A 108,083-nucleotide genomic window follows, 5' to 3' on the forward strand; every position below is an offset into this window, starting at 1 on the left:
ATATATATATATAATGATGCAGAGTTGTGGTTAATTTGGATATATGTGAGAGTAAATAGATACTTGTGTCAGATTGTAGGTTGACCCGCCCATAAAAATTTTACCGTAATATTTTTTTCACGATTTTTTATATTTTTACTCGTGCAAACTCGTGTAAATGCACGGGATACATGCTAGTTTTATTCAAATAACTCTAAATTAAAAACAAAAAGTTAAAAACTTGGGTAGCAAAACATATGGGCCTCATGAGCAGATATATAATAAGGTTGTGGACTTGAGAGAGAAATATTAATATATTATTAACCCAATAAAAGCCCAATTGCAAATTCTTACATCGCCGGCGGCTTATTCCGGCGCCACTACCTATAACCGTCATCGAGAAATTAGGAAACCGCGTGTCGGCGTTTAGCATTTCACCGGAGATTCTTGAAGAATGCGTCGGAGAACACATCTAACGGTAAGAGATTTCGCATTTTCCACTACTTCAAGATGATGTTAATCTCCATTTTCTCTGATACGAATGAGGAAGATTCAAAATCTTTACATATAAAATGATTGTTTTCGAATATCCGTATAATCCAACTCTCTCATTGATGACTCGTTCAACTCGTCTGTCAATTCTTAACTACCATTCGCAGGGTAGCCATGACTCGGATCAGAGTATTTCAGGTACGTCGTCTGTACAATGTTCTGATTTGTGATTACGGATTCTTATCATCTCTAACTTCTAACTATCTTCCAGATGAGGAAGATTTCGGCCAGAAGAACTCTATTTGCTCACGTCAACTAGAAGAAGCAAAGGTGTGTATCAACTGATTTCTTAGCATATAGACATTCAACGTGTTGGTTTTGAGTTTGGTCGATGAACTTCATAGTAAAATCAGGCAATGAAACCATTGATTTCTTGTCAACTGTCACTCATTGTATATAAGTGCATAAACAGTAGCATAGATGGTTTTGTTGATTTCGAAACTTTCACTTCTATAGGTGCAAACTCATAGCTCGGTGGTAGAGTATAAGAACTCATGTCGATTTTTCACACTTGGATTATTTTCAAAAAAAAGTGATCAGTTCTATAGTAATCTTTATTATCTTATCTGATGACTCATATTTCACTTTCTGACAGGAAGTAATTCCAATTCAATTCCAGCTTGAATCACTAAGAGGTACATAATGTATTTGTTTTTCTGATAATTCTTTTTATAATTTAGAAGTTAGAATTGTCTTCGTTTTACTAGTAGAACTAGATGTTTCTCATCAAGGTGATCCAATGTTAGAACTCTTTGCACCACTAGTATGATTTTACAGTTGCATCTTTCTGCGCAGATGCATGTCAATCTAGGAGCAATAACAACGATCGTAGTGTATTTACTGACCAGGCAAGTATGAATCAGATAGCGAAATATCAGAAGTTCTATTTGTTTTTGAATAGTGAAAGCTTGTATCATAGATACTTTTTAATTTGTAAGCTTTATTTTAATCGGTTGCAAATTTGTTTCTCAAGTGAAGGTTGAGATTCCTCTTTCCCCTAATAATAGTAATTTCATTGGTTCTCCATCGAAAGAAGTTGTTTTTGATTCAGATGATGAAATCATTTCTTCTTATGAGGTAATTTGTGGTTCATTTACTCATGATATCTAAACATATTGGCTTGATTATGGGTTTGTTCCTTTACCAAGGAATTTATTGTTCTTAATGATTTTTGGTTGAAGGAAGAAAACAACACCAGCTCAATTTGTTCCATAAATTCTGATATCAGAAATCCACACAGAGCTGGTAATCAAAGCTTTGTATGTCCAAAACTGGTTGGAGAAGATGTTGTTTCTTCGTCTTCCCTTGCCATCAGTTCCAAACTGTGTACCTCGAGCAAAGGTCTCTTTCCCCCTATCTAAAATGATGATTTCTTTGCAATGCCTATATGATTCAAGAAATCTGTCACATTAAATAATATGAGTGACATTTTTGTAAATAAGAGATTAGCTTAGGATACAAATATATGGAGAAATCTATAAATAGTAGTGAAGTTGTAGACTGAGCAATGATTTTTTGTATTGAATGAATACTGCTGCAGGTGGCAAAGTGGAACCCAAACCCAAGTTCTCCTTTCGTTTCCAGTCGAACAGAGGAAGTGCTTTTAGGCATAACGAAGATGTGTATAAGGTCGTTTATTTTTCCAGTTAGTGTTTAGAATAGACATTGGATGAGCTGTTGAAATGGAAGTTCTTAGATTTCGATGAAAAAAAATCAGGTAAAAAAGATGGATCAGCCTGAGATCCACATTCCACAAACTGAAGTTACACTAGGCAATAATTGTGTGATGCAGTCAATGGCTGAACTTCTTGACCATCATCAGGTAAGAAGAGTTCCACCAAGGGAACTTACACAAGTTAGAATATTTTTTCTACAAACCTTGTGCTTCAAGACTCCCCTTCTTAAAAACGTGATAAAAAACTGCAGTACAGTCATAAGCAAAGCAAGGAAGATAACTCGTCTGAGGCTTTGGATAGTGAACAATCAAGTGATGAAGAGGTATCCCTCATATTTTATGGTTCATCGATTTGTATTTTGAGTTTGATTTATTTCTTAAACTGCTGACATCATATTCCAGATCAATGGCCATGATCTGATGATCTGTGTCAAGGAGTCTAACCATAAAACTGCCATCGATCAAATATATGAAGCTTTAGATGCTGCTCCAGTTGAAGACATGGAGGCCCGTCTTATGTTTCCTAAACGGTATGTATTAGTTATGAGATTAGAAAGGCCAGTTGTATGAAAACGTATGGCTAATAAGTTGAATTGCTTCTCCAGTTTGGGAATGTTTGGAAAGTTGCAGGAGGTGCTTCAGGTTGAAAAGGAAAGGGACCTGTATTTCTCTAATGGCTTACAGGCAGGCGCTATATCAGATGGTAAAACTTGTGCATTTGCTAAATCTCCAAACTCCTAAATGCTTTCAATTATAGTTTCCCCTTCCTAATGAAGCAGGTTGCATTGATGTGAAAATTTTATCGAGGAGTCTGGAAGCAAAACTATCTGTTTGTTCATGTTCTACAAGTTTATACAAAAACGTCGAGCATATTGAGGTAACAATATATAAAACTGATTGAATCCGATACCCAAAGGTTAATAATAGGTTGAAATTATTTTAAGACTGTTAGCCAATGTCTATTATGGTTGCTACAGAGGTCTGAAGATTCAAAGCCTAGAAAGGAGGCTGATAAGAGGACTTTAACAATCATCTTCAACTCAAGAGTGTGCAATGATGTAGAGCTTGAAATTGGGAGTTCTATCCGCATTCACCCCCCATGGTAAGAGGATAACCAATAATTTGCATGAAACTTCCATCATACTAAAATGTACTTTTTTTTGCATGATCCAACTATGATTTGTGGGTTGTGTGAATTTTTGGATTTAAAAGTTGTTTCTTGAGTATGTACTCAAAATTACCGCATTTCAGGAGAGAAGTTCAAATTCCAGAGAAAGGAGAGATGGTCATTATGTCGACATATTTCTCGAGGTTGTCATCGGATTAAATTGCATAGTAAAAGCACAGGCAAGATAATTTAATCTTTCTTTCTTTTATAACCTTTCCTAATTGTTGATGTGTTTTTGCTTTCTATATATGGTTATAGACTTGGTCTCATCTTGTTGACCGATCTTACACCATATATATTCTCCACTCATAGAGATTTCCGGTGCATTTAGCATAAGTGGGGACCCTTCTTTGGCTGGCCTTCCCTATATTATAGACAAAAATGATTGGCCAGCCAAATCAAAATTGATATTTAATAACCACTTGCAGTTTGCGTAGTCAAATTGCCGTATTTTAACATAGATGCACCCACCCTTAGAATTAGAGTACAAAACAAATAACACCTAATTTAAAGGTCAACTCTTTGATATGATCCCCCATTACTATGTGTTCTCCATCAACATATAAAGCAGAATTCCAAGAGTCTGAATCCCTCCTCTCCTATCCTCTCCTCCAGTCTCCCCATCTTAATTTCTGGATCAAAAGATGGGATCCCGACCACTAGAACTGACTGTTATCTCTGCCAAAGGTCTTAAAGACATAGGAAAACTGTCGAAGATGGATGTGTACGTAGCCGTGACCATCAACGGCGACTCACGTACTGAGCAGAGGACACCCGTGGATCAAGATGGAGGATCTAGCCCCAAATGGTCTCATCCCATGAAATTCACAATCAATGAATCAAACCAGATGAAGCTCGATTTCCGCCTCCGTCATGAACGTGTCCTACTTGGTGACAAAGATGTCGGAGAAGTCCATCTTCCGATCAAGGAACTCCTTGACAAAGCCTCCTCCGGAGACAACTCTAATTCCGTGCTGGCAGAGTTCCCAGTCCGAACTTCGTCTGGTAAGGAAAGAGGTAAGTTAAAAATCTCATATAAGTTAGGGGCACCCACGCAGGCCACACCATATTATCCTCCTCCCGGGGCTGCTGCAATGCCACCACCAGGAATGAACTATCCTCCTCCTGGGGCTGCTGCGATGCCACCACCAGGAATGAACTATCCTCCTCCCGGACCTGGGATGCCACCACCGGGAATGAACTATCCTCCTCCTGCCGGGTACCCAGCACAGCCTGGATACCCGGGGCCTTCGGCTTACGGAGGAGGATATGGGTATCCTGCTGCTCCACCTCCTCAGTACGGAGCACCTCCTCAATACGGTTATCAGGGTGGGGCTCCGGGAGGGTATCAGTATTATCAGCAACAGCCGCCAAGGAAGAGTGGTGGTGGAATGGGGATGGGGGCGGCGGTGGGAGCTGGGGTGGTGGGAGGGGTGATAGGAGGGTTGGTGCTGGGGGAAGTTGTATCGGATGTAGTTGATTTTGATGATGGTGGCTTCGATTGTGATTTCTGAAGCATTTGATTATCTATGAGCTTTGCTTGTTTATGTTGATTGTTCTTATAAAGAGACCAAGTTTTAAATCCTTGTAATTTTACTTGGTATGTTTCTGCAAATTCCATATATATATATATATATATATAGTCTCCATTTCTCTATCTCTTGGGTTTTAGGTTGTGTGTTTGTTTGTAGAGAAGAATCTAAAATGGGGATGGATACATTCTTCTGATCAGAAGTTCTCAATGGTTGGTAAGGATAAACAGTTAATTTGTTGTTGGTGAAGACAAATATGGATTGTCATCAACATGTTTTCTAATCTGATTTATGGACACTTTCTGGTCTACATCTTCAAAACCTGGAAAATAAATTGTTTTCCAAATCCTTGGCTTTTGGTTATTTTTTTATATTCGTTTTTTTTGGTACTATTGTTACTTGATGTTCAAACTTTAGTCATTCTCATCAAATGGGGATCGAATTTTGAATTTTAGTTCTTAAATAGATTGAGTACTGTTTTTTAGATTTACGTATTCTAATTTGTCGAAATTAGTTTTAGTGACTAAAAAGATATGTAATCTCATTAAAGTTCTTAAATATGTATTTATTTTTTAAATAACTTTATAACAACATAAATTTGTGTATGGTTTATCAGTGTTTTAAATTAAATATTTTTTTTTTGAGATATATACGTTCAAAAAGGTTATCTTAAAATAAGAATAAAATTTTTTATTAGATGGTGAAAAATGACTAAAATTTTGATGATTATAGTCTATGCGTGGCATAATTGAAAATTTGATCTCTATTTAATAAAATAATAATTAGGTCTTTTTTTTTCTTTTTTTTGTCTCCCAGAAAAATCTTCAAATTTTATTTTCTCATAAAGAGATAGAATATGATTAATGTATAACATTTATATAAATTAATATTTGAAAATAATAAAATTTATAAACAAATTTATTTATTATTATTATTTATTTTTTAACCAGATTTTCTTTGAATTTTTGTGATAGTCTTGGAACCTCATCATTCTCTTCTGGAAAGAGAAAAAAAAAAGTATACCACTTGTTTCCTACCCCACTTGTTGTTACATTAATTGTATCTTGCATCTAAGTTGGGTACATTGAATAAAAATATCAAGCCGAATTAGGAGTGTTGACTAAAATAACTTACAAACCACATTCACATAAATTTAAAATCAGTAAACCCATAAAAATAAGCCTCTAAATTATTTATTTATTTTAGGCTTCTAATCACTTTTAAAATCAACTAATGCAGTTTAGCTCATTGTTAAAGTGTATATTTCTCTAAAGAAATATTGCGGACATCCTATAAATAAATTATTAACAGCAAGTCAAGGATTTTCAGTTAAAAACAAGTGATTTTCAAACATTTTATATTTCAATATTTGGTCAAATTTTAAACCAATTCGAGTTTAGATACGGTTTTCAATTTAATTTTTGAGTTGGGTTTATTTTGAAAACAAACCAAAAATAATTCATTTTATTTATTTATTTATTTTAATTTTTTATTTTATTATATACAATTAAATAATTATATATTAAATTAGATTTAGGTCATAGATCTATTAATCCCTCCACTATAAACAAATACAAAATGTGAATTGGCAATAAAGTTTAAAAAATTGAATTCAGTTCGAATTTGAACAGAAAATTAAATTCAATTTCAATTTTATTAAAATTTATTTTTTGAAGTGGCTAAATAATATAAAATTTGAATAACCCGAACTGGGAAATTCGAATAACTCAAAAAAGAATCAATGAACACCTTTAATGCTAAGGGTATAAATTAAAATAAAATTTGGATAGTTTATATATAAGAAAAAAATTAAGGTCTTTTATCAAGTCAAATTGACAGATCCAATTCAAAGATCTAGAAAAAGAAATAAGAGATGTCATCTCTTTGATTTTTCTATTGCCTTGATTATATATAATATTACACATTTAAAGTCAAATTGATTATTCTACACTGCCGATAAAATTGGATCAAAAGAGTATACCTCATTCCACCATGATAATGATAGGTCAGATGTGTTGGTTCTTGATTAAAATTAAGACTTCTATCATAAAAACCCTAAAATTTACATCTTTCATTTTTACATTCTCACTGGACATACACAAATTAATTTATTCAAAATATGTCCATTAGATTTCTGAGGTTTCGATGACCCGAAATTTAATCGATTCAGAACTGGACATATCATAACACAAAAAAATGAATTCATGTACATCATGTTAAAGTAACATCAAACAAACTAAGGTATTAATTGTGTTTTTTTAGAATTAAAGGAGACATAACAGGATATTATGTGTTTTTAAGTACACAAGACCCATAGGCTTGCGACAACAAAATCAAACCAATTGATGCAGGTACCGGAAACAGATAGGTTGTGACAACAAAACCAAACCAATTACCCAAACCAATTGGTTCAATTCTTTCAAGCACCGGACAAGAAGGGAACCCAACTGCCTTGCCAAATTCTTACACTATCAATCATTATCTAAGCATAAAAAAAATAGATTTCAAAAAAGTGAACTAAATCATGAGGATTAGATTTAGGAGTAATATGACTTCAATAAGCAAAGATAACCAAAGAGAATACCAAGTTTAAAAACAGGAACAAATTAAAGGCAAATCAAATCCATTGTCTAAAAAAAACTCTCAACTTCATCATGTTCATCATCACTAATCCTATCAAAGTAACTGAATCTCCATCATCATCATCTTCTTCAATTACAATTACTGTTTTGATTCAGTCTTCTTCTTCTGCCACAGGCGATCAAGACCACCATCAGCATCTCCCTACATTACAAAAATAACAGATATATTATGTTTCAAGGTATTCATATCCCAAATCATAAAAACTAAAACTACAAGCAATCCAAGAAAGGCCCTGAAGAATTCATTAGATTATTATCTGTATTATCCTAATGCTTAATAGTGAAAATCACAAAGTGTGTATGGCAAATTGAAAGTGGGTATGCAAAATGAAATATGGAAAAGAGGAAAAACCTGAGCACGAACAAAGCCACAAAGAGCAAAGGTGGTGAATTGGCCAGTGTAAACACCATTGTCATCCAAATGACCTACATTGATTTGGACTGAGGCATGATCCTTGGATGTAATCAACCTATTTGTGGCAGAACTGGTATACACACACACAGTTACAAAAACTAGTTAGCTTCACATATCCAGTGCTAGAAACAAACAACATGATCAAAATTAAAATCAAACCCAATAACATACCACTTCCTTGGAATGTAAAGTTCAGTGATTTGTCCATCATCGTTTTGCATCTTTGCAACTGGTTATTGAAATACTAATTCAAGCAAAGAGAAAGTTAAACAATAAATTAGTACATTCAGCGCAAATATCACAACTTTATGCTAAACAATATATACATAACTAATGACGCTAAAAAAGAATCATTATATACAGTCAAAAACTCCAAATTCACAATCTATATCTGCTAAGTCACCTAAAGACGAAAGAATCAATCAATGACCCAATACTATAACTAACTCAAATCTTAATCCAAACTAAGTATTGGAACTGAAATCTGCAACATGGGTTGGAAAAGATCATTGCACTTGTCAATCAATCGAGGAAAAGAGATGACTACATAGTTGTGATTGTAAAAGAAAGATTAGAAATTTCGTGTGTATTGATTCATGCAAAAGAGTATTACAAATCTGAATCAACTATTGTAAATATCCACAAAAGTATGAAATTACCTGTGTATGTAGAAAGAGGAAGATGAACCCTGGATCGGAAGAAGGAGGCAGCAATGGTGAAAGAAGCATGTGGGAAATCTTTATATATAACCTAATTAGGGATTTGGGCCCGCCTTTTCAGAAATAATCGGCCCACAAATATATTAATCCAAAATCGTAAGGATGGATTTGAACATAGTAGCTTTATGGGCTTTTATGGACCCAATTTTCATTTCTGTTTTGGTCGAATGATTAAATAGGGCTCCTTTATTAAAATTAATTAATATTTCGAATATCTTTTTTTCAATGAGGTTTCTATGGTTAAAATTAGATTGAACTTGTTCTAACGATGTCAAAAGTTATTAATTTAAATAAATAAAATATTTATATCATAATTTAACTATTTGACTATCGAATTTTAAATAAAATTATAGTCAAAATCTTCGATTTGTTCAATTTCACTAATTAAATTAGTGACATTAATCTTTATTTATTTATAAATGTCACGTTACATCAATACTAAATTAACGGTATTTGAAACCATATTTAGTATAATTTTAACTATAAGAAATAAGGATGGTAATTTGAAACCGTCATGCGTTAAACAAAACGAATTATTCCGTTTGGGGTGGTTTTCTCCCGGTTTGACCGGTAATTGATCGGGAATGAGGCGGGATGGTATTTGTGTCCCCCGTATCGTCCCGGTCTCACTTTAATTCTGTCTCGAACAATATAAACACAACTAAATATATAAAAATCACAAATATATTTATTTTTTCATTATATTTTATAAGAGTTTTAAGTGTTTTTTATATTAATATAATTTTTTTAATATTGTATTAAAAAAATCATTTATGTAAAAAAAATCATAAAATATGTTATAACCGGTAGCATACGGGGATTCTCTGAAACCGAACAAGACGGGAATAGTAGTAAAAAAATTCTCCAAAGTAAAATGTGGCGAAGATATTAAATGCATTCTTCATTTCATTATCATCCCTAAGAAGTAGGGATGATTGTGAGGTGTGAAAAAAAAATAGATTCAAAATTTTAATGGATCTTACAAGAGTTTCAATTTAAACATTCTCGGATAATTTTTTATTTTTTTTTAGTATTTTTAAATTTTGAATTAAAAATATTATTATTTATTAGCTTAGGCATGTAATCCAATAAGGCATGGGCCCGAAGTAACCGGTTAGGTTACGGGTATTAAAATTAAACTTTGGTCTGTTAAATTCGGGTCGGAACTCTCTAAGCCGCCAAAGTAGGATAAAAAAAAAGGATTTAGAGAGAGAAAATGCCCAAGAAATATTTACTGCATATATTTATTTATTTATTTGTTTTAATATATATATATGCTAGATAGTGATAACAACTTGATTACTTATTCTTGAATTTTAAATATAAATACTATAGTTATAGCTCAAGGTGATTTTCTAGATATACATAAATATTTAAGTTTTATTCTTAAATATTTTTAAATACATCTTAATATTAATTAATTTTATATATACAAATATTTTAATTATATTTAATTTAGTGGTAGAGTGATTATAACTATTTAAAGAAGATATCTACTAATACTTAAATAATAATAATTTTATAACTATATTTTTTAACAAAAATAAATATATTCAAAATTTGAGGAGTATCTAAATAATTATATCCTTATTTATGTTTATATGAAATTGTTTTATTTTATTTTATTTTAAGAAATAAAGAACTTTAAATATTATTTAATTAATAATAATTTATATAATAAATAAACTTTTTCTTTTTTTAATTTGTGTAGCAATAAAGTGTAAGATAAAGTGGTCAAAAAAATTTCTTTTTTAATATACAAATAAATAAAGTGGTCAAAATTATGTTTGACAGATAAAAATTATAACACAAGAATAATTATGTTTAATGTATAAAAAAAATGTTAAATGGTTTAAGAAAATATTAAACTGATAAAATATATATATATATATATATATATATATTATGAGTCAAAATTATATTAAATAGGTAAAAAAAAAATATTCTAAATTTGTAAAAGAAATTTGAGTTTGGGTGGGTAGGATATTTGTGGTTGTAATTTTTTTTTACTAAAATCAAAATTCCTTAATTAAATTTTATTTTATTAACTCACCATAATAATATTCATAATCCAAATTATAGAAGGTGATAAATATGTGATATATATCCAATATTTATTCACTTTATCATTTTATAAATATACTTTTTGTGAATAATTAATTAATCACACCATATAACTAAAACATATATCTAATTTTTAATCTTTATTTTAGTAATTAACCATAATAAGCATTAGATTCAAATTAGAAATAAAAATGATTAAATATGTGATATATATATATATATATATATTCACTATCTTTCTAGAAATATATTTGTCGTGAAAACTTAATTAATCACACCATTTAAATAAATATTTTTTTTTGTAATATTTATTTTAATGGCTCACCATAATAAACCTATCCAAATTAGAAGAAATCAGAGTTAATAAATATGTGATATATATATATATATTAAATATTTAATCACTTGATCATTTCATAAATATAGTTATTAATCACATCATATAAATATATATATATATATATAATTTTTATTTTAATTACTCATCATTATAAGCCTAATCTAAATTATTATAGATAGGAATTAATAAATATGTGACATATAAAGAATATTGAATTATTTTATTATTATATTAATATATTTATTGTAAATAATTAATTAATCACACAACATAGACATATATCTATTTTTATTGAGATAAATGTTTTCTTTCTGAAATAGGTATAATCTATAATCTACTTAAGATTATGGCAAAATATATTTATTGTGATTAATTAATTAATCACATTATATAAATATATATCTATTTTTGAATTTTTCTTTTAATAGCACCATAATAAGTCTATTCAAATTAGAAGAGACAATAATTAATGCAGATGCAGATAATATATATATATATATATATATATATATATATATATATATATATATATATATATATATATATATATATATATATATATATAAAAAATAATTGTTCACTTATCATTCTATATATATATATTTATTGTGAATAATTAATTAATCACATTATATATATTTATTTATTTTTTAATCATTATTTTAATAACTCATCATTCATAATAAGTCTAATCTTCATTAGAATATCTTTGGATTAATAAATATGATATATAATTAAATATTTAATCACTTTATTAATACATAAATATATTTATTGTACGTGACTAATTAATCACAATATATTTTAATTATTAAATAAATTTATAAAATTAAAATAAACCATTGATGAATTTACACATAAAAATATTATAAAATAAAATTCTCAATAAAAAATATTAAACGATGGTGTAACTTTATTGTGGATTACTTTAAAGACTAATTCATTTGAATTCTTGAATTCAAAATTAGGAGGGTTAAAGTAGAGAAAGTGGAACAAACTAATGAAATTGTGTCGATTTTTTTATTGTCAAATACTTAGGGACAATTAAAATGATCAGTAGACTAGAATAATTCATTTTCATAATTCAAATAAAGAGTTACATGTACAAAACTAAATTATAAAATTACATTAACAAAATAAAAACAACTAAACAAAATTTTTTAAATATTAAATAATATGACAAATTTGTAATAATTAAAATTATAATAACAAATATCCAACAATCATGTAATTTTTCAGGGTGACTTCAAAAATCCATATCAAAGAGTGATGAAGTAGAATAAATCGAATAAACGGTAATGAAATAATTTATACTAAATATTTTAAACAACGTTAAAATTATTCTTGAACGAGAGTTGATAAGCAACACCGCAAAATATTATGCGAATAATAAACGATCTATATATATTCAAAAAAGTGAGAAAGACATATAAATAAAGGAGGAGACTTGTAAAATCCCTTTAATTGAAATGTCAGTTTGAATGACTCTTTATTGAAAAAAGAAAAACAATTTCAAACCCGATAACTTTATTTCATTTACTACTAAGAACGGACGAATACGAACTCAAAAAAATATTATGAAAACAATCAGAAGATATGAACAACAAATAATTCACCAATAACTGAAAATATTATTCGAATTACAAAAATTCAAAATAAAAAATTCAATCCAACTAAAAAAGACGTCGCACCGAAAATACAATACATTTCAAACATGAGAAATAAGAAAAATAAAATAATAAAATATTTTTTCAACCCCTAAAATATAAAATAAAATTATTTATATGGTTAAGATGAATGCAATTTACTTACAAATATTATATATTTTGGTTTAAAATCACATTAAAAAATATTGTCTTTCTATTAAATAAAAAGTTAACATACTTAACAAAATAAAAATAAAACAATATATAATGATAAGCTTAACAAATTATTTGAAGTTATCTTCATAATATTTATTTATGCTTTATCTCTATATAATATATTTTTTCCTAAATATGGTTGAGCAATTTTATAAATAATATTTTAAATTTATATATTCACATAGAACTAAAATTCTTCAAATTATAAGAACTTTAAAAGTAAATATGTCAATGAAATATTAATATTTTAAAATCTAAACATGCCAAAAAATAAAAAAATAAAATAAACCCTCTACCCAAATAACCAAGATCAAACAAGCCCTAAAATAAAAATTTGAACTTTGACGGTTTGACCTTTTACCAAACACTATTTCGATTTGATTTTTAATTTTTATTTTTTGGTCGCCGGCCATTCTCGAGCGTATAAAAGCTCGAACAGGGACAGCTCTTTTTCACTAGTCCCTGTGTTGTGCCGCTTGCTTCATAACCCCCATCTTCTTCTCTCTCTATAAAATTTGAGAAGAGTATGCTTTTTTGCTTATATATATAAAATATACTCATCGAACAGAAAGCTTATTAACTGATCTTTCGCAATTATTCACCAATTTCTCTCTACAAGCCTCTTTCCCTAACACCCACTTGCCCCTTTTTCTCTGAAATCAAGGATACAAGAATCATCGATATGGTCGAGACAAGACGAAGCTCATCGGCCTCGAAGCGTCCGCTTTCATCCCCTCGTTCATCTTCGGCTTCAAGCGGCAAGAGATCAAAGGTTTGTTCTTTCTTTCTTCATATTCGATGCGATTCTGAGTTGGGTTCGAAGACCCTTTTCTCAATTTCAACCATTTCTTGATCTTTATTAGATTTACATGGATCTTCTTCGATTCAATCGATAAATGTTCTTGCTTTCTTTGTTTTTGTTTTGTTTTGTTTAGGGGAATGATGCAACCCCTTCATCAACAGCGGGGACATTCGTTCCTCCGGTTGAAACACAAGGGCCGACGAAAGAATCTGGGTTTGAATCTCGATCTTCTGATCCTCCTATCGCTGTTGCATTGAAATCGGCGGATGAAATTGATTCTGCTGTATCTGATAAGCCTGCGGAGGTTCAAGTTGAATCCAAGCGTTTGCCATCTCCGACTCCTTTAGGTATTAGATATTTACTATAGATTGCATGTCAATTTTAGATATATGGGTTTTGGTTTATACCCTTTTTTTTCTTATGTTTATGTGATTCAAAAGCTGAGGCGGTTCAGGCCAAGCCAGTTACTGCTGTATTCAATCGGCCTAAAAGGCGACAAGTTAAACCTAATGTCAAGGTCGCATGGGGCAAGCTTATTTCCCAGTGCTCTCCGGTAGGTTATGAACTGTTAATGTTATATCTGTTTGCAAGAATTTTGCAAGGAAGTTAATGTGATGAATGGAATGTGTTTACAGAATCCTCATGTGATTATGAATGATCCAATTCTCACTGTTGGTCAAGGACGTCAATGCAACTTGTGGCTGAAAGACCCATCAATTAGTAAATCTTTGTGTAGGATAAGGCGTGTAGAAGGAGAGGTATGGTTTGTAATTGTATAAGCATTTTATCTTTGTAAATATTTCGAACCATTGAAAGGGTACTGATAATTCAGTTTTTACCATTTGTAGCAAGGAGGTTTACCCAAAACCTATCTTGAAATCACAGGTGGGAAGGGTATGGTCTATTTAAATGGCAAAGTTCAACCAAAGAATGCTATAATGGCGATAAATGGCGGTGATGAGTTGGTTTTTAGTTTGGCTGGCAGGCATCAATATGTATCCTGACTCATTGCATTTTCTTTGTAGTTAATTTTCTTACTTTCTGACATATATTATTTAATATAATAATTCTCCTTAACGAAATCATAGATTTTTCAGCAACTACTTAACAGTGGCGTAACTATTGCTGCTGCTGCTTCGGCTTCTGTTCCTGCTTCTGCTGCTGCTCCGGCTTCTGCTGTTGCTTCTACTTCTGCTGCTACTGGCATAAAATCTTCAACAGGAATTTTGGAAACATGCAGTGCTCATTTCAAAGGTGTGCATTATGAAGCAGGGGCTGGAGAACCATCGTCTGTTGATAAAGCTTCACTACTAGCATCTTTGACTAAGTTGAAGAAACAGTTTTCTCTTCTTCCTTCACCCCCCCAAGATAATAAACTGGACTTGCAACAAGGTTCCGAAGTGGATATTGTATCCTCCTCAGCTGCACATGAGGTTTCTGAAAATCAAACTAAGGATGTTGAAATGAAAGATAACTGTGATAAAAATGATGAGACTGGTGCTGCATCAACAAAGAAAGATGTTTCAGATGCTGTAGATAAGAATGCAAATCTTGACAACTCTGTTTTGGATCCATCAGGAGAACCGGAAACTGGGAAGGTTGCTGAGCTCGGTTTGACTTCTAACATCACTCAAATTCAAAGTGAACTTAAAACAGTTCTTAAGAATATGGATATTTCAGCTTTGTCATCAACAAAGCGTCAAGCCTTCAAAGACAGGTTGAGAAATGGGATCATGACTCCTAACGACATCAAAGTCTCGTTTGAAGACTTCCCCTATTATTTAAGGTACTTTTATCCTAATTTATTTTGCACTAAAAGATGAATTATGTTTCCTTAGTAATTTCTTAGAAGGGGTAGTTTGGGTTGTTAGGGCTTTGAGTGAGACTATGGCCCTGTTTTGAAATATTTTTGTTTTCTAGATCCAGATATGGTACAGAAACGACCAATTGATTTTTGAATATGTGTGAGACTAAGTTCAGATACAACTCGATTTCAAATGGTGTTTCCAAATGAATACTTACATATTGTTTTTCCCATTGACAGTGAGACCACGAAGAATGTGTTAATCTCATCCACATATATGCATTTGAAGCGTAATATATTTGCAAAGTTCGTTGGGGATCTCACGACCCTGTCACCAAGAGTACTATTATCTGGGCCCGCAGGTATTCAATTTTACTAGTCCATATCTGTATTCTTTCTCGTTTCCTCGTTACTTATATAACTTTTGTTTTTTTACAGGCTCTGAAATATATCAGGAAACATTGACAAAGGCGCTTGCAAGGCATTATGATGCCAAACTTCTTGTTGTTGATTCTCTACTCTTACCTGGTGTAAGCCGCTTTTTGTATCTTCTTAAATGGTTTACTTAAGAAATTAAAAATGAATCCATTTGAGGTTCTATTTATCCTTTATAAATTCAGGGATCGCTGTCAAAGGATGCTGAGCCGCCTGTTAAAGATATTTCAAGACCTGAAAGGATAAACGTGTTTACTAATAAGGGAACTGTAACGGCAGTTCAGATTAAAAAACCAGCTTCGAGTGTTGAGGCAGACATAATCAGTGGATCTACTACCTTTAGCTCTCAGGCACAGCCTAGGCAGGAAGCATCAACTGCGTCATCAAAGAGCTTTGCTTTTAAGAAAGGTATTATCAACAACAGTGATATGAACTGACACTCAATATTTAACTTTTGTTCTGTAGTAATGAAGAATTTCATTAATTTATCTTTATATATTTTATTTGGCAGGAGACAAAGTAAAATTTGTTGGGCCAGTACAGCCTGTGTTTTCACCAACTAACCATGTTCCTTTAAGGTAACTACTTGTTCCTTCCATTTTTTTTAAATTTCTTTTATTTATGAGAGATGGGTTTAACAGAATCTGAAGATACTAATCTCAGTTTATGAATATGTTCATGTCTTGTTGTGTCGTCTATACAGAGGTCCAACTTATGGTTATAAAGGTAAGGTTGTTCTTGCTTTTGAAGGGAACAACTCGTCAAAAATCGGTGTTAGATTTGACAAAACAATTCCGCAAGGCAATGATCTGGGCGGTCTTTGCGAGGAAGATCGCGGGTTCTTTTGTTCTGGTGAGATTTTTCACACCTTTTTTTTTCTTCCATTTTTGTTCATTAAATAGGTGCTGATGGCTTGCCTGTTTCTGATTATAGCAACCGACTTGCTTCGTCTTGATGGTTCTAGTGGGGATGAAATTGACAAGCTTGCTATCAACGAGCTATTTGAGGTATGTGATTGTTCTGTTTTGGAGTTTCTATGACTTTGAAGTATTATTTTTCTTAGCCAAAATTAAAATGTGATGCTACTGTATTGCTTTATAGGTTGCCACAAATGAGGCTAAAGGCAGTTCTCTAGTTATATTCCTGAAAGACATTGAGAAGTCTATGGCGGGAAGCGCAGATGCACATACGCTTCTCAAGACTAAGTTGGACAATTTACCAGATAATATAGTAGTTATTGTTTCTCACATCCATGCTGATAGTAGGAAGGAGAAAGTAATATCTCAGTTTCATTTTGTTAATTATTTTCTTAATAACTATATTATTTGATCTAATATATATATGTTTTGTGTAGTCTCATCCTGGTGGACTTCTCTTCACAAAATTAGGTGGCAACCATACTGCACTCCTTGATCTTGCTTTTCCGGTACTCTTTAGATGCTTTGTATTCTTATTGTTTGCTTCAATGTATAGAATAAATAATTGTTGATATTAAATGAATGTGATCTGGGTTATTTGCAGGACAATTTTGGTAGGATGCATGACAAAAACAAGGAAACTCCAAAAGTTATGAAGCAACTTGGCCGTCTTTTCCCAAACAAAATTGTAATCCAGATGCCTCAGGTAAAGAGTATTTTCGTTTGAGTTTATTCCTCCCTTCATGGACGAGATTTATTTATATGTATTTATTCTTTTTAAGGATGAAAACCTTCTAGTGGACTGGAAACGGCAGTTAGATCTTGATATTGAGACTTTGAAGTCTCAAGCCAACCTTGTCAGCATCCATCAGGTTAGCCTTTTACCTTCTTGTGCCAGTGGTGAGCATTCATGTTTGTATTTAACTCTTTATCATATTTTTGTTTTGCGATTTCAGGCTCTAAATCAAAGTGGATTTGAGTGCAGTGACCTGCAAACAGTATGCATAAAGGATCAAGCACTTACAAATGAAAGTCAGTATTTAACAGAAGTATAATACTGTTTAACAATTGGTTTCTTATTTAAATAATTGTGGCCAAATTCTACATATCGTTAGGTGCTGAGAAAGTCATTGGCTGGGCACTGAGTCACCACAGTATGCATGCTACTGAAGTAATTACTAAGGATTCAAAGCTTCTGATATCTAGTGAAAGGTGAACACTTTATTTTAGATTTATCAGTCAAAAATATAGAGTTCTATGAATCTCTCTTTTGTCAACTCAATTCGACTTGTTTCCAATAATCCTACAGCATTATGCACGGGCTTGAGATTCTACAAAGTATTCAAAATGAAACCAAGAGCTCAAAGAAGTCTCTCAAGGTTTGATTTAGTGATGATTTGGGTCTCTTTTTGTTTCTTCTTGGTTATAGTTTTTGGAATTTGACGTTTAATCATGTTGCACTTTATTTTTTTTCAGGATGTGGTTACTGAAAATGAATTTGAGAAGAAACTTCTGGCAGAGGTTATCCCACCCAATGAGATTGGGGTTACTTTTGATGACATTGGAGCACTGGAAAATGTTAAGGATACATTGAAAGAGTTGGTTATGCTTCCTCTTCAAAGGCCAGAGTTATTCACTAAAGGACATCTTACCAAGGTTTGGTCTATAAATTTTAAAATCAAATAAAGAGTAACCATCGTTTTTACCAAAGATCGAGTTTTTTATGTGTATGTGTTTTCTTTTCCAGCCTTGCAAAGGAATTCTTCTTTTCGGACCTCCTGGCACTGGGAAGACTATGCTAGCTAAAGCTGTTGCAACCGAGGCTGGTGCAAATTTTATCAACATATCCATGTCTAGCATCACCTCTAAGGTAAAGCCAATTTGTTTTTGGTTTCTTTCAACATATTTTGTTATTTGGATGTGGGTCTGGGTGAGATATTCCATGTTCCAACCCAGATCCATATACATCTAAAAAGGCGCCTACCATGTAATCTGGCACACCTTTCAGATCAAACGTGTTTGTATAAAAAAAGTTTTTCCAAACGAAACCTATGTGGCTGTTAATTTATTTTTTATTTGTTGGTGACAGTGGTTTGGTGAAGGAGAGAAGTATGTGAAGGCAGTATTCACATTGGCAAGCAAAATCTCTCCTAGTGTTGTTTTTGTTGATGAGGTTTGCATTTGATTTTTGAAGTAAAACCAGTTATTTTCACTGTTATTTATTATTCTCAAACTCCCATTCCTCATTCGTCTTTTGTAGGTAGACAGCATGTTAGGAAGACGCGAAAATCCTAGCGAGCATGAAGCAATGCGTAAAATGAAAAATGAATTCATGACCAATTGGGACGGTCTTCGAACAAAGGATAAGGAACGTGTCTTAGTACTTGCAGCTACCAACCGCCCATTTGACCTAGATGAGGCAGTCATCAGAAGGCTTCCCAGGAGGTGTGAAGAAGGAAGATTTTTGTAACTTTTTTCTATAAAAGAAATTTTGGGTTTTGTTTAACTTTGCTGTCTTTCTCTCGCAGATTAATGATCAATTTGCCTGACAGTACAAATAGAGAGAAGATTATGAGAGTTGTTTTGGCCAAAGAAGAATTAACACCCAATTTTGATTTCCAAGCAGTTGCTGCTATGACTGAGGGATATTCAGGAAGTGATTTGAAGGTATTATAAACATAATCTAGTCATTCTTTCTGTCTGTCTGTTCGTAATCCTTGAAACGTTGTGTTGTTTTCTTGTTTGTTTTTAGAATCTTTGTGTGACGGCTGCCCACCGACCCATAAGAGAAATCTTGGAGCGAGAAAAGAAGGTTAGTTTGGTTTGTAGTCTTCATTAACCAATAACCATATGGATGCTGGTCAACACTGTTTGCTAATAGTTGTTTTCTTTTTTTTTTTGCTTTAGCAAAAGGAATCGGCTTTAGCTGAGAACATGCCTGCACCTGCACTTCATAACAGTGCAGACATTCGCCCTTTGACTGTAGAGGATTTTCGTGTTGCACATGAACAGGTACGCAAGAATTGAATATTTATCTGTAATATACAGCAGACAAACATATTTAGACCGTGGTTTTTTGTGTTTCCAATAGGTATGCGCGAGCGTTTCATCTGACTCTACAAACATGAGTGAGCTCCTTCAGTGGAACGATTTGTATGGTGAAGGGGGATCGAGGAAGAAGACATCGCTGAGCTACTTCATGTAGATGACTGGAGGGAGAAGGAGAACTGTATAGAAAAGTTGATAGATTTCGTTACTTAGTTATCTTTCGGTTAACAACCTTATCGGAATCAGGATCGGAACTGCGTTACAACTCGACTCTTCCCCCAGTGTATCATATAGTGTTATTGGGCTTCTTTATATAGACTGGCGGCAGACATTTCATTCCTTTCTTCTTTCTTTGGTTTGAGAATTGAGAATAGTTTTTTTAAGAATTGAATTTGAATTTTTCATTTGTAATCTGTACATGCAATTTGATTAATTGGAGACCGGTTCCTTATGCACTTTTTTCTATCTTCTATTAATCATTGTTTTTATTTAACTGATTTATATTTTCTTTTATCAATTGGGTATCTTATTTCATAATTATTTTTATGTAAATATTAATTACAATGAGTAGGTGATCTGTGATCTTTTATGAGTTTAAATGATTTTAATAGTCTTTTATTTCACTTTGTACCTTCTATAAGTGTAAATTACTATGAGTAGGTAATCATTGATATGTTTTCTTTTCTGGTGCTTTACAAAAGTAAAATGTTTGTATTAAAATAGATATAAATAAATTTAGTTGACCACTTATTATAATTTGGTTTAGTTTCTTCTATTTTTTTTTATTGTTGACTTCAATATGATTTTTTTTAGTTTAGGACTCATCACTTAATTTAATGTATTAAAAATTTAGTATAAGTGTATTTGATAATATATATATATATATAAATTATATATTATATATATTAACTTATTTTAGTATACTCAAGTAAAAATATGTTAAAAATAAAAAATAAAAATATATAGTTTATTTTAAGGAAAATATGTTCAAAATAAAAAATAAAAATATTTAGTTTATTTTAAGGGAGGAAAATAATTAAACAAGATTATTCTAACAAACAAAAATCACCAAAAAAAAATGTCAATTTATTCTTTTAGATTTAATAAAATTCTGAGTATATATAAAGGTGTATTAAATTTTACAATATATACTATTCAAACACGCATTTCTTTCTTTTACTTTGATTAAGACCTACTATATTCTTGATATTACAATATTAATATTTTTTTAAAATCTTTGAATCATAAAAGAAGATGGTTAGTATGGAGAGAGTGAATGTGAAGAACAATCTCCCATCCACAAATTCATTTTCTAAACCTAGTAATGTACATTAAACATTAATTATCTTCGATTCAAAAATTCATTTCCAAACTCAAAAAATATTTTTAGAATTCATTTCTTACATTAACTTTTTAACCTTATTAATATTATCTATATATTTATCAATTTATATGTTTAACACCAATCTTTTTTTCGTTTCTTTAATAAAATTAATTATATATTAATAATTCACGCACAACAAAATTAAATAATATATTTAAATAAACAAACATATTAAAATTTAAATTATAAAATATAATATAAAAATAAAAAATAAATTAGATAAAATTTTAAATATAATACAATTTAATGAAAATATTATAAATTTTTATCTTAAAATTAAAAAAAATTGAAATGAAATGTTTTAAATAATTTATATAAATAAGTTTAATATTTAAATAAATTTTTTTATATATTTCAAGGACTTATTTTAAAATTTATAAAAGTTTTTGCGAAATGAACAATAATTATACATATGCGTTTTTTTAGAAAGAGAGTAAAATCTCATTTTGCCGCTGCATTTGTCGGCTGGTTTGAAGAAAAAATGGGTATGAGTTTGCGTATGAGGTTCCGTTGAAGATGCCCTAATAATGTCACCTTTGAAAAAATAAAATATGAGGATACATGTGAGTTTAAATTTGAGGGATGAAATGATAATTGTTCGAATTGAGAAAGTGAGTTTTACACGATAAAAACCGTTCAGTTTTAATTTGGATTTTACACCGTTTAAACTGTTATTTTATTTATTTTTACGTGGAGAATTTATTTCTTAATTGGTATCGAAAAATAAAGCGATAAAAACATAAACTTTATAGTAAACCCTATAACTAGTCTTCCCGTCGAATCTCGAAAATATTGATTTTTAAGGTATACCGAAAAAAAAATAAGATATAATACCAATACCGAAATTATTGTTACGGTAAAAATACGAGATTTTTAAAATTTTGGTATATCGAGATATACCAAAATACCGAATTAGTATTTATAAGTTAATATATATATATATATTATAAGGAAATAATTAAATAAATTTGATATTAATTTAATTATAAAAATATAATTTTTGAATAATATCATACTTAAATATTATTCAATATATGTAATTTTTATCAGTAATATATATATATATATATATTATATATTATAAGGAAATAATTAAATAAATTTGATATTAATTTAATTATAAAAATATAATTTTTGAATAATATCATACTTAAATATTATTTAATATATGTAATTTCTATCGGTAAGCCTTACCGATGAAATTAATTTTTCTAAGTTAATATGTTTTTTAGGTATTAAAGGTATAATACTAATACCGTACCGAAAATAAGGTATACTGAAATCAAGATAAGGTAAATGTATAAATTTTTTGTATACCGAAATTAAGGTATATCGAAATTAAGGTATACCGAAATCAAGGTAATGGAAAAGTATGCATTTTTTTGCATACCGTAAGGTATAAACTTACGGTATAAAATATGAATAAAACATTAAGGTATACCGTACCGACCCACCCCTAATACCACGAACAACAGTTTACACGTAAAGATTTACGAAGTAACCAAGAGCCTTTCAAGTTTCAACCCAATTGATTAGTCGAGACCCATAAAATATCGAATACATGGTCGGAAAAAAAAAAACAGATACACATTACCAAAATTTATTTTTTCTTGATCCAGACTCAATCTGGATTCTCAACCTATGCATAACATTCCAGCCTAAACAAAACAAAAACAATCCTAAACTAAGCTCATAAAAAAAAAAAAATCTGAAGACCTGCACAAAACTGAAGAATAGTTTTATTTAATTACCATGGGGATTGATCTAGGATTGAACCCAAATCAATCTTTTATTCATTGGCAATTCCTTGAAATCACCACTCTTGAGCCGAAACTCAATTATGGTTGAACCCGAAACTTATTTCAGAATGAAATTTGATTATTCCTTTCTAAAGTAAGATCGAGCCTAATAATAATTAAGGTTATAGAGAATAATTGAAACACAAGCATAAAAAAGAATATAGAAAACTTAAATTTATATTAATAAAAAAATTCAGATTACCAAGTAAATCAAAATCTTACCGTGATAGCAATCGTCTTATGAATGCCTTGGACGGTTTCTAGACACAAGCTCACTCAAAGAAAATCGTCTAATCTAAACTCACAATCAATCTGAAAGTTTGTTGATTGTCTATCTTCGGGATTTTTATATTTTTTTTTATCTTGTAATTCAATATCAATATGAATTTCAAGTTTCTGATTTTCATTGAATTGTGACATTAGATTATTATTAGCTTGTTTTGTTTTGTTTAAGAATTCATTATTCTTATTAAAACATATTAAATCACACATTGGAACATGGGAGATATGAAACCTTTCTGAACTGGAACTTCGGGGCGGGCCGTTCTTGAGTTCTGCTCAAGAATGGTGAACCTTAGAAAATTATCGACGAGTTTTGAATTGATGAAGGAATTAATCCCAAGTCAATCATTGTTCGATTTGTATCAGTTCTTTATTTTGTTTGAAACTGTTTACTTGTCATTTCTAAATAGTGTTAATTGTTTGAATAGTAGACAATTTCAAATAAAATAAAGAATAGATACGAATCGAACAAGGATAAACTTGGGATTGATCCCCTCATCAATCCATAACTCACCAATGTTTTTTTGAGATTCACCATTCTTGTGAAGAGTCTCAAGAATGGCTAGCACAAAGTTCTAGTTCAGAAATGGATTTCAGATCTCCCCTGTTCCAATGTGATTTAATAGGTTTAATAAGAATAACGAATTCTTAAACAAAAACAAAAACAAGTTAATAATATTCAAACTTCTTCGATCAACAGATCAACAATGGCCACAATTCGGTGAAAATCAGAATATTCAAATTCCACATTTATATTTGATTATAAGAGAAAATAAAGCATATAGTTTTTAACACTTACAGAAATCAGTCTTTAAGTAGCTAAAACTCACTCAACAAATAGCACGATCACTTTGAAGGAATTGTGTCCTTTAATTTAACGTGCAATGACTAAACTTGGATAGGACAAATTAACGGATATAATTTAATCCGATTATTTTAGGAGTCGTAGTGCTTTGCTAGAAGTCAATTACGATTAATGGAGTTAAACCTATAACTATTATAATCGGGTCCTATGAGGTCACACACTTAGAGTTGACCAACTAGATAAACGAGAAAAATGGTTAATTATTAATACATATTAGATATTATTAATAATAAGAAATATTATTTATTTGTGAAATAAAATAATATATAATTAATGGTTAATTATTGAATTTTATTTAATACAAAAGGATTCACTTATTTGCATGAAAACTGAAGTGAATAGAGAGAGAATTGTTTCTCTTTTAAAAACGACTTTTGCTATATTACGGTGAGAACTCTAAGAGTAAGAAATCATCTTTTAATCTAGCAATTGGATTGCTTTCCCTTTGTCTTTTTCGTCCTAGCAGTCGAAAGTAAAGAGATCTAGTCGGGCTCGTGTGGACCAAGTAAAGGAGCAACACGTGGAGCTCTCGATTATTTATTACTACCAGATCTGATCCGGTTCACGCATCAAAGGTATATTTCTATAAACTATATATCATGATTCTATCAATTATGCATGATCATATGATTAGAAGTTTATATTAAATCTATAAATTATTCCGCTGCGAACATCTAATTAACCTACAGTAGTATCAGAGCGCAAGGTTGCATATATTGAAAGGATCAATAACTTAACTGTTAATTTTGATGCGGATCTATATCGATGATATAATTTTACATAGATTAAGATGTAAAACTATCTTTAAGAAAATAAAAGAAATATTTATTTTAATTGGATTATATAAATATTTGGATCAAATAAATATGATATATTTGTTTTCTAAAAGTTAGGAAATCCCACTTATTAAAGATTAATATTTTTTTAGTATGACCTAGAAATACGATCTGAGCATCGTTATGTTTTCTTATAACACGATCTACGTATCGTTATGTATTTTGTAATTTATTTTGATAATTAGATTACTATAAATAATTATGTAATACAAATAAGAAACATGAAGTTCAAGGATGGAGATCCATGAAGGGTGCAAGCATAGAGACCAAAGAAGTTTAGTTTTTTATATATATTTTTTTTGTATCTTAGGGGCCATACTAGGATCACAATTTTCATTGCATTGTTTTTATTTATAATAATTTTCACTAATAAATAAAAGACAATCAAAACTTAAGTTCCTAAAGAAAATTGGGGCAATGCCTTTCCGTGTCATGACCCATGAAGTTTATGGTTTTGGTTGGATAGGTTTCGCAAAAGCGAGGGTGTCTTTCCTCAACCTTAGGCTCCTGATGATGAATCTATACGGGGATTCATAAACCTTGATACGGTTGTACCCAACAAGAATCCTACATTGAATGTGGATCATCAACCAAGAATTATAAGAAGTTATAATTAGTAATTGTTACTTACCTTGAACACACAAGACCTAAGGCAGTGCAAAAGTACGTTGGGAATTGTCTGTAATGGGATCTTGGAATTATTTTATTCATAAGGGACTATAAAAACGTGAATAAAATGTGCATTCACTTATTTTAAATTGTTCAATTATAAGTATTTTGTAAATTTCAAAACATAAACTGATTTGTATGTCATTTATATTCTATAGAATATGTCGAACGATAATTTGAAATTCTCTCTACGCTCAATTTTTGAGAAAAACAAGCTCAATGAAACGAACTTCCTTGATTGGGAAAGGAAGGGACGTGAGAACGTCCTAACTACCTCTATCCCTACTGTGACCGGAACCTCATCAGATGAGGAGAAGGCAACATCAACTCGGGTGAAAACTGAAGCATTGCCTGTTACTTGCCTCGTGCTAGCTGCAATGGAGCCTGAATTGCAAAAGAGGTTTTTGCATTCTGATGCTTATGCTATCATAACTGAACTGAAAACGCTGTTTCAGGATCAGACAAGGATAAAGCGATATGAGACTCACAAGGCTATACTTGATAGCAAACTTGTGAAGGGAAAACCAGTGAGTCCTCATGTGATTAGTCTGACTGGGCTTTTCAAGAGGATGGAAAATCTGGGGACCCCATATGACCAAGAGTTGGCCACTGATATTGTTCTTAGATCCTTACATGATGGTTTTGCACCATTTAGAATGCAATACCATATGAATGGTCTAAAGCATGATCTGAATGAGCTCCATAACATGCTTAAAAATGCTGAAGGCAATATTATTGATGACAAGAAGAAGGAAGTTTTAAATGTCAACAATGAGAAGGGGTTTAAGAAGGTGGCTAAGAAAAAGAACAATAATCAAGGGAAAGGCAAGCAAGTTGCCAAACCCAAGGGTGGTGAGAAGCCAAAGATGGCTGCTGATCATGATTGTTTTTATTGCAAGGCCAAGGGACACTGGAAAAGAAATTGTCCCAAGTACCTAGAAGACAAGAAGAACGGGACTGTGAGTTCCACTTCAGGTATTTATGTTATTGAGATTATGACAACCGATGTTCTCACATTAAATAATAGTCCTACTTGGGTATTAGATACTGCATGTGGTGCTCACATTATTTCATATGTGTAGGGACTTAGAAATAAAAGATAAGTGAAGAAAGGAGAGATAGACCTGCGCATTGGAAATGGAGCAAGTGTTGCTGCACTTACCGTAGGAGATTTAAGTCTATCTTTACCTTCTGGTTTAATATTTGAACTGAATAATTGTTATTATGTTCCTTGCATTACTAAGAACCTTGTTTCGGTTGCTGTATTACATTCTGAAGGTTTTGAATTTAGCATTAAAAATGGAAATATTTCTGTTTTTAAAGAATGATATTTTCTATGCGACTGCTCCAATGAGTAATGGACTCTTTGTATTGGATCTCAAATCAGAATTGTATAACATAAATAACAAAAGACAAAAATTAAATAGTTTGAGTGAGGCCTACCTATGGCATTATCGATTGGGTCACATTAGTGCGAATCACATGAAGAAGATCCACAGAGATGAGCTTCTAAAAGACATGGATTTTGAATCCATTGATACATGTGAATCATGTCTGATGGGCAAGATGACAAGGTCACCTTTCAAAGGAACGTTTGAAAGGGCTACTAAACTACTGGGCGTAATACATACTGATGTATGTGGTCCAATGAGCACTGAAGCTAGAGGTGGCTATAGATACTTCATCACATTTACTGATGACATGAGTAGATATGGGTATATTTACCTTATGTCACATAAATCAGAGTCCTTTGAAAAGTTCAAGGAATTTCAAAACGAAGTAGAGACTCAAAGTGGCAAGAAAATAAAAGCACTTCGATCTGATCGTGGTGGTGAGTACTTGAGCCACGAATTTAATCATCATTTGAAAAACTGTGGGATAGTCACACAGTTGTTTACCCCAGGAACACCTCAGCTAAATGGTGTGTCTGAAAGGAGAAACAAGACTTTGTTAGACATGGTCCGATCAATGATGAGTTTTGTTAATCTTCTGGTATCCTTCTAGGGATATGCCCTCACTACCGCTGTACTTACACTAAATAGGACTCCGTCAAGAACTGTAAACAAAACTCCATATGAGATATGGACTGGAAAGGTTCCAAAGTTGTCTTTTCTGAAAATATGGGAATGTGAAGCTTATGTAAAGCGTTTACAAACAGAGAAGCTTGCCCCAAAATCAGATAAATGCTTTTTTATAGGGTATCTAAAAGGAAGTTTTGGATATTACTTCTACAATCCAACTCAGCAAAAGGTGTTTGTTGCAAGGGATAGTATCTTTTTGGAAAGAGAGTTCCTTTCCAACAAGTCAAGTGGGAGAAATATTCATCTTGAAACAGTTCAAGATGATTAAGAGCAACAAACTCAACAACAAAATGACATGGATGATGTCGATACAGAGATGATTACTTTTGAAGGCTCAGGGCCTCAGAACATCCAAGAACCAGAACAAGAGGATGTACAAACAGTTGTAGATCATGTTCCGGATTTAGTTGTTGAACAAGTTGAACCCACTCGTAGATCGGAAAAGCCAAGGGTACAACCATGACGTTATGATGATTTCATCTTAAATGTAAGCCTTGATGTTCTTATGCTAGAACATAGTGAGCCTTCGACCTATAAGCAAGCAGTGACGGGTTTAGACTCCAATAAATGGCTTGACGCCATGAGGTCTGAAATTGATTCGATGTTTGAAAATCAAGTATGAGACTTGATAGATTTTCCAGATGGGGTAAAACTCATAAGAAGCAAATGGATTTTCAAACTCAAAAATGACAAGGATGGAAATGCATCTGTTTACAAGGCAAGACTAGCTGCCAAAGGTTTTAGACAAATTCATGGTATAGACTATGACGAGACATTTTCACCAGTTGTCATGATTAGATCCATTAGGATAATCCTAGCTATTGCTGCATATTATGACTATGAGATATGACAAATGGATGTCAAAACCGCTTTTCTAAATGATTTTTTGGAAGAGGATGTGTACATGACACAACCTGAAGGTTTTGAAGATCCAAATAATGCTGGGAAGGTATGCAAGTTTAAGAAGTCCATTTATGGACTTAAGCAAACATCCAGGAGTTGGAACTTTCGATTTGATGAAAAGATCAAAGAGTTTGAATTAATTAGATGCGAAGAGAATCCTTGTGTTTACAAGAAGTTTAGTGGGAGTAAGGCAACCTTCTTAGTCTTGTATGTGGATGACATACTACTTATTGGGAATGACATTCTGATGCTAGAGTCCGTAAAAGAATGACTGAAGAAATATTTCTCAATGAAAGACTTAGGAAAGGCCGAGTACATACTTGGAATTAAGATCTATAGAGATAGATCTAAGAGGCTTATTGGATTAAGTCAAGGAAATTATATTGATAAGATTCTTAATAGATTCAAGATGCAAGATTCCAAGAATGGATTTTTACCCATTTAACAAGGTGTATATCTCAGCAAGACGTAGTGTCCTAAAACACCTGCTGAGCTTGAGAAAATGAACAAGATCTCATATGCTTCTACTATAGGATCTATCATGTATGCCATGGTATGTACACGTCCAGATGTTGCATATGCTTTAAGCATGTGTAGCAGATACCAATCAAGTCCTGGAGAAGCACACTGGAGTGCAGTTAAGAATATCCTGAAGTACTTAAGAAGAACAAATGATGATTTCTTAGTATATGGGGGAGATGAAAAATTGATCGTACAAGGCTATACTGATGCAAGCTTTCAGATTGACCGAGATGGCTTTGAGTCTCAATCGGGTTATGTATTTATCCTTAACGGAGGAGTTGTGAGCTGGAAGAGCTCCAAGCAAGGTACTATAGCAGATTCTACAACAGAGGCTGAGTACATTGCTGCTAGTGAAGCAGCAAAGGAGGCCGTTTGGATGAGGAAGTTCCTAGATGAACGCAGTGTTGTTCCTAGCATTTCAATGCCTATCGACATCTATTGTGAAAACAATGGTGCCATAGCTCAGGCAAAGGAACCGAGTTCGAGCTCCAAATCCAGACACGTTATGAAAAAGTATCACCTTATTCGACACATCATCACTATGGGTGATATTAGGATGTGTAAGGTGCATACTGATGACAACATTGCAGATCCATTAACCAAACCTATGCCTAGGCCCAAGCATGAGAGTCACACTAGGGCTAAGGGTCTCAAGCACATTGGAGAATGACTTTGAGTTTGCTTTTGTATTACATTATGTATTTATGAGTGTTAGACACCAGTTTTATGTTTGACTTGATGATTTTATGATATATGATATTTCATCCTTATTTATATTGTTTTTATTGATATTGAATAATATGTCCAAATAATTCATTATTAATAAATGGGATCACCTTAAGTGTTCTGGTGAATGAAACCCCATTAAGTGAAATGAAGTTTTAAATTATTAAAAGTCTATATTTTGAAACCATCAAATGGACATAAATGATTTTATAAGTTACTATATTGTAAGCTGACTGATAGCGTCAGGTTTCATGGGCTATAAGGACATGGAGATGTCTAGTCAATTACATATATGTGTATGGATGATACATGTAAGACTGACCCACCTTAAGACTCTCCAAAAGAGATTGTAGAGTTTTAAGTTAAACCATGTTTAGTAGATTCCTCAGACATGAGTATGTTGTGGCCTCACTTGATGATTGATATTTCTTTGACACTGTTAAACGCTTTCCGTAAAAGGGAGTTATAAAGGCAGTAGTTGGGATTGCTAAAAATTGAGTGGGAGCCATAGTCATACAAGAATGGAGAAGTCCTCCTACTTCATGTATACTGTGATACATTGAACAGGAATGGTGTCTCGGCCACTTGAAGAGCGAGAACTGAAAATGCATGGCCATGCTCGGATGGATTAATATGAATCATCCGTTTAATTGACAGTTCAAACTCAGAGTTCAAAAACATATTTGATAGAAATGTATGAATGTTACCATATCATCAAATAAGACATTAAGAGACAAATGTATCTTATATTGCACACTTGTTTAAGGACAAGTGGGAGATTGAAGGAATTGTGTCCTTTAATTTAATGTGCAATGACTAAACTTGGATAGGACAAATTAACAGATATAATTTAATCCGATTATTTTAGGAGTCGTAGTGCTTTGCTAGAAGTCAATTACGATTAATGGAGTTAAACCTATAACTATTATAATCGGGTCCTATGAGGTCACACACTTAGAGTTGACCGACTAGATAAACGAGAAAAATGGTTAATTATTAATACATATTAGATATTATTAATAATAAGAAATATTATTTATTTGTGAAATAAAATAATATATAATTAATACATATTAGATATTATTAATAATAAGAAATATTATTTATTTGTGAAATAAAATAATATATAATTGATGGTTAATTATGGAGTTAAGATTTTGAAATAAAATAATATATAATTAATGGTTAATTATGGAGTTAAGATTGTGAAATAAAATAATATATAATTAATGGTTAATTATGGAGTTAAGATTGTGAAATAAAATAATATATAATTAATACATATTAAATATTATTAATAATAAGAAATATTATTTATTTGTGAAATAAAATAATATATAATTAATGGTTAATTATTGAATTTTATTTAATACAAAAAGATTCACTTATTTGCATGAAAACTGAAGTGAATAGAGAGAGAATTGTTCTTATTTTAAAAACAACTTTTGCTATATTACGGTGAGAACTCCAAGAGGAAGAAATCATCTTTTAATCTAGGAATTGGATTGCTTCCCCTTTGTCTTTTTCGTCCTAGCAGTCGAAAGTAAAGAGATCTAGTCGGGCTCGTGTGGACCAAGTAGAGGAGCAACACGTGGGGCTCTCGATTATTCATTACTACCAAATCTGATCCGGTTCACGCATCAAAGGTATATTTCTATAAACTATATATCATGATTCTATCAATTATGCATGATCATATGATTAGATGTTTAGATTAGATCTATAAATTATTCCACTGCGAACATCTAATTATCTATACAGGGAATTTGAATTTTTTTGAAAAAACTTTCTAAAATTCCACTAATCAGCCCGCCTTCTTCGCTGGTACCTCGTCATCTCGTCGGCCAGCTAAGGTGGAAGGAGGCGGAGTCACTTGGAAGGTCGGGAGATGGTTAGAATAGAGTCTCTTACTCACTTTAATCGTTCATCCAACAACGACCAGATCTTTGTTTTTTGTAATGTTTGGACCTTGCCTGTGCCTGCCATATATATATATAAAAATCTGCAAATCAAATTAATAATACTATATATATATTTGTCATATTTCTAAAATACATTCAAATAAAAAAATATATTAATAATTATGAATGTTGTCCTAATTATCCATAAACATAAACAGACTTGTTCCTAAATAATTAATACAGATTGAAAATGATTTGGATATTCCAAACTAAAAAAATATTTATATATATCAACTTTAAATTAGTAAATAATTTTTTTAATTTTAAAAAAAAAAATCAAAATTTTTTTATTATTAAATTTGAATTTGAAAAAATTAATAAAAATAAAATACGGTTGTCAAAGTGATGATACGTAAATATATATTATATTTAGATGAAATTTAATTTAAAAAATAAATAAATTAAAAAATAAATTTTAATTATATAGTTTGGATAATCCTAATCCAATCCGATTTAATTGAATCCGAACTTAATCCGATTCGATCTCAATCAAATTCGAAATATCCAATCCGAATTAGTATTTAGAATTCGGATTAGATTGAATTTCAGATTAATTCACCCAATGCTCACCAGGTGCTACCCAAAACCTATCTCACTTCCTTAATCATTTGTTTGGATGGAGGTCGGAAGAAGCATGCACACCCACCATCACCAAGTTAAGGGTGTTTTTGAGTGTCTATTATTGTAAAATCTATTAATATCATTTAAGGTTAAACACAATTCAATGAAAGAAACCATAACCCGATCAGTGTCATGCACCCTCCCGAATTCTCGGTGCAGCGGTTAGGCATTCTTTGACGAAAGAGTTAAATATAACTATTCACAAATAATATGTTACGTTATTTTTACAAACAAACATATGGAAGTTGCAGTCTAATTGCTCTATATGATAAAGCTATATATTTTACATAATTTCACTTATGTATCTAATAATTGTTGAAGACTACCTTTACCTCTTGTATACATAATTTCAGCTAAATGAATAGAATTTATGGAGGCTGGTACGACATTAAAAGCTATTGAGTCGTCTTCTCGCTCAATTGGAATCTATCAGGCTCTACACTACGCTTTGATAGAGAACGATTTGGCACATCTTCGATTTTCTGGTATTCAAGAAGTTAGGCTTATAAAAAGGTTCGGTTCTTCGAAAAGAAGAAATATTGTGATTAAGGAAATATCGGTCCAAGTGCATTTTGACAATAAGAATACTATTTATTTATGTAACCTCTAAAGTATGTGTCCCATCAACTATTTTATATGATAATATGATGTATCAGAGACTTTAGAAACTACTGTATTCTGTTAAGGTGGATCTGCATTGCACTGCTCATAATGATACTTGTGTTATAGTTTGGGTGGCCCAATTTTTATTTTATTTTTTTTTATAAAAAGTTTTTAGCAGGAATAAATTCTAATGGAGAGATATTTACAGTAAAGGGAGATCCACGAACAAAACATCCCTCGGCTACTTCGTGTAGATGAGTCACAAGTTGGAGAAATGTATAAAAAGTTTATAAATTAATATAAAGTTGATAAAAGTGCATCTTCTTTTTCTTCTTCTATTCATTGATTTTTTATTTATTTACAATTACAATTATAATAATAGCATCTAGTTCTTTATTCCTTTCTCAATAATTCTCTAGGATGATAGAAAGAATTGAATTCTTTATCTCAATAGCATCTTATTCTATGTTTTTAGTACGATCTAGATTATACCATTAATCGGGAGAATTATAACTTATTTTATTATATTCCTCTCTTAAGGTTACTCAAATATTATCTTCATCGGAATGATATGACATGTTTTTGTAATATATTAATTATCCTATGTTATGATTTGCATTAATAGTGTGCAGGGATGTACTTAAAATTTAGAAATGAGGTAAGTTTGAAATTTTTTTAGGGTAAATTTAAATAAATAATGATAAATTTTAAATAAAAAAGAATAAATAAGAATAAATTTTATCATTTTTTAATAATTAGATAAACAAAATAATAAATTATATTGATTTTGTTTAAAAAATTAGGGAGTAATGTTAATTTTTTACCCTAATTTTTTTTCTTGGTGGGTTGACTTGTTAATATTTTTAGTAATGAGATTTTTATTTCAAAAAAGATATGTTTAATTCATTCATAACTTTAAAGAGACTTATTCTTTGTGGGCATGATGAATAAAAGCAATCTTATCCTCTAAAATATATTTTTGAAATATTTGTTTTATGTGAGTCTAATTAATAAGTTTATGAATTTATGTAGTGAAATACTTTACCAAAAAAAAAAAAAAAAAAGAGAAAAAAAAAGAAAGACATATATTAACCTTTTTCTTAATTTTTATTTTGTTATAGCATTATTTTTATCCTTAACTTTTGTTCTCCTCGGCACTTTTGCCACAAATCTTGATGTATAGCCATGGATAATCAATTAATTAAAGTTTGGATGGCTTAAAATATTATTATTATTATATATATATATATATATATATATATATATATATATATATATATATATATATATATATATATATATATATATATAATAAATACAGGTATCATCTATGTTTTTGTTTTTTTTAGAATTAAAGAAATAAATAGTAAATTAAATTTAAAAAGATAGAAAATTATAAAGTTATTTCAACTTTTTAACTTATATATTTTTACTCACCTTGTCCCCAACGTAGATTAGTTCATTCACTTTTATTGTGTAGCTAAATCTTTTATTTAATTTTTTTATTATTAAATTTGATTCTCACTAAAATCTCAAATTTAAACAAAATAATTACTATTGCTAATTTTCTCATAAATAAACTTCATCCCAACAAATAAAAACTTAGACCCAATAAAATGTTATAGGAAAATGACAAGGTTCAATGACAAATAAGTCACTAAATCACTTGCAACAGGAAACGAACATATATCAACTATGTGGAGAAAATCTGACCAGAATTCGACTTTTCTATTGATTTTTGGGACATTTTTTTGGATTAATTCAACTTTTTTATTCATTTGTGGGAGATTTTTTGAGACTAATTCAACTTTTCTATTCATTTGTGGGAGATTTTCTGGGACAAGGATAGTCTCCAATATTGTATCCAAATACCATACCAGAAAATCTCCCACAAATCAATAGAAAGTCGAATTAGAATTTCATCTCATACCGATGTTTTGAGTCGATTGTGTTGATTGATATTTTATTGATTAATTAATAATGTTCGAGTTTGTCATAAATAATTTATAATATCATAAATTGAACTAAATTAATTTATTAAAATATTTTATCATTTAATTCCAGTAGATTAATTTGAATTAAAAAATAAAATTTAGAAATAATAAGTGGTAAGTTAGGGCATAAAACTCGTGCAAATGGTAGGACCCGCTAGAATTTGGCATTGAAAACTAACTTCTATTTTTTCTTATATATAAGTTTATAACTACTCCATTTGCAGTAGTTATCTTGTTCAAAATCTCCATCTCTCTCTTGCAAGTTATTTTGTAACTGCTCCGATCATTCATTCATCAATGGCCGCCGCCACTTCATCGGAGAAACCAGTAATGTTAGTCGGAGTCGACGAAAGCGAGCATAGCTTCTACGCACTTGAATGGACTCTAGATCACTTCTTCACTCCCTACACTCCAAATCCCCCTTTCAAACTCATCATCATTCACGCTAAACCAACCGCTTTCACCGTCGTCGGAGCCGCAGGTCCTCGTAAGTTTTTTTCATCTCATTCAACAAAACAAATCATCTGTTACTGTTAGTTAGTTAATTAACAAGATCTTCAAACAGGTGCCGTCGATATTCTTCCGCACGTCGAAGAGGATCTGAAGAAGATCGCTACTCGAGTTATTGACGACGTTAAACAAATCTGCATCCGAAAAAACGTAACGGAAGATTAAATCTCTGATCAGTTCATTTGTTTCTGAATTAAGTAATTAGTAATTGTTAAACATATATGTTGCTGTTTCAGGTACATGATGATGTGTTATTGGAAACAGTTGAAGGTGATCCTAGAAATATCCTTTGTGAATACGTAGAGAAGCATCACGCATCTATGCTAGTCATTGGCAGCCATGGTTATGGAGCTATAAAAAGGTACGTACAATCATTCAAAGAATTTGGAGTTGTTTTTTTTTTCTCATGAATTGCAATGAAAATGGTTTGATTCAGGGCTGTTTTGGGGAGTGTGAGTGATTATTGTGCTCATCATGCACATTGCAGTGTGACAATTGTGAAAAAGCCTAAGATCAAACATTGATTGATTGATTGATTTCGCAATATCAAGATCTAAGTGAATAATAACATAGCTTATCATCAAAAGCTACTTACCGATATTGTATTGTTTTTCGTATAGTTTTTAAGTACTATTGTGTTTTAGTTGTGAAACTAAAATCGTTTTATGACTTTCGATGTATGTTGATCAAAGATTTTATATTCTATTATTACTAAGAACCTTCATGATTTTCGATGTATGTTGATCCAATATTTAATATTCTATTATTACTACTAACTTTCTTAATTTGAGTAGAAGTTTATTTATTGATAGTTGCATATTATATTATTTAAAACATTCTCGATCCACTAAAAAATTTTAATTAAAGTTTTTATAAAGCAACATAAGAAAGAAATAGAATATGATTTGAAAATAATTTATCATATTCTATTTCATTCTTTATTAGGACACACTCAGAATAAATAATTGAGTTAAGAGGAATATGAGTCACATTTTAATCACTATGAGTGTATTTCATTTTCAATAGTGGAGACTTTCCTGATTAAATTACATATTTTTAAAGTTGCTTATTAAACCAAAATAGTCTAAGTTTTTAATAAAATTAAAAATTAAGATTTTACATTGAATACTGAATTTTAAGTACATAATTAATTAAATATCAAGAGATAAAGAATCAAATTAACAAGAAACAACTGAAATTTAAGTATTCAATATTTTAATTAGTTTGATATATAATATCTAAAATTAATATCTAAATAAATATATCTAGACTATTATACCCTTATATATTACTTATATTAGTTAATAAACTTAATATATTAAAGGATATAATTTAATATATTAAATAAAAAATAATTAAAATAAATATTATAATATTTTGATAACTAGTATATTAAATTATAATTCTTTAACTTAATATATATATATATAAATAAAAGAAATAATAAAAAAATATACATATTTATCTCAAAAGATGAAGGAAGTTTGTTTACTTAAAAGAAATAATTGAAAAATTAATACAACTTTATATTTATATATATATATATATATATATATATATATATATATCAATAAATATGAGAGAATTTTTCTTGTTTCTTATTTTATAATTAATTTAGATATAATTCTATTTTTTTTAATAATGTTTGAAAATAATCTCATAAAAAATAATTAAATAAATTATAGTAAAGAAAAGAAGAAATTTATTGTACTATAATATGATAAAAGAAGAAAATAATATATATATATATATATATATATATTAGTTTTTATTTAATAATTAGCTTAGATATAATTATATTTTTATTTTTTGATTCACAAAAATAATTGAATGAATTAACATGAAATAAAATAAAAAGAGAGAAAAAAAATAGAAAAATAATAGGACTTTATAATATATAACAGTAATTTTTTTAAATTTAAAAGGATATAATACGACTTAAATTTTTTTTTAGAGTATCGCCATAAGTTTTTTTTTTTCTTTTAAAATAAATTTTATATTTGAGTTTATTATTTTTAACGTATTTTCACTTAATCTAGTAATAAGTGATTATAAATATGTGTTATTTTAAATAAGTATTTAATATATTCAGTTAAGCGCTTAACTCAATTCTTGTAAATTAATTTATATCTATAAAATATATTTGTTCATCACAAAGTAAATAATATATATTTTAAACCAGGTGTAACTAAACCGAACAAGACAGCTCAAACTAAACCAAACTGTGTGACTATACCGAATTGATTACAGTTTTATTTTATCAAATCGATCCAAACAGACCTAGGATTCGGTGGTGGTGTGGGCTTAAATTTTTTTTGGGTGGACTAAAGTAAAAAACGAGAAAATTTTGGATAAAACAGGTAAGTTTTACAATATTTTTAATAATTAAATAAATAAAATAGTGAATTCTATTGAAATTTTTAAAAAAATTAGGGGGTAATATTACATTTTAACTGTAAAATTATTTTTTTTTCGGGGTGGGCTTCAGCCCACCCGAGCCTCTACATAGATTCGTTCCTGGATCCAAATGATTTGTTTGGTTTAGCGCCATTAAAACTAGGGGTGTAAACGAGCCGAGCCGAGTTCGAACTTGCCCTAGCTCAAGTTCGACTCGACTCGTTTTTTATTGGCTCGGCTCGATCAAATAACCATAGGCTCGAGTTCGGCTTGATAGACTCGATAAGCTCGAAGCTCGAATTTAAATATATTTATATATAAATATCTTATATTAAAAAAATATAAATACCATTCATAAATCACTAGTTCAATAAAATAAAAATATAGCTCATAAAATATAAAATTTCAATAGCATGCATCATGCTAATTCATCTCAAATTTCAGCACGCGTGGTCATCTCAATCAAAAATAATTTTAAAAAATAAAATACTTTATAGTAAAATAAAAATACCTTTATATCTTATAAAATATAATATATTGAGGTTACATATATTAAATAATATTATAATATAATTATATTTTTTTTATTTGATTTTTAAAATTATATTTTCGTAATTAAATTAATATCAATATATTTATTTCCTTATAAGTATTAAATAATATATATTTTTTAATTTATAAATATTATTCTAGTATATCTTGATATACTAAAATATTGAAAATCTTGTACCATTTATGTACCAATAATTTTGGTATCGGTATAATAACAATAAGCCCATAAATAGTCTTATGAGTGTTTTAAATTTTCATTAAAAAATAAAATATAATAAAAAAATATGATTAGGCTCAAAAAAGTTCGACGAGCCATCAAATGAGTCTTACCTAAGCTCGAATCTTAAACGAGCTGACTCGAGCTCGGCTCAAATTCGATTTTGACCGAACTCGAATCGAGCTTTGACCGAGCGGCTCACGAGCGACTCGACTCATTTACACCCTAATTAAAACTGCTAAAAACGATCCAATGTTAAAAAAATATTGATTAAATTAGACGGCACAGTAACATAACCTTAAATATTTTTACCGTAAAGACTTGTTCCCAGATTATCAAGATATTAATCATCTCAAAATTGTTGATTGATTGCCAAATGTTATGTTTAATAAAAAAGACTATAATATAACTTAATTTATAATTTTTTTATAAAATTATTACTAATAATATTATTTATATATATTGTTCATGAGTAAGTTGTGTTATCAAAGACCTTATTTATAATATTGTTATTTGCTAATATATATAATATGTACGGTTATTATTTGCTATTTGAAATTTATGGACCTCAACAGTTTGAATGTAATCGATAAAAATAATTTTGTTATCAGTTTAAACCCTATATGTTACTTAATAGATCGGTTTATGCTATATGAAAACCTTAAATCCGGACCTATATTTTAAATTCATCCCAACATTATTAATATATATTTAAACTCAACCAATTCATCCCAATATTAATATATATTCGAACTCAACCAATTTTGAGTAGAATTAGGTGCATGTTAAACTCTATCTATACAAAAGGGCGAATAAACAAATAAATTCAATCTGTTTTATCCGGTTAATATTAAATATTAAATATTAAATCTAATATGGATTAAAGTTGGATTGTGTATGTTTTGAATAATCCAATTTAACTTTTTTTGTATTTAATTAATAAATAAAAAAATATTTATTTATTTTAATTACTAAAAAAACAAATTAAATTATTTTTTTATATTATATTATAATATTTTATCTTATCCAATAAATACTGAATAAAAAAAGTATATATAAATATAATTGATTAATGTTGTAAAAAATAAATTAAAAAATAATAATATATTAAGGTGAAATAAGTAAAATTAAGAAAAATATATTTTATTTAGATATTTGAATAATCCTAATCTAAACTAATCCAATGTATTTAATCAAATCCGAACTCAATCCAATCCGAAATAACCGATCTGAATTAGTATTTCGAATTTGGATCGGATTTTAGATTAATATGTGTAATGCTCCCTATCTATATATAACTCAATAGATCAACTTACATTCTATCAAAATCTTAAATTCAACAATATATTCAAAGTTCATGCCAACATTAATATATATTTCATACCCAACCAATTTTGAGTAAACTAGGTATAATTGTGGATCAGGTCGATTTAGTTATTAGGCTAAACCTTATATTTGACTCAATTATTAGGCTAAACCCTATATTTGACTCAATTGATCGGTTTATGCTCTATCCAGACTCGATTATTTGGCTACAACCCCACTTCACTTAAGACTCGGTTATTAGGCTAAACCTTATATCTGACACAATTGATCGGTTTATGCTCTATCAAGACTCGGTTATTTGGCTAACCCCCCTTCATCTTTAAGACTCGATTATTAGGGTAAACCCTATATCTGACTCAATTGATCGGTTTATGCTCTATCAAGACTTGGTTATTAGGCTAAACCCTAAATATGACTATAACTCGGGGTATTAGGCTAAACCCTAAATATGACTCTATAACTTGGTGTATACTCTATCAAGACCTTAAATCCGAAGAGCTGTTGGGGACTATTTTGCTCATCATGCACATTGTGAAAATTTCCAAGACCTAACATGTATTAATTGATCTAGCAAAGCAAATAGCAGTAGAAGAGCGATCAATCAAATGAATACAAAACTATATAACTTGTGAAAAGCTGAAAACGTTGATTATTCTGCAACTGAAAACGTTGGATTTTTGTCCAAAATATGAAATTGACCTAATAAAACTCTTAATTGTTGCATAGAAGAAGAGAAATAAGATGTTTATTATTGCTTGAAAATTGAAATGATGAATGAAAAAAGTTGAATGAAATAGCAAAACTTAAAGATCATCTGTACCAGACAAACTCAGTCCATGCTCCAGAGACATGGCCATTGTCACAAACATAAGCTCGAACAATCGGTTCACCATTAGCATGATGTCCAAAGAAGACACGCCTCAAACAGAAAGAAGACTGCAAATCCCATGTCTTTTTACATGAACAAAAACCACAGGGAATATCAACTTGATCCTTATTCACTTCATTAATCTTCCTCCATATCTCAGATTCCTTAAAGTTAACAAAAATACCTCTAAAAAGCATATACTTCTTCTTCCTTTCCTCATGAACACACCCTGGCCAATGACAAATGTAAAAGTAATCATCCCTAAATCTACTTCCTAACATTTTACTACCTTCTTCTCGACTAAAACTCGGAAACCCAGATGCGATATGCGTAGCTGGTGGACTACAACAGATCTTTTTCTCAATCAATACCTGGGTTTCAGTCGGTTTTACCTCTTCTTCTTCTTCTTCTTCATGATCCAGATCTTGTTGAATCTGAAGATCATGATTGGTTACAACACCGGAATGGTAAACGCCGGGACAGCTGATGGCGAGCTTGTAGAGAGCGGCCCAACCACCGGGAGGTGGAGAGATTGAACGAGAATTGTTAAATAGATCGGAGAAAATACCAGGTAAGGATCGGATGCATCTTTCTTTCCAACAAAAGTCGCGAATTAGAGGTGGGAATTTGGTGCAAACGCAGGAAAGATTTGCCCAGTGACGAGCATCGTCTCCCAGATTGAGAAATATTTTGACGATTACGTCGTCGGGGAGATTCAAGAAAGTGGTTACCATCGTCGTCGTCGGTCGGTCGTTTACTGTCAATTGAATGCTTCAATTGGACTCCTTATATAATAATTTCATTCATTAGGATTAGGGTTAATTTAATTTTCAAGAAAAAATTATTAAATTATTTTTTTTTATGATTAATTTAAGAGAAATAATTGGAGAGAAATAAGTAATTTAGTTGAAAAATAATCAATTTTCCACTCTTCCTTTTTATCATTTTTCTTTGACACGTCATTTTATCGCTCTTCTAAATTTAATATAAATTTTTATTTGACATATATTCTTTTAGATGATTTAGTCTTTCATTTTTTTTATTTTATTAAATATAAATGAGTAATAAGTTAGAAAATTTGGGACGGAATGTGAAAAATAAAAATATATAAAAGAGAGTAGAAAGTAAAATTTAATTATTTTTTCAAATACTAGTTATTTCATTTTCAAATTCCTTCCTCAAATTATTTCTCTAAAATTTATGTTCCATTTTATACTACCTTCATAAAAATGATAAACTTTAAAATAATTAATTTTTTTAAGAATGGTATATAATGAAACATATCATTTAAAGAAGATAATATTTCCCTTATAAAAATACAATTAAAAAACAAAAGTTAAGTTTTGTTTAATGGGCGGCCGCAAAATGCACTAAGAAAAAACAATAACTGAGTCTGGTTGAATATATAAAAAAAAGAGTATATTTATTATAATTATACAATTATAAATTGCAATAGAAAAAAAAAGATGTATTTGAAAATGACTCTTAACTTAAACAAGACTAGAATTGACAATAAAATAGACTTTGCCACTTGCACCTATAACACGGGCAATATTATGACCATATGGTTCAAAAGGTTACTTATCAAGCTTTCAATGAAATGAAATTCAAACACATTAATATGAAATAAACCAACAACGAAAAAACTAAAAAAGTTTTGTATCCAGTGCCGAAGCAAAGCAATATTATGATCATATGGTTCGAAAGGTAAGTAATGTAGAATTTTAGACAAGTATACAATCCCAAATATGGCTAAGCAACAAATCCATCAAAAAATAGTCAGAAAGATCATAACACAGCTACAACTGCTAACCAAACAGCAAATTGGTATCAATCACACTAATCTGATGTATGACTGACTGATCTTGATCCATATCCAATCCAATCCAATCCAAACCAATCTCACCTGTTCAAAGGAAAAACAAAACAGAACTTTTCACTGAATTCTATTGCAATTGAAATGATCTTTCAAATATAAAGAACTTGTTAATCTTTTCGGAGGGAGTTAAAGGGAGGACCTGGAGTGGCTTTTGCTTGGGCTCCTGCTCCTGCTCCGGCTTTTTTCTCTGGTCTTGATCGGACTTTTACTTACATCTTTCTTCTGTTAAGGATTTCAATAATATATAAGGACATGCATGAGCATATAGACTGAAGATTCCAAGAAAATTGGTTAAAAGAACAAGAAATTTCACTTACAGTTGGCAAAGGAGATCTGGGTCTTGCTGGGGATCTGCAAAAGTTCCACAAACAACTGAGTTTAATATCCACAAGTCCTCCTTACTGTGATCCAATAGCCTCGAGGCCTCTACCAATTGCATTGTTAATACAAACCATGATATATTGGAAAAAAAATAAAGGTTTCCAGTATGTAGGTTGGAAAAAAAAACAGAATAACTACCAAAATAAGAAGTCAATTGGGCCAACAAGCTTGAAAAGACAATGTCAGGATATAGTTTCCACCGCAAAATTCCAATAGCATTTAGTTAGCCAGCTTTAACATATCCAATCCATGATCCTCTTTCTTTTGTCCACAATCTACGCCCATGGATATTTGCAATGCTTAATATGATTATATTCAGAAGAGAGCGTGATTTTCAAATCTGCCCATCTTGATTAATATCATCATACCTTAACAACCAAAAGAGTTGCAGGCATTTGAACCATATCCCATCAAGATCCTAATATGCAAACTCCAGAATGCTGCATATATCCATATCTAGACAACAAAGAAATAATTTCATGCACATGGACAGAATCATGAGGGTTTTTCTTTTCTTTTCTTTTTTAATTCGACATGTCTTAACAAACCATATATCAGCTGAGTTGTAGGGATGATCCAGACAATGAAGAAAAAGTAGAACCAACAACCAGAATAAGCAATAAATGCCTGTTTCGGAATTAATGAACTGAAACTAGGGGAAAGCTGTGACAGGAAATTAGTTCCCAAGGTGACTACAACTTTTTCTGAGACTTTTAAGAGCTATAAGTTCCCTAAGAAGAAAATGTCAGCAAATTAGCGCACGTCTCTAAGTTATTTCACTGTTAGAGCAGAGAACTATGGTGTGTCGTACAACTGAAAGTAACACACAACAATGGAATGAGAATTTAGACAGAATTGAGGGCAAGCAGGAAAGAACTGATGACTTTTAAATTTTAGAAGGGAAAGGTCAGTCAACATTTTTCATTTGATTTGTCTAGTTCAGGTAGCATTGTCTTGTAAAAGACCATACTAAGAATGGAAAGATTTATTTTATATTAAGACTAAATTAATTCAACAAAGAGAGGAAAATTTTGCAATGTTAAAAAAAGAATCCAAAAAAGAAAGAAAAGTGGGAAACCTTGAAAGAGAGCGTGACTTTGATCTAGAGCGGGAACTGGAAGAAGCAGACCTTGTGCGAGATCTAGCAGGTGACTTCTTAGTAGTTTTATCTCTTGGAGATTTGCTGCAAGACAACAAATATTTACACAGACTTAAATTATAAAAAATGGATGGATCAACCATGAACATAGTTTTGAGGGTATGATCTGACCTCCTGCTCCTACTACGGCTTTCACTGCGACTCCGACCCCTGGAGTAGCTGCTGCTTCTGCTCCTTGAACGGCTTCGACTCCGGCCTCTATATTCCTTGACCTAAACAAGGGTAGGGTAAAGTAATAAGTACAATCTACAACCAATATCTATATAAACAATCATTATGAAACCATACGAAAGGGGACATACACGGACTATAGACCGGGTAAAAGCGTTACGGAACTCAGAGTCATCAAGCTTTCTTATCTGCAAAAGGGAATCCCAATGACTCTCACAACACATATTTAATTCACATGACACTGTCGAACCAAGTCGATAATACACTCACAGCATATTTCATATCATCATCGTTGGTATAATCCACAATCCCAGTGACTCCTGCAACACCCAGGTAAAATAATGCATGACCGATACGATCAAAATATAAACAGAAAATGTTGAACATACCCTCAAATCATTTAACAATTAATGACTGGTATGTAGGTAAAATTAGGTAAATACCTCTGCCATCACGGAAAACTTGGGAGAAACAGACATCTCCTGCTTTGCGCATGTGGTCCTAAATTCGCAACACAGGATGTTAGTATTTTGCTAACTTTCGTGTGGGGGGTAGAGAAAACAACAAAATGGAGCATCCAATGTCAATAGTATAGGTTACAAAAATCTTAAAATTCTTAGTCACCTTCAGGTCCTGCCAAGAGGCTGATGAAGGAAGTCCAGAGATTACAACTATAACAGGAGAAAATGTTAGGATGAATTATATTAGTAGTAGCAAAAAGAGTTTTTAAATTATGAAATAAAGTACAAACCGCGAAAATCAGAGCGCCTGGAGAGTCCACGGCTAACACGACTTCCGCTGAAGCGTTCCATTGAAGATGAATGTTCCCCACGACCTCCATGGGCAAGCTCCACCTTTATAAATATACAGAAGGCAAGAAACATGATGAATCTCCAAACCAAATGGAAAAATTAAAGGCAATCTCCTGAATTATAACTTTGTGGAAACATCATACCCTGAGACGGTGCCCATCAAAATCATAACCATCTCGACCACGAATTGCATCATCAGCATCCCGAGCTTCTTCAAACTGAAAGGGAACTCCGATATATTAGGAGAACATATATATCACACTAACATAACTCAAAAGAAATTGAAGAGGCACCTCAACAAATGCATAACCAGGTGGTCTTGGTGGGATCTTCAAATCAATATGCTTTACTGGTCCATACTGCAAATATTCAAAGGAAAAAAGATCAAATTCAAGGTTGAACATACAACTAACTAGATATGTTTCTTTTCTTAAATCATCTCTTCCTCTCTGAACCCAAAATAAGGTCAGTAATCTATATTACCTTGTAAAAGAGATCTTCTACTTCCCTCTCACGGATATCACCAGGAAGATTTCCAACATATATAGTTCGACTAGAGCGGCTCATTTTTCCTGATAACAACATGGTGAAAACAATGTCAGAAGATGAAAAGGAGAATATAAAGATCAAATTCCTATAAAATTAGACAAACAACCTTAAAATCATCGACAAAATCGAAACACATGAAACCAGCTATCAACGAGTAGATACGAAATGCGGCAAAAGAAAACACATTAGATAAGATTTAATTGAGAAGAAAGACAAACCTTAGCTGAATTCGAAAGACGATGAACTCACTCTTCGAGAGCTCCGAAGGACCGAACCCTAGGGTTTTGATGATATGGAGGAAGTCTCGAACCTAAGGCCTGGATCTAGTAAAAATAGATTTTTATATGCGTTATTTTGTTTGGGAAATTTGAAGAAATGACCTACAAATGTAATTAAATGCGCTAATTAGCTAAGCATAAATTTAATTACGCAAATGACCACTTTAAAATATTATGACGAAATTATCTTCGTCGCGTAACGCGAAGGGCAAGATTGAATATTGTGCATTCGCATGATAATCATGTCTTTTTCGCGTTACGCGATTGAGGTAAATTTATAAGCTAGTCCTTACGTGAATAATTTCGTCAAAATATTTTGAAATGATCATTTACGCAACTAGTCATTTAAAAACCTTTTTAGTATCATTTTGTGAAATATCCCTTTTGTATTGAATAAAAGATAAAATATTAGCCCTTATATTATTAAACTGTTTTAATATACAACCATATAATATGTCATTTTCATATTCGGACCTTAAAAGGATTAAAGACCGCTTAATGATGATTTAAATTAGTTAAATTAAATAAATATTCATAAGGTATAGGGAGTCTTAATGCTAAACTTTTTTTATACTTTTTTAGGATTTTTCTAATGTCATATTGTTTGACCCCGTTTAAAATTTTGTTTTGTTTGGATTTTGTAAAATATATTTATCTTGGAGGGTTATTTTAAAATTTTTACAAAATTTATTATTATAGAGGAATTAATGCGTTTTTTCATTATAAAGAAAAATACATAAATTAATTATTTGTGAAGAATGAGCCTAAGGTCTAGGGATGGTAACGAGTACCCTACCCGTCGGGTAGTGAAGTACCCATCCTCGAACCCGATTTTCAAATTACTACCCGACCCCGACCCCGACGGGTATCTCTATTTATATCTCCATCCCCGATTCGTCGGGTACCCGATCCCCGACAGGTACCCCATTACCCGATATTAAATATTAAAAAATTATATTTTAATTAACTAAAATAATATAAATTAAATATAATATATTACTATAAAATATAATTAATCTAAAACTATTAATAAATATTATATCATTAAACAATAAAAAAAAAATCATTCACACTATATAATATAAATTCATCCATACTACATCCTATAAATTCATCCATACTACAAAAATACAAATAAACTTCAAAGTGATAGAACATAATTCTTAATTAAACACAAAAACTTCAAAAATCATCAAATTAATTTTCTCATAAAAAGCTTCCGTCTTGAATAAACTTCTTCAACACAGGTAAATTATAACCTACAAAATCATTAAATAAAAAATCAACATTAACAAATACAAAAAATAGAATTAAAATTAAAGTATTTAACTATTATTCCCTAAATATAGTTAAACATAATATTTAAAAAACTCTTTTATTTTTGAACTAATATATTGAACTAAATATGAGGAAGTTTTAATATTCCTTAAAAAACTCTTTGACTCTTTATTTTTACCTTATAAAAATAAATAAATTTATTGTATTACTTTATTAAATTATATATTATTTTATAAAAATTTAAAAATATTAATATTCTGTTATAATTTACAAAACCCTAGATTGTGAGTACACTGGATAAATTTATACAATGTTTAATAACTAACACTGGATAAATTTATACAATGTTTAATAACTGAGACATATAATATATATATATATATATATAATGAAAGTATGTCATATATATCAATTATGTCTATATATATATATTAAACAAAAAAATTTAGAAATAATGAAAGTATTACTTACCTACATGTAGAACTTACAGAAAAAATCAACTTTATTATTGTTAAAACGGAAGAAGAAACTACAAAATAGAGATTGAAGATTAAGTTAATAAATAAATATAAGATTGTAAAAATTGAAGAACGACATGCATAACTTTATTAAATGAAAACATTACTTACTTGCATAATCATGTAACTTATGTGGTAAAGATTGAAAAATATAACATTTGTTGTGTTATTGGAGACTTTGAACAAAAACTAGAAGAATGTTGAAGAAGATAGAAGTTGAAGACTTGAAGTCTTGAAGTAAGGTTGAATGGAGATATTATGAGAGAGAAATAGTTATTACAAATAAATGAAATAATGTTAAGCGTGATTTGCCTAGGAAATGATGTTAAGCGTGATGTTGAGAGTAATGATAAAATAATTAATATATTTATTTAATGATATTTAGTAGCCACAACTTGTGACGTGGAATTTGATAAGTCACTTAAATTTTATTAATATATATATTAATATTAATATATTCGGGTATCGGGTTTGGGTTTCCAACACTCCCCATCCCCGACCCCGAACCCGATCAGGTACCTTTTTCACTCCCCATCCCCGACCCCGACCCCGACCCCGATTTAAAATACCTGAACCCAAGCATTGGGTATCCACGGGTATCGGGCATACGGGTACCCATTGCCATTCCTACTCAGGTCCCTCTGATAGGGAAATTTGACGAAATGACCCTAAAGATTGATGTATTTGTATCCGTAGTTACCCACTAATTTTTATGTCTCTAATGATCATTTTATTTTTTTTGGACGAAAATACCCTCTTCGCGCGAAGTGAAATGTTATTTATAAAAATAATCAATTTTTTTTCATTTCCTTCATTTTCTTTCTCTCTCCAATCTCTCTACACTTGTTCTCTCTTTGACGGCGGCGACAGCGACTGCGGCGACGGAGGAACACAATACAGATCGATGATAAGAAAAAATCTAACCCTAAATCGATTTATGTTCATCATGTAGATTTATGTTCTTATTTCCATGATCTTTGTTTCAAACTTTAACCCTAACCCTAACCTTAAATCGATTTATATTCATGTTTTATTCTCTTCATTTTAAAACCCTAAATCAATTTATGTTCTTATTTCCATTATCTTCATTTCAAAACCCTAACCCTAAATCGATTTAACATGTTTTTATTGTTTATATTGGTTTATATTTTGTTCATCTTATTGTTCATATTGGTTTTACTATTCGTTGTTCATATGTCGATGATGATATTTGTAGATAATCTCGTCGATGATCATATGGGTTCCGTTTCAGGGAAGATTCACTTTTCGCGTTACGGGAAGACACATCGCGTTACGCAAAGGCACATCGTGTTACGCGAAGGCCCATTGCGTTACACGAAGCGGCGCGGTTGGCATGGTCGGCAAGTGAAGCGGCACAGTCGGCACGCAAAGCGGCACAGAGTTGTACTTAGATTTGTGTAAAACATCAAATTCGATTTCTATTGTTTTTCAGCTAAATGAAGTGTTGGGAAAAACCCTGACAGAAACACAAAAAAAGAAAAACAACCGAAAGAACACTAACAAAATTTGATAACGGAGTTCGGCCAAAATATTGCCTACGTCTCCGAGCACTAAAGCTATCAATTAATAAGAAAGAAAAGATACAAATATTGGGTGCAATAAACCAAAGAGGGGAGAATTTCTTTTATACACTAAGAAACTTCCCAAACTCCCATCATGTTCCGATGTGGGATTTATTCTAATTGTGAATATAATTTCTTTTATATACTAAGAAACTTCTTTCACTCCTATAATCTTCCGATGTGGGATTCTAATTGTGCCAAAAACAACAAATCTCCATCTTGACACAATATCCAAATACTAATGTTCAATATTAAAAATAAACCTTCAGTGCTTCCAATTGGCGCTCTTCAGCGCCGACTCAAACGCGGAAGGTGTTTACCAAATCTAAAAAATTAGATTTGGTTTTCCTCATGTCTTTCATCTCGAACTTTTTACCCAATTGAGCCTTCAATTTGTCAACTTCATATTCGCTCTTTGATTCTATCAACATATCATCAACGTACAAGAGTAGATAGATGTAAGACTCATCTTGCAATTTGCGCAAATACACACATGAACTGAATCTGCTTCTTGTGTACTTGTGCCCCATCATAAACTTGTCAAGTCGTTTGTACCACTGTCTCGACGATTTCTTTAACCTGTACAATGATCTGTTCAACTTGCAAACCCAATTTTCTTTATCAGCAACTTTGAATTCATCTGGTTGATAAATGTAGATTTCCTCGTTCAAATGACCGTGTATGCCTGCGGTATTCACATCTGGTTGAGCTAGCTCTAAATTCATCTGCGCTACCAATGCCAACAAAATTCTAATTGAAAAGTGTTTAACAACAGGAGAAAGTACCTCATTATACCCTAATCCTAACCTTAATTCCATTTTCCATTCTCACATGTAAGCCTTTTGACTCCAAAGACCCCAATGAAATGAGACTCTTTTTCATATTCGGTATATACCGAACATCTCTGACAATTATGGTGGATCTATCCTCATTTCTCAGCTTGATTGAACTTATCCCTTTTATTTTACACGTATGATCATTTCAAATGTAAACAACTCCACCATCTAGTTCTTTGAAGTTAAACAACCACTCTCGAACTGGTGTCATATGATAAGTACAGGCTGAGTCCAATATCCACGCATTAGGATGTGATATTGTGTGTGACATCGTCAAAGAGAAGTCTAAATCTGCATCGTTTTTGTTTTCTGCAACATTTGCATCTTCGGAACCATTCCCTCTCTTCTTCAACTTTGGACAATTTTTCTTCCAATGTCTTTTCCCACGACAGAAAGCACATTCATCTTTGACAACTCTGTTTTTGGATATTCCTCCTCTCCCTTTTGATTTGCTTTGTTGACGGCCCCTAGCCATCAATGCTTCATCTGCTGTACCTATTTTATTTTTCCTTTTGTCCTGCTTTCTCAATTCATTACTATATAAAGCAGAACTTACAACATCAAAAGAAATATTTCCCTTCCCATTAAGTAACGTTGTTTCTAAGTGTTCAAATTCATCAGGAAGGAACGATAGCAACATCAAAGCCAAATCTTCATCCTCAAACTTAACATCAAGGTTAAACAAATCCGCTACTAATTGATTAAACTTAGTTATATGCTCATTCATAGTAGTACCTGATTGGTAATCAAACCGGAACAGTCGCTTCTTTATAAGGAGTTTATTTTGACCACTCTTCTTCAGAAATTTGTCCTCCAATGCTTGTCACAGTTTCTGTGCAGAAGTTTCATTCTTCACAGCATACTTCTACTCTCTAGACAGGCACGATCGAATTGTTCCGCACGCCAACCGATTCATGATACTCCACTTTTTTTTCTTCTATACCATCTGGCTTTCCGACCTCAATAACAACATCTAGACCCTACTAAAAAAGACAATCTAGAACCTCACCTTGCCACATGCCGAAATGACCAGTTCCATCAAAGATCTCCACCGCAAACTTCAAATTCGACATCGGTGTCATTGTCCAGGATGACGAAGGAGTTGACGCCCCTTTTGAAGACTCCACCATGCTAAGGACGAACCTTTGGCTCTAATACCACTTGTTGGGAAAAAACCCTGACAGAAACACAAAAGAAGAAAACAAACTAAAAAAACACTAACAGAATTTGATAACAGAGTTCGGCCAAAATATTGCCTACGTCTCCGAGCCCTAAGACTATCAATTAATAAGGAAGAAGAGATACAAATATTGGGTGCAATAAACCAAAGAGAAAGGAGTTTCTTTTATACACTAAGAAACTTCCCCAACTCCCATCATCTTCCGATGTGGGATTTATTCTAATTGTGAATATAGTTTCTTTTATATACTAATAAACTTCTTTCACTCTCACATCTTTCGATGTGGGATTCTAATTGTGCCAAAAACAACATGAAGAATGTATAAAAAGATGATTTAATGGGTCTCTTTCATGTTTGTTATTGCATCATCAGATAAAAAGAAAAATGCCCCTTTTTTGGGATGATGACAATTTGAAGGTTTCTTCATGGAAGGACGATTATTGAGAAATACATGGAGTAAAATAAGTGAAATAAATCAAGAAATTATTCATAAGAGGAAGGATTGTCTGTCTCCTGTTATGCTATTCAGCCCTATCCATTCTTGTCACATTAACTGGGCTTAGTGTTTTTAGGTTCGGCAAGTTTTTTTTGTTCTTTCTATTTGCGCTTGTAATGTTTTTAAATTTATAGTAGTTGTGAACCAAACCACATTCGAAGCAGAGATGGAACATTTTGGATTTGACATAGTGGGGTTTGAATGTTTCCTTATCAATTCATGTCATTTTTGTTCTTTTGAAAATGGTCAGAAGACTTCAACTCATAACTTCTTGATCGTGTAACTCCTGACTTTCTATTCATGTAACTCTTGACATAACTTCTTATTTGTAACTTGTAATAATAATTCCATGACATTCTGTTCTGTTTAACTCATGACAAATTTGTATTTATTTGGTTAAATTTTCAAAGAAGATTCAATTTTGTTGTTGACTATTATTGTAATATTAAATTTTTTGTTATATTTTTTTAGTTATGATTTTAAAATAAAATCAATTTCAACGTTAATTATCTTTATATTACCTTTTGGCTTCTTCTTTCAAGATAAAAGAAATTCTTTAACAATGTTAAGATAATGTAAGAAAGACAAATATGACTGAATATGAGCAGATGATAGATTCTTTAATCAAACAAAACAAAGAAAATCATTCTTCATTCAGCTGAAAAACAATAGGAATCTAATTTAATGTTTTACACAAATCTAAGTACAACTTTATGCCGCTTAACGCGATGTGCCTTCACATGTCGACCGTGCCGCTTCGCGTGCCGACCGTGTCGCTTTATGTGTCAACCATGTCATTTCGCGTGTCGACCGTGCCGCTTTGCGTAACGCGATGTGCCTTCGCGTAACGTGAAAAGTAAATCTTATCTGAAACAGAACCCATATGATCATCGACGAGATTATCTACAAATATCATCATCGACATATGAACAACGAATAGTAAAACCAATATGAACAATAAGATGAACACAATATGAGCCAATATGAACAATAAGAACAGATTATATTGATTTAGGGTTGGGGTTTGATTAAGAAAAACATAAATCATTTGAAATGAAGATAATATAAATAAGAACATAAATTGATTTAGGATTTTCAAATGAAGATACTAGAAACATGAACATAAATCGATTTAAAGTTAGGGTTAGGGTTTGAAATAAAGATCATGGAAATAAGAACATAAATTTGTATGAACATCAATTCAGTGTTAGGGTTTTCTTACCTTTGATGTTTTTCGTCGATGTCGACGTTGCCCTAGCCGTAGTCGTCGTCTCCGTCATCGTAGCCTTCGTTGCCGCCGTCGAACAAGAGCAGAGAGAGAAGAGAGAGAAGAGAGAGAAAAAAATGAACGAAATGAAATTTTTTGAGTATTTATATAAAACCCTAATCCACTTCGCGAAACGCGAAGTCCCTTCGCGTGACGCGAAAAGGGTAATTTCGTCTAAAAAAAATAAAGTTGTCACCAGATCAATTTTAATTATCGGGTGACCATAGAGGCAATTAGAGCCATTATTAGAGTCATTTCGTCAAATTTCCCCTCTCATACACGACACTTGAAATTATAAAAATGAAAGCACTACTAAAGTTTGAACCCCTAAAACAAATATATGTGTAATAAAATATTTAACTAACTAAATTAAATTTCTTAATACAAATTTATCATATTAATTTAATAAAATATAATTTAAATTAAAAAATAATAAATTTATTTTTCACTTAGAGCACCTCAATCTTTTTTTGAAAAAAATTAATGATAAATAAGCATATAATGAAACAAAATTTGACATTAAAAAAATAAAAGAAAAAAGAAAAAAAAATGGAGAAAGAGAAAAAACAAAGTCCTACAGAATTTCTAGAACGAATTTCAGATAGTATCATAATAATGACGTTATGAATTATACACATTGGGTCAAATACAATCATTGAACGTATTTTAACTTGTTAGTTAGTGTTTCATAAGGCCTTTTAGTTTAATAATTGAATGAATGTTAAGTCTTTTAGATTAATTTATAGTCTATTTCTATAATCGAGTTAAAAAAAAGTATTTTAACTTCTAAACTTGCCATTTTACTACAATTGAATAGTTAAATAACAATATAGTTGCACCTAGCTAATAGCTATCAAGAAGTTAATTAATCGGAAAATGCTTCATCGTCTCCTTCCTCTACCACAAATAATATTGTAGATGGTTAATCTATGGCGAGAAGATATAAGTTTTGAATCCCAAGGAAAGAAAATGTTTTTGATCAGAAAATCAAATCTACCGTCTTAAACCATTAAAAATCAGCCTCTTTGAGTGTAAAGAGCACTTCTTGTCCGAAAAGAAAGCCTATATTTATGGGCGCGATAGCGAGACGATCTTAAGAGAGATTCACTAGCCTAAAGTTAGAGAGATCCGTTGCCCACACAAACAAATTCTTTGTCATCATCGAGCTCTAGGTTGAAATTTAACCAAGAAAAGAATGGTAGTTAAATATTAAAGAAGAAAGTATTTCAGTCTTTAAAAGTTAAAAAATCAATAATTAATTAACATAAAAGATTATGCACAACATAATTTTGATGATATGGTTTGAATAAAACTAAGTTGGGTTATTTGTCGTTGTGCAGGTACAGATCTAAAGAAGACTGTCTTGTTAGACGCGGTCTAACTCTTTTAGACGTGGTCTAAAGGGAAGCGCAGTTAGACGTCGTCTAACTCCTTTAGACGTGGTCTAAAGGGAAGCGCAGTTAAACGTCGTCTAACTTCTTTAGACGTGGTATAAAGGGAAGCGCAATTAGACGCAGCCTAACTCCTTTAGACGTGGTCTAAAGGAAAGCATAGTTAGACACAGTCTAACACCTTTAGACGTGGTCTAAAGGGAAGCGCAGTTAGACGCGGTCTAACTCCTTTAGACGTGGTCTAAAGGGAAACACAGTTAGACGCAGTCTAACTCCTTTAGACGTGGTCTAAAAGAAAGCGCGGTTAGACGTGGTCTAAAGGAAAGTGCAGTTAGACGTGGTCTAAAGGGAAGCACAGTTAGACGTTGTCTAACTCCTTTAAACGTGGTCTAAAGAGAAGTCCAGTTAGACGTTGTCTAACTCTTTTAGACATGGTCTAAAGGGAAGCGCAGTTAGACGTCGTCTAACTCCTTTAGATGTCGTCTAAAGGGAAGCGCAGTTAGACGCAGTCTATCTCCTTTAGACGTGGTCTAAAGGGAAGCGCAATTAGACGCGATCTAACTCCTTTAGACGTGGTCTAAAGGGAAGCGCAGTTAGACGTCGTCTAACTTCTTTATACGTGGTCTAAAGGGAAGCGTAGTTAGACGCGATCTAACTCCTTTAGACGTGGTTTAAAGGAAAGCACAGTTAGACGTGGTCTTAAGGGAAGCGCAGTTAGACGCGGTCTAACTCCTTTAGACGTGGTCTAAAGGAAAGTGCAATTAGACGTGGTCTAAAGGAAAGTGTAGTTAGACGCGGTCTAACTCCTTTAAACGTTCGAAGGAGCGTCTAACTACGTTCTCACTCAGCTCATATGCAATTACCATTTTCAACAGTCTAACAAGCCAACTGATCTGAACCAATGAACATACGCCAATATTCAAATTTCCCATGATGTTTTATACATTCTTGTACAACATTCTATTAGAGGATATTCGACGAACTACTTGTCTTGTACGGCCACAATCTCAATGCTCAGTCTGTTGTACCTTCGTATTAATGGCGGTCGTCCAACGGACACATGCCATGTGTCCTCAAAGAAAGTTCGACTGTTGGTGCACTTCAACTATAAATAGAAGTCCAAGGACAACGGACGAACTACCGGTTACAAGATTCAATCAATCTGCTTTACAAAATATCAATCTTACAAGTTGTTTAAGCTCTCTCTTTGATTATTCAATCTCTTAAACTCAAGCACTAATCATTTATTGTTTGTTTGTGTGATTATTCTGTAATTCACTCACTGTTCTTTTTGTGTGAAATCTCAGTGTTATAAGTTGAACAAAGAGTGTTCTGTTCAATAGAGTGTTAGCTAAAAGTTCAAAAGTAGGCGATTGTTAAGTCCTGTGGTTTCTGACTGAGTTTGTGTAGTGTGTTTTATCTATATTTAATGTGTTGTCTTTTATTAGAATAGTTTTGACAACTTTTTCATTGTGATATAATTTCACAACAAAATTTTATCAACTTTTAATGTGTTGTCTTCCTAACCTAAGGGGCTTATAAGAAAGCATGTCTTACATTAACAAGCCATTAAATATGGTGGTTGGTTAATAAGAAGTTTAGTACGCCATTAAATGTTGTGGTTGAGTGTTTTGTAATTAATGTAGTGCGGTGGAAATACTAAACCCGTGACATAAGGATACTAACAAGAAAGCAAGCAAGAGAAAACAAGAAAGCAAGTAAGAGAAAACAAGAAAGCAAGCAAATAAACAAAGAGATTCTTCTATATAACTTTTAGTTGTTTTGGTGTTTTTAAATTTATTTAATACTTATTACTAATAATGATTATTATTGTATTTTTTTGTAGATGGAAAATTCAAACAAAAGAGGCAATTACTCTAACTATGGTGATTATAATCTTTTCCAAACACAATATACTGATGTTGGTCCTAGTCAAACTAATGAAATAAGAATTGACTTCTCGTTAAGTTTTCATGAGTCACAATAAATTCAAATGGAAGAAATTATTAATGATGGAGTGACAAGATCTAATGCACTTTACAATTTAAGTGAAGCTAATGGATTGAATTCAAACCCGGAAATGGAAAGCGATGAAAGTGATAGTGATTACAATGCAGAGGACTCAGATTCAACAAATAATTGTGACGGTGAAGAAGAGAATATTCAGACTAATGACCCAACAAATATGGATGGACATATTCCTAATGTACCATGGTTTACAACAGAGGAGATCCTCAACAACGTTGCCATGAATAATTCAGGTCATTTTCCTAATTTTAATCCGCTTAACAATGATCTTTTTGAAGGTCAATATTTTGTAGATAAACAAACTGCAATAAATGCAATAAAATCAAGCCACATAAGAGAATCAAGAAATTATCATATTTTAAAAAGCACTATGGTGCTTTATGAGGTAAAATGTACTATAGTTGCATGTCTGTGGAAAATTCGAGCTATAAAAAGTAAGCAATCTGGATACTTTCAAATCACTAAACTTCCTACTCAACATAACTGTCTTTTGAGAACAATCCAAAGAGACCACAAGTTACTTAGTTCAAAACTGATTGGAAGTGTTATAAAGCAACAAGTAAGAATATTTTTGGTATTGAATATTGTTGATCTTTTACATATTTTTGAGTTGTTATTTATTATTTTAAATTTACATATTTAGGTAATGGAGGGTCCATACTTGAAAGTGAATAACATAAAGAATCAAATATTGGCAATGTATAAATATCATGTTAGCTACAAGAAGGCTTGGTTGGCAAAACAAAAGGCAATATCGGAGGTATATGGCGATTGGACGACCACTTATTCTAAACTTCCTAAATTTTTAAGTGCTTTGATGCATTTTAATCCAGACACGAGTGCTTCGATTGAAGTTGTGGTCAATGTTACAAAACTCCACACGTCGGTGTTTAAGCGTGTATGGTGGGCATTCAAACCAATAGTTGATGGGTGACAACATGCTCGGCCAATTATCAGTATTGATGGTACATTCTTGAAAGGAAGGTATAACGGGAAATTATTAATTACAATGGGATCTGATTCCAATAACCATCAATACTCACTTACTTACTTATGCTTTAGTCAATGAAGAAACAACTACCAACTAGTCATGGTTTCTATGTCGCCTTCGTAGATTTATATGTCGAAGTAGAACGGGAGTGTTCATAATTTTATATTGTCATGCTGGAATTATTGAAACAATGAAGAAAGAACAAAATGTTTTTACTAGAGACATGGGTATACATCGTTTTTGTCTCCACCTTGTCCGTAGTAATTTTAGTTCAGTTTATCCTAGATCGCATTTGAAGATGTTATGTTGGGTGTCCGGAAATAATAGTAAAGTGAGAAAATTCGAAGATGCGGTGAGACAAATCAAAGAGCTTAATCCCGATGCTGAAAATTGGTTACGAAATATTTCATTAGAGAATATGTCTCACGATGGAGGATATCGTTACGGTCAAGCAACAACAAATATAGTCGAAAGTTTTTGCTAAGAAATAGATAACAGACTTTAATAATTTATTCTAAACAATAAAAGAGGGAGAAATTGTTAGATTAAAGTAGTTAATTAACTTAGGATAATTAGCCAACGATTATAAAATAACCATGTTTTGAATATTTAGTTTAAATAATTAAAAAAGGAAAAATTATTAAGTTAAAATAGTTAATCAAATATTAATATTAATTAACTATTAGAATATACATAAGAACTTATTTGTGTCAATTTAATTTTATGTAGATTAAAGAAAACCGGAAAGACTATCCAACATTTGATCAAAATCAGCATTTAATCAAACTTCGGTTTTTATAAAAGAGACGCCTCCGGTTTTATCTCTAAAATCAGTATTTCATACTTCGGTATTTTATACTCGGTATTATAAAGGAAAAATATCTCCAGTATTTTGAAGTTCGGTCTTTAAATATAATGGAAGCATCCGGTATTTTGCAAATCGATTTGTTATGAAGACGCACCCGGTATTTAGAAGATCGGTTTCATACAAGTACGTGTATCTGGTATTTTGTGAAGACCGGTTTGTAAACACGTGTATCTAGTATTTTAGAACTTCAGTATTATATTAAACGCCTCCGGTTATTTGTAGGTTCGGTTTTATACTAAGACGTATCTGGTATTATATGAAGTCGGTATTCTATGAAGCTAACCGGTTTGTTCGCTCTTCGGTATTTTATCAAAGCGTAACTAGTGGTTTGCACTTCGATTTTATATTGAAGCGTAACCGGTATTCTACACATCGGTTTTATATTAAGGGAAGCGTTCGATATTTTGCAAATCGATATTTTGTAAACATGTATCTGGTTATTTGCAGGTTCGGTATTTTTACTGAAGCGTATCCAGTAGTTTATGACTTCGGTATTTTTTACAAGGGACGCGTCCGGTTTTATCTTCCGGTAATTTATATGAGCACTCCTGGTAGTATATAACTTCAGTTATATAAAAAGCACGTCCGATATTTTATTGAAATCAGTTTTTCAATAAAATCGGTATTATATTGGAGCGTTTCCGGTTTTCTTTTCCGCTTCTTATATTTTACTAGTCTCAATAATATATAAGGACGCTTCCGGTAGTGTAGACATCAACTTTATACTTCTCAGATACTTGTTTCCATTTTGGTGCAAAGACTAATGAAGATATTTTGGCAGCAGTAGAGCTCTATAAAAAATATCAAAGACAAGTCAAACCTTCTGAGATATACGCTCCTCGTACATCGTAATCCCATTAATGACAATTTGACTTATTATAATTCAAGAACAGACAAGATCAAAGAAAATCTCATCTGATGTACTTTCTTGGAACTCAACTAGTCAAATAAGAATTGGCGTCCTATAAAGTAAATATGACTGTTATATGACCATTGTAGATTGCTTACTTAAGAAGACTAAGGACAAATTGTTTCATTACCTTTTCTCAACCGGCTCATAGCATATACAAGCTTTCATATCTCTCAGAGCTAACAATCGTTTTTTACATTGCTATTCACAACTCTCTCAAGCTCTAAAAGTCCTAAAAGTTTTCAAGTTTGCTAGAGTGTTATGATTGTATTACATACTACATATTTTGTGTGAGTTGGTTAGCATTGTAAGTTGACAAAGTTTGTTTCCTATTCAATAAAGTGAGTGTACTAGGAGTTCGAAAACAGGCAGTAATTAAGTCTTGGTTGTTCGACTAGGTTTGTATACGTGTTGTAATCAAACCAAATCTTCTAGTGAATATCCTTCTCATCATTGAGAAGAAGGGGTGACGTAGGAGCTTTTACTCCGAACATCCATAAACTTTCTTGTGTTGGGCGTTCTTTCCTTTTAAATCCCTTCACTTGTTGCTTCAAGTCTAAACAAACTATTCCGCACTTGAACTTTGTTCAAGAGTTTGTGAAGGGTTGCATAGAATAGAAACGGATATTAACCTCTAATAGGGTTACTATCAAATGAAGTGTGTCTAAGCGTTCAACATAGTCAGACTCCCGTCTCTATCGTTGATCCCGATCCTAACAGTTTTAATTGTATCTTAAGGTCTTCTCGTTTTCTTCTGATCACGTCAATGGTGGAATATATATATTATTGCTCTGTAAAACTTGTTTCAGAAAGGCATACTCAAATTTTGAACGATCTTCAAAATGGGCATACTTATTGCAATGTGTCAAGAAAATTATTTGAAAATATCGAAAGCAAGGCATCAACACACACAATTATTCTATACAATAAGCAAAGTGGAGTCTTTAAGGTGACGACTACACATTAAAGAACGAATAATGGTTTTTGGAAAGGTGGCAACAAACATATCGTTGACATATGTAAAGATTTTTGTTCTTATGGAAAATGGTGTTGATATCACTCTCCATGTTCACATATAGTTGTTGGATGTATAGTGTGCAATCTCGATTGAGTTAAATACATCGATACATATCACAATCTAACAACACTTTCTGAGATGTGGCAGTATGATTTTCACCCCATACCTAATGAATCATATTGGACGTTCCCATTAACACATGATTGGGAGAAATATGGTGGTAATCTTGTTCCCAATTAAAATTTGAGAAAGAAGAAAAACCAACGAGGTCAAAGTCGGCGTATTCGAACTGAAATGGATAACCCACGAAGGACCATCATTTTTGGGAGGTGTGGCCAAGAAGGTCATACGAGACGTAGTCAACGTTGTCCTGAACAAAGTCGTCAATAATTTAGATAAATGATGATTGTAATCGTTTTTATGAATAGTTAATTATTATATTGTTATGGTTAAAATATTTTAAATTAATATTTATCAATTAATTATTAGAATGCTAAAGAAATATTTATTACACTATATAAATAATAATTGAAATGTAAATATATATATATATATTAAAATATAAAAAATCAAATTTATAAAAAATAATCAAAATATAAATAATCAAATTTATAAAAATAATAATTTAAAATATATATCAAAATATAAATAATTTAGTTTATATAAATAATAATTTAAAATATATATCAAAATATAAATAATTTAGTTTATATATAATGAATTTTAAATATAATAATAAATAAATAAAATTAGTTTGAACAGTAAACATGTTTGAAAATGAATAAACAAACTAGGTTAGTTTGGGAAGTTGAACGCTAAACAAAATTAGTTTGAGAAATCATCTCTTTTTTGAGAATAATAATATATAATATATTTATTTTATTTATTTTAATATAAAAACATAAAATTTAAAACAAATGTTTTTTTTACTCTCTTTTCAAAGTCCATATGACAGGCCCACAATTAACATTATTATATCTTATGGCCCAAAAGTTAAAAAGAAAAACCACAATTCTCTAATACATCATCATATTCTACAAGACTTTTCATATTCACTATTTTTCTTACTTATTCACAAGAGTTCTTCATTTTTTTTATATTATCTCTCATTTACTCAATTCCTCTCACTCATTCATAAAGTTTTTTTTATTTCTCCATATTATCTCTCATTTATTCAAATGGCGTGCACAAAACAGACCTCGTTAGGAAATTGACTAAAAACAAGGAGTTGAGGAAGTAACTAGCGATAAAGGCGGTTATAAAATCTTCTCTAGCTACCGGAGGTGTGAAGAAGCCTCACAAGTTTTTTCAGGAACAATTACTTTGAGAGAGATCCGTAAGTACCAAAAGAGTATGAAACTTTTGATCCGTAAACTTCCATTCCAAAATTTGTTCGTGAGATTGCACAAGATTTCAATACAAATATGAGATTTTAGAGCTCCGCCGTAGTTGCTCTCCAAGAGACAGTTGATGCTTATTTAGTTAGTCTATATGAAGACACTAATATCTACGCCATCCACGCCAAACATGTGACTATTATGCCTAAAAATATTCAACTTGCGAGACGTATTCATAGTGAGAGGACTTAGAGACCTTATAGGTGTTTAATGATGATGTTAATAGTCATGTTTTTTTTATCAATTATCAACTATTTTTTCTCAATAGACTCCACTTAAAATATTTACCGTGGCTTTGTTAGATCGATATATTATGTTATTTGTTATTGATGATTAAATATTGATTTGTTATAATTGATTTTTAATTTTAAAATATTATGTTTTTAATGTTGAATGAGTATGAAAGTTTGATATTTTCTTTTTAAAAATAAATGTTGGTTTGACTTCAAGCTCGAATTCGAGCTTGAAAATTTAATTTTAGTTCAAGCTTTCGAGTCGAGTCGAGCTCGAGCTCAAATTTATAAACTCATTCGAGCTCGAGTTCTAGTCGAGCTAATAAATAAATAATCGAGTCGAGCTCAAGTTGATTCGATCTTGGCTTGACTCATTTGCAGCCCTAGTATTGATTAATACATTTGGGGCATTTGGGAGAACAAGTCAAGGTGGAGATTTGTTGAGTTTTCATGAATTGTTGGTGCAAGGAAAGAGAGTATTGAACAAAAATATATATATATTTTTTTGTGTATAATCTTGATTTAAAGAAATAAGATTAACATAACATAAAATTTGATATTTTGTTATGGTAATATAACTATGAAAATATTACGACAATATTTTGGAGACTCTTTGTCAAGATACTGATGTTGACCTATTTGAGGTTTATTTAAAAGTGTAGTCGGACATTTTAGAAAGCTAAAGTTTTTATCTTAAGAGCATCGTCTACAATCCTAGTTATGTATTTTTAGGGTTTTAGGAGACCGAGTGTTATATAAATTCGTGTCATAACCCTAGTATGTCATTATGTAATCATTATTCCGATATTCTCAATAATATTCCCTCTTTATAGTGGATGTAACCAAGTTTATTTTGTTGAACCACATTAAAATTCTGACATTTTTATTGCTTACGACGTCTCTAGTATTTCTGTTACAACACTAATGTTAATGAACTCTTACTTCATTAGAGAAAAGAGGAAATATTGAAAATTTTACACAAATTTTCAATAATAAAATAATATCAGAAATCTCTTTATCGGATGTAGACAAAGATGATATAAATATTAAGGTTTAGTTTTGGACTAATGATAGATAATATAACGTTAATTCTGGTTATCTAATTAAGACTCAGATCAACCATGAAAATAATTTTGATATTTAGGGGAAAATTTGGAACCTTAAGTGCCCACAAAAAATATTGGAAAAACGTTGAAAAGCAAGAAAATGATTAGTTATAAAAAATTATTTGGATATCCTGGGAGATATACAAAGCAAGAAATAATCTTACATTAAGAAATCTAAATATGGGCCAGAACCGAATTATTACAACCGTCGCACAAGGATATCAAGTATATGATCAAGCTAACCTGAAAAAAAGCTGCAAAAAGAAAGTGAGTTAGAAGAAGCACAAAAACAGATTCACCCAAACAAAATCATTGCACATGCGGATGCGACAATCAATAAGAATACAAAGAAAAGTTTTGTTGTAATGATATTTTGCATACCAAGTGGAAAAATTATTATAGAGGACAAAAACTTTTAAGGGTGTTTATGTCACTTACCGAAGAGAATGAACTGCGCATTCACACACTCACAACTTACTAGTTTGCTGACGGGCAATGCTAAAATAGAGATTTTAAGACTAACACCTAAAATGGCGAAGAAACTACATCTCAATGATGTTATCATATTTTATAATTATCAATTGGCTATTAAAATTTTCGAAACGTCAAAGTTGAACACTGGAATGCGAGACCAATAAGAATAAACATTCTTAAAAGTCTAAAAATCAACAAAGGTTTCAAAATGGCTTAGACTAAGAGAGAACTCAACTCTATGACAAATTGGATTGCAATGAAATGCAAAGAAATCGATTGACTGATTACTTGAAATGAGCTTAACTTTCAACAAATTTAAAATCTACTTCTCACTTAACACAATTTTATTGATGAATTTGAACGAGTTGTTGACGAATCAAAATCTCAATAATCAAACTAAATCAAGATAACTCAATAAATTAAATAGAAGGGAAATGAAAGAATTTAAGAGACGATATTTATGCCACGAAAGTATTTTGAGAGTTACCATTTATTCATTTTTAAACTTGTTTCGAAGATTGATACATTTTGTTGCTCTTCTTTACCTATTATTTATTTTCTAATATTCATATATATATATATATATATATATATTATCACTTTTTGACTAGAAAATTTTATTTGTCTAATATAACATTTGGGTTATTTTGGTACAAGGATCCTCTACTCCCACATTTTGTCTGCTCCCATAGGAGCATGTAAAATTGGGAACAGACGATCTCAACAACTATCTTTGTCCCTCAAATTTAGAAGAAGAAAACATTATTAAATTTCTCATATTTACACTAATTTGATTGTAGATAAATAATAATTTATATATAAAATATAAATAATTCAATTTGAGTAGAAAGTATACATTTTAGATTTAAAACTGGTTGCCTTGAGGTCTGCCATATCCCAAAGACTAACCGGTGTGCCTGCCCGAGTCTATGTAATTTATAGATTGTGATCTCATTTTAGAATGTGTGAAAAGAGGGTTTCAAAATTTTGTGATGAAAAAAATGCATTTCACTCCTTCAATTCACTTTTTTATATGGAGATACTCCATTTTTATCATTCTAAAATTTTAAGCCTAATTTAAAAAGATAAACGTGAAAATTCAAAAACTTTGTTAACATTTGCTTATTTATTGAGAATAAGTTGTATCCACTATTTTTTGCAATGTTTATACATTATATTTTTGATAAGATTTATCAAAATATTATAAACAATAATTCTTATAAAAAAACAATTATAATTTATTAAGGCCCATTTACCTTTGGATTGGGCTAACATTATTTGAATAATGAAAGGACCCTAATTGACTAATAAGGGTAAACCCTGAAAATGCATCATCAATATAAATTTTCATCTGAACATATTCACCATAAGAAGCAGGAGCAGCGGCGGCGGGAGCAGGAGCAGCGGCGGCGATGGTATGTTTCTCACTCTAATCCTTGATCTACATCCCTATCATTCCTCATATTTTTCATCTGTTTTCTTATACATAAATTTCTATTGAATTATAATAGGGTATCGATTTGAAAGCCGGTGGCAAGAGCAAGAAGACGAAGCGTACAGCTCCAAAATCACAGGATATCTATCTCAAGCTCATTGTTAAGGTAAAATCTCATACCTTTCTAGCAACCCTTTTGCGAATGTGTGTGAATTGGCTTCAATTTGCTTTACATAATTGTTATCTAGTTGATTAGTTTCTGAAATGAATCTGCTTTAATCTTGTATTTAGTTGTATCGTTTCCTCGTACGAAGAACTGGTAGCAAGTTCAATGCTGTTATCTTAAAGAGGCTCTTTATGAGCAAGATTAACAAAGCCCCAATTTCCCTGTCAAAATTGGCCAAGTTCATGACAGATAAGGTATTTATTCCATGGTCAATTCAGTTCTTTGGATTTAGGGTTTAGGGTTTGCTTAGTTAACTTATGGTTTTGGTTATTAGGAGGGGAAAATTGCTGTAGTGGTTGGAACCATTACAAATGATATTCGGTTAAGTGAAGATGTGCCTGCTATCAAGGTGACAGCTTTGAGGTTTACTGAAAGAGCTAGGGCTAGGATTGAGAAGGCTGGTGGTGAATGTTTGACATTTGATCAGCTTGCTTTAAGAGCCCCTCTTGGACAAAACACGGTATGGTTTGTTGTTTTGTTTGTTAATTTGGATAGGATTCATCATTTATGAAATTCACGTCATTTTGAAATTTTGGAATGGATTTAGGTGCTTTTGAGAGGTCCTAAGAACTCTCGCGAAGCGGTTAAGCATTTTGGCAGGGCTCCTGGTGTGCCACACAGCCATACCAAGCCTTATGTGCGATCGAAGGGAAGGAAGTTTGAGAAGGCTAGAGGAAGAAGGAAGAGCAGGGGTTTTAGAGTTTGAGTTGATTGTTATAATTTCCAAATTGGTTGTCTTTCTATTGAGAGAAGGGTCATCCTATTATTTTTGTTTGCTGTTCCTGTTTTGTTGGACATAATGGTTTGTTACTTCAATATTCTTCTTGAACATTATAAAAGGATTGAATTCTCAAGTGTTTTGGACAATTTATTGGTATTTATAGAGTTTTACTTGTTATTAATCCCTGTTATTTATTCATTCATGGGGATGAATATGCTATGCTGATTCACTTGGAAACTCATTTTTGGTAGTGTGATCAACCAATCTCTTCGGTTTATTTTTTTATTGGTTCTTTTTTTTTATTGGTTCTTCTTCTGGTAATTGATAATTCAATATTTTGAAATTAACTATTATTTTTATTAAATGTTTTTTTTCAAAATTTTGTTTGCGTCATCTTATTATATTATCTTATTATATTGTGAACGGATAATTCAATTTTTTAAATTAAATATTAAATAATTTTATTTTTCAAAATTCCTAATTGTTCTTTGTTTGTGCCAAAAATCATGTTATTCTTCATTTTTTATCTATATTATAATATTGTTATAATATAATATATTTCAAAACTATACATTTTTAAACTAATAGTTATATATATATATATTAATTTTTTTAAAATAATTCTATATAAATTAGAATTAAAAATTAAAATATATATATATATATATATTATTAAATATTATTTATAATATATCTAATATTTATAAAATAACTAATATAAATATATATGTTTAAATTATTATTGTTTACCGGTTAAATTGTTAGAAAAATACTTCAATCGAATCGGTTAACCGGAACCGTTAAAACCAATAAACCGGTAAACTATCGGTTAAGTTATTGATTTTCCGGTTTTTTGCATAACCCTAATTATAATATGATATGTTTTATAAATATATTTAAAAATATATTATAATATATTATATTATTCTAACAATATAATATATTTTAAGAATTTTTATCTTTAAATTAATAGTTTTATAAATTAAATTTTAAAAAAAATTAATTTTACAAATTATAATTTAAAATTTAAAAATAACCAATAGATATATATTATTATTTATAATATATTTAATATTTAAAAAAACATAATATAAAGAATTACCGATTTATCGGTTAAATCAGTAAAAAATAGTTAAACTGAAAATCAAACAGTTAAATCGTAAAAAATCGGTTAACCAGGACTGATAGAACCATTAATCGATTTGATTATTAGATTTCTTAATTTTTTTATTTATTTTTTTTTTTCATAACTTCTTAAGTAGGTCTTTCACCATCTCTGGTATCCTCCATGTGTGGGGCATCCTCTTAAATAGGGAAATTTTAAATTTGAATTATTGATAGATATGGCATTTCTCTTGTGATGGCATTAATTATTTACATGGTTCAAATGTGCAAATTGCATTTCTTTTATTAGTTAAACCTGATATCAAATTGAGAAGTCATCTTTTAACTAGTACTCTTGTAAATGATTATTATACTCTCTAAAAAAAACTTCAATTGATTTTATTTTAATATTAATAAACAATGTGAGATCCAAGTAAGATGATTGAATAAAAGGGTTTCATTAAGTTTTTTTTTCTTTCAAAATAGATACTAAACTTTTTAGCTTATAGGTTTAATCAAACTAATTCTCCATTTTTATTAAGTTGATTCAAAATAATTCTTACAATTCTGTAACAAGCTACCAAATGGAATAATCTTTAGGTCTTGTATGATGAGATTTATTTGGATTATTTTTCAAATAAACCATTCAAAAATAGTTCATAACTTTACTTAAATCATCAATAACATTTTCCTATTCAAATAGTTTAAATTATTAAACACATTTACTTTAACTTTTATAATATTTTTAAATTGTAAAGGTTTAAAATATTTGATAAAATTTATAAATAACTTGTTTTTCTTATAAACATCAAACAAGTTTTTTTTAGCATAAAATAGTATCTTTTGCAAATAAGACTGCATCACACAAGATCTTAAACTAACCTAAAAAGCTAATTTATTGGTTTCAATCAAATATCTTAAAATTTCACTTAAATTTTTAACCAAAATAATAAAATATTTTTTAAAATTCAATCTTTTCAAAACTCAAATAACTTATTTTCTAACTCAACAACAAAAATTTCAAATAACCCAACATAAAACACATTTACTTTTAATAACATTTAAAATTTTAAATACTAAACATAATTTAATAAAAAAAAAGTTTCTAAATAAACATTTTTTCTTAAACCAATCAAACAAGTTTCTTTTAGCATAAAGTAGTATTTTTTACAAATAAAACTATATCACACAAGACCTTAAAAGTAAACAAAAATAAAAGAAGGGAGAGAATGTGCATTATTTACTTGTAGCGTTACATCAAACATATGGGTCGGAAAAGCACAGAATAATAATGTGAAGATGGACAGAATCCATGTGAGAAATGAGAAAAGCAAAAAATCATTAATTAACAAAAATATTTTTTTTTTATTTTTTTTTATTCAACACCCAGTTTATAAATACACAGCTTGATCAATAATGTCTTTGTACATTAATGATCTGAGCTCTGTTTCTTGGTTATTTTTTTGAGAAAAAGCTCTGTTCTTCATCTTCTTTAGAGGACAAATGGCTTCTTCTCTTCATCTCTTTCTTCCATTACTTCTCCTCTTTTCATCTTCATTCTCACTTCTCCCTCTCTGTAATGCCCAGAAACGCCATTCCCATCGTCCTCATTTTGCTAGTCATAACTACAGAGAAGCTCTAACCAAATCCATCATCTTCTTTGATGGTCAAAGATCAGGAAAGCTCCCTTCTAACCAGAGAATCTCTTGGAGAAGAGACTCCGGTCTTTCAGATGGAGCTTCCTCCAATGTAAATCTTGTTTTTTTGAAAATGAAACTTCAAGACTCTATTTTTATACCTATCTTTTGATGGGTTTTGATGGGTATTCCATAAATGCAGGTAGATTTGGTCGGAGGTTACTACGACGCCGGAGACAATGTAAAGTTTGGATTTCCAATGGCTTTCACTACCACAATGCTTTCATGGAGTGTCATTGAATTTGGAGGTTTAATGAAAAGTGAACTTCAAAATGCAAAAGAAGCCATTCGATGGGCAACTGATTATCTTCTTAAAGCGACTTCTCATCCAAACACCATTTATGTTCAGGTCCTTCTCTTTCTCTTTCTCTTTTCAAATAACCCAAAACGGTACTAAAATGGCAAGTTATTAGGTGGGTGATGCTAATAAGGATCATGCTTGTTGGGAAAGACCAGAAGATATGGATACTCCAAGAAGTGTTTTCAAAATAGACAAGAACAATCCCGGATCCGACGTGGCAGGGGAGACCGCCGCCGCACTCGCCGCCGCTTCTTTGGTGTTCAGGAAATCTGATCCTAAATACTCAAATCTTCTACTGAGAAGGGCTATGAGGGTAAATCATTGTTTTACTTTTTTCACTAATAAAAATTGGATCTTTTAAAGAATCTTGATTTTTCTTCTTCTTTGAAGGTGTTTACATTTGCTGATAAGTATAGAGGTCCATACAGTAATGGATTGAAAAAATATGTTTGCCCTTTTTATTGTTCTTACTCTGGTTACCAGGTACAAAATTACATTTTTACCCCTCCATAGCTTCTTTTCCTCCTTCCATTTTGAAAATTTTGGGTTTTTTTCTGTAATTTGAAGGATGAACTGTTGTGGGGAGCTGCTTGGTTACATAGAGCTACCAAGAACCCTACTTATTTAAACTACATTCAAACAAACGGTCTAACGTTGGGAGCTGATGAAGGTGACAATGTTTTCGGTTGGGATAATAAACATGCTGGAGCCAGGATTCTAATCTCAAAGGTTTGATCTTTTTTTTGTTTCTTGACTGGTTTTTAGCTATTTTCATGGTTTTTGAATCGATTTCTTGTTTCTTTCTCAGTCATTTCTTGTCCAGAGAGTTCAATCTTTACATGATTACAAAGATCATGCAGATAATTTCATCTGTTCCATCATTCCCGGAGCTTCATTTTCACAATCCAAGTATACCCCAGGTGTTAAATCAATCAATAATATCTATATTTCTAAGATCTATTTGATTTTGATGAAATTTGTTTTCTAAAAAAATGGGTTTTTTTATGAATGAAACAGGAGGGCTTCTGTTCAAGATGAATGACAGTAACATGCAATATGTAACATCAACATCTTTCCTTTTACTAACATACGCCAAATACTTAACCATCTCTAAAAAAGCCGTTAACTGCGGCGGAACCCTAGTCGGACCGAGGCGGCTGCGTGCCATTGCCAAGAAACAAGTAATGAAATGGAATGAAATTTAATGAATTATTTGAAAAGGAAGAAAAAACATTAATAATGGTTTTGTTTTTTTAGGTGGATTATTTATTAGGGGATAATCCATTGAAGATGTCGTACATGGTAGGGTATGGTCCTAGATACCCATTAAGGATTCATCATAGGGGATCATCTTTGCCGTCGATTGCATCTCATCCGGCAAAGATTCAATGTTCGGCTGGGTTTAGTGTGATGCATTCGCAGTCGGCGAACCCTAATATTTTGATGGGTGCAGTGGTGGGTGGACCGGATTTGCATGACCGGTTCCCGGATTTGAGGTGGGATTATGAACAATCTGAACCGGCTACTTATATTAATGCACCTCTTGTGGGTGCATTGTCTTATTTAGCTCACTCTTTTGGACAGCTCTAATGTTGTTTGTGTGTGTGTGTTTGTTAGTATGTCAGTGTGTGAGAGAGAAAAAGAAAACAATGAGAGAGAGAGAGAGAGATGATTATGGTAAGATATTTATGTATTGTAAGTTTTAAGTATTGTTTAATATGGTACTTAAGAATTTATGTTTACTAGAGTCATGATTTTTGAGTTTATTTTAAAAGTAAAAAAACATTATCCAGATAATTAACTGTTTATTAAAATATTAAGTAAAACAAGTACTAAATTAAATAATTTGGTCAAAATGAAAGAACAAAATTACCCCCTTTGACTACTTGGATTAGTGAGACATGAATAGTTAACTACTTTGGAATTTGGAATTTCTCTTCTTTTTAAGTCAATTTGTTCAGGGGTTATTTTAAAAGTTAGATGGAGGATAATTTTGAGCCAATAAGCTATTTTTTATTTTTATTTTTTTAATCCTATTAATTAATTAATTAATTAATTAATTAAAATATTCAAAATGTATTTAAAAACAAAATTATTAATATATTTTAAGTTTTTCTAAAAAAAAATAAAATAAAAAATACATACCTCATCAAAACTAACTTAACTAATAACTTTTTTTAAGTAATTTAAAAATTATTTTAAAAAAACTATCAAAACAAACAAAAATTATTCTAATCAGTTTATTAATAAAATACTTTCTATTTATTTTAAAAAATTATTATATATTAATATATTTTAAGTTTTTATTATTATTTTTTTTTATAAAAAATTATCACTCATCAACACTCTTTTTAATAAATGAGAATTTATTTAAATAACTTTTATAAACTTATCATTCAAAGTACTACTTGAGGATTATTAGGGAATTATTGATAACTGGAATTAAAAAAAATTAAAAGTAATTAAAATGTAATAGGATTTTCTTTTGTAATTGATAAAAAAAAACTAATTAATACAAAGATAATTAATTATTTAAATTACTCTAACAAACAATAATTTATTCATATAACTCCAAATCAAACCCCATTTTATTCAAATAACTCATTTTAAACAAGCCCTTAGCAAATAATTAAAAATAAATGCCCTTGTAATATTAAAGTACAATTCTCTCATAAATACAACCCATTAGACAATCAATTAAGGTTGGATTTTAATTGTTATACATCATCACCATCAATTTGATGTAAGTTTTTATTTTATTTATTTATTTACTTTTTATTATTTTACTCAATTTTTTATATATTATTTTTATTATATCATTCTTATTTTAACTATTAAAATACTTATTTCATCAACTAAAATATTCATATTTTATTGTTTAAAATTTTAAATACAAAAAATATTATAATAATTTTTTTAAAAAAAAAACCAAAAACTTACATTTTTTATCATACAATTCTTTTTTTTTTACAAAATTCCAAAAATAAATAAATAAATATAAAAAAGCCCCTATACTGGGGGCAAATTATTTCTCAAGATTGATGTATTGGTATGTTTTAGATGGTTAGATAATTTTTTTATTTATTTGTGTAGTGTAAATGTTTCTTTTGTTCTAATTTTAATTTTTTTCCTTAAGTTATTAATAAAAACAAATATTAACCCCACCAAGGTGGCTCAGTGATCATAGTCGGATTAAGATGTCACGAGTTCGATTTAATCTGAAAACGAATGTCATAATTGTGAGGTGTTATGCTAGTTTTCCTTAATTAAAAATAATAATTTGTTTAGAAAACAGATAAACTTTGTATCGACCAAACATACACACCCTCTTGATGTTTTTTTATCAAAACAAAAATATTAATATCAACCATCTCAAAATTCTAAATCCAAATTTATTTAAATAAACCTTCCCCAAAACAAGCTCATACTATATAAATCAAACAAGGACATAAAAGCAAATATATATATATATATATGTATGTATACCTGGGCGAATATATCGATATAGAGCATTAATTCTGAGGAATTCATTGGTGTGTCCCGTGATGTAGAAAAAGAGACTCTGACAACATTGAATAATAATAAAATAACCGTTGGGAGTAAAGAAGGGGGGCCACATTTGACCGTTTAAAGTTGAAACACTTGCTAACTAGTTACTAGCATGAGCATGGCATGTTATGATGAGAAAGATGGTTGGGTCCTTTTTGATGCTTTAAATTACTATCATTCTGACATTAAACAGTGAAGCAATGCAATACGAGTTTGACAATAATAACAAATGCATCTCAATCAATTTAGTATTATTAATTTTGCCAGCTACTATACACACATTCCATTATCCATCAAGATCTTGTTTATTAAAACAACTTCAATCAAATTATTACATTAATTAATACTACTTACTATCAGACATGTTCGGTTTGGGTATATGTTCAGACTATATTGACATTTGTGTACAAAACTTATTAATTACTACTTGTTTGATGTTAGTTATTTAAAGATTTGTTTAGTGGGTTTTTATTAAAAAGATTGTTTGATAAAAAAATAAGTTAATTGTTTAATTATTTTTATATTTAAAATTGAAATTTTATGAAATAAAAAAAGTATTTTAATATTTTGATTAACAAATTAAATGATTGAAAATATAGATGATAAAATATTGAAAATATAGATAATTGATTAAAAATTTCACAATTATCTAAGTATTAATTTGTTATTTTTTATTTTGTGACGTGTCGTGATAAATATTATATTTTATGTAAAGTCTATAATACTAGTACAATATGAATAAATATAAAATACTTCTAATATTTAAATGATAACCTTTAAAACAATGACTTATCACAAAAGATAAAACTAAAAATATTTGATTTTATTTTATTATACCATATAATTAAATATTAGGACTTTATTCAGGACAGAACGTTAAAAAAATGGATTAAAAATGATATTTTTTTTAATATAAATATTTAAAATGTATTAATATATAATGATAATTTTTATTTATTTATAGAAAATATAGTATTTTAGTTCAAAAATTAAGTGATATATTTGACAAGAAAATAGTGAAATATTATTTGATTATGTTAAAATTATTTAAAAATTTCAAACCAACCCTGTCCAAGTGAAGGTAGAACTTACCCTAATCATTAACATATATTGTTTTTCATTAGTTTAGTTATCCATTCACATATTTTAATCAACCCAAATAATTTTTATGTTTAACTATTTATTTATTTTTAATTCTAGCCTAGGGTACTTAGGAATAGTCATGTATTATAATTTAATCGTTTACCCTACATAGGTAGGTTTATTTTCATATGTATAGGGATACTTTTTTTTTTTTTTTTTTTTTATTCATTTACTTTTGTTTCATTAATAAGGAACAAATCACTACTCAGGGCATTTGTAGCAGAATCTTTAAAATGTGTTATATTTCTATTATAAAAATAAATAATATCAAAATTATAAAAAGAATGCTTTATCAAATTCCATATCCTTATAATTTTTTAGGGATGATGAACAGAGAATATTTATATTTAGGGATTACTGTAGCATCCCTAAATAATAAAATAATATATTTTTTCTTTCATGGCTAACCATCCCGCCATTTCTCTTTTCATTTCTAACAATTCCGCCATTATTTTTCTCCGCCATTTTTTTCCTTTTGTTGCTATTTTTCCTAGATCTCTCCCATTTTTCTTAAATCAATAATCTATTTTCTCCAATTATACGAATGTCGGGAGGAGTAGATAATGAAGTGTATAATGAAACATTTCAATCTCAAACTAGTGGTGGTGATTATGATCAGTTTTTGTCAACTTATGAGTTCAATGAGCTGCAGACTCAAGATCAATGCAAAAAGGCTCAAAGTAAGAACTTCTCCTCAGAAGAGGACCTTATATTGGTTTCTGCTTGGCTTAACACAAGTATTGATCCAATTCATGGAACGGATCAAACAAATAGTCAATACTGGAGCAAGGTAAGAGCATATTACAAGGAAGTCATAGAAAAAACTAAGTATAGGCAACAAACACATAAATCTCTCACAAATAGATGGAGCACAATCCAGCAATCCAGCAAACTGTAAACAAGTTTTGCGGCTATTACACACAGCGAGAAGGAAGCCTCCGTAAATCTGGTGATACAGGCATAGACGTGGTATATTATTTTCTATTTAACTTTATCTTGGTTAGTTTATATAGTGCAAATTGATGAACTAAGTTTGAGATTTATCTTTCAGCGTAAGGATGCCAAGAAGATCTACCATGAGATTTAGAAAACTCCGTTTCGATTAGAAAACTGCTGGAATAAATTGAGATTTAATGCTAAGTGGATAAAATACATGCGTCAAGGACCAACAAAAAGAAAAACATCTTCAAGTGACACAACTAATTTGAATGATGAAGAGAATACTAGTGCTGATTTTATTGATTTGGAGAGGCCCATGGGACAAAAGAATTTTCTTTTAAAGTGAAAGTAGCCATTTCAATGTGTTCTTATATATATTTTAGGTTCTTAAGGTGGTTGAGAAGTTATGAATAAATATTTAAGGGTTATAAATAAATTAAGTAGTTGAGGTGGTCGAGAAGTTGTTTGTTTTAATGAATATTTAAATATACATGAATAAGTAATTAAGTGGTTGAAATGGTTGAAAAGTTTGTTGTTTTAATGAATATTTAAATGATATATGGATAAGGATAAGGAAACTGATGTAGAATAATTTATATTTTGATTCTTTAAAATATGGATATTATTATTTTATAGTATTTTTAGGGATACAAAATAGGGAAGTTGGTACAAATGTCTTTAGGCCTTGTTTGGATTGGGGTTATTATAATAACCTAGAGGGGGAAAATGAGTAATGATTGATGATGATTTTGAGGAGATGAGAATATTTTTGATAAAATTACTTAAAGGGTATTGATATATAATAATAAAATAATAAATAGTAATTTAAAATAAAGGGTATTAGTATTTTAGGCAATAAATTGAGTGATTTGATTGATGAGAGGGGGAGTGAAAAGATATTTGAGTGGGTTGGATTATTTAAATAACCCAACCGAATAAGGACTATATAAACTATCAAAACTGTTATTTTATATAGGTATTTAATCATAATCTTATTAAAATAATTGTTATATTTTTATTTTGTATCATTTAATATATAAATTATTGTATAAATAGTATTTCAAATTTTAATAATATTGTTAATTGTCACATTTAAGTTGACGGAATGCATTTTGCCCGGAGTTAGAAAATTTAAAACTATTTTTTTTTTATATATAGTAACATTGTTTTGCCCACATGCCTTTATTTAACCCTAAAAGTAAGAATTGGATTGCAATTTAAAATAAACAGATTGTTTCTTTCTGTTCTAATATATATATATATATAATGCTTAATTTTTAAAGTGTTCGGATTGTCGGGTCGAGAGATGTGGTTAATTTGGATACTTGAGTCGAATTGTGGGTTGACCCGCCTTTAAATTTAAAACGATTAAAAAATAAAATTAAAAATGCTAGAGGTATGTTTCGAACTTGCAACATAATAAAACAAGTACAACTCTTTAACCAACTAAGATACAAAAACTTTATATTTTAAATTCAACACTAAATTTAACAAACACGAGACGTTTTAATATTAATATAAGTTCAACTTTTTAACTAACTAATATATATATATATATATATATATATATATATATATATATATATATATATATATATATATATATATATATATATATATATATATATATATATATATATATATATATATATAATGATATATATATATATATATATATATATATATATATATATATAATGATGCTTAATTTTTAAAGTGTCCGGATTGCCGGGTTGAGAGCTGTATTTAATTTGGATACTTGGGTCGGATTGTGAGTTGACCCGCCTTTAAATTTAAAACGGTTAAAAATAAAATTAAAAATGCTAGAGGTATGTTTCGAACTTGCAACCTAACAAAAAAAAGTATAACTCTTTAACCAACTAGGCTACAAAGACTTTATATTTTAAATTCAACACAAAATTTGATAAACGCGGAACGTTTTAATAGTAATATATATATATATATATATATATATAATGATGCTTAATTTTTAAAGTGTCCGGATTGCCGGGTCGAGAGCTGTGGTTAATTTGAATACTTAGTCGGATTGTGGGTTGACCCGTCTTTAAATTTAAAACGGTTAAAAATAAAATTAAAAATACTAGAGGTATGTTTCGAACTTGCAACCTAACAAAATAAGTACAACTCTTTAACCAACTAGGCTACTAAGACTTTATATTTTAAATTCAATACGAAATTTGATGAACGCGGGACATTTTAATATTAATATAAATTCAATTTTTTAACTAACTAATATATATATATATATATATATATATATATATATATATATATATATATATATATATATATATATATATATATATATAATGATGTTGAGTAAATGGATACTTGGGTCGGATTGTGGGTTGACCCACCCATAAACTTAAAACGGTTAAAAATAAAATTAAAAATCTTATCCGTAATTTTTTTTCACGGTTTTTTCTATTATTAATCTTGCAAATGCACAGGCTAAATGCTAGTTTTACTAATGATAGATGTATACGCAAGGTTCTTATCTTAGTTAGTCGATATCGTTTGTGTCTTAATGGGGGTGGAGATGACCCCTCACCTTCTTTTACATTGTGGGTATTTATGATGTTGGGTTCTTTGCTTAGAATATTCTTTTTGGGTGTTTGTCCCACATAGGAAGTGAGCAAGAAAAATGTCTTGACCTGGCCCTATAAATAAAGGGCTTGGGTGTTAGTTTTCTCTTTAACTATTTGAGTATCTGTAATCCGTGTTAACGATTATAATGGAATATTTTTCAGTGGCTCTGCCCATGAATTAGTCAGCACTTTTGCTGGATACCACGTTAAATCGGGTGTCGTTTTCATTCTGTCTTTTACTATTATTATTATTATCATTGTTCTCGCATCCGTTATAACAAATTGGTATTAGAGCAGGGTTGTTCAGATCTGCTCAGGCAAGAACGATGGTTGGAGGTAAAAGTTTGTAAGCCGACAAATTTACTGGAAGGAATAGTTTCAGTTTGTGGCAGATCAAGGTCCGGGCATTGTTGAAACAACACGACCTATGGGCTCCCTTGATGAAGCCTGCACCTGTCCCACCACCTGCTGATATGGAGTCTTTGGAAGAAAATGCACACTCAACATTGCTCTTGGCTCTGGCAGACGATATCATTACTAAGGTGGATGAGGAGGAAATCGCTGCTGGTTTGTGGTATAAGCTGAAGACTTTATATATGAAGAAGAGCTTAACCAACAAGTTGCTTTTGAAGCAACGTCTGTTCAGTCTGCGTATGCAGGAAGGTACACCTCTTAGAGACCATCTAGATCAATTAAATGCAATATTATTAGATCTGCGTAATATTGATATTAAGATAGATGATGAGGATGCTGCCTTGATTTTATTAGTTTCTTTACCAATATCATATGAAAACTTTAGGGAGTCTTTCATTAGTGGTAAAGATTCATTGGCTCTAGAAGAAGTTAGATATGCCCTTCACAGTAGAGAATTGTGACATAGATGTAGTGGCACTGTTTCAGATAGTCAGGCTGTTGGGATAGTTGCAAACAACCATCATGGATATGGTAAACCGGGGAAAAAGAAGTTCCCCAAGAAATCAGTCAGTAGGGGTTCAAAACCAACAGATGTGTGTAATTACTGTAAGGAAAATGGACATTGGAAGAATGAATGTCCAAAGAAGAGACAAAGTCAACATGAGAAGACACCAGGTACTGTTATAGTTGTTGAAGATGGTACAAACTCCGAAGAGGATATTGCCTTAGTTGCTGATGGTCACACACATTACACTGATGTGTGGGTTCTGGATTCTGAAGCATCTTACCATATTTGTTCTAGGAGGGAATGGTTTTCAACCTATGAGCAGGTGGATGGTGGAAATATTTCTATGGCCAATAACTCTACCTGCAAGGTGGTTGGGATGGACTCGATCAATATTAGGACTCATGATGGAAAATTCCGTACACTGAACGAAGTTAGACATGTTCCACACATGACGAAGAATCTGATATCTCTAAGTCTTTTGGACAAGAAGGGGTTTAACTTCAAAGGTGAAAGTGGAGCCTTACATGTTTACAAGGGTTCAGGTGTGATTCTAAAAGGTGTAAAGCGGGACACTTTGTATTTTCTACAAGGTACTACGATATCTGATTCTGCTGCTGTTGCTTCCTCCGAGATTGACCAAGGATACATGACGAAGTTGTGGCACATGAGGCTTAGGCATATGAGTGAGAGGGGATGCAAATTCTGGCTAAAGATAATCTTCTGTGTGGGCATAAGATAAAGGATCTTGGGTTTTGTGAACATTGTGTTTTTGGGAAACTACATCGCATCAAGTTCTCCAAAGCGATTCATAGAACAAAAGGCACACTTGATTACATTCACTCTGATTGTTGGGGGCCGTCACGTGTAGAGTCTTTGGGGGGTTACATGTATTTTCTGTCGTTGATTGATGATTATTCAAGGATGACCTGGATATTCATAATGAAGCATAAGAGTGATGCTTTCAAGAACTTCAAGTAGTGGAAGGCATTAGTGGAGAATCAAACTGGGAAGAAGGTAAAGAGGTTACGAACTGATAATGGTTTAAAATTCTGTTGGTCTGAGTTTAATGAGTTTTGCAAGACTGAGGGAATTGCTAGACATCATACGGTTAGGAATACACCTCAGCAGAATGGTATAGCAGAACGTATGAATCAGACACTACTGGAGAGAGCTAGGTGTATGCTCTCAAATGCTGGGTTAACAAGAATGTTTTGGGCTGAAGTAGTTAACACAACATTCTATCTGATTAATCGTGGACCTCACACAGGTATAAATATGAAAACTCCTTATGAACTGTGGTCTGGGAAGCTTGCTGATTACTCTATTTTGAGAAATTTTGGTTGCACGGTCTACTATCATGTCAATGAGGGAAAGTTGGAGTCAAGAGCAAAGAAGGGAGTATTTGTAGGCTATGGGAATGGTGTGAAAGGATATAGGATCTGGTCCCCTTCTAAGAGGAGAGTTATTCTGAGTAAAAATGTTGTCTTTGATGAAAATTCAATGATTAACCCAGCTGTGAAGTTCACCATTCCGGTAGATTGTGGTGTCGAGAAACAGGTGGAGCAGGAAAAGACTGAGGCTAGTTGTAATGATACTCCTTTAGTATCTTTGCATCAAGCATTGATTTTCAAGAAATATACATATGATTTTGTAATCTTTTAATAATTTAGAAATAAAACTAGGGGTAAATATTTGACGAATTAATTCGAAATCAAATTCGATCCGATCTGAATGCGAAATACTAATTCGGATTGAATTGAGTTCGAATTGAATTAAATTCGGATTATATTAAGATTATTTAAATTATTCAAACCATCCAAACAAAATATATTTTTCAATTTGTTTTTCTCTAAATTATATTCACCTTAATATAATTTATTTTTTATTTATTTCTGCACCACTTAGTCAATGCATTTTTTTCGTTTCAGATTTATTTATTTTTACTATAAAAATTTAATTAATTAATTAATTAAAATATTAGAAAGTAACGAATTAAAGATTTTAACACAAATAAAAAAAATACTATTATAATTCAACAAAATTAATTATAACATTAAAATTTTAATAATTTTTTTATAATTAAACATATTAAACATTAAATAATAAAATAAATCAATAAATTAAATAATTAAATAAGAAAATATTAAATTTGATTATGCAAACCATGCCCAATCCAATAATCTGTATTAATATAATAATTTGGATTACAGATCGAATAAATATATTTTAGACTTAATAGGAATAACGTAAAACGAATTGGATTTGACCATTGTTCACCCCTACATGCAGCCACTTATATTTGAAATCTAAAACATACCGGACATGTTTTATAATTAGATTTGGTCTTTACCATTCCTAGTTTTAACTGAACCATCAGTTAGAAACAATTTAATTGGTTCCTTTAGTGTTTCTAGGTTTGTCATTCTAGTCTTATTATGACTCATAAGATTACTAACCCCATATATGTAATCCACAGTGATGTATTTTTATTATTTTCAAAATCATTTAAACTGATGTTCTAATTTAAGACTTTAGTAATGTTTATTTAGAATACTTATATAATGTTCAGAGTTGTGTTTCATTATTTTCCAGTATGATTTGAAAAGTTTGAAGTCTTCAATCGAAGGGCTGTTTTATTCATTATCCATAGACGCATGAAATGCTGCTTGCCTGCTTATGCATGAGCATGTTGTCACGGGCTCAGTCTTTTCACTGACGATCCGTGCGGCACTAGTTACGATCTTCTCAAGAACGAGTAACTAGTCAGTCTTACTCGACGCAACACTCGACGTTTAATAGAATTGACACAAGAATTCTAGAGAGAGAGTAACTCTTACAAAGAATAGTATTATATTACTCGAATACTTGGTGATTTACAATGTAATACTTCACAGGTATTTATAGGACTAATTCTAGCTGTTACATTGATTGTGCACTAATTTAGGAATTTCTTATAATTATCAATCAAGGACATTCCTAATTAAGAACATTCCTTTTATATGTCAATTAGTGATGCACTAATCAAGGAATTCCTTTTAACTCTCAATTAGGTGCGCTAATCAAGGATCTTCCTTCCAGCTTCCTTCCAGTCTAGAATCTTCCTTGGGTTGGGCTTAAGAGGGCTCAAGCCTCCTCCTCTTCTTGGGCCAGGAGGATTGTGCCGTGACATTCTCCTTAAGCCTCCTCTTCCTGGGCCAGGAAGATTGGGCTGTTACAATGTGTATAGAGTATGATCCTCTAATGTTGCAGTGTTTGTAAATGAGCTTATTTTTGTCTATTGTTATTTGTTTTGAATCGATAATACTACATGCTACATTTTTATGACTGAGTTAATTAATTTGTCTCAGTGACATGAGAATCGTGATAGAGAATGTGGAGTTCCCTCTTCTTTTCAATGTTTAAAACCTTGTAAAAGCTTTATGAACTAGTGGAAATGGATCAAAAGTTAGAATATGATCTTTAACATTTTCATATGATTCTGTTACAATTCTGGATAAGGGAATATTTGTTTTAATTTCTGTTATTTGAAAACTACATTTTGTTAAACTCAGAATAAGAATAAGACTGAAAATGAATGTATTTTGATTTTTCTTCGGTCGTCTTCACCAAAATAGGTTATCATTTCACTTTTTGAATGAAGTTAAATAGTCAAAAAAATGACATAGTTTTATCTTTGAAAAATCAAAATGGTTGTTATTCTTATCTGTCTGGTATCGCGATGAATACGGCTAACCAAGCTGAAAGAAGTATATTATTTGTGTCTAATCAATAATTAATTGAGAAACAAGGATACTTTTTGTGTTTTTTTTTCTCATATTAATAAAAAAAACTTAATAAATATATAATATCACACTAATATATTATTTATTCTTAATATTTTATAAGTATTTTAGATTTGTTTCCTTATTAATATATTATACTATATAAAAAGATGTAGAATTTATTTTTATTTGTTAAGAATATAGACAAACGTGAATGGTAGCAAAAAGAATATCAAAAGTTGAGACATTTGTGATATTGATTTAAATTAATAAGAAAGAGAAGACGAAGTGAGTCAACTCGGACGAGAGGTGAGTTTCTGTCATGTCAACCGCCAATTTATAGTTATGAACCCCTTTTTCTCTCTGATTACGATCAAGATGCAACCGCTTCATCTTCTTTTTGATTGTTTTCTGCGGATTTCGTCGCTGCATTTCTCGAATTTCACCTTCCAAATGCACCACCATGGTCCCGCGCTTCAGGAAATGGCTTCTCTTCCGTCGAATGACCGGATAAAGTAGCGTCGAGTTCTATGACTACGATCGGCAGATAGAACGTCACTCAGTTTCTCCGACGACGGAAATTCCACTCTTCGCATCAGCTCTCTCTCGGATTGTAAGATATGATTTCTTCCCTTAGCTTGACGCAATAGGCTAGGGTTTTGTCTTTTCACTGTTTGTTTTTATGTGTGTCGTACTTTTAGTCTCCATTGCTCAACACTGTCTCTCTGATAAATTTATTGGTAGCTAGTCTTGTTGATCATACTGGTAGTCTTTCTTTCTTTCTTTCTTTCTTTTCTTTGTATACATACATACATGGAATTCATTCTTCATGTGCTGCTTAATTTGGGGATCATGGAACAGGCAGTCAGGATATATATAAAGGTAGTCTTGACCAATGCCTTCCCTTCCAAGATTCAAAATCCGTGACTAATTAATTCCAACATCTGATCTGATGAGATCAGATCTCTATTTCTCTATCATTTTTGTGTCCTCTATTATTACCATATCAATGTTTAGACTCTCAACACAACTCAACTCTTTAGATCTTGTTTGGGTAAATAATTGTATAGAGAAAACTAAGCACGACCTTACTTGAACAGAATCTGTTCTATAGGTAGGCTTGTACATCTGTATTCTTGATTTCTAAGGAGACAGGAATCTGTGTCTGGTTGATGAGACATGCCCTCTAGACCAGAGCGTGATTAACAGCGCCACGCTTTGGCTTGTGGGTCACATTGTTGAAGAGGGTTGGTCTTGCAGTTGAGCTTACTTGAATCTTTTTGACACTATGAGGCATATGTTTTGGCTCAATTTCAGACTCAATTTTTTTAAGCGACTTTACTTGAAGATGATCTCTTCTGTCTCACAGCATACTTTGAGATATGAAAAGACAAGAAAGTACGCCTTTTTCTATTTGTGTGAAAATGTTTTTATGGAAACATATTTTACTTTGCCAAAAAAATTCCCCCTTTGAGATGGAGTTCCTCGCATGATGTTTTTCTTTTCGTGTAAGAAGAGTCTCACAACGTTTAACCTAAATGCAGACACTGAAAGCAAAACTCATATTGATGACTTGTTAATTAGTTCTTGGGGGGACAGTCTTGCCGTTTCAGATATGCTCTTTCTACTTGTTGAAGAAAAAAAAGAGGGTTTTCTTAGATATGCTCTTTCTACTGTGTCAAAATATGTCCTAAGAGCCCAAACCTTTTCAATTTGAGGCCTTCTTAGCAAAAGGGGTAAGGTGTGTAATACTTGAAGAAGGTGAAAGTAAAGCTAATAATTATAGAAAAACATTGAATTCAGTTTCTAGCTCCAATGGAAACAACACCTTCTGATATTGCATGTCAATCTCTTCTTCAGCTGCAGGGTTGGTAAGTTAGCTAGTATATAGACAATATAGTATAGGAGAGAGTATTTGAATATGAGAAATTACCCCCTATACTAGTATGATCTTAACTCTATCACAGTTTCATCTCTTAACTCTTTAGAGCTTTTTGGGTTAATTTGGGGTTATTTTAGTGTAATCTTGTTTGGGTAAATAAATATTTATATGGATTATTTGTGGATAAATTATGGTGTAAAAATTGTGTTGATCATTTTATTTAATTAAATATTACCATATTCCAAGCAAGTCCTTAAGTTATCTGATGTTTAGTTTATATCCCACATTGCCCAGATAACCTAAGTTTCTGTACTATATATTAAGAAGTTTTGAGAACATGAGTCACGACCTTACTTGAACAGGATCTGTTCTATAGGCTCGTACATCTGTATCCTTGATTTCTAAGGAGACAGGAATCTATGTCTGGTTGATGAGATATTGCTGCTAGACCTGAGCGTGATTAACGGCGCTGCTGCCCACCTGCTTCGGCTGTGGTCGACACTGCTGTAGAGGATCGTTCTCGGCCAGTGCTTCGGCCCTGGCTGGGTTGGTCTAGCGGTTGTCTGACAGGCTCACTTTTTCTTTTCTTTTTTATCTTCTTCCCCTGCCCTAATTCCTGTAGTTGGGGTCTTGTCTTTTCAGGGTCTTATTGTTTTCGATATGAATGTGTAAGAGTTCAACACGAAATGAAGACAATGAAATAAAACCTCACAATGATTTGTTTTTTTGGATTTGCAAACCTCACAATGATTTGTTTTTTTGGTTTTTCCTGCAAATTTTTACAACAATGGATTAATGAATTGGAGCGTGATTAACGGCGCTGCTGGCCACCTGCTTCGGCTGTGGTCGACACTGCTGTAGAGGATCGTTCTCGGCCAGTGCTTCGGCCCTGGCTGGGTTGGTCTAGCGGTTGTCTGACAGGCTCACTTTTTCTTTTCTTTTTTATCTTCCCCTGCCCTAATTCCTGTAGTTGGGTCTTGTCTTTTCAGGGTGTTATATTTTTCGATATGAATGTGTAAGAGTTCAACACGAAATGAAGACAATGAAATAAAACCTCACAATGATTTGTTTTTTTGGATTTGCAAACCTCACAATGATTTGTTTTTTTGGTTTTTCCTGCAAATTTTTACAACAATGGATTAATGAATTGGAGGGTGTTTATCTTTTGAATGGACATATTTGGAAACAAAGATTGAATTACTAGGACTGATGGGAAAAATCATAACTCTATTTCCAAGAATTGAGGTCTTGTCTTTTCAGGGTGTTATATTTTTCGATATGAATGTGTAAGAGTTCAACACGAAATGAAGACAATGAAATAAAACCTCACAATGATTTGTTTTTTTGGTTTTTCCTGCAAATTTTTACAACAATGGATTAATGAATTGGAGGGTGTTTATCTTTTGAATGGGCATATTTGGAAACAAAGATTGAATTACTAGGACTGATGGGAAAAATCATAACTCTATTTCCAAGAATTGAGGTCTTGTCTTTTCAGGGTGTTATATTTTTCGATATGAATGTGTTAGAGTTCAACACGAAATGAAGACAATGAAATAAAACCTCACAATGATTTGTTTTTTTGGTTTTTCCTGCAAATTTTTACAACAATGGATTAATGAATTGGAGGGTGTTTATCTTTTGAATGGGCATATTTGGAAACAAAGATTGAATTACTAGGACTGATGGGAAAAATCATAACTCTATTTCCAAGAATTGAAACTTCACGTCCTGGATGTTCTTCTGGGAGACGAGCTCTTTGTTCTTTAAGAACTTCAATTGATAATGCAAAGTCAATACTGTGCAGAGTCAAGTAAACTCTATTTAGCTTTCACAACATTTCTCAAACTTATATTCCAGGCATTAACTAGTGATTTGATACTTCAAAGATGTAAAAAATTGAGAAATGCACTGGAACAGTGTTTGTTCCAGATTCAAAATTCAGTTCCTTTAATATTAGCTGCTGAGGTTTGAAATATATCTCTGAGTTATTGACTTGTATTCTGAGGAAGAAGATATACTAATTTTCATCTCAATTTGCAGATATCTGGCATAATATCTGATCTCAGTCGTATTACTTTCATCTTCGATTCTTCTGAAGAAGCGGCTGGGAAAATCATCCGGACATTTCTCCAACAATCCACATCCAATGGAGATTCATTGAAATTTAAAAGTCTGCAATTGAGACTATACGTCTTGTTTCAATGAGCTTGCAGATTACATCACAAAAGGATATGGAGACAGAGAGGAGATCTATAAAGATGCTTCTTGATAAAGTTTCTTTTCATGAGCAGGGTAAGAAACAGATCTTAGTCTATCTTCTCAATCTGCTAAGGAATTACGGTCAATTGATAATCACAGAGAAAGATCATGGCAGCTTGCAGCTTGCGTTCTGAAGAATCGTTTCCTTCTTTGAATTATTTATATCTTCCAGTTGACGCTAGCAGTAAGATTAAATCTTGAAGAACTCAATCTTGTCCCAATAATCATGAAATGGACGGAAAGCTGTTGTTATTAGTTAATTTAGATGAACTGCCATGGGATTTTCAGTGTCAGGTGGTTGGAGATCTCGCCATGAAACAGGATTTTAGATCTTCTGAGAATTACATTTATCAACTTCTCACGTTTATGGAGCGTGCAAAAGAATTGTCTGATTTAGGAGCCCTGAGGAATGGAGCTCAGCTGTTCTTGTCATTACTGAGAACATGCCCGAGCAGTTCACTTAACTTCCATGAAGATGCATATGATCTTTTTGCGTCGATTCTTAGCTCAGATGTGATTGGAGAAGGTTTGTCAATATCAGAGGTGTTATCTCGACACGAATGTTATATATCGAAGGTTGTTTCATCAGGGACGGTTACTTCCGTTGTTGCTTTGATCCTTAAAATACTCGTTGAAACAGAGAGACGAGTCAATTTCAAGATCAAGCTATCAGAATACTGTATAATTTGTCGTTGCATTGCAACCCTGGCTGGCCCAGATTGATTTTGTTATAATAAAATAAAATTAAAACAACACCAAGCCCGTCTAGCTCAGTTGGTAGAGCGCAAGGCTCTTAACCTTGTGGTCGAGGGTTCGAGCCCCTCGGTGGGCGTATGGTTTTGTTTTTCATTCAATTTTTATTTAAAATTAAAATCCAAACAAAGTGCCCATATGAGTTGGATCATGTGCCATTTTGAATGCCATACATGGGAGTGGGGTCGTCTCCACCCTGTCCTGCCTTATTTTCAACAATACATTATTCCAGCTAAACTGAATTTAGTTCAAATAAAATGAAGCTCTACCCATAAGTTATGGGTAGAATTGGAAAGGGATTGTTCAAAATATATATTAACTTAATTAACAATTGACATCTATCACCTTTAAGAATGGATCATTGTCAGTTCAGACTTTTCTAAATCATTCATTTCTAGACAACTACAATACAAAAACAAGACGATTCTATTACAGCTGAGCATACAACTACAATACAAAAACAAGACGATTCTATTACAGCTGAGCATCATCACTGTTTTGACGTATTTCATGCTGTAATAGATTGTCAAATTGAGGAACTCAATAACAGATTTGATGATGAGGCTGTAAAACTTCTTAAACTTAGCTATGCTTTGGAACCTCAAGGCAACTTTAAGTTGTTTAATGTTAATAATATTCACAATCTTGTAGAAAAATTCTATCCCAATAATTTTAATGATTTTAGTGGTCAAGAACTACATTATTTGAGTTGTCAATTGGAGCATTATGAGCTTGATATAGTTAATCATGAAAGGTTTCAAAATATTTTTACCATTTCGGAATTATGTCGACGATTTGTAGAGACTGAAAAAACACATCATTATCACTTAATTGACAGATTGATTTGTCTTGTTTTAACGCGCTCTCTGTTTCTACTGCAATAACGGAACGGTTATTCTCAGTTATGAAACTTCTTAAAACATATTTTCGGAATAAGATGAAAGAAGAATTCTTGACAGATTCTATGATTATCTACATTGAAAGAGAGTTTACTGCAATGATAGATATCGATTCAATAATTGAGTTTTATTCAACGAAAAATCGCAGGATACAACTTCACTTCAGAACATTGTTCGAGTGATTGTTGCCTTGGAAGAGAATCCTGGAAAGCCTCGCATTGAAGCAAGTTCGGTTCCTTTGGATCAGGACACCACAACCTTTGTTTAAGGGTGAACCAAGACCAATAAAGAAAGATTTATTTGCCCTGGGCTCAAGTTTTTCTTTTGGATCAGGAGATTGGATCTAGCCGTAAGAAGAATGCTTGGTATAAATAACTCATGGTAATATATTCAATACTCAATCAAAGAAACAAAGAATTTTCCCCAAGAGAAGCTAACTCTTCTCCTTGTTTTCGCTCCGCTCGTGCGTGGCACTTTTTGCTCGCGAATATACAATTTCTTTTTTTAGGTAATTTTATAATTTTTCATAATATATATATATATATATATATATATATATATATATATATTATTATAGCTGCATATATTATTTCTTTATAATTTCTTTTTGATAGGTGTCTTATATGGTTTTTATTTCTGACTACTTCCCATCGTTGTCCCTAAATTGTTCCCTTCTTCAAAATACCCTTTCTATAAAGATGCCAGACTAGCAAGATACTGCATGAGAATCTTGAAATATATGTGTTAGAAAGATGATTCTCGGTTTCTATAGCTGAAACAAACAGAGGCATCGGTTTCGTAGCAGAGGCACTCCAATTTTACGATGAGGAGGTGCAGGAGAACACGTCATCATCGTCATGGATTCTCCTAACACTGTGTTCTCTCCGGTTTGGGTACATACAACTAGTCATGAATGAAGGGGTGATTCCTGGATTGGTTAGTATATCCAATTATGGGAATGAGAAAGGAATGGTGATAGCTACAGAGTTGTTGCGTATGTTAAGAGATACCGTGAGAACGAAACTAGGGTGGTGGTGAAATATAATAAAGAAAGTGACAGCAAGTATAAGAATAATAATAATATTAAAGAGAATAATAAAACATCTCCATCCGGTAGTGCAATTTTGGGGCTAAGAATATCAATGTTATTTAAACGGAAGAAGAAGTAGAAGAAATAGGCCAATTGTTCATCATATTATTGAATATTTTGCTCATAAATAATTGGGTATAAAACCGTTTCGTTCATTAACCCGATTTTTTTAACGTATTTCGGTCAAACCGACAGATTTTATTTTTATTTTAAATATATTAGTACATACATAATCATTTAGGCATATGAAAAATAATCAAATAAATACTAATTAAACTCAATAATTTACCAATATATATAATGATGCTTAATTTTCAAAGTGTCTGGATTATCGGGTCGAGCGTTGTGTTTAATTTGAATATATATAGTGAGAGTAAATTGATTCTTGAGTCGAATTGTGGGTTGACCCGTCCATAAATTTCAAACGGTTAAAAATAAAATTAAAAATGTTATATATATGTTTCGAACTTGCAACTAAGGCGGTGCAAAAAAACCGAACCGATAGTTAACCGGTTCCATTTTAACGGTTTATTGGTTAATCAGTTCTAGCAGTTCTGGTCATCCGATTTTTTACCGGTTAAACGGTTCGGTTTTTGGTTTACCTATTTTTCTAACGATTTAAAAAATACTATTATAATTAAAAAAATTAATTATAACATTAAAATTTTAATAATAATTTTTTATAATTAAACATATTAAACATTAAATAATAAAATAAATAAATAAAAAATATGAAATTGAATTATTCAAACCTAATTGAATTATATGTATTAATTAATATAATGGTTTGGATTGAAAAAATATATTTTGGACTTAATATGAATCGCGTAAAACGGATTGAATTTAACCATTTTCTCACCCTCTACACCTTACCATTTATATTTGAAATCTGAAGCATACCAGGCATGTTTTATAATTAGATTTGGTCTTGTCTTTACCATTCCCATATGATTTATGGCTTTAATTGAACCATCAGTTAGAAAAAATTTAATCGATTCCTTTAGTGTTTCTAAGTTTGTTTCTAGTCTTATCAGGACTCATAAGATTACTAACCTCATATATGTAATCCACAATGATGTATTTTTATTATTTTCAAAACCATTTAAACTCATGTTGATATTTAAGACTTTAGTACTATGTTTATTTGGAATACTTACATATTGTTCAGATTTGTGCTTCATTATTTTCCAGTATGATTTGAAAAGTTTGAAGTCTTCAATCGAAGGGCTGTTTTATTCATTATCCATAGACACATGAAATGCTGCTTATGCATGAGCATGTGTATTGAGTATTATCCACCAAATTTGAAACAACTTTGTTTCAGCCTCTAATGTTGCAGTGTTTGTAGAGGAGCTCATTTTTCTTTTTCTTTTTTTTTTTTCTTTTTTTTTCAAGTTCCCTTTTCTTTTCAATGTTTAAGACCATGTAAGAACTTTATGAACTAGTGGGAATGGATCAAAATTTAGAATATGATCTTTAATATTTTCGTATGATTCTGCTACCATAATATGAATAAGATTGTGAAAAGTTTAACTTAATGTATTTTGATTTTTCCTCTGTCGTCTTTAATTCTTGGACTGTTAGGCATACTTACATTATTCTCTTCTCACCCTACTTCATCTTCTTTTTTTGGACACCTTAATTTCTTGTTCCCCACACTCTTTCACCGACCTTTGAATAATAGATTTAGTCTTGGTCCTTGAGATCAAGAACTCTTAATCCTAGTTAAAGATTTAACTTTGTATCAGAGCCATGCGATTCTGAGATGATAGAAATCCTCCAACAAGTAGAGATGGACGCTCTTAAGGCCCTAATTGAAGGTTTGACCCAACAATCGACTACGATGTAAACTGCCATACAGTAGAACATGACGGAATTAAGCAATAACATGGATAGAAGGTTCAATGCCACAGAAGAAAGATTGACATCCATAGAAGGTGGTGGGTCTGGTATTGGCCAAGATCCCCGCACCAGGATGCTACTTACATTGGCCCTCCCCTGAATAGACACTTCCATCATGGCCAACAGTATGTTCCTCTAACTCGGTTCACCAAGATTGATTTCCCTCGGTTCGATGGGGACTGACTTATATTTGCCGAGCAGTTCTTTAGGGTGGACATGACTAATGATCCAACTAAACTGGACATTTCCCCATTCACTTTACTGGTGAAGCAAGAATGTGGTATGGTCATATCTCTCGAACCGCAACCATAGAGAAGCCATGACATGGGATGTGTTCAAAGAGACCTTTTGATGCAGTTTGGGCCTTCTATACATGACACTCCAATGAGACAATTGATGAATCTAAACATGTTAGTTCTGTAAAAGAATACAATCTCAAATACATGTCTATCTCCCAAAAATTGTATAGCATGCCAAGGGAATATGTTATAGATTGCTACTTGTCTGGTCTGAGAGAGGAGATTGCAACTTGTACTAGACTGCGATTTCCTAGGTCCCTAAATGAAGCCATATCAATGGACAAGGTCCAATAAGTACCATACAAGTCCCTAATGTGCAGCGGGTACTTGTACAACGCTGAACCGTCGCTGCTGTCCAAGCCATCCAATGTTAACACGGCCTGGCCATGCACCAACCAGACTACCGACCTCAAGCATTCTTCCCATGCACCTTCTTCCAGCATAAGTTAGGGCTACATGAAGCAATTAGACCCGGTTGTAATAGATGAAAAGAGGAGGAAACCCTATGTTTCACATGTAATGAAAAGTGGGATCCCAACCATAAGTGTAAATCAAAGTTATTCATGGTCTCGCTTAATCATCAAGAAGTCTTACCATATGCCCAAGAACCCACTCCAGAGCTAGTTTTTGATGATCCTCCTTTGCAGCTTGAGGCAGATGATGAACTTGCCATTTCCTTGCATGCATTGACATGTTCTAATAATTTCTAAACACTCTAGATCCTCGGTAAGATTGGGAACTTGTCGGTGGTGATCCTGGTTGATACAAGAAGCACCCATAACTTCATAAATAACAAGATTATGAAGAAAATAATCCACAATAGTATGCCTACATAGGTGCAATCGATTCGAGTGGAAGATGGCTCCAAAATGTTATGCTCCATCATTTGTCAAGACCTGAAATGGTCAATGGAGGGAAATGATTACCAAACAGATATGAAGGTGCTTACCATGGACGAATACGACATTGTGCAAGGCATCGAGTGACTGATTACTTTAAGCCATTCATCCTGAAATTTCGAAAAACTGACCATTTCTTATGAGAAGCAATGAAGAACCACAGTCTTACATGGTATATCTCGTGCACATATCAACCTGATACAAGGAAACCAACTAGAGAAGTCATTAAAGAAATCTAGTGTCGCTGACATAATGCAAATAAGGAGTAACCATGAAGGCCAAATTATTTCACTTACCACAATGACATTAGAAGAGATTCATGAGGATCTCTAGCGATTGCTCGAAGACTTCAACACTCTATTCTAGTAACCCGAAGACCTACCACCAGTCAAGGGAGTAATTAGAAGTCATTGTTCTTTTGTTACCCTTGTGGTGCTGGTCCAAAAGAAGGATTTGTCCTAGATTTTTGATGACACTCTAGTGTATAATCGGAGCTGAAAGGAGTTTTTTTTTATATCTACACCAAGTCATGACAACATTGCAACAACAAAGATTAGTCCTTAACAAAAGAAAATGTAGTTTAGGATGCAAACACATTTCCTACATGGACCATATATTGAATTAAAATGGAGTGTCTACTGTCCTAAAAAAGCTAAAGACGACAAAGAAATGACCAATTCCATAATTAGTAAAAAAATTGAAAGGATGTTATCGAAAGTTTATCAAGGATTGCGGTTTCATAGTCCGACCCTTTATGGCCCTACTGAAAATATCTCAAACAGCAAGAGAAAAGAGTTATCTGTAGAGATTGGAGGATGGACATTGGAAGCTGACCAGGCTAAGATCTCTTTGTCGAGGACGAAGACATAGAGGGTGAGATAATGCTACAATTCTGGATAGTTAGGGTCTATTATGTGTTTGATTTAATTTTTGTTATTTGAAAATTACATTTTGTTAAATCCTTTTTTCTCTTTGAGTAGTTGTAACTGAATTATTTTGTAGGCTGGGCTCATATATAAGCTAAACTCACCCCAATTGCAGAATATGAATAAGATTGTGAAAATCTTAGTTTACTGTATTTTGATTTTTTTTCAATCATTTTTAATTCTTGGACTGTTAGGCATACTAACAGTATTCTCTTCTCACCCCTATTTCATCTTCTTTTTCTAGACACCTTAATTTTTGTTCCCCACACTCTTCCGTTGCCTTTTGAATAATAGATTTAGTCTCGATCCTTGAGATTAAGAACTCTTAACCCCAGTTACAGATTTAAGTCATAACATATTATTTAGACATAGTCGAAACTATAACAGTTTAACATTCTCCTATTAGATTTAATTTTGTAATTGCTCTACTACCTAAGTAAATTGTTATTTTTGAGCCATGACATTCACATTTTGGAAGGAGATTAGTACCAATCATTTCTTCACATTATAATATAATATTTGAATAATATTATTCAGTAGATAGGTTACATAGTTGAAATATCTCTAGCTAATTCGTAGAGTGTTGGTCCATTGTTTACTTCGTAGTGAGATTTGACATCTTGCCATAAATTTTTTTTAATAAATGTTCCTTCAAATTTGATCAAATCTCTTTTGAGATAGTGTTTAATATTTAGGGAAAACTATGGCGTTGACGATCATCACTGAGTTTCTCCATCATCATCTTCTAATTTTACACAACTTCCATAGAGGAAACCGAGTTTCACTTTGTCTTGAGAGATATTTTGATACTCTTCGTCTAGGTGAAATAGTTTATTCCGGTGAGAGTTATGGCGCTTAGACCGATGTTATATTTTTTTTTCACTAGAGCAATTTTTTGAAATATCACTCGGCTCGGCGATGTTCGTTCCTGTCATCATGTTGCTTGATTCGACCATTTTAGTTTCTTTATGCTTTCTTGTTAGAAACTTAGCTCTGATACAATGTGTACAAAATGAATGAGATTGAGAGTGAGAGTGAGAGTGAGAGAAGAAGGGAAATAGGGTTGGACGGAAAAAGTTTTATTTTCATTAATTGTAATTAGTTATATAGGTACAATATAGTCCTCAATATATTTATTGAATTACAATTTTATCTATAATTATTTTTATCATAATAAACTAACTTCTAACTAATATTCCTACAATACAACCCACAAAGATCCCGTCAATCAACTTCTTTACGCCTTACGAGTTTATTCATTCGTCGACTCACACACATATTAGACTCATTGATCCATTTTTTAAGACGGATCGAATGGAATTCCACAAACTAGTGCTTAAAGCGTGAAGATGTTGAGATACGCCAACACACCAAAAAGATCATACTATAAAACGGTCAAGACGAAGGCGTCTACATGAGCGTAAAAAAAGCCCGAGCTTTGGCCTTCCACACCACGAGTCGATTGGTGGACTAGCTATTAATCGTTCGACATCCGACTAGGGTACATTGTCGACTCTCATCTGCTTCCCTCCAACAATTTAAAGTACTTTGACTATATTTTCAAAGTCCTTTTCATATTCCCTTTATAAAATCCTCCGCGCTTCCGCGCTTCATCCTCCGTACTCGTTTTAAAAACGTTCTCTACTTTATAAAATCTTGGCTTTTAGAATATTGGTTGTATAATGTTTTATTTTAATCAATTATTCTTCCGGTTCTAGACATTCATGAGGTTTTATGTATTTAAAATTGTAACAACAATATTTAAAAACCCTAATGGAACAATGGAGGAAAATGGTCTAGAAAAGGTAACATCAAACATTCATGACTTCTACTTTCTCAAATTCAAAGAAGGATCAGATCTCGAAAGTATTTTGATCAACGATCACACATTTGTTGGGAAAAACTACATGAAACTCGAAAAATGGGCAGAATGTATGAACCTCTTCAGCAAGCCCAAAGAAACTGCGCAAATCTGGTTCCAATTGCGCAACATCCCTCCCCACATGTATAACCTTGAAGCATTAAGTCACTTTGCGAGCCTATTAGGGAATCCACTCTACATGGACCCAACTACAAAAAAAGGTGAGTATATGATTTATGCTAGGATGTGCATTGAGATACACCCAAGATCAAATCTTCCACACCAGATGACGGTAACAGACAGAAAAGGTGAACCCACAATTATGAGAATCTCATATGAGTGGAGACCGAGTAGATTCTTTGACTGTAATACATTCGAACATGTTTGTTACAAGTGCTCGAAAATGATTGAAGAAGAAAGGAAGAAGAAGATCGAGAAAGAGACAGAGACAGAAAAGAAATAGAAAGAAAAACAAGAAATGTTGGAAAAAGAAAAGGTTACTAAAGAATCAGTATTGAGTAAGCAGAATGATCAAGATAAGAAAGGAAATTGAGAATAGGATTTTGAAGAACAAGGGAAGGAAGATAGAGTGGTAAGAGATTCAGAATCAAAGCCTGAGAATGAAGAGGTAACAAAGAAACTTGAACCGGAAGCAAGAATCAATAATAAAGAGGTTGTGGAAAGGGAAAGCGTGGGAGAAAGCAAGAAAGGAAAGTGGGTAAAGGAAATGAGAAAGATAAAGAAGAGGCAGCTGAATCGGTTGAAACTATGCAATTTCCAATTTAAAAGAAAGTTGACCAGAGAAACACGAAAATCCCAAAACAGCAAGGTAAACAAATTAAGGAAAATACAATTCCTTATAACCCTGTTATATGAAAAAAACACAAAGAAATAAAAGGTAAAGGAAGAGGAAGTAAAGCTGGAACATCTTCTTTTCATTAATGAACTTAATGACATGGAATATTAGGGGTTAAATGACCCTATAAAGAGAAGAGAAGTTAGAAGAATAACATAAATGAATGAAATTACAGTATTTGGAATTATTGAAACAAAAGTCAGACAAAGTCAAATAGAGAATGTTGCCTAGTGTTGCTTCAAAGAAGAATGATAATTTATTCATAACTCTAATGGGGTTAAAAGCAGAATCTGGGTAGGATGGGATAAAAGAAGGGTTGAAGTCAAGAATTTTTTTGAAAGCAAGCAAGTTATTTTGACAGAGGTAGGCATGGCAAAGTGGAACCGACGGTTCGGGTACCCGAAGGAACCGAACCGATCGGTTCGGGTAATTTCTTTGATTTTCAGTTCCGGGGTGAAATCGGGGCGGAACCGATCGGTTCGGGTACCCAGTGAATAAACTGAGTCCAAAATCGAACCGGAAACAAATCTAACAAATCTGTTATTCTGCTTCTCTCTGTTCGTGAAGCACATCTGGTTCCCTCCACCGCTACCCAAAGAAGACATCTTCGTGAATTAGTGATATCAGCTTTGAATCAGTGATATTTATTCGTGAATCATTTGCACTTGTTGTTCCATCTGCTATTCAGAATCACATCTGGTTCACATCTGGTTCTCTTCGTCTGCTTCACATCTAGTTCCATCCGTCTGCTTCACATCTGGTTCAGGTACCCAATGAATGAAAGATGCTGCCTGAGATGATATCCTGCAAGTTTTAATCAAACCCACATGAAGCTTTCGTGAAATCCATTCTTTTATGTTTATGGGTAAGACTGTATATTATGTTTAATCAACCATTTCTAATGCATCTTTTATCCACACAGAACTCAAAAGTTCCAACTTAGATTGTTCAATGCTTCCTTCAAATGTGAAGTTTAAGGTTTTGCTTTGTTTGGAAAAAACCTTTGCTGAAATTTTAGGTTAATGTTAAATTAGAATCTGGTGGAATTAGTTCCACAAACAGTGATTCCTTGTTCAACAAAACATTTACCTGCTTCTAATCTACAGACTACGGCCGGGACATGGATAGTGGGAGATTTTATGACGAGAAAGGCGCATTTTCTTGTTGTGAAGCCAACTACAACAGTTGATCAAGGTAATTATGATATGCAACTTCTCTGAAATCATTATGAATTTTGTTGAGATTTGTTTGAGTTTTCATCATCATCTCATTGCATTTGTTTCTAACAGCTTTGGAAATTCTAGTGGAGAAAAGGATCACTGGTCTTCCTGTGATAGATGATGACTGAAAATTGGTAATTTATCAGTATTTTTGCACATATTGCCTTTATTGAATCATGATCATGGAAATATTTGGATAGATATACGATCCTTTTACTCTTCTTAGGTTTCATGAGTCATTTATTAGACAAGTTCAAAATTGAACAACAGCGACTAGACCTTTTTGATTGCTTATTTTGGTATTGGATCGATTGATGTCTTAAGATAGGTTAATCATTTTGCTTTGGTTGCAGGTTGGTGTTGTTTGTCACTATGATTTATTAGCACTTGATACGATCTCAGTTACTAGTACATTTCCAATTATCTAGAGTATCTAAGAGACAAATTTTTTATTCCTGCAAATCAAAATTCTCTGTTATGTTTGTATATTAACTATTGAGTAAATTTTTTGGGCACTAATTGAAGGGATACAAAAGAAGAGTCCACCATTAAGAGATACAAAAAGTCAGCTAATCTCCCAGTAGATCCATACCAGGTGCCAATCTGAACTCCATTGAAGAAGAAGAACCAACTAATCTCCCAGTAAATTATACTAGGTGCCAATCTGAACTGCATTTACTGTTATTCCTCTATTTTCTACCTCTTAAAAAAACCCATTTCAGGATTTTTATAATATTATATTCTAGATTAGATATTTCCAATATGACTATGCAATAAGAAAATCATGGATAAAAGACAATATGCATGTAAACTGGATAGACGAATCAAATAGAAGGAAAATGGACATTAATAATTCTGTACATACTACTTAGGTACTAGAAGATACTTTATTAGCTGGAAGTGGTGAAAGTTGATCATCTAAAGTGTGGTAGAATCATCATCTTGAGATGGCTACTTATTTACTTTCCCAAAATGGTTCAATTATTATATCTCAATTTTTGGTGTATTCAAATTTGGTTAGAGACATATTTCCTTCTTAGAATATGAGGTTACATTAATAGTATAGACTTTGTAATATCTTCAATTAAACATGGTATCTGAACATGTTTCAAGTGCAGATTCATTTTGGTGTAGACAAATAATGTGGAATTCTAATGATCTGATTTGAAGGTTGAACATAAGCTGTTAATTTAAATTATTATACTATAAATGGCTAACCAATGTGTTGTTAATCTCTGAAATGGAGTTAGACATTTTTTTGTTGTTAAAAAATGTATAACATATTTTTATTTCCATATGAGGCTTAGGTACTACTGCTTAGGTATTAAAAGTCAGAGATGAGATAGTGCCCACTTGCTTGAGGGTTTTCTCTATTGAAGACAATTTATGAGATTATCTAATAAGCTTATTCTTGCTGACTTTAATATATTCTTGGGGATGAAGATATATGTTATTTTAAAATTCTAAGTTTGAATCTCACTATTATGCTGCTCTAAAGAAATTATTAGATAGGCTTGTTAGTTTAAATGATTATACATGTTTAAATAACTTGCCGATGTCATAAAGAAATCCAAATATGATTATACATGTTTAAATAAGTTTGTTAGTTTAAATTAGTATTATTGTTTTAAATAATTAGAGTGTATATCAAGATTGTCCACTTGACGTATTTGCTATTTAATTTGTTTTAGTCAAATGAGTCAAACTGAAGAAACTGTAAGGGAAGCCACTACGGAAGAGTTCCTAGATTGTTTTGATAACACAACAGAATTCGTTAGGGAACACTTGAATCGTGTTGAAAATGAAAGAGAAGAGAATAGTGAAAATGCTACTCCAAAAAAAAATATAGAAGTAAGATTTGGGAGCATTTCACTAAGGAAAGTATTGAATGGATTCCCAAAGCCAAATGTAATTATTGTGGTAAATATTTGGGTGGTTTTTCGATCAATGGAACTTCACATCTGTTTAAACATCATGGGAGATGCAAGAAAGTTCAAAAAGTAGATTTGTTGAAGGAAAACCAAGTTGTTGAGGCTGATTCATTTACTGATGAAGAATTTCGAAGGCATGTTGCAATGATGATCCTTTTCCATGACTATCCATTATCTATGGTAGAACACATCAAGTTTAGAGATTTACTTGAATATGTTCGTCAAAAACCTATGCGATTTCCTTCGAGAAACACTACAAAAAAAGACGTGTTAAAGATTTATGAGGCTCAGAAAGCTAGAGTGAAACTTTTGCTAGAAAGAAATGAATCAAGAATCGCTATCACCACTGACATGTGGACTTGCACATACCAACGAAAAGGGTATATGGTTGTGATAGAACATTTTATCGACGATAAATCGGTGTTGCAAAGTTTTTTATTGAGATTTATCTACGTACCATGTCCACATAAGAGCGAAACTTTGGCCAATGTGTTAACGAATACATTGCTGAAATTGAATTTAGACTTAAAATTGTCAACCATCACCGTTGACAATTGCTCTACAAATGACGTAATGGTTCTAGATGTGGTGCGTAGGTTGCACAAAAATCATTTATTATCTAACGGTGAATATGTTCATATGCGTTGTTGTGCACATATTTTTAATTTGATTGTGAAAGATGGGTTAAATGTGATTAAGTCGTCAATTGAGAAAGTACGTGATAGTGTTGTGTATTGGTTGGCTTCGCCTAGAAGGATTGAGGAATTTAAAGATAATGCAAGGACACTTGGAATTCACATGAGTAATAAATTATCTCTTGATTGTCCAACTCGATGGAATTCAACTTTTTTCATGCTAAGAACTGCTCTGCAATATAAGTTGGTTTTTTGTCGATGCTCTCTTCGGGATAGACAATACAAACACGAGCCAAACGATAATACACAAAACCCTAAACGATAATACACAAAGAGGTTTGATACACAATACACATATTTTGATGGATGTTGCTTGTATTCTGGATCCGAGGAGTAAATTGAAGTTGGTTCAATATTATTTTACACGTTTCTACCCAAGTGAATGGAAAACAAAGTTAGATGAAGTACGTCAAAAGTTTTATCATTTGTTGAAGGAATACACAAATGATATTTCCAATGCCCCACTGACCACGAGTGACAGAAATATTCTCCGATCAATGAGTACTATCTATCTTGCAGACTTCACTAGCTTTTGTGAGAGCGACGAATATATGAGCACACAAATGAAATCTGAACTAGATATGTATTTGGAGGAAAAATTGCTCCCAACAAACATGAATATTGATGTTCTCGCATATTGGAATGGTAACTTTAAATATCTCACGTTACGAGCAATTGCAAGAGATTTGTTGGCGATTCTAGTGTCAACAGTTGCTTCAGAGTCTGCGTTTAGTACAAGTGGTAGAATTGTTGGTCCTCATCGGAGTAGGCTTAATGTGGAGATGGTGGAGGCTCTTATGTGTGCAAAAAGTTGGTTATCAGGTATTGTTAATAATATTTTGAAAAACAATATAGTTCTTATTCACTCTTCTTATTATTATTCAATTTTTTTTATTAATAATGTGTAGGTGAACCTCCAAATGAAACATCATTCATGGACACTGATATAGATTTGAACCTAGATTGCGATAAAAATTTTGGTATAATTTTATCATTTGCGATCATAATTTGTAAATGTTTTTAGCTAATTATTTTTGAATTTTTACAGATGTAGATGACGTTGAGGAGAGGATTGAAGATTGAAGATTTCAAAATTTGATATAATTTGGAGAAAATGTATTTTGAATTTGATATAGTTTGGAGATATATTATTTTGTTTGGATAGATCTAGTATTTTGAATTTGATATATTTTGGAGATCTATTATTTTGTTTGGGTTAGATTTAGTTTTTTGAATTTAATACATTTTGGAGATCTATTATTTTGTTTGGGTTAGATTTTGTTTTTTGAATTTAATATATTAAGAGCATGGGTTACTTAAAATATGATAATTGTACTCCCAATATATTGAGATTATGAGTTTTTCCTAGTTGTAAATGGTAATTGGTTAGAACAAATAGATGAAACATGTATTAGCTTTATTTAAATTTGTGTATAGGATTACTTTTACTTAAAATTAATTTTTATTTATCTTATTTTAAAAGGTAGAAAGAATAGTTTGAAAAGTGAAAATAAATATTAAATTATTAATTGAAAATAAAATATATATTTTACTTAAAATATAATAATTGTACTCTCAGTATATTGAGATTATGAGTTTTTCTTAATTGTAAATTGGTTAAAATAAATGGATGTAACATGTATTAGCTTTATAGGATTAGTAATTAATTTTTATTTATCTTATTTTAAAAAGGTAAAATGAATGGTTTGAAAAATGAAAATAAATATTAAATTATAGATTGGATAAAAAAAATAAGATAGATACAAAAAAAAAAATTATGAACTTCAAATATAAAATTCGGGTCCGGGTCCAGGTTCGGGTCGGGTACCCATTGGGTCGAAACAGTTAAGTTCGGGTCAATAATGGACCCGATTTTTCGGGGCAGCTTCGGGTCCGGTTCGGTTCGGGTCCGGTTCGAGTCCCCCAAGAACCGAATTTTTGCCATGCCTAGACAGAGGTTATCAATCTGGTGACAAGGGTAAAAATATTCTTTGCGGTAGTCTATGCAAGCAACTCTAAACAGAGAGGAAGACACTTTAGAATGATTTGAGAAGAAACATTACGGACGACGAACCGTGGGTTATTATGGGAGATTTTAACGTTACAAGATTTAGAAATGAAAGAGAGCCTGAGACAAACATAACACAAGACATGCAGGATTTCAATGAATGCATTTGAGATATAAGATGCATTGAATCATCTTCCTCATGTAATCTATTTTCATGGTTAACTTCAAGAGGGGCGGACAACATGAGAAAGAGCAGAATTGATAGTGGCCTAATGAATGAAAAATGGGTGGAATTTTACCAAAGAAGTTAAATCTAAATTTTGCAACTAGGTATCTCTAATCAATACCTTTTGAAATTCTTTTAGGAGAAGAAGAAAAAACAGAAAAGACCCTTTAAGTTCTTCAACTATTGGATGAAAGATGAAGAATTTAATAAAATCCTTAATGAAACTTGGAACATTAGAATTAATGGAATAAAGATGTTCAGAGTTTGTGAGAAACTAAGATTACTGAAAGGGAAACTGAATAAGCTAGACCAGAAAAGATATAATGGGATTTCTAAAAGAGTAGAGGAAGCCAGAACGAAACTAGAGAAAATACAAAGTAAGGCACTAAGAACCTCAAATCTACTTTATAACAGGGAAGAGGAAAAAGAGGCTCTTACGCGATTTAGAGACCTCTGTTCTAAAGAGGAAAACTTTGCTAAGCAAAAATCTAGAGAAAATTGGCTTTCATTAGGACACAAGAATATTTCTTTCTTTTATAAAAAATGTTCATCAAGGAATTTCAGAAATCAGGTCCTAAGGTTCACAAACTCAAATGGAGTTGTTTTATAAGGACAAAAGACAGTTAATGAGAAAGCAATAAATTTCTATAAAGAGCTGATTGGAACATAAATGAGCACAATAATAAAGGACAACCGAAGATTGCTTCAACAGATTGTGCAAAGGAAAATCAATGAAGAAAGTGGTAACTAATTGATTACAAAAGTTAGTATGGAAGAAATCAGAAAAGCTGTGTTTTCGATGAAAGGGGATAAAAGCCCAGGGCTAGATGGTTTCAACGTGAACTTCTTCAAAGAAAACTGGAAAATAGTGAGTAAAGATGTAAGCGAAGGGGTTTTGAAATTCTTCTAAAATAAGAAAATGTTGAAGCAATAGAACGTCATAGTGTTGAATTTGATTTTTAAGAATTCAATTCCGAAAAAAATTCAAGACTTTTGTCCTATTTCATGCTGCAATGTTATTTACAAAATTATTTTGCAACGTTTGAAAACAGTTATTGATAAGTTTATAGAATTAGGGCAATCAACATTTATTTCTAAACGCTATATTTCCCATAACATCCTACTCATGCAAAGCTTATTGAATGAATATGGTAAGAAAAACATATCGCCACGTGTGACTTTCAAAATTGACATTAGAAAAGTTTTTGACTCGATCAGATGGGGATCAATCAAAGAATTCCTCCTTGCTGCAAGTTTTCCAATTATTTTCATTGATTGAATTATGCAATGTGTTTCCACTCCTTACTTTGTTGTGAACGTGAATGGTATTCATGGAGGTTTTTTCAAGGGTGGAAGGGGAGTAAGGTAAGGAGACCCTATATCTCCTTACCTATCCGGCTTAATAATGGAAATTCTTGACTGCATTTTTAAAATGCTTCTAAGAAATCATCATTTCAAATTTCATCAGTACTGCAAAGAAGAAGCAATAACTCATTTATGTTTTGCAAATGATCTATTTTTTGTGGCTTATGCGGATGTTGAATCTGTTAGTATAATCAAAGAAGCTCTAACAATCTTTTTAAGTATTACAGGTTTATACATCAATGAGGACAAAAGTCAGGCTTTCTATGGAGGAGTTAAGGAAGAAAGGAAAGAATACATATTCAATATTATGGCAATTAAGGAAGGTGAACTACTAGTGAAATACCTTAGAGTACCATTGTCATCAAAACAACTCTGATATAATCACTTCAGACAACTAGTAGAAAATGTTAGAAATTTTGTCTTGGGTTGGGCTACGAAAAAACTGTCTTATGTAGGTAGAATCGAGCTCGTTAAAAGAGTTATCTTTGGAATTATTGGCTACTGGACACAACAGATAGTCATCCCAAAGAAAGTAATGGTTGAACTCGATAGAATTATGAGAGATTACATCTGGGGAACACAAAGCAAATGAGGCAAAAAAGTCAAATGGAAGGATGTTTGCACTCCCATAGAAGAAGGCGGACTAGGAATAAAAAGTTGTATTGAATGGAACAAAACCCTCACCATCAGGAGCTTATGGGAGTTGGAGTAAAAAGCGGACTTCCTGTGGGTCAAATGGGTGTATATAAGATTTATGAAAGAAGACCAGAGTATCTGGACACGAAGCATCAATGAAAGAATGGCATGGTCATTGAAGAAAATCCTATAAACAAGAAAAGATGTCTTTCAAATGGTGAAAACTACAATTGAAAATGGAAGAGGGGTACTATTCTCGCATGATCCTTAACTGGATAATATTCTCATTATATTCAAAGAAGAAATGCAAGGAAACAGAGTTAGAAGGGAATACATCAAGTACTCATTTAGAGACGACGTCTATGAAGGTAAATGTGATTCTCTTTTAGGCGTATTCTAGAAGGTGATAGAATCCTAAATCTAATGAGACAAAAACAACTCAATGAAAGAAATGATGAAATATGTTGGAAAACAGAAAGCAATGAGAAGTTTATTATAAGAAAGGCATGAGAAATGGTTTAACAAGATGACAAGTGGTAGATTAACAAAATGTGGTATGGTCTCCAAAGATTATTTCTCGTCACCAATTTATTCTCTAGCTGGTATATAGGAAAATGTTGACAACAAAAGACAAAATTTGAATATACATAAACATTCATGATATCAACTGTGTCCTATGTTCGGGAGTTGAGGAAAGCATGAACCATTTATTTAGGGAATTCTCTTTTGTAATACAAATCTGGAGGAGGTATGCTACAAACATGAACATCATCAACTTTCCAGGAATATGAGAAGAAATCCAAGAGTAGATGAAGAATAAAGAAAAAGGAAGATCCTTCTATGTAAGTATGTTGAAATGTTATTTTGTAGCAGTAATCTACAATATTTAAAAAGAAAGAAATTCAAGAACTCACAATTGAAAAATAGAATCGCTGAAGATATTTGAAAAGATATAACTTCAGATGGAAATGCACTCATTCAATCCTTGAGAGGAATCGAAAGAATGAAGAGAATAGAAAACTATATCATATATGAGATATTTTGTTTGAGAATGTCACAAGTAGAATAAAAGTAAAAACGCTATAGGCGCTAATTGATTGATTGTTGTTGTTGTTGTTTGTAATTCAATTATTGTTTCATTGTCAAATCTAGAAATTGTCTAGATCTAATATTAAACTTTTGTATTTTTTCCCTCAAGAACATCAAAACTACAAGTTTTGCAGTTTTGATTGAGGCTCGAATCCTTTGATCTAAGAGCATGGGAAACTTCACAAAGCTCCTAAGAGCATTATGAACATCATTCCAAGGTGTTATTCGATCGGGATGATGATCCATTCAACCAAAACAGTTTTGATGTAAAAATCTGGTTTTTGATTTTTGACTTTAATTAAGTGTAAGGAGCTTGCCAATAGCTTGCTTATGTTTCATATGATTGATTGAAATCAAAACATGAACAATAGATGTTCGTTTTGACCAATTCAAGAACTTGAAATTTTTATTTTTTATAAAAAAATTATTTTGATTAAACATGATCGGGATGGATCAAACATGATCTAAATAGGTTCCCAACATCAATAGAAACATGTTGGGAAGTTTTCTGAGTTGATGTTAGAAAACCCGATTTTGAATTTTTCAAATTCAAATTTGAGGTTTCTAATTAAGATTGATTGTTTGTGTTTGGCTTCAACAGATTTCTCACAATTGATCCTAAGATCGTTTCCCAATCAAGAAAATGAATAATTAGATAGTATACCGAACTATCAAAACTGAAATGTAAAAATTCTAATTTAAATTGGTAATTCGATATAAAGGATGATTGGAAGCTTACCAAGGATTGAAGAACACTCCTTAGACCTTAAGAAAGTTTTGGGGATGCATGAATCCAAGATTTAATGCCTTATACAGAATTTCCAAAAATCCAAAAGAATAAAACTTTAATGGCGGATTTCTGAATTTTTTTGATTGAGGACTTGAGAGTGGATATTTTGCCTTGAAATCAATATAGGGAGGCTATTTAGAGCCTCTCAAGGTTGGTTTGAGAAATAAGTGAGCTTTATTTAGTCAAAATACCATTGATGGTCTTTTGGCCTCTGGCCAGTTACCGATATAAGCATCAATGATGCGCCTAGATGTGGAGGAAATGATCACCGAAGTAGGGTGATCATTTCACTTTTTAAATGAAGTCAAATAGTCAAGAAATGCCAGAGTTCCATCTTTGAAAAATCAAAGATGGTTTTTGTTCTTATCTGCTTGCGACGAAGAAGACTAACCAGGCTGAAACAAGTATCCTATTTGTGTTTAATCAATAATTAATTGAGAAACAAGTATACTATTTTTTTTTTTCTTTCTAATATTAATAAAAAAAACTTAATAAATATATAATATCACACTAATATATTATTTATTCTTAATATTTATAAGTATTTTAGATTTGTCTCTTTAAAAATATTTAAAAATATGTAGAAAAGATTTAATTTGTTAAGAATATAGACAAACATAAATGGTAGCAAAAGTAGAATTTGGCGGGCCTCCGTAAGTGAGACATTTGTGATATTGATTTAAATCAATAAGAAAGAGAAGACGGAGTGAGTCAACTCGGATGAGATGTGAGTCAACTCGGATGTCAACCGCCAATTTATAGTTATGAACACCTTTTTCTCTCTGATTACGATCAAGATGCAACCGCTTCATCTTCTTTTTGATTGCTTTCTGCGGATTTCGTCGCTGCATTTCTCGAATTTCACCTTCCAGATGCACCACCATACCATGGTCCCGCGCTTCAGGAAATGGCTTCTCTTCCGTCGAATGACCGGATAAAGTAGGCGTCGAGTTCTATGACTACGATCGGCAGATAGAACGTCACTCAGTTTCTCCGACGACGGAAGTTCCACTCTTCGCATCAGCTCTCTCTCGGATTGTAAGATATGATTTCTTCCCTTAGCTTGACGCAATAGGCTAGGGTTTTGTCTTTTCACTGTTTGTTTGATGTGTGTCGTACTTTTAGTCTCCATTGCTCAACTGTCTCTCTGATAAATTTATTGGTAGCTAGTCTTGTTGATCATACTGGTAGTCTTTCTTTCTTTCTTTGTATACATACATACATACATGGAATTCATTCTTCATGTGCTGCTTAATTTGGGGATGATGTTCGAACAGGCAGTCAGGATATATATAAAGGTAGTCTTGACCAATGCCTTCCCTTCCAAGCTTCAAAATCCATGACTTATTAATTCCAACATCTGATCTGATGAGATCAGATCTCTATTTCTCTATCATTTTTGTGTCCTCTATTATTACCATATCAATGTTTAGTCTCTCAACTCAACTCTTTAGATCTTGTTTGGGTAAATAATTGTATAGATTATTTGAGGATAAATAATGGTGTACTTATTAATTCTGTTGCTTAAGAATATAATTAACTAAAACAAGGCCTTAAGTTTCCTGTTGTTACTTGGTGATCCCACATTGATATTACTTTCTACACTATATTCTAAAAAGATTAGAGAAAACTAAGCACGGCCTTACTTGAACAGGATCTGTTCTATAGGTAGGCTTGTACATCTGTATCCTTGATTTCTAAGGAGACAGGAATCTGTGTCTGGGTTGATGAGACATGCCCTCTAGACCAGAGCGTGATTAACAGCGCCACGCTTTGGCCTTGTGGGTCACATTGTTGAAGAGGGTTGGTCTTGCAGTTGAGCTTACTTGAATCTTTTTGACACTATGAGGCATATGTTTTGGCTCAATTTCAGACTCAATTTTTTTAAGCGACTTTACTTGAAGATGATCTCTTCTGTCTCACTACATACTTTGAGATATGAAAAGATGGGAAAGTAGGCCTTTTTCTATTTGTGTGAAAATGTTTTTATGGAAACATATTTTACTTTGCCAAAAAAACTCCCTTTGAGATGGAGTTCCCCGCATGATGTTTTCCTTTTCGTGTAAGAAGAGTCTCACAACGTTTTAACCTAAATGCAGACACTGAAAGAAAAACTCATATTGATGACTTGTTAATTAGTTCTTGGGGGGGCAGTCTTGCCGTTTCAGATATGCTCTTTCTACTTGTTGAAGAAAAAAAATAGGGTTTTCTTAG

The 108,083-nt window shown here is 31.6% G+C and overlaps 10 protein-coding genes, 1 long non-coding RNA gene, 3 other non-coding genes and 2 pseudogenes across 24 annotated transcripts; 13 read left to right on the forward strand and 3 right to left on the reverse strand.

The window, feature by feature from the left end:
• Window positions 1–340: 340 nt before the first annotated feature.
• On the forward strand, window positions 341–801 carry LOC124919313. Its single transcript, XR_007097565.1, has 3 exons — window positions 341–457; window positions 639–669; window positions 743–801. It is a non-coding gene; the product is annotated as an uncharacterized LOC124919313 (long non-coding RNA).
• A 1,385-nt stretch (window positions 802–2,186) lies between these two features.
• Window positions 2,187–3,673, forward strand: LOC124920227. Of its 2 annotated transcripts, none has more exons than XM_047460667.1 (7): window positions 2,187–2,353; window positions 2,458–2,529; window positions 2,609–2,736; window positions 2,812–2,909; window positions 2,983–3,083; window positions 3,184–3,308; window positions 3,458–3,673. In XM_047460667.1, exons 1-7 carry the CDS (start codon window positions 2,234–2,236, stop codon window positions 3,531–3,533), a joined length of 720 nt encoding a protein of 239 aa, XP_047316623.1. In that variant the 5' UTR covers window positions 2,187–2,233; the 3' UTR covers window positions 3,534–3,673. The 2 variants fall into 2 exon arrangements, with proteins under 2 accessions (XP_047316623.1, XP_047316624.1); XM_047460668.1 differs by having other exon boundaries at window positions 2,191–2,353; window positions 2,986–3,083.
• A 196-nt stretch (window positions 3,674–3,869) lies between these two features.
• LOC124920226 (protein SRC2 homolog) lies at window positions 3,870–5,161 on the forward strand. The gene has a single exon (XM_047460666.1). It carries the CDS (start codon window positions 4,019–4,021, stop codon window positions 4,886–4,888), a length of 870 nt encoding a protein of 289 aa, XP_047316622.1. The 5' UTR covers window positions 3,870–4,018; the 3' UTR covers window positions 4,889–5,161.
• A 2,281-nt stretch (window positions 5,162–7,442) lies between these two features.
• LOC124916104 (40S ribosomal protein S21-2) lies at window positions 7,443–8,705 on the reverse strand. Of its 2 annotated transcripts, none has more exons than XM_047456841.1 (4): window positions 8,623–8,705; window positions 8,135–8,199; window positions 7,901–8,033; window positions 7,443–7,690 (listed from the first exon to the last, which is right to left on the reverse strand). In XM_047456841.1, the coding sequence occupies exons 2-4, from the start codon at window positions 8,182–8,184 to the stop codon at window positions 7,628–7,630; spliced, it is 246 nt and encodes an 81-aa protein (XP_047312797.1). In that variant the 5' UTR covers window positions 8,185–8,199; window positions 8,623–8,705; the 3' UTR covers window positions 7,443–7,627. The 2 variants fall into 2 exon arrangements, with proteins under 2 accessions (XP_047312797.1, XP_047312805.1); XM_047456849.1 differs by having other exon boundaries at window positions 8,135–8,207; window positions 8,623–8,667.
• Window positions 8,706–13,428: 4,723 nt separating this feature from the next.
• On the forward strand, window positions 13,429–20,406 carry LOC124920228. Of its 2 annotated transcripts, none has more exons than XM_047460670.1 (27): window positions 13,429–13,720; window positions 13,884–14,097; window positions 14,179–14,303; window positions 14,386–14,508; window positions 14,599–14,745; window positions 14,839–15,536; window positions 15,795–15,916; window positions 15,993–16,084; window positions 16,175–16,397; window positions 16,501–16,567; window positions 16,693–16,841; window positions 16,923–16,996; window positions 17,091–17,264; window positions 17,344–17,415; window positions 17,511–17,612; window positions 17,689–17,778; window positions 17,863–17,938; window positions 18,022–18,118; window positions 18,216–18,285; window positions 18,383–18,562; window positions 18,654–18,776; window positions 18,996–19,079; window positions 19,167–19,351; window positions 19,435–19,573; window positions 19,659–19,718; window positions 19,814–19,918; window positions 19,998–20,406. In XM_047460670.1, the coding sequence occupies exons 1-27, from the start codon at window positions 13,631–13,633 to the stop codon at window positions 20,109–20,111; spliced, it is 3,795 nt and encodes a 1,264-aa protein (XP_047316626.1). In that variant the 5' UTR covers window positions 13,429–13,630; the 3' UTR covers window positions 20,112–20,406. The 2 variants fall into 2 exon arrangements, with proteins under 2 accessions (XP_047316626.1, XP_047316627.1); XM_047460671.1 differs by having other exon boundaries at window positions 14,191–14,303.
• A 5,544-nt stretch (window positions 20,407–25,950) lies between these two features.
• LOC124911826 lies at window positions 25,951–26,879 on the forward strand. Its single transcript, XM_047452352.1, has 3 exons — window positions 25,951–26,406; window positions 26,536–26,764; window positions 26,872–26,879. The coding sequence occupies exons 1-3, from the start codon at window positions 25,951–25,953 to the stop codon at window positions 26,877–26,879; spliced, it is 693 nt and encodes a 230-aa protein (XP_047308308.1).
• An 8,565-nt stretch (window positions 26,880–35,444) lies between these two features.
• Window positions 35,445–36,448, forward strand: LOC124916130 (universal stress protein PHOS32-like). 2 transcript variants are annotated; one of them, XM_047456866.1, is made up of 4 exons: window positions 35,445–35,687; window positions 35,766–35,860; window positions 35,947–36,071; window positions 36,147–36,448. In XM_047456866.1, exons 1-4 carry the CDS (start codon window positions 35,498–35,500, stop codon window positions 36,232–36,234), a joined length of 498 nt encoding a protein of 165 aa, XP_047312822.1. In that variant the 5' UTR covers window positions 35,445–35,497; the 3' UTR covers window positions 36,235–36,448. The 2 variants fall into 2 exon arrangements, with proteins under 2 accessions (XP_047312822.1, XP_047312830.1); XM_047456874.1 differs by having other exon boundaries at window positions 35,445–35,681.
• A 4,376-nt stretch (window positions 36,449–40,824) lies between these two features.
• LOC124916148 (phytochrome A-associated F-box protein-like) lies at window positions 40,825–41,819 on the reverse strand. The gene has a single exon (XM_047456884.1). It carries the CDS (start codon window positions 41,802–41,804, stop codon window positions 41,013–41,015), a length of 792 nt encoding a protein of 263 aa, XP_047312840.1. The 5' UTR covers window positions 41,805–41,819; the 3' UTR covers window positions 40,825–41,012.
• Window positions 41,820–42,710: 891 nt separating this feature from the next.
• On the reverse strand, window positions 42,711–46,370 carry LOC124920229 (serine/arginine-rich-splicing factor SR34-like). Of its 7 annotated transcripts, none has more exons than XR_007097634.1 (16): window positions 46,240–46,307; window positions 45,956–46,044; window positions 45,766–45,831; window positions 45,616–45,690; window positions 45,412–45,514; window positions 45,285–45,331; window positions 45,104–45,161; window positions 44,931–44,980; window positions 44,792–44,848; window positions 44,601–44,701; window positions 44,409–44,513; window positions 43,699–43,786; window positions 43,469–43,605; window positions 43,267–43,300; window positions 43,089–43,168; window positions 42,711–42,976 (listed from the first exon to the last, which is right to left on the reverse strand). XR_007097634.1 is itself a non-coding variant. In XM_047460672.1 (14 exons), the coding sequence occupies exons 2-14, from the start codon at window positions 46,037–46,039 to the stop codon at window positions 42,973–42,975; spliced, it is 867 nt and encodes a 288-aa protein (XP_047316628.1). In that variant the 5' UTR covers window positions 46,040–46,044; window positions 46,240–46,370; the 3' UTR covers window positions 42,711–42,972. The 7 variants fall into 7 exon arrangements, 2 of the variants coding, with proteins under 2 accessions (XP_047316628.1, XP_047316629.1); XR_007097633.1 differs by having other exon boundaries at window positions 43,089–43,171; XR_007097632.1 differs by having other exon boundaries at window positions 43,089–43,171; window positions 43,267–43,375.
• Window positions 46,371–61,841: 15,471 nt separating this feature from the next.
• Window positions 61,842–62,252, forward strand: LOC124920230 (annotated as a pseudogene).
• Window positions 62,253–65,192: 2,940 nt separating this feature from the next.
• Window positions 65,193–66,437, forward strand: LOC124916159 (60S ribosomal protein L18-2). Its single transcript, XM_047456893.1, has 5 exons — window positions 65,193–65,288; window positions 65,385–65,474; window positions 65,600–65,728; window positions 65,809–65,994; window positions 66,082–66,437. Exons 1-5 carry the CDS (start codon window positions 65,286–65,288, stop codon window positions 66,238–66,240), a joined length of 567 nt encoding a protein of 188 aa, XP_047312849.1. The 5' UTR covers window positions 65,193–65,285; the 3' UTR covers window positions 66,241–66,437.
• A 2,340-nt stretch (window positions 66,438–68,777) lies between these two features.
• On the forward strand, window positions 68,778–71,100 carry LOC124916170 (endoglucanase 17-like). Its single transcript, XM_047456902.1, has 8 exons — window positions 68,778–69,108; window positions 69,199–69,405; window positions 69,470–69,670; window positions 69,748–69,840; window positions 69,925–70,086; window positions 70,166–70,277; window positions 70,375–70,538; window positions 70,615–71,100. Exons 1-8 carry the CDS (start codon window positions 68,863–68,865, stop codon window positions 70,945–70,947), a joined length of 1,518 nt encoding a protein of 505 aa, XP_047312858.1. The 5' UTR covers window positions 68,778–68,862; the 3' UTR covers window positions 70,948–71,100.
• A 12,262-nt stretch (window positions 71,101–83,362) lies between these two features.
• On the forward strand, window positions 83,363–83,600 carry LOC124923235. Its single transcript, XR_007098237.1, has one exon. It is a non-coding gene; the product is annotated as a small nucleolar RNA U3 (small nucleolar RNA).
• A 906-nt stretch (window positions 83,601–84,506) lies between these two features.
• Window positions 84,507–84,735, forward strand: LOC124923223. The gene has a single exon (XR_007098225.1). It is a non-coding gene; the product is annotated as a small nucleolar RNA U3 (small nucleolar RNA).
• A 2,448-nt stretch (window positions 84,736–87,183) lies between these two features.
• On the forward strand, window positions 87,184–87,256 carry TRNAK-CUU. Its single transcript has one exon. It is a non-coding gene; the product is annotated as a tRNA-Lys (tRNA).
• A 20,249-nt stretch (window positions 87,257–107,505) lies between these two features.
• Window positions 107,506–107,688, forward strand: LOC124923236 (annotated as a pseudogene).
• Window positions 107,689–108,083: the final 395 nt, after the last annotated feature.

This window comes from Impatiens glandulifera, chromosome 1 (assembly GCF_907164915.1).
Source record: "Impatiens glandulifera chromosome 1, dImpGla2.1, whole genome shotgun sequence".
Classification (NCBI taxonomy): Eukaryota; Viridiplantae; Streptophyta; class Magnoliopsida; order Ericales; family Balsaminaceae; genus Impatiens; species Impatiens glandulifera.

Excerpts from the sequence above, each read along its gene's own strand:
- LOC124920227 (XM_047460667.1), top strand. The coding sequence starts at position 2,234 with ATGAAAAAAAATCAGGTAAAAAAGATGGATCAGCCTGAGATCCACATT. Across the intron at positions 2,530-2,608 it reads AACAATCAAGTGATGAAGAG|ATCAATGGCCATGATCTGAT; the intron begins GTATCCCTCATA and ends ATCATATTCCAG. Across the intron at positions 3,084-3,183 it reads AAAACGTCGAGCATATTGAG|AGGTCTGAAGATTCAAAGCC; the intron begins GTAACAATATAT and ends TGGTTGCTACAG.
- LOC124920226 (XM_047460666.1), top strand. The coding sequence starts at position 4,019 with ATGGGATCCCGACCACTAGAACTGACTGTTATCTCTGCCAAAGGTCTT.
- LOC124916104 (XM_047456841.1), bottom strand. The coding sequence starts at position 8,184 with ATGCAAAACGATGATGGACAAATCACTGAACTTTACATTCCAAGGAAG. Across the intron at positions 8,034-8,134 it reads CTTTACATTCCAAGGAAGTG|TTCTGCCACAAATAGGTTGA; the intron begins GTATGTTATTGG and ends TGTGTATACCAG. Across the intron at positions 7,691-7,900 it reads GTGGCTTTGTTCGTGCTCAG|GGAGATGCTGATGGTGGTCT; the intron begins GTTTTTCCTCTT and ends TTTGTAATGTAG.
- LOC124920228 (XM_047460670.1), top strand. The coding sequence starts at position 13,631 with ATGGTCGAGACAAGACGAAGCTCATCGGCCTCGAAGCGTCCGCTTTCA. Across the intron at positions 16,085-16,174 it reads ATTCTCTACTCTTACCTGGT|GGATCGCTGTCAAAGGATGC; the intron begins GTAAGCCGCTTT and ends TTATAAATTCAG. Across the intron at positions 18,563-18,653 it reads CTAAAGGACATCTTACCAAG|CCTTGCAAAGGAATTCTTCT; the intron begins GTTTGGTCTATA and ends TTTCTTTTCCAG.
- LOC124911826 (XM_047452352.1), top strand. The coding sequence starts at position 25,951 with ATGTCGAACGATAATTTGAAATTCTCTCTACGCTCAATTTTTGAGAAA. Across the intron at positions 26,407-26,535 it reads AAGAGTTGGCCACTGATATT|AAGAAGGAAGTTTTAAATGT; the intron begins GTTCTTAGATCC and ends ATTGATGACAAG.
- LOC124916130 (XM_047456866.1), top strand. The coding sequence starts at position 35,498 with ATGGCCGCCGCCACTTCATCGGAGAAACCAGTAATGTTAGTCGGAGTC. Across the intron at positions 35,861-35,946 it reads AAATCTGCATCCGAAAAAAC|GTACATGATGATGTGTTATT; the intron begins GTAACGGAAGAT and ends TTGCTGTTTCAG. Across the intron at positions 36,072-36,146 it reads GGTTATGGAGCTATAAAAAG|GGCTGTTTTGGGGAGTGTGA; the intron begins GTACGTACAATC and ends GGTTTGATTCAG.
- LOC124916148 (XM_047456884.1), bottom strand. The coding sequence starts at position 41,804 with ATGGTAACCACTTTCTTGAATCTCCCCGACGACGTAATCGTCAAAATA.
- LOC124920229 (XM_047460672.1), bottom strand. The coding sequence starts at position 46,039 with ATGAGCCGCTCTAGTCGAACTATATATGTTGGAAATCTTCCTGGTGAT. Across the intron at positions 45,332-45,411 it reads CAGGCGCTCTGATTTTCGCG|TTGTAATCTCTGGACTTCCT; the intron begins GTTTGTACTTTA and ends CTCCTGTTATAG. Across the intron at positions 44,702-44,791 it reads TTACCCGGTCTATAGTCCGT|GTCAAGGAATATAGAGGCCG; the intron begins GTATGTCCCCTT and ends ACCCTTGTTTAG.
- LOC124916159 (XM_047456893.1), top strand. Across the intron at positions 65,475-65,599 it reads ATCTCAAGCTCATTGTTAAG|TTGTATCGTTTCCTCGTACG; the intron begins GTAAAATCTCAT and ends TCTTGTATTTAG. Across the intron at positions 65,995-66,081 it reads CCCCTCTTGGACAAAACACG|GTGCTTTTGAGAGGTCCTAA; the intron begins GTATGGTTTGTT and ends GAATGGATTTAG.
- LOC124916170 (XM_047456902.1), top strand. The coding sequence starts at position 68,863 with ATGGCTTCTTCTCTTCATCTCTTTCTTCCATTACTTCTCCTCTTTTCA. Across the intron at positions 69,406-69,469 it reads CAAACACCATTTATGTTCAG|GTGGGTGATGCTAATAAGGA; the intron begins GTCCTTCTCTTT and ends GCAAGTTATTAG. Across the intron at positions 70,278-70,374 it reads ACAATCCAAGTATACCCCAG|GAGGGCTTCTGTTCAAGATG; the intron begins GTGTTAAATCAA and ends TGAATGAAACAG.